Below are 144,179 nucleotides of genomic sequence, written 5' to 3' on the forward strand. Positions count from 1 at the left end.
AGGGTTCAGTGATATTAGAGCTGCAATCTCCTTGTTATGGAAATCCAATAACATCTGATTTAAGGCTGCATTACTATGGCATACTGCGACTCTGACTTCTCTTTTATATTGCTCATTCACCGCCTCTTTGTCATTCCCCCCCAATGTTACAGCCATATTTTAATCTCCTTCTTGTGCCTTTGTAATGCGCCTTTGTAATTTCAGTTCAAACCGCTAACGTAGAACCGCGAATGTCTCTGCTTAAAAAAATGTAGCTTTCAGCTAAAGAAATAAAAACGTTCCTAAACGCATTCAGTGTTCCATAACAACCCATTTCGCTCAGTATACACATGCCCTCACACACACACACACACACACACACACACACACACACACACACACACACACACACAACCAGAGCTGTTAATAAAATAAGCGGTACTTTAATATCTCAGAGCGTTTACCGTACTGTACATTACACAGTAATGGGAATCATAAAGGCAGACCCTAAATGACTGTTAAACCTCAGTAATGTGTATAATGGATGCCAGCCCCGGGCTAGAACACCATGCTGTGTGGAAACTGGAGCCATCGGTTTACAGCAGCAGGGGTACGAGTGCACCACGAGAGCACTAGACGTCTCGGTTTCTCCAGCACACATTAACAACTCTTTTTTTATGATACAGGGTTCTGTTTCCTCTGCCATCTGACATGCAGGACAGTACAAAAGTGTTGTGGAAGTGTTGCTTTTCCAGACATGATACCTATAAGCATCATCTCAAGGAAATAATTATTTTATAAGGAAATAGTGTAGGGTTCTTGTTGTGTAGTTCTCTATATTTAATTTATTTATTAAAAATTAAAATACAAGCATACAATATTCTTATTTATTAAAAATCGTAATTATTTTAACGACAAAATATTGATGCATTATATATTGTGTGCAGTCGTAATAATATTAAGGGTAATTATAATTTTATAAAAACATACAGTTATAATTTTAAAGCCATTATATTGTAATTCTAATTATACAAGCACAAGGGTAGAAAGAATACAACTTAAATGTGCGCCTCAAAAACTTTTCCAAGATCTGGAACCGCACCGTAACCAGACTAACGAAATCCATTCGGATCTGATCACATTCTCCTGCAAGATGTTAGACGAAGGTGAGAAAGGCAGAGCTCACACGGAGGAGCTGAGTAATCCTGAAACACACACACTGCACTGGTTCCCTGATTAACATGCAGCACACTGGACACATCCTGCACCGAGGGGACAAAAGAGCTACACGTTGTATAGTTCTGTATAGAACTGTGTAGATTTTTATTACTAAAAAAGAATTTCACAGTTATGTCATTTCTAAAATCAAAGAAATACATACTATATAGAGCTTCATTGCTCCAGCACACACACTGTTTTAGTGCATATTCTTCTTGAAGAAGTTTCTCCAGAATGAAGGGTGTTTTGGAAAGAATATCATTTTAGCAGAAAATTGTTTAAAACTGTAAATTGAGGCCATTAATCTATTAAACATATCCATGGCCCCAGTTCCTGCACCATCCTCTCGTTTGTTCTTCTTTTTTCACGTAAATTCAGTCAACTGACACTAGAGAGGCTCTGAATCCTAATCTAAAACTACAACATTCCAACAATTTGGGAATTCATTTCACCTGTCGTTTAGATGTGAAATAATACAGGTTACTATACGTTCTCTCGTACGTTGGCTATGACAGTGATATATCTGACAGCATACCTACATGTGATATGTCCAGGCCTTTAGTGGTGTCCTGCCTAAATCAAGCCACCTCTTAATATCACCATTATGACGGCACGTTTATAGAAACCTTCAATGTTATAGAGAAACGCAGTATAATAGAGCGCTGCATCACGGACAGAAATCTCATACAGTTAAAATGAATTTTTTCACTAAATCACAAAACCCAATGAACACATTTTAACACGTCTCCTTTCACTGTAACCACAACTGCACCACCACATATTGTACATCATCTCTAGCAGAAGCATTAATATTAACCTCATAAAATTTCCCTGCATTTTTTCCGGTGGATTACGGTTTTCCTGGGGATTTGAAATAAAGGCAAATTGTGAGTTTTGTTCAAATTCTAACGGTAAGAAAACACAAAAGTATAAACAGTTCATGAAAAAGCTTAACAACTGCTTTGAACTGTTTGGGCAGACCTTTCCTGACGATGTCCAGCTTTTCTTTAAAATTCCATCTTGTCAATGTCCTTGTAAGTGTATATTCAACCAAATCAAGTTCTTCTCCTCTGTCTGCATTGTGTAGCTATTAAATCCACACAAATATTTGAGCTTGTACGGTTTGCTACAGATGCGGGTAGCGAGCTCCGACTAGTGCGCTCTCTGACCATCCAATTAAATGACGTAAAAATGCTGTGGTTATTGGACGCCTGCTAGATGGCCCCGGTGTTGCCAACTTTAAATCTGATTGGTTAAAGCAACGACTTCAAGCAGCATGAACTGTACACTGCAAGCTTTATTGTTTATTTTGAAGGCCTCATGACAGATTCTTTTGATCCCGGCAACACGTGATGACTGAAATCTGATTGGATAAAAGCTCCAATGTAACTACACTCCTAGAAACAGCCACACACCTGAGAGAAACTCTATGAAATAAAGAGATTATTATATTGGGAATAATTTCATACATATGTATGGACAAAATATATTCAAACGTATGTCAGTGATTCTGATTAACCCAGCATCTGTGTTATATCTGTGTGTTATATTTGAAAGATGCTTCTAGTTTGAGAACTCATACAGCAGAACATGCAGGTGGAATTCCATCAATAGCTTGGTCAAATTATAGATAGAAATAAAAGATCTTCTTGCTATGGGTAATCAGGTTCATTATACTTAAATAGTTTTAATTAAAGCTAACTGGAAAAAAAAACTGTGGAAAATCGTGAACAAAACTCTTGTTGAGTTTACAGAGTGCGACTCGAACTGAGAGGAAGAAGAAAAAAATGTTCAGCCTCTTTTGCTGATGAAAGTCTTTTTATTCTCTATAAACCATGGTGATAAAACTCCCATCCCCAGCTTTTAGCTACACACACACACATACACACACATACTTACTTTTATGCCACTTTTACATGCACAACCTCACTTACTCACAGAGAGAGCTCTTCAAAATATATCTTGATTAAATATTAAAGAAAGTAGTGGCAAGTAGAGCAGAAAATACAATTTCAGGTCAACAGTGGCCGATACAGAGTGAAGAGGAGGAGGGTGAGGGGAACAGAGAAGAGGAGAGCAATAACACATCAACATGAGCTGTAACGTGAGGAGAAAAGTGACAAGACAGAAGAAATGAGAGATGGAAGTGATATGATTAGGTGTGATGAGATGAGAAATGATAACTGAATGTGGTGAGATGAGACACACGGAGATAAGATGAGAAGATGCAAGGAGAGGAAAGTGAGAGATGTGAGCTGTGAAATGATTTGATGAGATACAAGGAGATGATGTGATGAAAAGATCAGATGAGATGAGAAGAGAAGAGTTATGATGAAAGAAGGAAGACATGCGAAATGAGGTCATTGGAAGATCAGATGAGATATCTTGAGATGGGATCAGAAGAATTGTGTTAAAGAAAACATGAGGTGAGGTAAATGGGAGATAAGATTAGATAAGATTAGATGAGATGAGATGAGATGAGATGAGATGAGATGAGGTTAATGGGAGATGAAATGTGATCAGATCCGATCAAAAGAATTGTTTTGATAAAGGAGACAAGTGAGATAAGTTGAATGAAAAACCAGTCGTGATGATTTGAGATTAGATGAGACGAGATGAGTTTTTATGACAAAGGCAACATGTGAGACGAGGTACAGTGGGAGATCAGATTAGATAAGTAGAGTTATGATAAAGGAGACATGCAAGATGAGGTAAATGTGAGATCAGATGAGATGTGATGTGATCAGAAGAGTTGTTATAATAAAGGAGCTGTGAGACGAGGTAAGTGGATGAACACGTGAGATGAGAAGAGAAATGAGTTATGAAGAGTTATGATAAACTAGATATGCGAGGACGTTGGAGAGAAGCTGAAAAGAGATTATATGAGACGGGAGGAGAGGTGAGAAGATGTAAGGAGATGAGATTAAATGAGACAGATGATAGAAAACGATTATTTTTAGAGAAGAGACAGATATGTGAGGAAAGAAGAGAAAGGAGAGGGAGAAGAAGGTAGAGGAAACTAGTTCGGAGGTAAGACAAGACAGACCTAAAAAAATAAGCTGTAAGGGAGGTAGACATTAGAGAAAATTTACAGGAAAGATAATGTGGGTACAAGAACAGTGTACCCACTCTCACCTCATTATTACATAGACAGAGAATGCTCTTCATCACTGCACTGCATCTGCTCTGACGGTCTGGAGAGATTTTAGTGCTTTAGCTCCCTCTAGTGAGGCACTGCAGTGAAGTGCTGCACTGATTAAAACTAGACCACCAGGGACCCTCTGGATATCAATAACGTATTTATCAAAATATCAAAAATAAATAGGAAAATACACATCAATGTATGTGACAGTGCAGATGATTCCCACATCAAATTTCTTTCTTTGATAAACAATATAAATTTAAACACCCATCAATATTTTATACACACAGTGCCTGTGAAATGTGTGGAAACAACTAGTCTTTTATGGTTTTTGAGACACATGTTCCTATGCAACAAACTCCAGTACTAAACACAATCAAGTCAAGTTTATTTCTATAGCGCTTTTCAAAACAGACATTGTCTCAAAGCAGCTTTGCAGAAATCAACAGTCAAGGTAAACGATGTGTATTTACCCCTGATGAGCAGCCATGGTGACTGTGGCAAAGAAAAACTCCCTTAGATGTAATGAGGAAGAAACCTTGAGAGGAACCAGACTCAAAAGGGGAACCCATCCTCATTTGTGTGACATCAAGAGTTTGATCATAAATCTTTCAACAATACAGAACACTGGAGAGTGAGTAGTACACAGTAATTGGACAGTGAATGTTCTGTGGAGTCCAAATTGGATAAATAAACAGAAGAACTTGTGTAAGATGGAGAACAGGAGAAAAGATGTGATCAGTCTGGCTCACCCCCAATTCAATTCAACATTGTTTTGACAATACCACAACAGTGACTAAAATGTGATTAATTGCTGCTGCTGTTATTTGCTGCTTTTAAATTTGGTGTTTGTTCGCATCTTTTTTAATTGTATCCATCACTATCTCACGAGCCAGCTGATTGCATAACTTGATGCTTGTGAGTCACGACAGATCAGATCCAGTGCGACTGTCCCGAAATTACCAAACAAACAGTTTACACAATAGCACTTCATTAAACTACACCATTTTCACATGATGATAATTATTACATTTTTGCTTACTGTGCAATGTTTTGCCTTCATTCGTAACACCAGTGTGTTTTCACGTTATCAAATTACAGACCAATTTCAAATCTCCCATTTATGTCTAAGATTTTAGAAAAGATTGTCGCTGCACAGTTATGTTCCTACCTGCAAGAGAACAATATCTTTGAAGAATTTCAGTCAGGTTTTAGGCCCCATCATAGCACAGAAACTGCTCTAGTTAAAATAACTAATGACCTGTTTTTAGCTTCAGACCAAGACTTCATCTCGCTGTTGGTTTTACTAGATCTTAGTGCTGCATTCGACACTATAGACCATGATCTCCTCCTAGATCGCTTACAAAATTACATCGGCATTCAGGGACAGGCATTAAGCTGGTTTAAATCCTACCTGTCCGATCGTTACCATTTCGTAGATTTGAATGGAAAGCTATCCAGGCTAATGCAAGTAAATTATGGCGTGCCGCAAGGTTCAGTTCTAGGACCCCTGCTCTTCACAATATACATGCTTCCGTTAGGAAATATTATTAGACGGCATGGAATTAGCTTCCATTGTTATGCTGATGATACTCAGCTATATATTTCATCTAAACCAGGCGATACAGCTCAATTAACCCGGATGACTGAGTGTGTTAAGGAACTAAGAGATTGGATGACCCATAACTTTCTACTTTTAAATTCTGATAAGACTGAGATTTTGCTCATCGGCCCAAAACTGGTATACAGATGCTCCAGCATCTCAACCTGCATTTAGACGGATGTTCTGTAACCACTAGTTCAACGGTAAAAGACCTGGGTGTTATTTTAGACAGCGACTTGTCTTTCAAAAATCACATCAATCAGGTTACAAAACAGCCTTCTTTCACCTTAGAAATATTTCTAAGCTAAGAAATATGTTGTCTATATCCGATGCAGAGAAGCTCGTCCATGCGTTTATGACCTCCAGAATAGACTACTGTAATGCGTTACTAGGTGGATGTCCTGCTTCATTAATAAACAAGCTTCAGTTAGTCCAGAATGCAGCAGCCAGAGTTCTTACAAGGTCAAAAAAATATGATCACATAACCCCGATCTTATCGTCCCTACATTGGCTTCCTGTTAAGTTTCGAATAGACTACAAACTATTACTTCTCACTTATAAAGCACTAAATGGTTTGGCTCCGTGTATCTATCCAGTCTTTTAACACGCTACAATCCGCCACGCCCCTGAGATCTCAAAACTCTGGGCTTCTAGTAGTTCCTAGAATAGCAAAGTCCACTAAAGGTGGTAGAGCATTTTCACATTTAGCTCCTAAACTCTGGAATAGTCTTCCTGACGGTGTTCGGGGCTCAGACACACTCACCCAATTTAAGTGTAGATTAAAACGTATCTTTTAGCAAAGCCTACACATAACACACATCACATCATAACCTTGTGCTCCAGAACATCTGATCACATGCACATTATCAACTTGTGCTGTTAATATCATGAACAGCAGCTACGCTAATTCCTCTCCACTGCTTCTCTTTCTCTCCCCATCCCGAGGCATCCTGAGGTTGCTCCAGCTCCAGTCACCTCCCACCTCGTGATGATTACGGACCTTTAAAGAAGTAGATGCCGAACTCACAAACATCCTGAACCATCTAGAGACGTACCAGTGCCATTTGGATCCCGCTACATGTGTGGAGTTTTGACATTGGACCTCCTGGAGTGTTTAAAGGCTCTGGCATGGAGAAGCTGATGCTGGATCTGTGGTGATCACAAATGCTGAGCTTATAAAACTCGGAGCTACTAACCATATAGACTGTTTAAGACTGCAGAAAGAACATTACTTATAATCTTATACTCCAGTAATCATGTTAGTTCTCACTCTCCAGTGTTCTGTATTGTTGAAAGATTTATGATCAAACTCTTGATGTCACCCAGATGAGGATGGGTTCCCCTTTTGAGTCTGGTTCCTCTCAAGGTTTCTTCCTCATAACATCTAAGGGAGTTTTTCCTTGCCACAGTCGCCACGGCTTGCTCATCAGGGACAAATGCACACCATTCACCATCACTGTTGATTTGTGTAAAGCTGCTTTGAGACAATGTCTGTTGTGAAAAGCGCTATACAAATAAACTTGACTTGACTTGACTTTCTTTTCATGCGCTCATGCATCACATGCTCACACAATAGATGTAGTAGACATACTACATACTACATATTACACAGCGCACAAGCTTGGGTTTGATTCAGAAGGATTGACAACTGTAAAGAATCAGTTTCAAAGAACAAGTAAGACATCATTTATTTAAAACACAATGATTTAAATCATTTCCATTTCCAGCACAGCAAGTATATCCAGGCTGACTGGTTCAATCCCCTACTGGTATGGATATAGGGGCTTCCTCTGGGATCTCTGGTTTCATCACAGCTCCTACAAACATGAGTAGATAGACTGAGTATGATCAATTTCCTTGCTTGTGAATGTGTGTGCATAATAAACTGAAATGGGGAGTAGTAGCTCAGTGGTTAAGGTGCTGGGTTATTGATCGGAAGGTTGTGGGTTCAAGCCCTGGTATCTCCAAGCTGCCACTCATGGGTTCTTGAGCAAGGCCCTTAACTATCTGAGCTCCAGGGGGGCTGTATCATGGCTGACCCTGTGCTCTGACCCCAGTTCCCCAACAAGCTTGGATATGCGAAGAAAATAATTTCAATGTCCTGTAATGTATATTTGAATAAAGGCTATTCTTCTTCTTCTGTTCTCTCCAGAGTGTGTTCCTACCTCACACCAGGTATTCTCTACATAGGATATGTGCTGGCGCTAGCTACAAGCAATAACCCTAACAAACATATACACTAGTTTACCAGTCAAGACAGACAGCGTAAGATTAGGCTCATTGTCCACTGGATAAAAAATAACTTACCTGATGTTGAACCAGTTAAAATGACTTAAATGTGGGTCCCCAGCCTCCGAATACATTAAGAGTCTGTGTACAGTGATGAATGAAATCCAACTATTCTGCGTTATGACCTGTTGGCGCCAAAAGCAATGCATTTTTCAGGCTCTGCAGCTCATGATGCAGCTATTGTATGTGAGCTGTCATCATGTATTTTTGACTATAATGTATTATTTAAATGAACTGAGCATTATTCTGCTGATTCGCTTCAGCTGCGTTTAAAGATGGATCATTATTTGCAGCCGGGTTATTTAAAACAGCACGAACACCGTGTTGTGTTAAGACCTTCAAGTCCCGTATGTATGCCGCTTTGAATCCGAGCGGATTGACATTGCGTCAGGAGCTGACTTTCAACATACTAAGAAAAAAGTTTAAGTTTGTGAATAAAAATAGCAATCGCAGCTAGGTATGGCTAAGGAATTAAAATAAGAGCTGGTCCAGATAACTTTACATATATATTTTTTCTTGACCTTAGTTAAAGTTTAATTAATATGCACATTTAAGTAAATATACAAGTACTAATAATGACAAGATGGCGCCGGTGAGGTCGGCTGCCGTCACGACTGCTCCGGCTCCACAGTTCGCGTACTGCCAGAACCATTCCACTGAGGACGCCATCGCAAATCTTCTACACACAACGATGAGCCACCTGGACTACAGAATAGGGAATTATGCAAAGATGCTGTTTGTGGACTACAGCGATCAACACCATAATTCCCTCTACTCTCACCTCTAAGTTGGAGGTCCTGGGACTCGTACGGGTGAGCAAAACCCACCTCATCCACCCTCACCCTCAGCACTGGAGCTCCTCAGGGTTTTGTTCTGAGCCCCCTGCTGTACTCACTGTACACATATGACTGTGTGGCCACTTCCAACTCCACCACCATCATCAAGTTTGCTGACGACACTGTTGTGGTGGGCCTGATCTCCAACAACAACGAGACGGCCTACCTACAGGAGATTTAAAACCTGGAGTGATGGTGACAGGAGAACAATCGTCTCCTGAACTTCAGCAAGACTAAGGAGTTGATAGTGGACATCTACACGAAGCAGGAGCGGTCATACCAACCGCTAAACATCAACGGGACCCCAGTGGAGAGAGTGGACCGTTTCTGGTACCTAGGTGTTCACATCACACAGGACCTGTCTTGGTCCTGTCACATCAACACCCTGGTGAAGTAAGCATGGCAGTGTCTGTACCATCTGAGATGCCTAAGGGACTTTAAACTTCCCTCTCAGGTACTGAAGACTTTCTACACCTGCACCATAGAGAGCGTCCTGACGGGTAGCATCACTTCCTGGTTCGGGAACAGCACCATGCAGGAGAGGCGAGCCCGTCGTAAAAAGCATTTCACTGCATGTCGTATTCTGTTTGTATGTGTATGTGACAAATAAAATTAGATTTGGTTTTATATTAAAAAAAGGTTTGAGGCATCCAAAAGTCTAGAACAAACTGTGTCTATACACCATAGACAAACAGGTCCTTGCAATTCTAATCAGAATAAAGTGTTTACCAGAGATGAATTCAGCCGGCGATATTAATTTATCAATCCACCTAAAATATAAATGGTCTGCTTCAACCAAATACATAACACTGATGAAATGAAACTGATGTAACGTTAATAGAATCCACTAGAAGTCTGATAAAATCGAATGTAAAGGTAGTAAGTCACACTATAGGGGAAGTGGTAGTGCAGTGGTTAAGGGTTTGAGTTACTGATCAGAATGTCAGGGGTTCAAGCCCCACTATCTCCATGCTGCCGCTTTTGAGCAAGACCTCTGCCCCACAGGGATGCTATATCATGGCTGATCCTGTCCTCTGACTCCAGCTTCATGTAAAGAAAGAATTGCACTGTGCTGTAAAAAAAAATTCCCTTTATAAAATGTCATTTAATCTTTTTTTTTTTTTTTTTTTATAAATATAAGTTAAATCAGCCTAATGATGGGTAAATCATGTTTTTAGCAGAAAATGTCAATCCTTTAAATACAAGCATCACCAAAGTCCAGAAAACAGTGTTAGGAGCTCATCTTTACCTTTATTAACCGATTGTTCATTTTATTTATTGATTTCATTCAATCAATGATTTTTAATGAATCCTTTCGGATTTCGAATGATGTTTAACTAATTTTGGGAAACCCCTGACACTTCTCCTGTTGCTCATCACTGACTCAAAAAACTTCAGTGTTTCCATTGGCTCACATCCTCTCAGCTTACATCAGTTTGGATAGTGTTTTTTGTCATAGTGTATTACAGAATAAGGACCCATGTGCCAAAGAGTTTAATAACCAGACTCATAATTGATGCAGATATTACACAAACCATGTCATTAAGTGTTTCCTTTGGCTCACATCCTCTCAGCTTACATCAGTTTGGACAGAGTTTTTTTGTTTTTGTAATAGTGTGTTACAGAATAAGGATCCATGTGCCAAAGAGTTTAATATCCAGACTCATAAGTGAAGCACATATTACACAAACCATGTCCTTGAGTTAAAGTAGAGATACACTCTACTTCAAAATATATCTCCAATAAAAATAAAAGTGCTTTCTTTTAATAATCACTTGAATAAAAGTAGTTGCCTTCAAATGTACTTAGGTATCCAAATTACTATGATTTATTATGGCTATAAATTGAGTAAAAGACAGGAGGTGGAGATGTAGAGGACAGGGGGTATGGAGACGGAAGATCCACTGTGGCGACCCCTAATGGGAGAAGCCAAAAGAAGATTATGGCTATAATGTTTCTGTCACAAAACTCTTGCTTAATCAACTTAGTTTATGTGAAAAGACTTTAATGTTACTCTAAGCACACCAATCTATTAATAGAATGATATCAATTAATCAAGCACTGATATTTATTCAATTATCATTAACAAAAAATTTAGCAAAGAAGGCCACGAGTGTTGTGGCAAGTTAAAGTCAGCAGTTTCTTCTGTCATATATTCCTTTCAAAATGTTCTGCTTGCTGTTGAACTGATGCTGAACTGTATGTTTGTGCTAAGTAGATACCACCAGGTCGCAATCAAAACACGCTCTACCCTGATTGGTGGCTTGTTGGGTGTTTGACCAGTTAGATTTTAATGCCCTCACTAATAAAAAGAAACGACTGATATTTGTAATATATTTGACTTTGAAGTGTAGTTCAAGTAAAAGTCTCCTCAATTATAAATACTGCAGTAAAGTACAGTTACGCGAAAAAGCTACTTAAATACGGTAACTATTTACATTTACTTCGTTACTGTCCACAGTTGGTGAAAATCCACAGATCACACGACTCAATATTGTCAAGAATGGGAGGCAAACTGTAAAGAGTTACATCGTACAGTACCAAAAATCCACATGCCTTTTTATAGCAGTTCTATAGGAACTGTGTTTCAAAACTCAAAAAGTGAGATGTGTCTGGATATTACATATGCACATCCAAACCACTAACATCCCTCTGAGGTTATTTTTATGAATAGTGAGTGAGAATGTTTAGCAAGGGACAGACCATTCGAATTCTAATTATGTAGCAAGGAGGCAAAGGGGAAGCCACAAGATGCATGCAAACTATACATCAAAACCTCCAAAAGTCCAAGGAATCTCTAATGATGTCAGAGATAGAGAGAAAGAAAGAAAAAGAGCAAAAAGAGGAAATTAAATGAACATATGGTGTAATTTTGGCGATATATTTTTAGACTAATGTATGTATTTGTAAGTAGGTGTGTGTAGATTGGGCAAGCATGTGTACTAAAAGTAAATCGTGTTTAAATTTTTCCTCAAATAGCACTGGTGGGCGTCCCACTTATATTTCTTCCTCTGTGATGCTCGTTACTGCTGTCACTGAAGTTATTTTGACTGCTTTTACGCATTTGCTTACGCTTCCTGTGATGGAGCTTTGAAAAGTAATACAGCTGTATGCTGACATGTAAGCACCAAATGACTGACAAGACAAAAGCAGAAAAAACAATCTTCAACAAACTATTCAAATTAAAATCTTTCACATTTATGGCAGACACAATTATTCAGACCCACTTACATTTATCCAACTGAGGCAGCTTAGTGTTGGTGGGATTTGAACTCACGATCCGCAGGCCAACAGCTTAACCACTGAGCTAACACTAACCTAGGGGGTCCTAAAACTTTTTTCTGTGAGGGCCACATGTTTTGCCTACAAGCAGTCTCTGAATTTTCTTGCTGGCTCGTGTGCAGTAGCACCTGCTAGATGACTACGGAATATTATGTTGAATGTACAATTCTGATGTTCGATGGGTGAATCTAACATATAACTGTGCTACATTAAAAACTAAGGGAAATTTTAGTCCGAAAAAGGTCCCTGGTTTTGGTGCTAAATGGTCCTTACAATAAGATTATAAAAGGTTTGGACGTATTGTAAATTGTGTGTAAATTGTAAATTGTATTGTGTGGCTTATAAACTCCTGCATCCTGTGTTGTCTGTATAGTGTTAAAAAATGAAGGTTTTCAAAATGTAATCCGAATTCTCAGAAATGTTTGACTTTATGATGATTAATTTTATAATCCTTGGATTATATGGATTAATATGGGCTTGTCGTCCAGAAGCCTGTACCAGTAAGTTAGAGGCACAAAATCACTCTCTTTTCTTTCACTGTATCCTGTTGTGAAATGACCCACCAAAACTCAACCGACATTCGGGACAACCGAATCCCTCACAATCATCATCTTAAAGAAATAACTAAAAACAAATTTCTTCTTTGAGCATCTCACTGCATATTAATGTCCTTTTTAGCTTTCTGTTCTAGTGTTTACTATTTTGAACAATGACTGAAATATTGTATAACGGGTTGCTTTGGACAAAAGCGTCTGCCAAGTAAATAAATGTATTGGTACATTATGATAAGTATGAAGAAGAAACCTTTAGAGACACCAGACGCAAAAGGGAAACCGTCCTCATCTGGGTGACAATGAAAGTTCATTCAGTATGCAAGGGGCATTCAAGTAAAACCGGGACTTTATAGTTTATAAAATAAAGTTACAAATTTCTAGTATTGGAAGTGGAAGTGGATTGGAAACTGCATTTATTTGTAAACATACTCCCCTTCTGCATTTATACACTATCCTAGTACAGCCTGCTTCACTTTGTAATTGTGTTGGTCTGTTCTGACAATACTTCTGTGGTCTCCTATATCAACCACCAGGGGGGTCTGTGCTCATGCCTCCTGTACAAGCTGGCACATCAGATCCTCCTGTGGGCCCAGGGGAAGCTGAACTCCTTGAGGGCAGCGTATATCTGCACAAGAGCGCAGACAATGACTAAGTCCCAGAAAATGGTGACTCCACCCCAACGTGGTGGAGCAGATCTGGGAGAAATTTTACAGAGCTCAATGGACCTGTTCGCAGCTCTATAGGGCTGGATGCCATGGCCTGTACACCTTCCTACCTGTCACACTGCTCACCTCGTCTGTCAACCTGTCATTCACCACTGCAAACAGGAACGAGCACAGAGCCGATCCTTGATGCAGTTCCACCTTCACCTAAAAACCAGTCTGTTGTTCCTACTGCACACTTCACTACTGTCATATTGTCCTCATACATGTCCTGCACCACCCTCACACACTTCTCTGACACACCTGACTTCCTCGTACAATACCACAACTCCTCTCTCCACCCTGTTGTATGCTTTCTCCAAATCCACAAACACACAATAAAACTCTTTCTGACCTTCTCTATATTTCTCCATCAACATTCTCAAAGCTAATAATGCATCTGTGGTGCTCTTTCTCTGCAAGAAACCATACTGCTGCTCACAGATGGTCACCTCTTCTCTCAACCTGGCTTCCACTACTCTTTCCCATAAATTCATGGTGTGACTGATCAACTTAATTCCCCTGTAGTTACTGCAGGTCTGCACACCTCCCTTATTCTTAATGATCGGTACCAGCACACTCCTTCTCCATTCCTCAGGCATCTTCTCACCTTCCAAAATCCTGTTAAACTATCTTGTTAAAAACTCCACTGCCATCTCTCCTAAACATCTCCATGCTTCTACTGGTATGTCATCTGGTATGTAATCCTATCCACTTCCTGCTTTACCATTTCCACACCATCCAACCCTCTCTCTCTCTCTTATTTTCCTCATTCATCAGCTGCTCAAAATACTCCCTACATATTCTCAACACACTCTCCTCACTAGTCAACACATTTTCATCTTCATCCTTTATTGCACATGCTTCCCAGCTTGGTCCCTCTGCCTGGCCAATTGGTACAAATGCTTTTTTCCTTCCTTAGTTTCCAACTTCTCATACAGCTCCTCACGTGCCTTTTCCTTGGCTTTTACCACCTCCCTCTTCACCTGCTGCCGTATCTCCTTGTACTCCTGCCTACTTTTCACATCACTCTGTCGATGCCAATTCTGTTTCTCCAAACTCTTTCTTCTTATGCTCTCCTGCACTTCCTCATTTCACCACCACGTCTCTTTGTTTTCCTTTCTATTTCCAGATGTCACACCAAGTACCTTTCTCAATGTCTTCCTCATCACTTCTGCGGTAGTTGCCCAATCATCCAGCACCTCTTCACCACCACTGAGCCCCTGAATCTCTGAATCTCACACTACACTACTACCTCCTTCAGTTTTCACCATCCTATTCTTCTTCACTCTCCTCCTCTTCTTCTTTACCTCCAAAACCATCCTACAGACCACCATCCGATGCTGTCTAGCTACACTGTCCCCTGCCAACACCTTACAGTCTCCAATCTCCTTTAGGTTGCATCTCCTACATAGAACATAGTCCACCTGTGTGCACTTTCCTCCACTCTTATACGTCACCCCATGATCCTCCTTCTTCTTAAAATAAGTATCACCACTGTCATTTCCATCCTTTTAGCAAAATTTACCACCATCTGCCCTTCCACATTCCTCTCCTTAAAGCCATACCTACCATCACCTCCTCATCACCGCTGTTCCCTTCACCTACATGTCCATTTAAATCTGCCCCAATCAGCAAACTTTCATTCCTAGGTACACCTTCTAACACTCCATCTAACTCATTCCAGGAATTTTTCTTCTCCTCCATCTCACAACTCACTTGTGGAGCACAGGCACCTATGACATTTATCATCATGCCTTCAACTTCCAGCTTCATGCTTACCCTATCAGAAACTCTCTTCACCTCCACTACACTCTTACTGTACTCTTCCTTCAGAATCGCCCCTACACCATTTCTCTTTCCATCCACACCATGATAGAACAGATAAAACCCACCTCCAATTTTCCTGGTCTTACCCCCTTTCCACTTGGTCTCCTGAACACACAACATATCTACCTTTCTCCTCTCCATCATATCAGCTACCTCTCTCCCTTTACCAGTCATAGCACCAACATTTAAAGTACCAACCCAAACCTCCACTCTCCTACACTTCTCCTTTTCCTGCCATCTCTGTATTTGTCATCCTCCTCTCCTTCTCCTCCCTAGCCCAATTTCCACTGGTACCCTGTTGGCTAACGATACCCATGGCGGTCGCTGGTAATCCGGGCCTCGACTGATCCGGTATGAAATTCTCTTTTGTGATCCGCATATTTGATTTGGCACGTTTTACGCTGGATGCCCTTCCTAATGCAACCCTCCCCATTTATCTGGGTTTGGGACTGTCACTAAGAGTGCACTGGCTTGTGCAACCCTAATGGCTGGGTTTTTGAGAAACGCCCCTACTTGTTTGCAAATGTTAATAATGATTCGAGAAATGCTCCAAAGCAATATTTTTGTCTCTAATGCAAGTAACTTCATCCATTCGCATGAACAGGGACATAGTAGTTCAGTGGTTAAGGTGTTGGCCCTTGAATTAGAAGGTCACGAGTTCAAATCCCAGCACCACCAAGCTACCACTTCTGGGTTCTTGAACAAAGCCCCTAAACTCAACTGCTCAGGGTGTCTGCCACATGCCATAAATATACAAAGTTCTGCTATATAATAGGGAAATTGTGTGGTATTTAAATGTGTGATTTCAAACAAAAAAAACAAGTGAGCCAAAACACCAGCTCAACCTCTAATGAGGAAGTTTTGTTGCCATCTATAGTCTGGGATATCCAGACTGTCTTGTGTAAACCCCATATTCCTGTATCTTTCAAATCCACTGACACACTCAGACAGAAACTGAGTACCCAGCCAAAACACACACACACAAACACACACAATAAAGTACACCAAAGAAGGTTCTAGGTTCCTGAGTCTTAGATCTTACCAAGTTACCAAGTAACAATGTTTTCCTGACATGTTTAGCTCAAAGGTTTCACACCATTGCACACCTTTAGACCACAGTGTTATGTTTCATTATATCAGAGTTGCATACTCGTGCATAGCATTCAGAGGGACTTTCCCACCATCAAAGAAGTCAAAGAAGTCCCTTAAATGACAAAGAAGTCAAAGAAGTCCCTTCAATTGACAAACAGCTCGAGAGTGAGGCCTTTACTCCAGATAAAATAGACAGAAGTCTGATGACTATTAAAAATAAGATGGGAATGTGGATTCGAGGTATTTGGTCTTTTCAAAAAATGATATTAAATGTAATTTGAGTAGTTTTACATGCACACACAACCATACACACATATAACAATAATAATATATAAAATTATTGATTTTTTGAATATAGATATAGCAAAGATCTATGAATATATGGGATTATTCAATTTAAAACTACATTTTTTCATGAATTCATTTATCCCTAATGTGTGAGTCAGGGAAGAAAAAATGAGGAAAATATTCCTGCGATCGTATAAGGAGCAAACCTAGAGAGGAACCAGACTCAAAAATGAACCCATCCTCATCCTCACACTGATGTCCATTCAATAGACTTCCATCATTGTTGAGGTTATCAGGTGTTTACTTATGGATGCATTTTTCATATTAATTACCATCTGTCCATCTGTCTTTTGTTTAACCCTCCACAGTAACCTCACGGATCTTTAGGCTGTACATACGGAGAACATCCTCCGCAGCAGTGAGTGGTCTTCTAGTAAAGAGAACTTCAGCTATCAATCATATTGGATCAGGCAGGTCTGGAATGAAGAAGGGGACAGGGTCACCAGTATCTCAGGAGCATGTGTCAAGAGAGAGAGAGAGAAAGAAAGAGAGAGAAAAAGAGATTATTATGCATGGGTATTTGTTATTTAATAGTTAAGAGCAGTCTACATTGAGATCAGAGTAAAAGCTGTAAATAAAAAATAAAAAAAACAAAAAGTTGGCAGTAGATTACTGTATTCATTCTGACAGTTCTCACCCTTTAACAAACTTTAGAGTAGGTTACTGTAATAATACCTTACAATGAATTACAGTACATTGCTATATTTTTAAGAAAAGTATCAACAGTAGCATAATAGCAGCAGGGTTGCCAGTACCTTGCAGTATACTCAATGTACTGTAATAATACATTTACATTAATGCCCGTATCCAGCACGACTTACATTTATCTCATATATAGAACTGAGCAGCTTATGAGGTTAAGGGCCTTGCCCAGGGGCCCAGGAGTGGCAGCTTGGTTGGCTGGGATATGAACTGATTGGTCCAAACACTAAACTAACACCTCTTATGTATTAAAGTTTACATTAAGAACATAACGTCTCCTATACCATCTATACAAAAGAAGAGATATAAAGAATAATAATTGTGTCTAATTATTATCTACAGAGGAAAACACATTAGCAAGATACATCATTTTTCAAAAACTTCGGAAAAGAATTGGGGAAATACACAATCACCGGTTTTAGCTTCACTCAGTTTTTTTTAAACGTAAGGTTTTCTGCATTAACTGAACTCATGCTACTAATGTCAGCCTTTTAGAATTAGTTCAATTCAATTCCTTTTTATTTGTAGAGCACTTTTAACAATGGACTTCATCCCAAAGCAGCTTTACAAAAATAAAAACATTAATCAAATCAAATTCAAATTTATAACTTATCCCCTACAAGTTTAGGAAAAAGGAAGGAAAAACTCCCTTCGATGGCATGTGGTGGAAACCTTGAGAGGAACCAGACTCAAAAAGGAATCCATCCTCATCCTCACCATGGAATGTCCATTTATTACAGTTCCATCATTGTTAAAGTTATTAGCGGGTCACTGATGGAGACTCAAGTGTAAAACTGATCATGGTGTAAAACTCATCAAAGTCCTAAGTAATTAAAGCAGAATTTATATTAATTACAGTCCAAACCCTTCTTCATGGTTCATGAGTGGAACCATCCACAGTAACATCATGGATCTTTAGGCTGTCTAGGTGAAACCATCCTCAGCAACAGTGAGTGGTCTTCAATTGAAAGAAAAGGCATCCGGCGGTAGGGATAAATGAGGCAAGAAAGTGCCAGGATCACTGGTTCCTCAGAAACATGTTTCACTCAGCAAAGAGTAGAGAGAGTTAGAGAAAGACAGAGAGAGATAGAGTGAGCACTGGAAAATGAGAGGAAACCAACAATCCTATAAGAATAATAATCCCAAAAGAACTCAATGATCAGAACTATTCAGAAATCAACCGCAATAGTTCAAACAAAATTATTATGATGACCAAAAAGCGCTATGTATGATATCTTTGTCAGAAGATACATTTAAGGATGACAATAAAAACTAAGATTGCCAAAAAATTGCGAACATATAGTCATAAGTATGGTACTGTATGTGCTTTTTCACCATTGCAATCTACATTTAGTTGCAATTTGCTCTTATATTTCCCTCCACTCTTCTGGCAAGATGTTCCACTAGATTTTGGATTGTTCTTGTGGACATTTGTGTTCATCAGCCACAAGGATTTTAGTAAAGTACAGGTTCTGATGTAGTTGAGGTGAGGAGGTCTGGGGTGCAATACTTTTGGAAATATAATGTAAAATCATACAGATATAATGTATTACAGCTTACTGCATGATTTGCTCTTAAAAAGCAGTACCACGATAAAGACTACTAGAAAAAAAAATCCTGACTCAGGCGTCACAGCTTCCTGTTTAACATGTAGACACTGGCAGCTTGGAAATGCTAGGATTTGAACTTGTGACCTTCCAGTCCACCAGTGTCTTGGGGATGGTTCCCTGACCGGGAATGTATTCTATTCCCTGACCGGGAATTAATTATATACTGACCATATTTATTATGGCTATAATGTTCCTATTATCATTTTTGAAACCAGTTTAAAACAGAGCACGCGCTCTTCCCTGATTGTCATCATCATTAGAACTACATTTACCACTGTGGGTGAGACAAAATCCTCGTTTTGACCAACATAAAAAGGAGCTGTATATATACATGTGACGCAGTACATGGTGAAATGGGACGTTTCTTCAAAACCCTGGTGCTACATAAAACGACAAAGAGCTACATCACATAATATAAATACATACATAGTGCTGCTAGAATATTTCAGCTCAAAGCCTGGTTTCCTCTGCCAGGAGGTTCAGAGCTTTTAGAAAAAACAATGTTGTAAATAAACAAAGAAACTGTAAAATTAGACAAAGTATTTGCATGCTTGAAAATATCTAATTGCATATTTAATTTTTTTATATACATATAATTATGTCTCAATTTTGATAAAAAAAAAAAAAATTGGCAATAATTCAGGAGAGAAAAAAACAGCCCATGTGTGTCTAAGGGCAAATAAAATGAAACCCCGTGTTACTGAAGAGAATTACATTTTCCAAAAGCCTCAAAGTTCAGATAAGTAGCTGTTAGAGATGGTGTGAAAGTGAAGCGTCTTGGTTTTTTTCGAGAATGTGTGTATGTGTTTATGTGTGTATGTGTGTATGTGTGTGTGTTTGTGTAAGCAGTGAAGTTCTAGCGAAAGATGATTTCTGAGCAGTGGCTGATAGTCTTCGTTTCAGAGAAACAGTGAAAGTGATGAATTCGGGGATCTTTGACCTTGCTGCACCTACTGAAACTTTCCTTCACACCAAATACTTCTTCCTCTAAAAAAAAAAAAAAAGAAAAAGAAAAAATCTGCCAACATGCTGACATTAACCTTCTGCAGATGAGCCACAGGACAGTGTACTAGCAGTGTAGAGCTTTATAATGCATTCATATGCAACACCTTATAAGCTGCAGGTTTGTATCAGTTAAACTGTATTTAACCAGTTTAATATTAGTCTACATCTCAAAACAAAAGCCTTCACTGAAAATCAGTTTTGTTCATCTGCCTTGGTGAATTGTTTCTAATAAAGTAAGTGTGTGACATAGAGGGCTTTTTCACTTCACCCGAGTGTTCGTGAAATGTCACAGAAACAGAGCATTATTATTTCCGATTATGGGAACATGAAGGAATGGAGTTTGCATTACAGGGAGCAGTGTTCAGTTAATGTTATCCGTATTTGCACATTTCAGTGAGCCTGCCAGCTTTTTTACATTTTTCCCTGCTTATTCATTGTAGTGCATGTTTTCTAAGGTTTGGAATTATGGTAATAAATAAAAACTTTCCCGAGCTTCAGGTTTCCTGAAAGTGGCTACAACATTATTAACCTCCTTAACCACCTGTTGATTTGGAGAGACTTTTACTTTTACTACACAAATTTCGAAGTCAAATATTTTACTTTTTACTCAGCTACATGTTGTGAAATCAGTCGTTCCTTTTGATTTATGAGTGGATAAAAACTTTACTGGTCAAACATGCAGCAAGCCACCAATTAGGTTAGGCGGTGTCTACTTAGCACCAACATACAGTTCAGCGGCAGTTCAACTGCAAGCTAAACATTTTGAGAGGAATAACTAATATAAGAATCTTCAGACTTGAACTCGCCACAACACGCCACAACACAATTGTGAAATTGTTGTTGAAATGAGAGTTTTGGGCTCATGATTATTGTAATAGGTATTAATCAATGTTTGACTCATTAACATCATGTTTGACTCATTAATCTGGTAGTAGTCAATATTCTTCGCAGCAATGCCACAAAATCTAGTGGAAAACCTTCACAGAAGAGTGAAGCTGATTATAACAGTAAAAGAGGAATAAATCAGGAAAGGAATGTTAATCTATTATGTTCTCCTGTCCGAATTTTTATCCTTTTACAAATAACATTAGGAAACATTTGCACAAGATGCACGCAGTCTGCTCAACCCATCGGCTCCTCCTGCTTCATCCTCCCTGACAGCTGAAGATTTGGCCACCTTCTATGATTGAAAGATCTGGCCATCCTTACCTGCCCATGGGAAGACATTCTGCAAGTCATCTCATCATGCCATCTCATCACCTGCCCACTAGATCCAATAGCTTCCACAATCTTCTAGACCATCTCACAAGATGTCACAAGTCCTAATTATCATCACTACCATCATCAATGGCTCTATAACAGCTAGTCATGTCCCTAACACGTTGAAGAGAGTTAGGGTTATTTTAATCTTTAAGAAACTCACTCTCGATCCCTCAGACATCAGGAAATATGATCAATTCTCCCTTTTCCATCGAAAATCCTTGAATGCATTGTTTAAACTCTCTCCACCTCTCACAGAACAACCTGCAAGATCTCAACTAGTCTGGCTTTAAAGCAGTCTTGGCCATAAGTGAGAAGTTACATGCTGCTAGATCTCCCAAGTTCTCATCAGTCTTTATCCTCCTTGATCTGTCCATAGCATTTGGCACATTCATTGCGCAGCTTGGCATATCACCACACAACGGGTTTCTTGCAAAAGCCTGTACTTTTCTCAAAATCCTTAGTTCATCGCTATCAAAAGTAAGTATTTGTGTCAATGAAGAAATCATTACAATCAGAAGTCCTTTTGTCATTGTTTACAAATAAGATCATCAAAATGTTTAGGCATGTTAGCAGTTTTTCCTGATGTAAACTACAGTGAGAATTACAATGATCTATGAATTTCAACAGCACAAATGAACACAATACTGTATGTGGGATATTAATTGCAAGACACTGGACAGGATTTACACTTTTACTGTACTGTACTAGTGTTCACTCATTCCCTAGTAGTTCCTCCATTTTCCAAAAATTTTATTTGGTGTTTTAGAGAATTAGTTGATCATTGGTTGATCTGATGCTGTACACGTCCCTTCATTAGTGACGGTCAAGTTCAAGTTTATTTCTTTAGCGCTTTTCACAATGGACATTGTCTCAAAGCAGCTTTATAGATCTTAAGAATAAAAGGAAATGACTTGCATTTATCCCTGATGAGCAGCCTGGGGCGACTGTGGCATGGAAAAACCTTAGATGATATGAGGAAAAAACCTTGAGAGGAACCAGATTCAAAAAGGGAACCCAGGATAATTTGGGTGATATCAAAAGTGTGGTTCCAAATGGCACTGATATATATCTAGATGGTTCGGGATGTTTGCAGGGTTGGCATCTACTTCTTTAAAGGTCCATAATCTTCATAAGGTGGGACGTGACTGGAGCTGGCGCAACCTCAGGATGCCCTTGGATAGGTAGAGAAAGAGAAGCAGTGGAGAGGAATTAGCGTAGCTGCTGTTTTTAATATTAACAAGCACAAGTTGATAATGTGCATGTGATCAGATGTTCTGGAGCACAAGGTTATAATGTGTTGTGTGTATGTGTAGGACTTGCTAAAAAGATATGTTTTTAATCTGCACTTAAACTGGGAGAGTGTGTCTAAACCCCGAACACTGTCAGGAAGACTTTTCCAAAGTTTAGGAGCTAAATGTAAGAATGTTCTACCACCTTTAGTGGAATTCTAGAAGTCCGGAGTTTTGAGATCTCAAGGAGCGTGACGAATTGTAGCGTGTTAGAAGACAGATACATGGGAGCTGAAACATTTAGGGTTTTGTAGGTAAGCAGCAATAGTTTGTAGACATTTTGAAACTCAAAAGGTAGCCAGGATGATAAGATTGGGGTTATATGGTAATATTTTCTTCACCTTGTCTATCCAGTCTTCTAACACGCTACAATCCATCACGCTCCTGGAGATCTCAAAACTCCGGACTTTTATTAATTCCTAGAATAGCAAAGTCCACTAAAGGTGGTAGAGCATTTTTACATTAAGCTCCTAAACTAGTCTTCCTGACAGTGTTCGGGTTTAGACACACTGTTCCAGTTTAAGTGCAGATTAAAGATGTATCTTTTTAGTGAGTCCTACACATAACACACATCACATATCATAACCTTGTGCTCCAGAACATCTGATCACATCACATTATCAACTTGTGCTTGTTAATATTAAAAACAGCAGCTACGCTAATTCCTCTCCACTGCTTCTCTTTCTCTACCTATCCAAGGGCATCCTGAGGTTGCGCCAGCTCCAGTCACGTCCCACCTTATGAAGATTATGGACCTTTAAAGAAGTAGATGCCGACCCTGCAAACATCCCGAACCATCTAGAGACGTACCAGCACCAATTGGATCCCACTTTATGTAGATTTTGGACACTGGACCTCCTTGAGTGTTTAAAGGCTCTGGCATGGAGAAGCTGGTGTTGGATCTGTGATGATCGCAAATGTTGAGCTATTTAATGAGTTTCTCAGTAGCTCCTAGTTTTATAACCACAAACACTCTTGATGTCACCCAAATGAGGATAGGATCCCCTTTTGAGTCTGGTTCCTTTCAAGGTTTCTTCCTCATAACATCTAAGGGAGTTTTTCCTTGCCACAGTTCACCTTAACTGTTAAATTCTGTAAAGCTGCTTTGAGACGATGTCTGTTGTGAAAAGTGCTATAGAAATAAACTTGACTTGACTTGTGAGAACTCTATCTGCTGCATTCTGGACTGTAGCTTGTTTATTAATGATGCAGGACATCCACGTTTTTTAGCTTAGCAATATTTTTAAGGTGGAAAAAGGCTGTTTTTGTAATATGTGTGATATGACTTTCAAAAGACATGTTGCTCTAAAATAACTCCCAGGTCTTTTACTGTTGAACTAGTATCCACAGAACATCCTTCTAAATTAGGGTGAGGGTGGTGCAGGACATGTATGAGGGCAGTGTGACAGCAGTGAAGGGTGCAGTAGGAACGACAGACTGTTTTTTAGTTGAAGGTGGAACTGCATCAAGGATCGGCTCTGAGCCCTTTCCTGTTTGCATTGGTGATGGACAGGTTGACGGACGAGGTCAGACAGGAGTCTCCGTGGACTATTATGTTTGCTGATGATATTGTGATTTGTGGTGAGAGTAGTGAGCAGATTGAGAAGAGCCTGGAGAGGTGGAGGTACGCGCTGGAGAGAAGGGGAATGAAAGTCAGTAGGAAAAAGACAGAGTACATGTATGTGAATGAGAAGGAGGGCAGTGGAGGGGTGCGGTTGCAGGTAGAAGAGGTGGAGAAGGTGGAGGATTTCAGTGGGGTCAACAGTGCAAAGTAATAGAGAGTGTGTTAGAGAAGTGAAGAGAAGAGTGCAGGCAGGGTTGAGTGGGTGGGGAAGAGTGATAGAAGAAGTGATTTGTAATGGAAGAGTATCTTCAAGAGTAAAAGGGAAAGTTTATAGGACAGTGGCATTGAGTAAAAGACAGGAGGTGGAGCTGGAGGTAGCAGAACTGAAGATATTGAGGTTTTTGTTGGGAGTGATGACGATGGACAGGATTAGAAATTATTAGAGGGACAGTGCATGTAGGACGTTTTGGAGACAAGGTGAGGGAGGTGAAATTGAGATGGTTTGGACATGTGCAGAGGAGGGATATGGGGTATATCAGTAGAAGAATGCTGAGGATGGAGCCACCAGGAAGGAAGAAAAGAGGAGAGCCAAGGAGGAGTTTTATGAATGTGGTGAGGGAAGACATGCAGGTAGTTGGTTTAAAAGAGGCAGATGTAGAGGACAGGGGGGTGTGGACAAGGATGATCCACTGTGGAGACCCCTAATGGGAGAAACCGAAAGAAAAAGAAGCAGCTTTCTAACTTAATGAATACAAATGATAATATATGGGGATTCCAATTTAGCAAGTTGAGTTTTAGCCTAGGTAAAAATTGCCATTAATGATATGCTACAAATCTTTAATATTTTAAGAGAATATTTAACCTGTACTGGTCTTTAGGATCCTGAGCATTTGTGAAATTGTCATTCAGATTCAAAAATCTGTAGTAAATTCGGTGGTGAGTGAACCATCCAGCACGCAAATGAACATGAGCTTTATATCTAATTGTGTTTTTTTTGTAAATGGAATTTCTCATGTGGTGTTTCCTTTTTTTCTGCCTCATCACTCAGAGATACCCCTGGAAAGTGCAGGGAAAAAAAAGTTATTTTGGGACGTTAACGAAAGACAGTGATGCAAAAAAAGGGGAGGGTTATGGTGAGGAATGTTTTACCTCAGAGCTCAGTTTCCCAATAGTGGCTCTTAAAACATTTAGTACATTTAGTGAGGTAATAATAAACCTGTTTTGTGTTGCACTGAAAGTGTATTAATTTATTTTACAATTCTCAATATCACAACTGTTCAATTGTTCACTATAAGTATCACAACTGTGTGTACAGTTCTACAGTTTCTGTGGTTTTCACTGAGTATGAGTGTGTTCTGTGTTGTGTTTTCAGACAGACAGACAGACAGACAGACAGACAGACAGACAGACAGACAGACAGACAGACAGACAGACAGACAGATAGATAGATAGATAGATAGATAGATAGATAGATAGATAGATAGATAGATAGATAGATAGATAGATAGATAGATAGATAGATAGATAGATAGATAGATAGATAGATTATTCATCAAATAAACCCCAAACACTCCCATTATCTCAGCTTTGGGTCACTTGCCCCATTTAAAAAAATCTAATGTTTCACAATCAGTATGTAGTAAGAACATGTTTGAACAGATACTTTAAAAAAAGACACACAAATAAACACACGCACACGTGTACACACACACACACACACACACAGGGTGGATTTACAGAATAAGTCTCCAGTACAACACTTTGCAACAGTTTCCTTGACAGTAAAGCTGTGATTTCAGATTTTCCAGCACACGTGTTTTCTTTGTTTTTGTTTTTTTCTTTTTCTTACTCAATTGAGTGAAAAAGCATCTGAAACGTGTCAAAAAAACAAAGCAGTGTGTGTCCATGCAGGGATATGTAGTGCTCTTCAACGTTCCTATTTCCTCTGCTGTCACACATTACTTCAATCAATTTGAAAAGTTCGTTTTTAGATGACATATTCGGAAAACTTGTAGTTTCACAGGAAACCAAAGCTATCAGCTTTACGAAATCAGAGGGAGATGGTGTTAAGATGACACTACCGTCTGCGCTGTACTTTTACGAGAATCGTGATCATGATCCATAGCAAGAGTAAACTGTAGCATTAGAAAGTAACAAATATGAAGGCGTTAAGTAGAGTTACATGTTTATTGATTCCCATAACTTGTGGTGAGCAGGTTCTTTCACTTTCTATTATGGTAATGGTCTTCCTTCTTTTTGGAAACTTCTTCCACTTGAATCCATAGCCAAAATAACCAGAGGATCTAAATGTTCTGCTTTTATTTTATTAGTCCTATTTTATCCTTTTTGCTTCCCTTTCGAAGTGCATGTAATAATTTTATGATCATGATCTAGAAACACACTACACCCACACACACGTGCGTGTCAATCATTTTAGACAACAGTATAGTGCAGTTATAAGGTTAAGCTGGAACAGAAAATGTGAATAAAAACACAAGAAGGCACAAAAGAAAAAAAAACAAGAGTGAAGAACAGAACCACAGCGGGGTCTAAAGCCAAATCTGAGAAGACAAGGAGAAAGAGAGAGGGATTGAATTAATAGAGCAGGAGATGAGGAGAAGTATTGGATATATAGAGAAGGAGAAGGAGAACAGGAGAGGTACTGGATAAAATGTCTTGCACAGTGTCTATAACTTTTATATAGCAATAAGGAAACATAGTTATACATATTTATCTCTCTGTGTCACCCCTCTTCTCTTCCCCTCTCTCTCTCTCTCTCTGTCGAGTTAAACATGCTCCTGACCAGTGACCAGTGTTCCTGTCCCTTTCCTCTCCTCAGATCTGCCCACTTTGTTCTGGCCCCTTGCCTCTGGATGGGGTTCTCTGTGGTCACTCTGTGCTGCTGGTGATGGTTGTGCATCAACCACATGGGGTTCCATGAAATTACAGAGTAATACAGGAGCTTTAAGGGTGGTTTTCAACTGTAGTTAATGTCAACAGTCGACTACAGTGGCTCAGGACTACAGGTTGTATTTGATCACCATCACTGCACCTCAACATCGTAATAAATGGACATTCGGTGATGAGGATGGGTTCCCTCAAGGTTTCTTCCTCATGCCATCTCTGGGATTTTTTCCTCACCACAGTTGCCACCGGCTCATTAGGGACCAACATATTCATTTTTATTACTGCTTTATTTCTGTAAAGCTGCTTTGAGACAATGTCCATCGTTAAAATGCTCGACAAATAAAAATAAATTGAATCGAAAGTTGAAAGAGAGTGGGAGAGGTAGTGGATGAATAGAGAAGAGAAAGGTGGTGGATGAATAAAGAAGAAAAAAATGAACAGAGAAGAAGACAGAAAAAGGACGATTTATTTGATGAATAGAGAAGGAGAAGGAGAATAGGAGAGGTAGTGGATGAATAGAGAAGGAGGAAAGAAGAGAGCTAGTGGATGAATAGATAAAGAGAAATTGAGATATTTAGTGGATGAATAGAGAAGGAAGAGGAAAAGGGATGTATAGATGAATAGAGAAGAAGAAGAAAGAGAAGTAGAGGATAAAGAGAACGGGCGAGATAGTGAATGAATAGAGTAAAAGAAGAAGAATGGGAGAGGTATTTGGATAAATAGAGAAGAAGAAAGGAAATGAATAGAAAAGGAGAAAATGTGAAAGGAAGTAGATACATAAAGAAAGCGATGGAGAAGAGCAAAGGTAGTGGATGAATAGACAATGAGAAGCAGAGAGGTAGAGAAAAGAGAAAGAGAATGGCAGTGGTAATGGATGGATATAGGAGGAGAAAGGAAGATAGGGAGGGAATAAATAGAGAAGGAGAGGAAAAAGGAGAAAGGAAAAAGTAGTGGATGAATGGAGAAGGAGAAGGATAGTGGATGAATCAGTATCAGAGACTAGAAAGATGGGTACCAAAGTACCAACAGTTGTAGATTAATGGTGTTGGGATTTGAACCTATGACCTTCTGAGACGTTTTCTAAAACATTATAGGAACGGTACAGGAACAGGGGTTTATGAGGTCATGATACATGCATCCAAGTTATCACCGTTCATAGTTAAATGAACTTTTCCTATCACTTCAGTAATTTTGTGAAATTTCCTGGACATTTCTGAATAGTTAAAAAAAAAAAAATTATTGCTTTATTTATGTATTTATTTCTGTATTTATTTGTAAAGTGTAAATTCTCTAAAAACTACTCAAATATAATCCTACTTCCAAACACAGCAAGTGGAACTGCCCTTCTGCCCAAGATGATGTAAAAAAAAAAATATGAAAATTAGGTTGGGGTTTTTTTTCCAATTTTTTTTTTTTAATCAGAGTGATTACTAATAACAAAAAAAGTGGGTTGTGGAATTTTCTCTCGAGGTGGTAGCCTATATAAATTACTCGGAAATTACTGAAAGTGCAAACACTCGAGCTTTAACGCAATCAAGAAGTCGTGAGCACCCCGACCCGACCCGACCCGACCAGACCACACCATGCCCTATCTGCTGCACCACTGTGAGTACCAGACTGCGAGTGCTTCCTCTCCCCCCTCCCCCTCCCCCATTTTTTCTTCTCATCCTCCTCTTTGCTGATCTCTCTCTCTCTCTCTCTGTCTCTCTCTCTGGGTCTGTCTGCAGATCTGGGCTTGCTCCTGCTCCCCCTGCTCTCTCTCGGGCTCTACAGTGGAGATGAGGATTACTATGACTTCTCCGGAGGAGAGCTGCAGAACGAAGCGCACGCGTCTTTTTACAAGTGGATTTCCATCGCCAAGCAGATGAGGATAGACATCCATAGCGTCTGCGACGAGCAGGTAACTTCTTCAGGGATTCATAGTCTGTGTAATAAGACACGAGGGTATGGTTTCGATCGCTGTGAGATGCTCAATTCACCTTGCTCTGTTTCAACTCCAGTTTGCCCGGGACTTCCCAGGAATGAGAAACATGAGCGACTTCGACCATCAGAGAATTGAAACCCCGCTGCTCGGCTTCTCAGACGGGTGTCTGCCCTTCGATTTCAAAGCCGTGAGTCCAAACTTTCACTATGTTAAAATTGTACTTTTTTTCTACTTACACTACCACGATCACTACTACTATCACCACTAACACTACAACTATTACAATAAGCTTGGTTTAGTTTTATTTTTTTCCTGCAGTCACCACTACTATCAATACTAACAAATAGTATCACTACCACTATAACTACTGAAATTACTACTACCACTTTAACTACTAATATTTCTAATAGTATCACTATAACTACTAAAATTACCACTACAACTAACACTACTAAAATTTCTAATAGTATCACTACCACTATAACTACTAAAATTACCACTACAACTAACACTACTAAAATTTCTAATAGTATCACTACCACTATAACTACTAAAATTACCGCTATTAAAATTTCTAATAGTATCACTACCACTATACCTACTAAAGTTACTACTACAACTAACACTACTAAAATTTCTAATAGTATCACTACCACTATACCTACTAAAGTTACTACTACAACTAACACTACTAAAATTTCTAATAGTATCACTACCACTATACCTACTAAAGTTACTACTACAACTAACTACTAAAATTTCTAATAGTATCACTACCACTATACCTACTAAAATTACTACTATCACTTTAACTACTAAAATTTCTAATAGTATCACTATAACTACTAAAATTACCGCTATTAAAATTTCTAATAGTATCACTACCACTATAACTACTGAAATTACTACTACCACTTTAACTACTAATATTTCTAATAGTATCACTACCACTATACCTACTAAAATTACTACTACCACTATAACTACTAAAATTACCACTACAACTAACACTACTAAAATTTCTAATAGTATCACTACCAAAATTACCGCTATTAAAATTTCTAATAGTATCACTACCACTATACCTACTAAAATTACTACTACAGCTAACACTACTAAAATTTCTAATAGTTTCACTACCACTATAACTACTAAAATTACCACTATTCAAATTTCTAATAGTATCACTACCACTATACCTACTAAAATTACTACTACCACTTTAACTACTAAAATTTCTAATAGTATCACTATAACTACTAAAATTACCGCTATTAAAATTTCTAATAGTATCACTACCACTATAACTACTGAAATTACTACTACCACTTTAACTACTAATATTTCTAATAGTATCACTACCACTATACCTACTAAAATTACTACTACCACTATAACTACTAAAATTACCACTACAACTAACACTACTAAAATTTCTAATAGTATCACTACCAAAATTACCGCTATTAAAATTTCTAATAGTATCACTACCACTATACCTACTAAAATTACTACTACAGCTAACACTACTAAAATTTCTAATGGTTTCACTACCACTATAACTACTAAAATTACCACTATTCAAATTTCTAATAGTATCACTACCACTATACCTACTAAAATTACTACTACCACTTTAACTACTAAAATTTCTAATAGTATCACTATAACTACTAAAATTACCGCTATTAAAATTTCTAATAGTATCACTACCACTATAACTACTGAAATTACTACTACCACTTTAACTACTAATATTTCTAATAGTATCACTACCACTATACCTACTAAAATTACTACTACCACTATAACTACTAAAATTACCACTACAACTAACACTACTAAAATTTCTAATAGTATCACTACCAAAATTACCGCTATTAAAATGTCTAATAGTATCACTACCACTATACCTACTAAAATTACTACTACCACTTTAACTACTAAAATTTCTAATAGTATCACTATAACTACTAAAATTACCACTATTCAAATTTCTAATAGTATCACTACCACTATACCTACTAAAATTACCACTACCACTTTAACTACTAAAATTTCCAATAGTATCACTATAACTACTAAAATTACCACTACTAACATTTCTAATAGTATCACTACCAATACTATGATTACTACTAATAAACGTATAGTTTTGTCCCTGCTATTAACATCTTACTAACGACTACCACTGTCACTACGACTATCACTACTATTACTGCTGATAGGGGTGAAAATAATCTGCTTATTTATTTACAAAAAATCATGTTGTTGCTGCATTAAAATGTTCAGCCATTGAGAAAAAGGTGTATTGTTACTAGGACACGTCATTATTAGGAGAAAATAAATGACTATGCTTTATTAGAAGATAGCAGTTATTATTTCTAGAGAAAGACAGGTCAAGGTAAGAGAGCATCTTAATCTCAATAATGAGAAAATAGCTCACCCACAAAAAACCTGTAAAAACCCTAGGAATGGAAAAACTATTTCTTTATTTTATTTTTTAACAGAAAGGCAGGTCGCTCTAACGAGGAAAAAATCGCATCATTTAAAAAGAAAGCAATATAGAAAAGTGATGTGTAGTAGTAACAAAGAAATTTATATTATTACCATTATTATTGTTTAGTGCAAATATAAGAAAAACATTACAATATAAAAAATATTAAATTACATTAAAAAAACCTGGAAGAAACATACGATTAGGGAAAAATCTCATATTCCTACAAGAAATGTTTTATATTAAGAGAAAGTAAAAAAAATAAAAAGGTCATTAATGTGACACCAAAAACATCATACCTCATTTACCAAACAGCTGCCAGCTCCAGGTGCTTATGTATATTGTCCTGTATGTCCTACATGTTCACTCCTAACTTGCTATAAAGCTTAATAAACCTTACACAGATGTTTCCAATTCTATATAAAAAGTAAAGAAGGAAAAGAAACAGCAAAAGTTCATATAGCAGAACAAAAGCAATTCACGTCATACGGTGCATTTTCAGAGATCTCATTTATTGTGTGTGAGATTCCTAGGAGTGTCATTTCTAATTAAAGGCTTTGTAGTTCATTACAAGTGATTACAGCAAAGATTCAAGAAAGATGAAGCTTCTCTTATAATACCATGTTAAGGAATGGTTTGCTCACACGGGTGTGTTTGTGTGTGTTTACAGCAAAAATGTGTGCAGCAGATCTACACTGGTTTGCGGGTGTACCAGGCGTACCTTCCCTATGTGGACAACGGCACATCAGCTCGCATACTGGAGATTAAAGTCAGGACGGCCAGATTATTAGGTTTAATTAAAGGAACAGGAAATGTAAGTCATTGCAAAACACACACACACAGTGTTCAAAACTACACTTTCTACATTTTCCCAGGCTACATTCACTCTCTCTCACATATTGTAACACAAAACCGATACTATAAGTCAATGGAGGTTGATTTCAGCCTCTAGAAAAATCATATTTAATTATATTTGTAAAATGAACTGGAGCGAATATAAGAGGCAGGAATACGTCATATATTACTGCTAAATTATTATATAAATACGCATAAATCTTACCGTTCATAAATAAATACATGTGAAATCCATTCTTTACGTATCCCAGCGATGTTTGGAAGATTGGTCAGATTTCAGGGGCGACCCATAAAACAGTGCCCCCTGGAGCACACAGGGTTTAAGGGCCCAAGCGTGGCAGATTAGCAATACTGGGGCTTTAACGCCGACCTTCTGATCAGTAACCCAGAGCCTTAAGCACTTAAGCGCTTTTGTAACTGATAGGGAAAAGATGTACAGAGCAAATAAGGCATTCGAGAGAAGGTTCATTAATAAGAACGTGTGTGTGTGTGAACTCCTAGCACTTGGATGAAAAATGATGTCCAAATTAACACGTGACATTAACAAATGAACTTCAACGGCAATCGTTTCATGAACGCGATTAACGGGGCGCGCATTTCCGTTCGACCGTTTCTATAAGAATTTACACAAATATTAGATGCGAAATGAAAACCTTCAACACACTTATTCATGATGTCCTTTCTTTACACGGATATGTATTTTTTCTTTTTAATACATTTTATAAAAGAAACTTTAGTGAATAAATCTTTAGCACTAAACACGTTTTACCGATGCGCCCGGCAATTAAAACCATCCGTGTGGAAACATAGCTGATGTCCTGATGATTTACGTCATTTAAAACACCATAAATACTTCAACACATTTACAAGAATATTTTGTCTTCAATAATAAAACATATATTTGCATAAAGCATCCATATTTGTCCATGTTGATTACAGAGTATTAAAAACCCGAAAAGTATTCATGGTACAGAACGGATCGAAATGTGCGATTGATCACGAGTTAACGTGACGATCGTGCGAAATAAATATATATGCAAGAGAGAGATATGGTGAAAAGCTCTCAGCTCAAACATTAGTTGAAAGATAGTGTATTCTGCTGAATAATGTTTTTTTCAGGATGTTCACAGTTACTTGAGATATAATCCCGATACACTATTGTGAAAAAACTTCTGTAACATATTAGACGCATCAATAAAAGTCTAAAAGGCGATCAGGCTAGCGTTTGAGATGGTCAGTATCACAGTACTTATAAGAATTCATTGAGTGCATTTTTAAATAGAAAAATTCTTCATTAATCTGTATGTTAATTCTGGTGCTTTCTATTGGCAGCATTTCTCAGTAATGATGAAACATTCACACTGCTCACACTTATCACCACCACTGCCACTGTTTTTACTTCGCCCCTGCAGGTACATGACGTAGAGGTTCACCCCACCTTCCTGAGGGATTTGGTCAGCGGTACGCAGTGGAGAAAGAAGACGGTCACACACTCCATTCTGTACAACTTCTTGAACTTCATGATTGTCACCAACAGAGCAATCAACTACATAAAGGCCAAGAAATTAATGAAACATGGCGTGAAGGAAGACAAGTGGCTCTCAAAATACGTTCACTGAGTCGTGTCTAATATTTATTTATTTATCTATTTATTGGGGATATTTAAAAAGAAATTTGGTTGCTATTTAAAATTAAGATGTTTGAAGGATAAGCCTGAGATTAAGAATTAGTCAAATTGAATGAACATATGATGGGATTGTAGTCTGAGTTACATTAACTCACCGTGTAAGTGTTACATTAACACGTCTGACTATATACAAGGTTAAATAAAGCTTTATCACATGAACGCTCTGCCGTTTTTCTCGTTTATTCATAATGATGCAAAACAATGAAACAACTTAGAAATGACAAGATACAGAATACTCTCATGACATGGTCCAGGCATGTGGGGTAAAAACGACGTCCTCTTAACGGGGTAGACGGAGAAGGAGAAGAGGGAAAACTGAGACGGCGCTCAATCCGAGTTCATGGCTAGCGTGTCTTTTACGCATGGTGAGGAATGGACCGTTTCCGGTGTTTATTAGGAGACAAGGAGGCGATCTGTTGTTCTGCAGGAGCTCGTCGACATCTCTCCTTCATCCCCAAAGCAAACTAGTAAAACAAAAAAAAGAATCAAGAATAAACACATGTACACACCAAGTTCAGGTCTCAATTCTGATTGTTTGAAAAGTCTGCATTTCTAGAACAGCAGACTTACGGGCAAATTACAGGTTTATATAAACGCAGTCATTGTGTTTGCAATTCATGTGAACGCATCGATTCATGTGACCACTCTTTGAACCCCGCGGCTTAAACAATGAAGCGGCTAATTTATGGATTTTTCCTGGGTTTTTCCCGATTTCACAAACTTTAAGCCAAAACACTGAGCCCCATAACATTAGACCAATGAAATTGCAGAACGGGTTCAGGTGAACTAATGAAACTCTTTATATTAAATCAGATGCGCTGCCACTGAATCGGGACGCACCACATCATAAATATGGATGAGGTTCCTCTGACGTTTGACCTGCCGCTCACTCGGACTGTCTACAGGAAATGTGAATCATTCGTCACGCTAAAAACAACCGGGCATGAAAAAACACACTTCACCTGTGTTCTGAGCTGCACGGCATCGGGAGAAAAACTTCACCGATGGTGATTTTTAAACGCACGACGATGCCAAAAGATAAACTCCTGAGAGAAATTGTTGTGAAAGGAAGGAGGAAGACAGTGAACAATGACTTTCTTGGTAGGCTACTGTTTAGATACAAGTAACAGACACTGTCTTTCATTAAAGCCTGTGTAAAGTTTATTAGTTTCAGTGCAGACAGTGCGGCTTATAGACAGGTGTGGCTTATTTATGTTCAAAATAAAAATCTTCGTAAAATTCAGTGGGTGCGGCTTATATTTGGGTGCGCTTAATAGTCCGGAAATTACGGTAATTATTAGTAGATGTGCTATACTTATTATGTAGAAAGTGACCAATCATTTGTGACCGACATTTTATATGTAGATTGACTTCTCCCCACTGCTGCTATGTGAATATGACGTATCACAACACTAAACCCCCCCAAAAAAAGTGGGAGTGGTAGCTGGGTTACTGATCGGAAGGTCGGGGGTTCAAGCCCCGGTATCGCCAAGCTGCCACTCTTGGGCCCTTGAGCAAGGCCCTTAACCCTCTATGCTCCAGGGGCGCCGTATCATGGCTGACCCTGCGCTCTGACCCCAGCTTCTAAGCAAGCTGGGATATGCGAAGAACAAAATTTCACTGTGCTGTAATGTATATGTGACAAATAAACGCTATTCTATTCTAGACCGTGTCCTGAGAGTCACATAGAATACAGATTAACATGGCAGAGGTACAGCTGCGTCTTCCTGAAGAAAGCACTACAAAGGCCTGTTTGTGAAGGGGGGCAAGCGTTTAGTCAGAAGACCCTTAAGTAAATTGATGATTTGTTTCTGTCTGAACCAAAGAAATAAAAGTGAACTGTGTGCAACATGCTGAATTGCATAGCATCATGCGTTTCATTCCTTAATTGCATTATCTCGGCATCTCACACATCAACGTAATTGAATCTAAAAATAAAGGGGGAAAAAAAAAGCATGCGAAGCAAATCGTTCCTCCCAGAAGCACATCTACATTCTGTAGGACTGACTGTGTACACAATTACTAGACAAGTGAGTATTTTAAATACTAAATTAAAAAATCATTAACCGATCAAGAAACTGACAGGCTTTCAATTGTTATTAAAAAGAATGGTGGGTATATTGGTCACTTTTTTTATTATTTAAAAAAATAAAAGAAATAAAAATGTATATGTACATTTTAAGTAGTTTGTTTATTATGTATTTAAATTTACTAATGAGATAGGAATTTCTTTTTTTTTTTTTTTTTGAGGGGGGGGATTCTGTTTTGTCTGGTTTGCATGAACTTGAGAATAGAAAACGAATTAATTTGCAAATTTTTTTAAATATATTCCGAAAAATCGGGACGTTTATTAACCTGTGGAAGAGCAGAAGAAGGAAAAGGCGTGCTGTGAGCCGCCTCTGTACGACTGCTGGAAAATACATCTTATGAATTTGTGGTTTTCTGTAGTTAATATTCTCTCTGCTGACTGCGTCTAACAAAAGTCCCCGATTTAACACATGTAAATCCCAATCTTAGTGCCGATAATACTGCTGCTGTACCAGTTCCCCCTGCACCTACTCGAGTATCGGCTGAAACCATAATCAAAATTTCAACAATTTTATTTTACTAAACAAAAAAAAAGAAGAAAAAAAAAACTGTTTATATTATACACAAATGTTTGTGGACACCTGACTGGTATCTGCTCCCCATTATGTATATTTGATCACCATTTGCTGTTATAATAACTTCCACTCTTCTGGGAAGATGTTTCAGTGGATTTTGGAGTGTGCTTGTGAAGATTTGTGCTCATTCAGCCACAAAGAAGTTAGTAAAGTCAGGTACTGGTGTAGGTGAGGTGAGAACGCCTGGGGTGCAGTCAGCATTCACGTTCATCCCAAAGGTGTTCAGTAGGGTTGGTGGCTGTATAGCAGGAGATCTTCCACTCCAACCCATATCTTCATGAAACTGGCTTTGTGCACTGGGACATTGTCATGCTGGAACAGATTTGAGTTTCCTAGTTCAAGTTAAAGGAAAATGTCATGCTACCACATCCAAAGGCATCATGTACCATTGTGTGCCTCCAACTTTGTAGGAACGGTTTTGGTATGAAGCACATACACCTGGAAAAGTCAGGTGTCCAATAAAGTTTTACTCTGCAAGTGTTTTGCAGTTTGTGTTGAATATTTATCAAGTTGTTAATCACACATTAACCCCGGCTGGGTCGCCTGGACGAGGGTGTCTGATGTTGAAAGACACAAAACACCCAATGACCCCAGGATACATCCCTGATGTGTCCCAGTGCATCTGCATAATGTAATTTTTTTTTATAGATTAGATTAGATAGATAGATAGATAGATAGATAGATAGATAGATAGATAGATAGATAGATAGATAGATAGATAGATAGATAGATAGATAGATAGATAGATAGATGATAGATAGATAGATGATAGATAGATAGATAGATAGATAGATAGATAGATAGATAGATAGATAGATAGATAGATAGATAGATAGATAGATAGATAGATAGGAGATTTTTTTTTTTTCTAACATCCCATATACAGTTTATACACAGATAGTCCCAGACTTACATGGAGATGCATTTGGATGACCCCCATCATAATATATCGTGATATGGTGAGAAGTATGGGGTAGTATACTGTTATTTGTTAATAATTAAACAAATTACAGTACACAATTTCGCAAAACAGGTAATTTGTACAGTACAGACCAAAAGTTTAGACACACCTTCTCATTCAAAGAGTTTTCTTTATTTTCATGACTATGAAAATTGTAGATTCACACTGAAGGCATCAAAACTATAAATTAACACATGTGGAATTATATACATAACAAAAAAAGTGTGAAACAACTGAAAATATGTCATATTGTAGGTTCTTCAAAGTAGCCACCTTTTGCTTAGATTACTGCTTTGCACACTCTTGGCATTCTCCTGATGCCTACTTTGAAGAACCTACAATATGACATATTTTCAGTTCACTTTTTTGTTATGTATATAATTCCACGTGTTAATTCATAGTTTTGATGCCTTCAGTGTGACTCTACAATTTTCATAGTCATGGAAATAAAGAAAGCTCTTTGAATGAGCAGGTGTGTCCAAACTTTTGGTCTGTACTGTATATATAATATATATAAACTTTTGGTCTGTACTGTATATATAATATATATATATACAGTACAGACCAAAAGTTTGGACACACAAGGTACATAACACTACCATAATGTATAAACCATACAGTGTACATGTATCAGGCAGTACGCAAGTGGAGGGCGGAGCGTCCGCTGCTACGTTTGCCTGCGGTGCGAAACGAAAAGCAGTTGTACAATTTTATCTTATTGCTCTCGGCATCGTAAGATCGAAAAATCCTGTCAACCCATAATCGTTACTCCTCCGCTTTTTACTCGCGCAGAGCTGCGAGGAAGTTGGTCGGGGTTTTATTGACCGATCGAAACAATTTAAATGAGGAACGTGTCTCAGGTGAAGCGGGTGGTTTACTCGAGTGCACATGCTGCGGTACCTTAAAACTGTTGGCTCTGGCATTCCAGGATCTGCTCCTCGCTTGAACCCTGCAGAAGAAGAGGAAGAAGAGGATGTGAATAATTCGTGTCAGGAAGTGAAACCGATTGCACCCGGTGTTGCAGAAGCATTGTGAATGAAAACTCATGCAGAAGTAAAAGCAGGCGTAAATGTGTAAACGCCGCATGACGCTCTGGTCGCTCGCACGCCGTCTCCGGAAGTGGATTTCAAGGAAACCGATAAATGAGCTGTAGTGAATCTCCAATGATCTCATGACACATCTCAGTAGTGAAGAGAACACCTCTACACACTTTCTGTCAAGAGTTTTCTTTTGTTTGTTTTAAATGACCTCATTGTAAATACTTACATGCGGTAATAGAGAGAAAGGAATTATTTTTACTCCGTTACTGTACGCATTTCACAATTATATCTACTTCAGAGAATTTTCATGGTGGGAAACTTTTCCGTTACTACATTACAAGGTGTAAACTCTGTACTCCACCGAGTTACGGGAAAAAAATAAAAGGCTGTTCCTCAATACTTTGACGTAAGAACAGTGTTAGATGTGAAGCTGGATCGAGAGCACAAGCAGAACCCCAAGGTTCTGGGGAGTTTGTGTGTGGAGTGGGGGTTCTCTCACTGTGTGTGTTCTCATACATCATCCTGAAGTCTATTCGGACACGAGAACCTTTAAATTTTTATCAAAAGTGTAAAAGTTAGAGGATTGGTATAACAAGTTTTTTAAATGATGATTTTGTTTCTTAAGGGGAAAAAAATGTAAAAACCTGTCTGGCTCTATGTGAGAAAAGTAATAAAAAAAAAAAAAAGGACTGGAGTAAAACTAAGAGCATTTATAAAAAAAAAAAAAAGTCACACCAACAGTCAAACATGGTGGTGGTAGTGTGATGGTCTGCGGATGCTTTGCAGCTTCAGGACTTGGTCAACTTGCCATAATTGGTGGAACCATGAATTCTGTGCTCTACCAGAAAATCCTGAAGGAGAATGTCCAGCCAACGTTAATGACCTCAAGGTGAAGCGCAACTGGGATATGCAGCAGGACAATCCAAGTTCAACAAGAGGAACGGATTCACATAAGATGATCGACATTTTGGAAGATTGACCTGCACACATAGAGCACCTCGCTATATGGGAATTTTAAAAAAAGGAAGGTGGAATAAAAATGAAAAATTGAGGTCGACTCGAACACAAAATGATACACAAAAGTTCTGAAAAAAAAGGGGTGAGAAAGGGTAAAGGTTTTTTGGCTTTCCACATAAATTCTGTTGCTTTATCACATTAAAGACATGATTTACATCTCTATGGTTCACTGTCATGTTCGTACACAGATGAGAAGCAGTGGGAGTGATGTACAGGCCGGCACGAGGTGAACATGGTCTTTACACTCAGTTAGAAAGCAATTGCACACGAGGCTGACAATTTTCCTCAAAATAAAAAAAAGGAAGAAAAACTACAAAAACAGTGTCCGGTGTAAAAGCAGTTTCTCCAAGAAGTGATTCGGAGAATAATACTATTGCAACATTTTGTACGTGTGCAAGAGGAACGCGGGAGGAAGTGCACACTCGGATAGAAAAAGCAGAAACGCGATGATAAACGTTGCTTCAGTACGTCCGGTACAGAGTGCTGGCTCACGGTGAGGAAACGGACTTATCTCCGACAATTAGATCATTTTTATTTCTCTCCGAATCGACCATCGCGCTCTCCCTCGGACACGCGGCTTTACCCCTCGAACTCTTACACACTGTGTAACATATCAATAGACTGTACATGATCGTTTAATCTTCCTGAGGAGGAGATGAGTGTGTGGAGCCGGGTATTACAACTTTCTAGAAGTTACAGACGCAATCCGGTTCATTACAGACCTTGACGATATGTCACTGGTAAAGGACAGGCAGACACACAAACACACACACAGGACCAGTGGTAGACAAAGTACACAAAGCATTCACTTAAGAAAAATACAGCAGGTAAAATTACTATAGTAAAAGTGTCCCTTTAAACTTTCACTTCAGTACAAAAGTATTTGCCTTCGAATGAACTTAAGTGTCCAAAGTACTATGATTTATTATAACTATAATGTTCCTATTATAATTTTTGTTACAAGATTCTTTACTTAATCAACTCAGTTGATGTGAAAAGACTCTAATGTGACTCTCAGCACACTGATCTATTAATAGAATGACATTAATAAGTCAAACACTGATTTCTATTAAAATGATCATGAGCCCAAAACCTTCTTTTCAACTACTTCAAATACGGACACGGATGTAGTGGCGAGTTCGAGTCGGGAGTTTCTTCCATCGTTTATTCCTCTGAAAATGTTCTTCTTGATGTTGAACTGATGATGAACTCTATGTTAAGTGCTAAGTAGATTTTGGTGGTTTTAGCTTAAAAAAAAAAAAGAAAAGCTCCTCTCAGCTTCAGCGAATGAGTAAGAAATATTCTCAGCAGTCCATGAATTTGGATACATTTCTGAGAGGTCAATTTTATGTAGAAATATCACCCTAAATGCGTTTATTGCGCAATGAAATGTGCAAGTCATTGTCAAACTCTCAGAACCAAGAAGCAACTCTAATTTTAGCCATAAGATACATACAACATCTATATCCTTATATGTCTTTTAAATGAGTCTTTAAAGCTGCACTAGAGATTCCCCCCTTACTGACCTCAGTTCAGGACCTTTTCAGTACAATCACAGAAAAACTTTATGACATCACCTCGCTTGAAAGGTAACCAAATCAATAAGTGCTGTTTAACTACAAAAGTTCTTTTATCGAAAGCTACACACATTATGATAATCTACATACTATAAATGATATTGTTATGCAAGCAAAAAGAAATATTGTTGCGTAAAAGCGTAGCAGGCAACATCATAACCTGAATGATATACAGTTATGAGCCTATTTCATTTATTACATAACCTTTACTATCCTCATAATAAGAGGAGTGATGGAGCTGCACACACACACACACACACACACACACACACACACACACACACACACACACACACACACACACACACACACACACACACACACACACACACACACTTATCTTCTGCATGTTTCTCCACTACTTCTTTCCTCTTCTTTTCTAAATTGGGCTCCTGAGGGTTTAGACCTTTATTTGTCATCTATAATTTTAATTGTCACCTACGCCGGTGCTTAAATCTACCACTTCCACAAGCGGCTATCACAACCAGCTTAAAACCGAGCGTGCTCTACCCTGATTGGTGACTTGCTGCGTGTTTGACCGGTTATGTTTTTATTTTAATAAATTAAAATGAGCAACTTATTTTGCAAATTGTAGTTGAGTAAAATAGTAGGGTAATGACTTGAAATGTAGTAAAGTTAAAGTAAAAGTCTCCTCGAATAGGAATACTTAAGTAAAGTAAAAGACATTTACTTTGTTACTGTCCACCACTGCACAGGACACACACACACACACACACACACACACACACACACACACAGAGATGGACAAGCAGACACACAGACAAAGACGGACAAGCAGACAGACACACAGACAAAGGCAGAAAGACAGGCTTGCAGAAAGACAGGCATGCACAGACAGACAGACAGACAGACAGGGACACAGACAGGCAGACACACACAGACAAAGATGGACAAGCAAAAAGACACAGGCAGAGAGAAGCAGACACAAACAGAAAAATGGACAAGCAGACAGACAGCCAAAAACAGGTTCATCCCCAAGCACCCAGTGTTCTCCTCGAAGGGTGTGTGTGCGCAGTGATCACGTGTGTCATGAACACCATAAAAAAAAATTTTGATTGTTACGTGAGCTGATATGAGACCAGACCGGAAATGACATCACACCGATCAACTACTGATAAAATACAACACCTAATAAAGAGCAGTGCAGCTCTCTGTCCAAATCATTACATAGACAATGAATAGATCACCAAGTAACAGCGCCACCTACAGCCTACACTGAATAATGTTTGATTATGAAAACGTGTGTGCGCACGCACGAGACCTCAGCGTGGATAGAGTTCTGACTAAACCACAGGAAGTATGAATGTAACTAAATCCCTTCTCTCCAGATTACCAACCACATGAGGCAATGTTTCAAACAGCTGGATTTTCCAATCTCTGTTTTCTTTCTCCATCTCTCCCCATCTCTTGTCCACTTTCTATTTCTCCATCTCTCTCTCTATTTCTCTATTTCTCCATCTCTCTCTCCCCACCTTTTGTTCCCTTTCTATTTCTCCATCTCTCTCTTTCTATTTCTCCACCTCTCTCTCTTTCCATCACTTGTTCCCTTTCTATTTATCCATCTGTCTCTTTTATTTCTCCATCTCTCTCGCATCCCCTTTCTATTTCTCCATCTCTCTCTTTCCATCACTTGTTCTCTTTCTATTTATCCATCTGTCTCTCTTTTATTTCTCCATCTCTCTCTCATCTCTTGTCCCCTTTCTATTTCTCCATCTCTCTCTCTCCCATCACTTGTTCTCTTTCTATTTCTCCGTCTCTCTTGTTCCCTTTCTATTTCTGTATCTCTCTCTTTCTATGTATCCATCTCTTTCTTTCTCTTTCTCCATCTCTCGCTCCCTTTCTATTTCTCCATCTCTCTCTTTCCATCTCTTGCTCCCTTTCTATTTCTCCAACTTTCCCCATCTTTTTATTTCTTCATCTCTCACTTTCTATTTCTCCATCTCTATCCGTCCCTTGCTCCCTTTCTATTTCTCCATCTCTTTGTTTCTCTTTCTCTCTCTCTCTGTTGCCTTTCTATTTATCCATCTCTTTCTTTCTCTTTCTCCATCTCCACATCTCTTGCTCCCTTTCTATATCTCCATCTACTCTTCTTTATTTCTCCATCGCAGGGCTCCAGACTGCAACTAAATAGTCGCATTTGCAACCCAAAATATGAATGTGAGTAATGTTTTTGAGAGATCGCCACCTGAGACCATATAAATGTACACGTTATGACGGCAGATTATTTCACGGCTTTTCACGTTATTTGTTGATTTGTTTGGAGATGCAGCGCCGCCTACGCTTCAGTTAAAGCGCCAAAACAACCGGACAGTTAAAACAAAACACCTTTCAGCATCAGAAAAAAAAAGAAAAAAAAAAAAAAAAACGTCGAAACTAAAAATAGCGGACTTTTTCAAACGGTCTCTATCTCTGTCCAACACGTCTGCTGATGACACGCCTGATATTATAGAAGCAGGCAGCGTTGGGGAGAGAGGAGAGAGAGAGAGAGAGAGAGAGAGAGAGAGAGAGAGAGAGAGAGAGAGAGAGAGAACAACAGATACACTGAGGACCATCTTTCTGTCAGTCAGTCAAAACATAACTTCTTGGATTCAAGAGTTTTCATGGCTGAGGTTTGATCACGAGAAAATGTTTTGCAATTTCTGCTCTAAAACAGGCAGAGAAATTGCAGATCATTTAAAAAAATAAATAAAACAATAAAACATGACGATAGTGAAAAGCATAAAAACGTTCGTGATCAAATAATCGTGAAAAACGCACCACAGAAAACAACGTTGGCTTCACTGTTTCAGTCTGGAGCCCTGCATCTCTTCCCCCCTTACTCCATATCTCTATTTATTCCTCCTCTCTATTTCTATTTACCCATCTCTCTCACCCTTTCTCCATCTCTCTCTTTCTATTTACCCATTTAGTTTCTATGGAAACCACATCCACAGGGACTTGCATGGCAACACTGCACATTATACTTTATATACAAAACATCAGCAGCTTATAATAAAAGAGAGAAAGTGTCTGGCAGAAAAGGAGTAAAAAGGTGTGAGGATAAACAAAAAATATAAAATCATCTTGGTGTCAGGCTCAGGCTGCATTTCTCTCTCTCTCTCTCTCTCTCTCTCTCTCTCTCTCTCTCTCTCTCTCTCTCTCTCACACACACACACACACACACACACACACACACACACACACACACACACACACACACACACACACACACACACACACACACACACACACACACACACACACACACACACACACACACACAGATGTGCTGATTTGACTGGAACGGCATGCCCCCTACCCCACACACAAGTCTCTGCTGGAAAAATGTGAAGATCATGAGAAGTCAAATGGGTTAGTGGACAGGTTGGTGAGGGGGTTGGTGGATCAGCCAGTTGACAGGTTAGTGGACCGGTAACTAATTGAATGGACAGGTGAGTGGACAAAAAGGTAAGTGGACAGGTGGGTAAACGGACAGGTAGGTAAGTGGACAGGTGGGTAAACGGACAGGTAGGTAAGTGGACGGTAAACGGACAGGTAGGTAAGTGGACGGTAAACGGACAGGTAGGTAAGTGGACGGGTAAACGGACAGGTAGGTAAGTGGACGGTAAACGGACAGGTAGGTAAGTGGACGGGTAAACGGACAGGTAGGTAAGTGGACGGGTAAACGGACAGGTAGGTAAGTGGACGGGTAAACGGACAGGTAGGTAAGTGGACGGGTAAACGGACAGGTAGGTAAGTGGACGGGTAAACGGACAGGTAGGTAAGTGGACGGGTAAACGGACAGGTAGGTAAGTGGACGGGTAAACGGACAGGTAGGTAAGTGGACGGGTAAGCGGACAGGTAGGTAAGTGGACGGGTTAACGGACAGGAAGGTAAGTGGGCGGGTTAACGGACAGGAAGGTAAGTGGACGGGTTAACGGACAGGAAGGTAAGTGGACGGGTTAACGGACAGGAAGGTAAGTGGACGGGTTAACGGACAGGAAGGTAAGTGGACGGGTTAACGGACAGGAAGGTAAGTGGACGGGTTAACGGACAGGTAGGTAAGTGGACGGGTTAACGGACAGGTAGGTAGGTAAGTGGACGGATTAACGGACAGGTAGGTAAGTGGACGGGTTAACGGACAGGTAGGTAAGTGGACGGGTTAACAGACAGGTAGGTAAGTGAACGGCTTATTGGACAGGTAGGTAAGTGGACGGGTTAACGGACAGGTAGGTAAGTGAACGGCTTATTGGACAGGTAAGTGGACAGGTAGGTGGACGGGTTAATGGACAGGTAGGTAAGTGGACGGGTTAATGGACAGGTAGGTAAGTGGACGGGTTAATGGACAGGTAGGTAAGTGGACGGGTTAATGGACAGGTAGGTAAGTGGACGGGTTATTGGACAGGTAGGTAGGTAAGTGGACGGGTTAACGGACAGGTAGGTAAGTGGACGGGTTAATGGACTGGTAGGTAAGTGGACGGGTTAACGGACAGGTAGGTAAGTGGACGGGTTAACAGACAGGTAGGTAAGTGGACGGGTTAACAGACAGGTAGGTAAGTGGACGGGTTAACAGACAGGTAGGTAAGTGGACGGGTTAACGGACAGGTAGGTAGGTAAGTGGACGGGTTAACGGACAGGTAGGTAAGTGGACGGGTTAACGGACAGGTAGGTAAGTGAACGGCTTATTGGACAGGTAGGTAGGTAAGTGGACGGGTTAACGGACAGGTAGGTAAGTGGACGGGTTAACAGACAGGTAGGTAAGTGGACGGGTTAACGGACAGGTAGGTAAGTGGACGGGTTAACAGACAGGTAGGTAAGTGGACGGGTTAACAGACAGGTAGGTAAGTGGACGGGTTAACAGACAGGTAGGTAAGTGGACGGGTTAACGGACAGGTAGGTAAGTGAATGGCTTATTGGACAGGTAAGTGGACAGGTAGGTGGACGGGTTAATGGACAGGTAGGTAAGTGACGGGTTAATGGACAGGTAGGTAAGTGGACGGGTTAATGGACAGGTAAGTGGACAGGTAGGTAGGTAGGTGGACGGGTTAATGGACAGGTAGGTAAGTGGACGGGTTAATGGACAGGTAGGTAAGTGGACGGGTTAATGGACAGGTAGGTAAGTGGACGGGTTAACGGACAGGTAGGTAAGTGGACGGGTTAACGGACAGGTAGGTAAGTGGACGGGTTAACGGACAGGTAGGTAAGTGGACGGGTTAACGGACAGGTAGGTAAGTGGGCGGGTTAACGGACAGGTAGGTAAGTGGACGGGTTAACGGACAGGTAGGTAAGTGGACGGGTTAACGGACAGGTAGGTAAGTGGACAGGTTAATGGACAGGTAAGTACAGATTAGTGGATGGGCGAGTGGACAGGGACAGGGACAGGTAAGTAAGCAGGTCAGTGGATATGTTAATAAACAGGAAAAAAAGATTGAGAGGATATTGGACAATGTAGTGGGGGGGGGGGGGGGGGAGTAGGGGGGTGGACAGGTTAATAGCCTGTCTAGAGGACCAACTAGTAGATGTGTAAGTAAGTGGACAGATTAGTGGACAGGAAGGTAAATGGGTGGGTTAGTAGACGGGTTAGAGGACAAGAACAGATTAATGAACATGAATACACTTTTTCTGTGTCGCGCTATTACTTATTATACTATTAATCTGTACTGAAGTGCACTTTATCGCTCCATTTGAGACACAACCATGAGGTCCAGTTCAGTTATACATCTCAATCTCACAAAAACCGCAAGAACCATCAAACCCAGAGCCTCTTTATTGAGTGGATGAAAGAGAACACGCTCAGGCAGAACAGCCTGCTAGCTATTAGCATTAGCATGGCGCAACAAGGTTAATTTACTGACCTAGGTAGAGAACCGTGGGGATGAAACCCCACCGAATAACGAACTGTCCGCACTGGAAGACCTGCTGCAGTCGCTGCTTGGTCTCTTTGCTGAGTTTGGGCATGTCTGCGCGGAACACGGTGCTGCCTGACGCCGGGCTGAAGGACAGAGAGATGACACACAGGCCGGGCCACACTGCCGATTGACGAGAGGGTTTTTTACGACAGTTTACCTCACAGCGCCGCATGGAGTCGAATCGATGTAATGACGTCATAGTGCAATAATGTGCCGAATATGATGACAGTTTAATGTTTAATATCCATTTAGATTGATTATTTAGATGTATTTTTTGTCCATGAACATGTATTCAATTTCCAATAATCAATTTTCTTTATTTCATATCATTTCTCTCAGATGCACTGCCTCCAGGAGTGTACGATTGTATTAGAGTTTCTATCCAATCAGATTTCAGCCCTCACATCACGTGTTTCCGAAGTAAAAAATAATCTGTATCGAGCCGTTCAGAATAGAGATTTACAAAAAATCCGAATTCGTATACGGATTCAAATCCTTCGGAATCACTCGAGTCTTTTAAAAGGTTAGCGAGTCTGCCTGCTTTTGCTACGTAATTCCACTAGAGGGCACTCTTCTAATCCTTAAAATTCACCGAATCGGTGGGCTCATGAACCTCAGTGGATCAGGTGGATCAGCCAGGACACGTAAAACTCACGATACAAGAAGTTTCCTGAAAAACTCAGTTAGCTACTTGCTATCAGGAACTTAGAACAACTAAATGGTGTAATTTACAATTTGCATTTAGTCCTTGGGATAGCTGGGTAACTCGGCTTGGCCTTAAGTTGCATGAGTCAAAGGGAAATATTTCTCAGCTGTTTTTATGGTAAATATGAAACACATTTAACAAAATTTCTGGTGTAACGTTAAATAAACCGGATTATAAAGCACTACATCCAATCTTGGAAATGAAAAACAGCTGCAGTTTGTGTCATAGTGACAGGGATTTTGCCTGCTTTTTGCCACAGTCCTTCTAAATCCTTAGAATCCACCGACTGCTTGGACTCATGAATCTCAAACATGCACATACACAGACTGAGTCTCTCAGATCCGGCTGGTTTGAGTCTCACAGATCTGCTAAATCCCACAGCCAAAAGTCAGTCTACACATGACTATTACACCCATAGGTCCAGGTTCTACTAACTTTAATAACTTTATTTCGGCTTCTCCCATTAGGGGGCGCCACAGCGGATCATCCGCATGTTTGATTTGGCACATGTTTTTACGCTGGATGCCCTTCCTAACGCAACCCTCCCCAGTTATCCGGGCTTGGGACCGGCGCTAAGAGTGGCTGGGGTTGGTTCCCTGACCAGGGATCGAACCCGGGCCGCACCCAGTAATATATTATGAGATTATAGAGTTTGTGTTAGTTTAGACGTTTATTCCTAATGAGTGAGCCAGTGGCAAAGGAAAACTCCCTGAGATGGTATGAGGAAGAATCCTTGAGAGGAACCAGACTCAAAAAGGAAACCATCAATCACCAAAAGTCCATTTATTTTAGTTTTATCATTGTTGAGGTGAACTGTTAAGTGTAAAAAAAAATTGCTTCTCTACATATAGAGATGAATTTGCGCAGGAAATAATATATATATTTTTTTTAAACCTGACTCCATGGAAACCCTGTAAAAAAAAAAAAAAGCATGTTCTTATATGAATAAAATACACACACGCCCACACACTGTTCAACCATTCCAATTTATTAATTAAAAAAAAAAAACGAAACAATCTAAAATAAGCATAAACTTCTTATATTTCTTATATTTCTTATTGTAAAACACTTTCAAAATTGGAGAGGAAAGAAAAAAAAATGGCTTTTATTTTTCCAAAATACAGACACAGGACAGGTTCATTACAATACCACAGTGTTGCTCGTTGAAAACAATGACAGTTTGTTATCAAAACTCTTCTGAACGGGAGAGATCACACTCAACAGGATGAACAGAAAAAAAGAAAAGAAAATAGTTAAATAAAGGTGGGGGATATAAATTGGCCGTTTGACAAAAAAAGACTATTCCGGGGCTTCGAGTCAAATTTAATACTGAGGAGAATAAAAAAATTCTCAGTGTCAATACAATACAAAAGCCAGATTCGTTAGCCAAAATCATACTATTGCTTCAGAAAGACAACAGGAAGTTGTTACATGTAAACAAACACTATATTTTGGTCTCCGATATCTTCATTTTTTTTATTGGGACTTCTGGGGTATACAACGTATTGCCAAAGTGTCAGGAGTGTAGAGTTCAATACTGATGACTTCCTTTAAAGCTCAGTACGTACAGGAAGGCAGTGAAAAGCCACCCCAAGTTTATTGTAGGACCGTCAGCACCACACATACACACACACACACACACACACACACACACACACACACACACACACACACACACACACACACACACACACACATTTAAAAAGCAAAGGGAGCATCCTTTGCATATATAACTGCCACCCTATTTGGATGGAAAGCTACTTGAGCTCAAAAGACAAATCCAAACAGCATCAAAAATATCCCAGAAATCAGACTTGTACATAACATAACTTCCACAGTATTGAGTTCATGGTACAAATGAGGGAAACAATTCAACCATACACACACATTCACACACATTTTTAAACACAGCTTCAGTGGAAAAATTAAAAGAACTGGAGTTTCTTTAAGGTGCAACACTTTTAATTGCCACCAGGGGGCAAGAGCGTTCTCGTGTTTCCGGACAGAAATAACCTTTACGTTTAGGACGCTTGTGAATGTCAAAGTGTCTCGAAGTCAAAGTGGTCATGCGTCCGGGCCGAGCTGCAGACTGATGTGAGCCGGGTTTAGGTGCTCTACGTAGACGTCCTCCTGCAGGCTGCAGGCCGAGTGCCTGTTCTCCTTGGGGCTGTGGTTCGATGCGGGGCTTGAGGCCCGGTTGGTCACGCCTAGCGCGTTGCTGACCTGCTCGAAGGAGCGAGAGAATGCGGCGCTGGCGGTGCGCGAGAGGCTCAGCGCACCCCCTTTGGGCACAGACTGGCTGGAGGTGAGCGTGAGGCGCTTGAGCGAAAGCAGCTCCAAGTTCTCGCTCATGGCCCGGCCGCAAGACTGCTTGCGCGAGACCTCGCCGTCTTTCTCCTTCTCTCGCTCCTTGTCCTTGCTGGATTTGCTGCCTGTTAGACGCCGCAGGCCCCTTCCTGCCGGTTTCCCGAGGCTTGGCGTGACGTTGGTGCTGCTCACCACGATGATCGGGGGGCTGCCCTCCTTCACGGCGGCCTGCGTACAGAAGCCCTCGTCCACCTCCGAGATCTCCATCAGCTCTTCCGGGGAACCCAGATCCACTGCGTCTGGAATGGACAGGAGGAGGAGCCAGTTATCCCTTGAAAGATTGACAGACTATGATCTTTAAGATTATACAAGCCACTACACCGCAAATAATCAGAAATCAGTCACGGTAAATGAGAAGCTGGTATATTCAAAGTACATGAAACCATTAAACCGGAATAAACCATCGGAAATGGATACCGGGAAGCGATTAGATTTGGTTGCAAGCAGTTGGAAGGAAGAAGAGCATTAGAAATGGCCATGCTCAGAGGTGCTGTAAAGAAACCAGTTTACAGGTGAGAAACTACAGACGGGTGTTTAATAACTTACCAAAAAATACAAACTCATAGTCATGACTATACAGGTGTGCTTTGGGAAGAAAATGACAGGACAGGAAAGATAAAGACATGGTAGACAAGGCAAAACAGGAAAAGACAGGGCAGTTAAAGACAGTAAAGATCAGGTACACAAAAAACGGTTAAGACTGGACAGATAAAGAGAGGACAGGAAAAGACGGGGGTACAGGAAAAATCAGGATAGGATGATAAAAGACAAAACAGGACTGAAAAAGACAGAACAGGTCAGAAAAAAACAGGACAGGACTACAAAAGACAAGAAAGGAAAGAGCAGGAAAGAAAAAGAGAAGAGCACCCCAGAGCACAGGACATTACTGCAGACAGGAGAGCTTGGTGTTTTAGACTGGTTAGAAGGAGGTTTCTGGAGCCCGAACTCGAGTGTTTGCTTTAGAAAGACTGCAGTCTAATCTCGAGCTGCCACTGGTTATTGCAGCCTGTTTACAGAGCACCTGTTTCCCATAGCAACCCAGCAGTCAAGCATTGCAGCGAAATTACTTTTCACGAGGCCGTGTTTTTTTTTTTAGTTGCAGTAAGGAGAAAGGTGTAATTTTTGAACTTGTGAAGTCGTTAGTCGGCTCGGGGAGTCCAACTGCGCGGAAACGGTGGCGTCCGGTGTGAGATGTGATCAGAGAGAATGCAGAAGGCGGACATTGGAGGTGAGAGATGGGAAATGTTGAAGCAGATCACGGACGCGTTGCAAAGGGTTAGGCAAAGATTTCAGCCTGAGGAAAAGGTCCTTAGAGGGAGACTAGCTGGCCTTGATACTCACAAGGAAATCACACCATCATTTAAAAATCAACAACAAATTTGTTGGCTAAAAAATAAGGGAAAAGGCAAATTGTGCGAATACATTTTAATTGCAGTTCACCTCTCAGGCAGCAGATGGCACAAATTACAATCTGCTGCTTTATGACTACAAATTTCACTAGGTGCTTAATACAAATATGTTTTCATTTCCTTGTAGCATCTTCAGGCTCCTCCATCATGCCAAGATTAAGCGGGTGAAGTTTATAACCTGCCGGCTTAAAACAAAGCTCCGCCCGCACAGTACCTCTGGGCCTAAAGGGAGAGGGGAGGGGTATCAGGTCACATTGTGTGTGGAGGGCCGAGGGGCTCTAGAACTGGAGCCTCCCTGCGGAGGGCGTCCCGTCCTCCACCTGCCTCCGCAGAGACTTCTGTCTCCTGACCTCTTGACCTCTAGGGTCCAGCCCCAGCTCAGTGGCGCCCCCCGGCATCTCGCCTTCGGTCCTGCCACGAAGTGCCTCGCCATTAGCCACCCGATCGCCGCTCACCCCCGTAACATTAATGGTGGGGATGGGCCCGAGTGGAGTAGAGTCTGGAGTGTCTATACTGTTCTCTTGAGACTCTGAATGGGGTGACAGTGAGACACACACACACACACACACACACACACACACACATGTATGGACATAAGATGGCTGAAATGAAAATGAAGTTACACTTCCATTGACCTGACACAAACAATACACTTAAAACCACAAGTAAAATATGACACTAGAGATTCAGGATTCCCAAAGCTCTGTTATAACCAGTTATGCCCTGTTACAATTTATAATGCCCTGTTATACCTTATTATGCCCAGGTATACCTTATTACCTGTTATACATTTTTTATATCCTGATATGCATTGGTATGCCGTTATACCTTGATATAGCTTGTTATAATTTGTTATGCCTTTTCATACGATTTTTATGCCCTGTTATAGATTGTTATCCACTGTTATACATTGCTATGCCCTGCTATACCTTGATTCTCTTCCAGAATCTTGTTAAACAATCGGGTTAAAAACTCCACTGCACATTTCCTAAACATTTCCATGCTTCTACTGGTATGTCATCTGGTTTAACCGACTTTCCACTCTTCATCCTCTTAATCGCTGCTCTCACTTCCTCCTTACTAATCCTATCCACTTTCTGCTTCACCATCTTCACACCATCCAACCTTCTCTCTCTCGCATTCTACTCATTCATCAGCTGCTCAAAATACTCCCTCCATCTTCTCAGCACACTCTCCTCACTAGTCACCACATTTCCATCTCCATCCTTCATTACTCTAACTTGCAGCACATCCTTCCCAGCTCGGACCCTCTGCCTGGCCAATCGCTACAAATCCTTTTCTCCTTCCTTAGTGTCCAACTTCTCATACAGCTCCTCATATGCCTTTTCCTTGGCTTTCGCCACATCTCTCTTCACCTGCTGCCGCATCTCCTTGTACTCCTGTCTACTTTTCTCATCACTCTGTCTATCCCAATTCTGTTTCTCCAACCTCTTTCTCCTTATGCTCTCCTGCACTTCCTCGTTCCACCACCACGTCTCTTTGTCTTCCTTTCTATTTCCAGATGTCACACCAAGTACTTTTTAGCTGTTTCCCTTATCACTTCTGCAGTAGTTGCCCAATCATCCCGCACCTCTTCACCACCACTGAGCCCCTGTCTGACCTCTTCCCTGAATCTCTCACTACAGCCTTCCTCCTTCAGTTTCCACCATCTTATTCTTCTTTCAGTCCTTACTCTCCTCCTCTTCTTCTTCACCTCCAAAACCATCCTACAGACCACCATCCGATGCTGTCTAGCTACACTGTCCCATGCCAACACCTTACAGTCTCCAATCTCCTGCAGGTTGCATCTCCTACATAGAACATAGTCCACCTGTGTGCACCTTCCTCCACTCTTATACGTCACCCTATGATCCTCCTTCTTCTTAAAATAAGTATCACCACTGCCATTTCCATCCTTTTAGCAAAATCTACCACCATCTGCCCTTCCACATTCCTCTACTTAAAGCCATACCCACCATCAACCTCCTCATCACCTCTGTTCCCTTCACCTACATGCCCATTAAAGTCTGCCCCAATCACCAATAGTTTATTCCTAGGTAAACCTTCTACCACTTCATCTCAACTCAGTCCAGAATTTTTCCTTCTCCTCCATCTCACAACCCACTTGTGGAGCATAGGCACTAATGACATTTATTATCAGTTCTTCAACTTCCATCTTCACGTTCATCACCCTATCAGAAACTCTCTTCACCTCCAATACACTCTTACTGTACTCTTCCTTCAGAATCACCCCTACACCATTTCTCTTTCCATCCACACTATGATAGAACAGTTTAAACACCTCCAATGTTCCTGTTCTTTCTCCCTTTCCACTTGGTCTCCTGAACACACAACATATCTACCTTTCTCCTCTCCATCATATCAGCTACCTCGCTCCCTTTACCAGTCATAGTACCAACATTTAATTCTCCTCCTTCAGCCAACAGTAGCCCAATTTCCACCAGTACCCTGTAGGCTAACGATACCTCGACCGATCCAGTATGAAATACTGATTCGTCATCCGCACATTTGATTTGGCACATGTTTTACGCTGGATGCCCTTCATAACGCAACCATTTCATAACCAATCATAACCTTCCCCAAGCTGGGCTTGGGACCGGCACTAAGAGTGCACTGGCTTGTGCAACCCTAATGGCTGGGTTCCATTATATATTGTTATACCCTGTTATATAATCTATTATGCCCTGCTATATCTTGTTATACTCTGGTTTAGCTGGTTATTCTCTGTGTTGTAAACATATGCAGTGAGGCAGGTTCAGCCTAACAGTGCTCGCCGGTCTGAAACCCACACGCTTAACACACACACACACACACACACACACACACACACACACACACACACACACACACACACACACACAGGAAGCTTTTCAGTTACAGATTCTAGTTTGAAGTAAAGGAGCAGAGCACCGTGTGAGATGTGATGTGATGTATAATTGGAGCTTTTTGTGGCACAGGCTGCAGAGACTGCTTTACAGAAACATAAAGCTGTAATTACTTCAGTGCTTTGTTGCAGATGTGAGGAGGACAAGCTCTAATAGCAGTCGGATCACACCGGATCCCATTTCCACACAACTCCATCTGCAGCCTGCTCTCAGTCAGGAAGCCTCGCTAACTCATCGTGGACGTTATAATAAAGATGACATGCGATAAAGATGAGAAACGAGCGCACCAATGAGGTATCGGTGATATGAAATGTTTTTCGAGACATGACAGACAGCATGGGATGGAAGTGACTGACTGACTAATCAGGTTCAAGGTCTCGGGTGCGATGGATAGAAGATACAGTACTTCTGTTCCTCCTGCGTGTGTAAAAAGCGTTAAAAGAGCACAATGACTGTTACAGCAGTACGGCGTGGATGTGGACGACTCCTGATCTTTACCGTGCCGTTTCCATCGGTGACCGCGGATGGAGAGACTGGTAACGGCGTTTCTGGAGATCCGTGAGGACGTAGGTGTGATCTCGACCTGGATGGACCGCGTGCCTTCTTTATTGGATTTCAGAGCAGCGCCACGGAGGGACGACTTAATGGCGTTCCCCACCTTTTAAACAGTCAAAGTATTAGCTCATGCGTAAGAACTTACCCAATTACCAGTTAGGGATGGACAAATCACCTGGGACAAGCTGTTCGGTTATTTTACTTTCAACAGGACACGTTTGTTTTTGATGCGATTCGCTCCTCGATGAATAGCCAAGGATAGGATTTTACAAAGATGCATATGAAGCAGCTATGTTGCGAAATATGATTCGCCCCATTACAATGTTGCATGATCAGATTTCAATTTGATTCAACGCAATACGATGCAATAGAAAAAAACCTTCTAAAGCATGGACCTTTCACAAACACGCCTTTTTGTGAGAAAAAAAAGAAATAAAACCAGATATTATTTTCCTGTTGTGTCTCCAGGAAGACGCAGCTCTGCCATGTTAATCTGTATTCTATGTGACTCTCAGGACACGCCTTGGTCTCCTTAGTGTAGCGATATGTCAGTGGTGCTGAGAGAACGTGCTCGAGAAATGGTTTAACGAGAAGAAATCTATTTAAAATATCGGTCAAACGATTGGTCACTTTCTAAATAATAAAAGTATAGTGCATCTACTAATAAATATTTAGAATTTTTTTTTTTCATCGTTTTTATCATTGCATCTCATCGTTTACTTTTATACTGATTGTAACATTGCAACTTCATAATTCCTGGACTGGACAGCACAATAGAGGGTGATTTGTCCAACCCTACCTTAATTGTTCAGAACAGATGGGAAAAGCATGCAAGTAATCAGCAGGTATTTGTTGCAGATCTTTAAAATGCCTTCATAATAAAGCCCACCAGCAAGACTTCTGGGTAAAGTTCCAACTGGGCTCGATAGAGAACGTCATCGAGAGCTTTGGCGCCCAAATCCGGCTCTCCGTTACACCTAAAGAGCGGCAGAAGAACACAAAGGAAAGAATTATAAAAATGGATTTGAGGCTGAATCTTACAGGATCTTGACTCCTCAGTGCTGAAACTACAGAATACCCCTGTTCCTTAAGTCGGTGCCAGAAACCGAAAACAGAAGCCTGAAATGAAGAACCAGGCCAGGTCTATTCTGTGCCAGTACTGCACATCCCTATCCCGTGCCAGTACTAACACATGCACATTAACACAGTGACTGATCTCTATAATCAGATGTTTCTAACAGCAGCTCAGACAGGAGTTTCGGTGGGCAAATCGCAGGCTTTATATTACTACACTCTAATACATCCTTGTTTCTATAGTAACAGTGTGTATATAGAGTCGTATGGTGGACTTTTCACGTCTTATCCAAAAATAAAAGATACTCATTCGTTTTTCTCTGTAAGAAGACATCTTTTTAACATTCACTGGAGTAGAAGCACATTGTTTTACTTCTTTCTTTTACATCTCAGCATTATGATCTACCACTCTGACTTTGATTAAAAGGTGCAGGCTTTTTGTTGGTACCTAGAATAGTGAAGGAGCCAATAGGGGGGGAGAGTTTTCATTTACAAAGCCCCAAAGTTATGGAACAGCCTTCCAACTAGTGTTTAGGTCTCAGATACAGTCTGGATTACAGCCTCGCATATTCACTCCGATTTATTGTGGGTGGAGTACCTGGTCATACCATACTGCCCCTGCTTGCTCTCTTGACCATACTGTACAGTGTCCTTCACCATGACATGACAATTAACATACCCAATAATCCGTAGCGCTCTCTCTCACTTTCTTTCTTTCTTTCTTTCTTTCTTTCTTTCTTTCTTTCTTTCTTTCTTTCTTTCTTTCTTTCTTTCTTTCTTTCTTTCTCTTACTAATTCTGTCCCTTGGACCTGGCTGATCCACCTGGCTGATCCATCCTGACACTCTAATTCTGGAGGAAATTATCTTCAATTACAATGGTGCTTTTTGTGAAGGGTCTCAGGGAGCGTTTCCCTTCACCATTGGCACCACTGTCTCGATCATTAGGTATATAGAATAATTTATGAATTCAAAAAGTGCTAAACGTGTACAAAAGGAAACTAGAAAAACAGAAGAATGACTCACAGAGCGAAGTGAATGCCTGTGATCAGCTGCACCACGAACTCTGGAGTCACCATCATCCTGCTGTTAATGCCTTTATACCTTCGAAACTGCTGTCTAGGGTAGCCACAGATACACACCCTGCAGAGACGACGAGAATCAGAAGAGAAAATAGACTACAGCTGTAATATTACAATAACATCACGAGGTTAAAAAAACAAATAACATCGGTGGGGAACCTGAGATTGTGCTTGGGTCTAAGTAGTATGGTGTGTTTTCATTAGCACCCTGGAGCAGATTATAGGGGCTTCTTGTAAAATTGGTTCAATTGTCTTCACTGTGCCTTACTCTAGCTCTCTCTGTTACTCATTTTACTAGATCTACACAGGAGTTTCAGCAAATCTACCACAGCCTGAGGTTCTCTGCTGTGGAAGATATGGTTTTACAATAAAAAGATGGATTTGCATTTGGAATGAGTCGCCCATTTGTGCTACAGCACAATGCCTTTCATTCATTTTCAAATAAAAAATAATTGTAAATCTATTTCTAATACAGTGAATAATATCCCATCATCCAAACATATCCAGTGGACTGCAAAATTTACACCCCCTTATCTGTTTCAATTAGAGGTCGACCGATTCATCGGTTTTGCCATTTAATTGGCACCGATAGTTGATTGCTGATAGAAGATCGGTGATATTCCATACTGTTAGTTTTTCAGGGTTTACGTTATACAGTATGAGAGCGGCCTCTAGAGGCAAATCACTGACACAAGCTGTTTATCTGAAGTGTCCTTTTTTTTTTTACTTTGCATGTAACTTTTTATTTCTTTGGAGTGTGAGTTTGAATGCATGTAAATATATTAATATTTATTTCATTTATCACATTTTTTATGATGCAGTATTGTATTATTACTATTATAATTTTTTTGTAATAAACTTCAGCGTATCCGGAAAGTATTCACATTTCACATTACTTCACACATTCACTTTTTCCACATTATGTTACAGACTAGTTCCAAAAATAATTGTTTTTTAAAAAATTAGCCTATAATGACAACGTGAAATAAGTTGGTTTAAAATCTTTGCAAATTTATAAAAAAATATAAAATAAGTATAAATCACATGAACATAAGTATCAAAATTGAGCTCAGGTGCATCCTGTTTCCACTTATCATCCTTGAGATGTTTCTACATTTTGATTGAATTCCACCTGTGCTAAATTCTGTTGACTGGACATGATTTGGAAAGACACACACCTGCCTATATGAGGTCCCACAGTAAACAGTGCATGTCAGAGCACAGAGCTTCAAGACCAAGCCATAAAGTCCAAGGAATTATCTGTAGACCTCAGAGACAGATGTGTTCAGGTCTGTATGGTAGAGTGGCCAGACGGAAGCCACCCCTTATTAAAACGCACATGACAGCCCACCTGGAGTTTGCCAAAAGGCACCTGAAGGACTCTCAGACCATGAGAAACAAAATTCTTAAAGCCTTTGGCCTGAATGCCAAATGTCACAGCTGGATTAAACCAGGCACTGCTCATCACCTGGCTAATAATTTTTCAGCAGCAGTAAGTGGGAGACTAATCAGGAGCGATGGAAAGATAAATGCAGCAATGTCCAGAGACATCCTTGATGAAAACCTGCTCCAGAGCACTCCGGACCTCAGACTAGGACAAGATAAAGTAGTGGCTACAGGACGACTCTGTGAATGTCCCTGTGAGGCCCAGCCAGAGCTCAGACATGAACCTGATTGAACATCTCTGGAGAGACCTGAAAAATGGCTGTGCACTAACGTGCCCCATCCAACCTGATGGAGCTTAAAAGTTTCTGCAAAGAAGAATGGGAGAAACTTCCTAAAAATAATTGTGCATCATACTGAAAAAGACTTGAGTCTGTAATTGGTGCCAAAGGAGCATCAACAAATTTCTTTGGTATTTTATTTGTAATAGATTTGCAAAGATTTCAAAACAAACCTCTTCCACATTGTCATTATGGGGTATTGTTTGCAAAATAATTGATTTAAGCCATTTTGGAATAAGGCTGTAACATAAAAATGTGGAAAAACTAAAGCGCTGTGAATACTTTCTGGATGTACAATGTACATGGAGTGCTCAACCTTACAGCAACTATTTCAGTGAAATAAGTCTAATTCTAGATCAGCAGATCCCTACTGCGCTTACTGAGAACAGAATCATTTGCAATGTGCACGGCTGTGCACGGCTGCCCACGCTTTCCGTTTGACCCTCACAGCATATTTCCACACAAGCTACATGCTCGAAACCCTGTCACGTGTCCTATCATGACCCTCTACAGAGTGAGACCTTTGTCCGGCTGTGTGTGGCTCCTGAGAGGAGGAGGAAGAGTGTGAGGTGATTTCTTCTCGTAGATCTGCTCGCTCAGGACTCTGTGTGCTCGTCACTGAGCTGTGTGATGCTAATGAAGCATGTGTGATGAGGGAGGAAAAAAAAAAAAAGAAAATTATTGGCAGGCCTCAGACAGGCTCACGGGACCTGGAGGGAGCTTGGAGTCGTTCCCAGGTCTAAGAGGATCAGATGAAAGCGGATAAAGACAGAGGATTTCTCGGCGGTGGTACTTGCGAAGGATTCGGGTGTTGGACATCTCTCAATCGGCTTTCATAAGCCTGTGGAGACCGGGACGTCGCAACGCTCGGCTGTGAGGAGTTAATCCTTCTGCTATTCCGTTATTTATCGCTTCATTTACGTAACTATACATGAATTAACTTGACACTCTCAATCACAGACTGGATCACAGACCTGCGATCCAAACGTACCTCACTCCTGAGCTTATACTCATGTTATTATGAGATTATTTAAAAAATATGGTAAATAGAGACATGGCCTAGGCTACATAAGAGTCTTAAAGAATGGTGATCAGTATGGAGGTAGTATACTGTAATTTGTTACATAATTTAACAATTTACAGTACATAATTTAGCAAAACGGAGCAATTTACAGTACCATAACGTATATACTTTTTACAGTATATTTTTATCTGGCAGCGGTGGATGGGCTTTGTTTAAGGTTCCAGCATTGCCAATAAAACAGAGAGAGACAAGAGATAAAATTGGGTTTGAAACACCAAAAACATCGGAAAAAAATCTGTGTCTGCTTGTGCGATTAGAACATGTGTCATTTTGAAGAAACAGCTCAGCGATGATGCGCGTTGTGGAAAGGAGCGGCAAAGGCTCTTCGTGAGGGCAACTCGAAAACAGCCACGATATGCTCTGATGTGGGAACTGTTCAACACCACCTGGGCATTTTTTTTTTTTTTTTAAAGCTGAACCAGATTCTTCAAAATGAGCAAAAGGGACACAATCATAATGCCGCCCAAATTCCCTTTGTGCAGCACTCGCACTCTCCCCATCCTTATAACAGGTTTTACAGTCAAGGCTCGTTGTGCACCACTCCACTGCTCCGTTATATATCTAACGGCAAGGGACTCAAAACCAGCTCGCACTGGTTCCGAACAATTGCCAACTTCCTGGGGTCCTGGGGAACTCCTAGTTCCAAAATTTCCTGTTTCCCTGCACCACCCTTTATATATCACTTAATAACAACGGCTACAGAACTTATAAAGAATAAAAGGTACACGCACTTTTACAAAAAAAACTGTAAATAGAAAAGAAACAGCTCAGCACACATTTCTGAGATTGCACATTGTGTGTGTGTGTGTGTGTGTGTGACTCTAACCTGGAGCTGAGCCGACACAGAGACTGGAGGGAATAACAGTTCATGTAGTTTAAAGCAGCGTTGTAGCAAAGCAGCAGGAATGTCAGCACTTCAAACCTGAGACAGGAAGCATCATTATCATTATCATCATCATCATCAAAAATCAATCTTTAAAACAATAAAAAAAATTCCCCATTATGTTTTCAGTGTTTTATATACAGTGAACAGTCTAGCTGCAGCAGGGTCATCATTTAGACCGAATAAAAACCTCAGCATCTTATTATTGATAATAAATTTGATCCGGTATGTTATGCATAATGGCTGAATTTTTTCATTTAAAAAAATAACATTGTCTCTACATCCCTGTAGGACCTGCTGTAAATGAGATATCTTCATTTGGCCGTTCTTGTTTGGGGTCTTACAGCGAATCACCAGCCTCCATACCACCATGTCCTCTACATCTGCCTCTTTCAAACCAACCATCTGCAGGTCTTCCCCCACCACATCCATAAACCTCCTCCATGGCCTTCGTCATTTCCACCTGCCTGGCGGCTTCATCCTCAGCATTCTTCTACCGATATTCCCCAAGACTTCAATCCTCCCTCACCCCGTGTCCAAAACATCCTACATGTGCGTTCCTTTTAATAAACTCTTTTCTAATCCTGTCCATCCTCGTCCCTCCTGATGAGTGGGATATACCGATCGTTATCTTCTACAGCGCCCATAGTAACTATGTTAGGTAAGTTGTAGCTCAGTGGTTGAGACTCCAAGTTATTGAGACTCTTTAAGACTTTTTTAAGGCCATTAAGAATGAAGTTTAAGACCTGTATCACATCAAAAATAATTTATTAGCGACGGGCCTTAACCGAGCCTTAAATTAATTTGTTTCAAGCCAAGTATCGCTAAACTTGCACTTCCCCTGATAGCTGAAAATTAAAATCCGTTTTACGCCAGTGGTCCAATCCAAGAGAACGGCACCAATAAAGAAAGTTGATTAGCTGTTGTGTGTTGGTCTTATTTGTAGTCGGAATACAGCGAATCATTTTAGAACTAGCGAAAGAAAGAACTAAAATGATCTTTCTGAAAATGGCAAACTTTTCTTTACTCTGGTGTTTGAGGGAAATGAGTACAGACAGTTGATTTTTGCCGATCACGTAAACAAGACAACCAGAACATTTGTTCTGACAGTCCCGGTTGCAGCGACACACACACAAACACACACACGTGCACATGAACGCTGAGGTCTGAATAATAGATAGAGCAAATGAATGCACTGAATGTTTGATGAGCAGCTCCACCTGTTCTGTGCTGTGAACGTCTCTCTCTGGAGGTGCGGTCCACTGTAAACAACTCGACTAAGCCCGTGATTAGCTAGCGCTCCTTCGGTTAGAGCCAAGGATCCAATAGTGGAAGGCTGCGAGAGAAAAATGGAACAGTTGAAACAAGTCTGGGTTTTATAAGACAGAGAAAAAGAAGTAAAAGCTCTGAATGTACCTCATGGTACACGGACGGTTTGGATAAGGAGGGGACGGTGAAAGATAACACTTTGCTTTGGCCATCTTTATCAACTATTTCCTGCAATAGAACGAGACATTATAATAACAGAGGGAAAACACAAACCTAAAAGGCAAGCAAATGAATCTCAGGAAGATTATAAACATGTATACATAGGATTCAATTCTTTTCTGATGGTGCAGCTTCAGCTCTGACTGTTATAAATCTCTGAAACTATATATACATATACATATATACATATACACACACATATATATATATATATATATATATATATATATATATATATATATATATATATATATATATATATATATATATACACACATACACAGTACAGACCAAAAGTTTGGACACACCTTCTCATTCAAAGAGTTTTCTTTATTTTCATGACTATTAAAATTGTAGAGTCACACTGAAGGCATCAAGGGCTATTTGACCAAGAAGGAGAGTGATGGGGTGCTGCGCCAGATGACCTGGCCTCCACAGTCACCGGACCTGAACCCAATCGAGATGGTTTAGGGGTGAGCTGGACCGCAGAGTGAAGGCAAAAGGGCCAACAAGTGCCAAGCATCTCTCGGGGAACTCCTTCAAGACTGTTGGAAGACCATTTCAGGTGACTACCTCTTGAAGCTCATCAAGAGAATGCCAAGAGTGTGCAAAGCAGTATTCAAAGCAAAAGGTGGCTACTTTGAAGAACCTAGAATATGACATTTTTCAGTTGTTTCACACTTTTTTGTTATGTATAGAATTCCATATATAATTCCACATGTGTTAATTCAAAGTTTTGATGCCTTCAGTGTGAATCTACAATTTTCATAGTCATGAAAATAAAGAAAACTCTTTGAATGAGAAGGTGTGTCCAAACTTTTGGTCTGTACTGTATATATACATACATACACACATATACACACATATATACACACACACACACAGACACACGCACACACACAAACATTACATAACATTATGACCACCTGCTTAACATTGTCTACCTTTTGCTGTGGAAAAAAAAAAGTCATGACCCATCAAGCATTAACAGCATGAAGTTCATCAGCAATGTGAGCTACAGGAGCTCGTCTGTTGGATCGGACCACACGGACCACCTTCGCTCCCCACATGCATCAGTAAACCTGCCCACGACCCTGTCGCTGATACCATATGCTGTTTATTTTTACAAGTGAGACTGCACGCTGCACGGAGAGCGCCATGTTATTTTTTATTATTTATCATTGATCAATTAGATAATTATGTTTATTATAAAATTTTAAAAATATCGGTTGATTATTCGGTTATCAGCAAGTACGATCCAACCCAGCTATCGTTATCGGTAAAATCCACTATCAGTCGACCTTTACTGATGACTCATAGAAGGAAAACGGGTAGGAGAAACATCTAGAAGACCAAAATCAGAGGAACAAAGATGCAACGATTCTGAACCTGGAGAAATATGCTCAGCAGGCCTGGTCATTGTCAGATTCCTCGCAGGTGATTTTTGAAAAACCTTTGTTTAAAGTAGAGTTTGAATCCCCTACAAGCAAAGATTAACATACATGTAACTAGCACCATGTCGTTTGCTAGTTGCATGCGCTCTCAGACCAGAAAATAACTTGCTGTTGGAAATGAAAATGTTTAGATTTCCGAAAAACAAAACCCAACGTCACGCTGGATTACAGCGGTGAAGAGAAAAGGCTGGATACTGACTGGTAACTCGAGGATATCTACTGTTATCTGAAACCAACAACACTTGTCAGGAATTAGAATTGAACATGAATTAGATAAAGAAACTTTAGCCAGCACTGAATTGCATATGCATCTTCTTGTTTATTCGTGACCACACTTACAAAAGTAAGAAATAACAACTTATGCAATAAGTTCAATTAACAATAAATTAAATAGAATTCAGTTAGCAATGTGATTTATTATTAGCATAGACATACAGACTTAGTTGTCCACGCAAATGCACCGCACACTAATAACCTCCCTGTTCACCTTAGCAACAAAGTAAGCAGAGTACTTTTTTTTTTTAGAACGTTGACTTCATCGAACTTCACCAAACACAAGATAAACATCGTCTACATTGCATGACCAAATGTTTCCAACTTTTCCGCTAAGGACATAATTGAAACCAGATAATGATACACGTCTGGATACGAAAGAAGTAAAGGTTTAACGTTCTGACTGAAAAGCTGTCGCCTCAATGTCTGATTAAACAGAACTGCTGGTCATCCAAGGTGATTCATCTCAAGGTCAAGATCTCCGAATATCTCTTCATGACTCTCTGCTTTCCCCTTCAGCCACGGTTTGTAACCTTGGGGTGACCATGGACAATGTCCTTCTCCTCACATGTCACTATTGTGGCTCGTTCTTGTTCATTTTTTCTCCACAACATCCGAAAGATTTGACCATTTCTGTCCACACAGGCTGCCCAGGTGCTTGTTCAGTCTCTTGTCATTTCGAGACTGGACTACTGCAGCTCTCTGCTGGCAGGTCTTCCCCTAAACGCTATTTATCCACTGCAAATGATAGCAAAAAAAAACCAGAACAAACTCAAATCCAACTAGTGAGAAGCGTGATACCATTTTGTTTTTCGCTGAGCTTCAGGGAGGCTTTCTAGAGCTCTGATGAAATTGCTAATGCTTTACAGCCCCGATACAATGCATCTTTGTATGTGAATGAGCAGAATCCTGCTGAGGAAAATCTCCCCTCAAGCACACAGAGTAAGCATTATGGTCAGGCAGCATAAAAACCCGGAGGGCAACGTTTCCAGGGGCGGGGAAAAAAAAAAGCCGCTTTCATTTGCCTCTGTGTGCGCATGTGTTTAAGAGATAGTATCTCAAATTTTTGGCAAGCAGATAAAATGTGTGAGAGAATGAAAGGCTGAACGCAGTGGCGTTATCGCACTATAACGAATCCGCGGCTGACACCAGGTTATTTCAGGACACGGGTGCGACACGGGGTCAATAACTTCAGGATGATTAAAACGCCTCCTGACTCTGTGGATGGCGGCTGATTGGCAGTTGACCTACTCGGTTATTCGGCGTGTCCCGGGGAGATGAGAAAGCAGGGGAGCGAGTTAAAAAGGCTCCAGACAGAGACACAGAGATCCCCCTCCTGGGATTTCCCTTCCAACTAATGCATGTGGTCTATAAAATACTTAAATCCTTCAATCTAATCAGCTACACTAATTATATCTGCATATCACATTTACTGCATTTTGTTGCCTTGTACTTGTACATGTGTAATGACAATAAAGTTGAATCTAATCTAATCTAATCTAATATCTGGGCTTGATGTCGAGTTACACAGCAATACTGCAGGGCAACAAACTGGCGATACGATACGTTTTGCGATACAGATGTTGCGATACGATACGCTGCGATTTTGTGAGCAGTGGGATATTAGAGATATTTCTTGTTTAAGGATATCATTTAAGGAAAGCTGTCATTAAGAAGACGCCACCATATGCAAACCCTGACAAAAATAAAAACGATTCACCCGAGACACAGTAGGATCTGCATTTGCATGAATTACACAATTGATGATGATTGTGTTATATTATTAGTATTAGCATTAGTTAGTAGTAGAAGCGTGATCTGAGCGCTAACTGGTGTTTTACATCTAAAAGTTACAATCGTATTGAGGCGAGAAAATTTAAAGTAAGAAAGACTATTATTTCTTCCATTAAGTTAGAGAATGCATTCAGGCAAGAAAAGACACTCTCGCAAGCTCGGTCCTCTCTAACTTTGCGTATACAGACGCTCTCGAGCGAGTTACGTTCCGAACGACAGTTCGTAGCAGGAATTCATTCGTAAGTTGTTACTGTGTTCGTTATTGACTACGCATATCTCCTAATGATGTAAGAGCTATAAATATTATCAAATAAACAATAAAATATACTAAAACAAATAGAAATAATTGAAATACTGTACACAATACTTTGTACTAAGTAAAAGAAATACACAAATTTATTGAAGAAAATGTATTCGCCCTAGTCCAGTGCGCATCATGTAGACTTGTTATGGTGGATGACTAGCTAGCGGTGTGGCTCTCTGTCAATGCGAATTTTTTCGACTCCGAACTAATTTCACTTTGAGGACAGGTTTGTTCGTAAAAGTGGGAAGCGTCTATATAGTGCTGTTCTTTAAGCCACAAATTAAGCTTCGTCTTATTATACGTATTTTTTTTAAAGGAAACAGGTGAATATTAATGCTGCGAACATTATGCGAACACTTCCTTACACAGTTAAAGTACAGAGGTTAGAAGACCGGTATCCACCAAACTCAAAACCAATCAACCGGCATGAATCTTGTATCTTTTTTTTTTTTTTTTTTTTTTTATATCGATATTGCAATTTTAAAAACTGCTACAGTATCGCCAAACAAAATATCATGATGCAGATGTGTATCAATATTACTTACACCCCTACAGGCCTGAGGATTTAATACCCAAATTATGCACAGCCATGCTCAGTACCAAACTTCAGCACTATTGAAATGTACTCAGGAATTGCGTGTGTGTGTGTGTGTGTGTGTGTGTGTGTGTGTGTGTGTGTGTGTGTGTGTGTGTGTGGGTACTTCTCATTTTTTTCGAAATAGTGAGTAGTGCAATATTTCACCTGAATCTACACTCAAAATCGTGAGATAACATACAAAGGCCATCAAATATACTTGGATAAGATTCAATAAATGAATAAACAATGTGAATTGTACTAATACAGGCTACGGTTTTTATTTTGTGCATACGGAGGCTCAGCGTTCTATTTATGAACTTTTCTCATCTCCAGCACCAAACTCTAACTGCCACATTGATGACTATAAGTATTTCTACTAGTAAAAAGCCTGGTTAACGTGATCTGTAGTCATAACTACTTGTTCAGTTCTTCCATTATACTTTCCCATGAGCATAACAGAAAGCAAGTTTAAAAAATACAAATAAAAAAGGCATTAAATTATTTGCTTTCAAATAATTCACAGAATAATGAGCATGGGTGTTATAAAACAAGGACCGTGCCATTTTGGTTATATGGGGTGCTCCCAATAAGTTCGGTTTCTCCAAATAAGTTAAAACACAGCCTATTATGATAATAATGTTAATAAAAATGTAAAAAGAAAGAAGCTTTTAATAAATATTTTTAACATGCTTGAATAAATCCAATCCCCACTGTGACGCATTAAAGTTTCACTTTCCATGACCCGTGACTGACACAGGACCGTCTTGGAGGCAGGTATTTAAATACTTCAGTTCAATTGAATCAATTTGATTTCTATCACACTTTTTTACAATGGACCCTGAGCAAGCCTGTGGCAAGAAAAAAAAACTTTGATGATTTGAAGAAACCATAAAAGGAACCAGACTCAAAAGGGATGAAACCAAGAGTGTGATTATAAATATATAAATATTAAACAATGTCTGGGAGATTCTGTAAATGTATATCAGTAAATATTTCTTCTGCACTTATCCTATTTCTTTTAGGTTTAATGATCCAAAATGTTATTATACATCACACACACACACACACACACACACACACACACACACACACACACACACACACACACACACACACACATATACACATACAATTCAGTCTTGGACAGTTCTGATTTGTCAGGGACACCACCACTAGCCGGTAATAATCTCTATAAGCATGCTATATAACCATACATTTGGAGGAAAAAAAAACACTTATAGACCCTTACGAAGAGCTCATAAGTCGTGCATCCTCTTTACTGACCAGGTTGTAGATGCCGAGCAGAAGAGCCTCGATGCAGCCGCTGTGTTGCGGGTTCCGGCTGGCGCTCACTGACAGGTAACTCCACACCAGCTCAGGGAGGAACTGTAGCGTGAAGCGCTGAAGGCGAGCTTCTCCGCTCCGGTAGAACTCAAACAGCTGATGACATACCGGCTCCAAGAGCTGAGGCACAGAGAGAGTAGCGATATATTTGTGAAGCGAAGTGCGTTTTCCTCACACGCTCAATGTAACGGACAGTGAGACTGAAGGATTTTAACACTTGGTCCGATTGTCTTGTATTAAATCTTTTCCTGTTTTGCTTATCGGACTTTATAATGGGAGCACCTCGCTTGTGCATCGGGAACACTGTTATCTATCTATAATGCAGAATTTCTAATGTGACTGGTTTTCCCAGGCAGCCATACATACACTATATAGACAAAAGTATTAGGACACTTGACCTCTCCTGCCATATGTGGTTCTTCTCTAAACTGTTACCACAAAGCTGGAGGCACACAATTGTACATTATGTCTTTTTTTATGCGGTATAATAAGATTTTCTGTTCACTTGAACTTGGAAACCCAAACTTGTTCCTTATGACACTATACTATACCATACCATACCACACTGTATTATACCAAAGGAGCTCCATGAAGATGGTTTGCTATAGAGCTCTGATCTCAACCCTCTTGAACATCTTTAGGACAATTGTGAACACTGACTGCACCTTCTCACCTCACCTATCTCAGTACCTGACTTTACTAACACCCTTGTGGCTGATGAACATAAACATCCATTAAAAACACTAACTCTTCCCAGAAGAGTTGATGGAATGATTAGAGCAAATTGGCACTAAATTGTGAAAGTGATGCTCAAAAATGCACATACCATACTTATGACCGGGTGTCCGCAAACTTTTGGCAATATAGTGTAGATCAGGGGTAGGACAGACTTCAGTTAATTGACTATTCCTCGTCACCTTCCCCTTTTTCTGGGTGTTTGTGTATAAGGTCTTAATCAACATTTGCACCTCTATGGAGATACCCGTGTGTTAGTGCTTTCTGTTGATTTATACGCAAACCTGAATCAATTCATGTAGCATTCAGCAGTGTTTTCATTTCCCCTTCCCAAAAAAATACGAAATGATCATTCTTTTATATTGGAAATGGACAGAAAAGCCAAAACAGCCTTCTGTCACACGAGCGGTTCTTTTTTTAAATTACTGAAATAAACAAAAGATGAAACAAGCACTCGAGGAATCTTACATCGCTGTAGTTCTCACGGATAACTTTATAAAGTGCAGGGACCAGCGAGACCTTTTCCTTCAGAGATGCAGCGTAGCTGGAGATGGCTGCCTCGGGAAACGTCTGCAACACACGCACATAAAGAGACATCTCAATTAGCAAAGCATTTACACAATCAGCAAAGAGAACCCGTTTCTATCAGAAACACTGAGAGAAAATGTACACACACACACACACACACACACACATATATACATATACATACATATACATATACATATATATACATATATTTTTTTTTTTTTTATATAAATATGAGACAGGATGCAACTCAAGGCTCTAGGTAGTCACCTGGGAGTTAAAGAAAGGCTATATATGTATGACATTTATCTTCGGTCCTATTTTACTTCCTGTCCAGGTACACAAAGCTCCGCCCCCAAGATCTTAGGTAATATAGTATAGAATAGTATAGTCAGAGGTGGGAAGTAAAGTACAAATACTTTGTTACTATAGTTAAGTAGTTTTTCCTGGTATCAGTACTTCACTATTTTATTTACTTTTTACTTTCAATTATTAAATTTGTAAATCTGTTTCTACTTATTACATTTTCGAAACAGGCTAATCTATTTGTTGAAATGTCAATATTTTTATTTTCACTGCACCCTGTTTTCAACCTATCAACCGGTTTCCTTTCATTGTGCGGCTTTTTCAACCTACCACTGGTGTATCATTTCCTGGCTTCACGCACCACAGACGTAGATTAGTTTATGAATCTAACAATGAGCAGGCAGAAGGCAACAAGAAGTCTGGGGTTAATGTGGTTGAGAAAATGTCAACATGACTAAGAAAAGTAACATTCCTGATCACATGATGATCATCTTTTCTCTGCTTGTATTCTTTATGGTGGATGCTCAGCCTGGATACATTTATTAGGTAACAAAAGTTGAAATTAGTTTTTTCTTGATTTGAATAATTTTGTTAACTCGCGATTGATGCAGCGCATTTCTGTTTGACCATTTTTATGAAAGGTATAAATAAATAAATATAAAAGAGGCCAAATTAAAAACTGCAGCGCAACACACGTTTATTCATGACGTTTTTTCTTTACTTTACAAAATAAATAAATAAACTTCACAGAGAAATAATAGCGTGACAAGTAAAAAGTAGTAATGATCACTACTTTTTTTTAAAGTAGATTTCAGAGCTCAAATTTCTTTACTTTAACTTGATTAAAAAAGTGTAGTCAGTACTTCAACTGTATCTGTACTTCTACTGAAGTGAAGGATGTGTGTACTTTTGCCACCTCTGAGTATAGTATAGTGTCTACAACATACAGTAACTGGCAGGAGGCCCATTTAATTATAAGCATGGGTTCCTGCCTGAAAGTCGATTTCGAACTCTTAGACCGTAACCCTGCGAGTATCGATGCAGCCGCTGTGTTGCGGGTTCGGCTGGCGCTCACTGACAGGTAACTCCACACCAGCTCAGGGAGGAACTGTAGCGTGAAGCGCTGAAGGCGAGCTTCTCCGCTCCGGTAGAACTCAAACAGCTGATGACATACCGGCTCCAAGAGCTGAGGCACAGAGAGAGTAGCGATATATTTGTGAAGCGAAGTGCGTTTTCCTCACACGCTCAATGTAACGGACAGTGAGACTGAAGGATTTTAACACTTGGTCCGATTGTCTTGTATTAAATCTTTTCCTGTTTTGCTTATCGGACTTTATAATGGGAGCACCTCGCTTGTGCATCGGGAACACTGTTATCTATCTATAATGCAGAATTTCTAATGTGACTGGTTTTCCCAGGCAGCCATACATACACTATATAGACAAAAGTATTAGGACACTTGACCTCTCCTGCCATATGTGGTTCTTCTCTAAACTGTTACCACAAAGCTGGAGGCACACAATTGTACATTATGTCTTTTTTTATGCGGTATAATAAGATTTTCTGTTCACTTGAACTTGGAAACCCAAACTTGTTCCTTATGACACTATACTATACCATACCATACCACACTGTATTATACCAAAGGAGCTCCATGAAGATGGTTTGCTATAGAGCTCTGATCTCAACCCTCTTGAACATCTTTAGGACAATTGTGAACACTGACTGCACCTTCTCACCTCACCTATCTCAGTACCTGACTTTACTAACACCCTTGTGGCTGATGAACATAAACATCCACAAAAACACTAACTCTTCCCAGAAGAGTTGATGGAATGATTAGAGCAAATTGGCACTAAATTGTGAAAGTGATGCTCAAAAATGCACATACCATACTTATGACCGGGTGTCCGCAAACTTTTGGCAATATAGTGTAGATCAGGGGTAGGACAGACTTCAGTTAATTGACTATTCCCTCGTCACCTTCCCCTTTTTCTGGGTGTTTGTGTATAAGGTCTTAATCAACATTTGCACCTCTATGGAGATACCCGTGTGTTAGTGCTTTCTGTTGATTTATACGCAAACCTGAATCAATTCATGTAGCATTCAGCAGTGTTTTCATTTCCCCTTCCCAAAAAAATACGAAATGATCATTCTTTTATATTGGAAATGGACAGAAAAGCCAAAACAGCCTTCTGTCACACGAGCGGTTCTTTTTTTAAATTACTGAAATAAACAAAAGATGAAACAAGCACTCGAGGAATCTTACATCGCTGTAGTTCTCACGGATAACTTTATAAAGTGCAGGGACCAGCGAGACCTTTTCCTTCAGAGATGCAGCGTAGCTGGAGATGGCTGCCTCGGGAAACGTCTGCAACACACGCACATAAAGAGACATCTCAATTAGCAAAGCATTTACACAATCAGCAAAGAGAACCCGTTTCTATCAGAAACACTGAGAGAAAATGTACACACACACACACACACACACATATATACATATACATACATATACATATACATATACATATATATACATATATTTTTTTTTTTTTTATATAAATATGAGACAGGATGCAACTCAAGGCTCTAGGTAGTCACCTGGGAGTTAAAGAAAGGCTATATATGTATGACATTTATCTTCGGTCCTATTTTACTTCCTGTCCAGGTACACAAAGCTCCGCCCCCAAGATCTTAGGTAATATAGTATAGAATAGTATAGTCAGAGGTGGGAAGTAAAGTACAAATACTTTGTTACTATAGTTAAGTAGTTTTTCCTGGTATCAGTACTTCACTATTTTATTTACTTTTTACTTTCAATTATTAAATTTGTAAATCTGTTTCTACTTATTACATTTTCGAAACAGGCTAATCTATTTGTTGAAATGTCAATATTTTTATTTTCACTGCACCCTGTTTTCAACCTATCAACCGGTTTCCTTTCATTGTGCGGCTTTTTCAACCTACCACTGGTGTATCATTTCCTGGCTTCACGCACCACAGACGTAGATTAGTTTATGAATCTAACAATGAGCAGGCAGAAGGCAACAAGAAGTCTGGGGTTAATGTGGTTGAGAAAATGTCAACATGACTAAGAAAAGTAACATTCCTGATCACATGATGATCATCTTTTCTCTGCTTGTATTCTTTATGGTGGATGCTCAGCCTGGATACATTTATTAGGTAACAAAAGTTGAAATTAGTTTTTTCTTGATTTGAATAATTTTGTTAACTCGCGATTGATGCAGCGCATTTCTGTTTGACCATTTTTATGAAAGGTATAAATAAATAAATATAAAAGAGGCCAAATTAAAAACTGCAGCGCAACACACGTTTATTCATGACGTTTTTTCTTTACTTTACAAAATAAATAAATAAACTTCACAGAGAAATAATAGCGTGACAAGTAAAAAGTAGTAATGATCACTACTTTTTTTTAAAGTAGATTTCAGAGCTCAAATTTCTTTACTTTAACTTGATTAAAAAAGTGTAGTCAGTACTTCAACTGTATCTGTACTTCTACTGAAGTGAAGGATGTGTGTACTTTTGCCACCTCTGAGTATAGTATAGTGTCTACAACATACAGTAACTGGCAGGAGGCCCATTTAATTATAAGCATGGGTTCCTGCCTGAAAGTCGGATTTCCGGAACTCTTAGACCGTAACCCTGCGAGTATCGAGGGACCACTCTATTGCAATTATACCTACACCAATCAGGCATAACATTATGACCACCTGCCTAATATTGTGTTGGTCCCATACGCAACAAACTGCGATGAACTGGGTATTCGGACACCTTTCTATCAGAATCAGTATTAACTTCAGCAGTTTGAGCTACAGGAGCTCGTCTGTTGGATCGGACCACACGGACCAGCCTTCGCTCCCCACGTGCATCAATGAGCCTTGGCTGCCCACGACCCTGTCGCCAGTTCACCACTTTTGATAAATACTGACCACTGCAGACCGGGAACATCCCACAAGAGCTGCAGGTTTGGAGATGCTCTGACCCAGTCATCTAGACGTCACAATGTGTCAAACTCGCTCAAATCCTCACGCTTGCCCATTTTTCCTGCTTCCAACACGTCAACTTTGAGGATTAAATGTTCACTTGCTACCTAAAATATAACACACACTAACATGTGCCACGATGAAGTGCTCATCAGTGTTATTTACTTCACTGCTCATAATGTTATCATAATATATATTTATATGACAATTATTAATTTTATTACATAATTGCATTAAATAATACGTAGAAAAAAATTAACAAGTGCAGCGAAAATTGGCAAAATAACCAAATGTCATTTAAAAAAGAATTCATAAAAATCCCCCGCAGAGCACAAATGTCAATAATAAAGGTTTTTATTCTTGTTTATTATTTGGTGGTGGGCGGAGACCACAGATGTTATACATCCCCTAAGATTATGTGTAAAAGTAAATAAGCAGATAAAAGCCATGGCACCATTGCATGTCCCTCCTAACACAGGTTTAAGCACCACAGCAGGATTAACTGGTTCTCTTATGGACATGAGACTATAGGATGGTTTGTTAATACTAATCCCTTGTATGCGGTAGACACTGGAGGGTGTGTGTATAACGAGCTTTACGGGAACCTTAAAGTATTTGGGAGACAAACGCTGCCATTTGCAACACTTTCAACACGCTCTGTTTCTTCTTATTCCGAGAAGGTGTTTTGTTTCCTACGCTGGAGTGATGTAAAGGAGGTCACCGCATCCCTCAAGCAAAGAAAACTGAAAGATTATCAATGTAAAATGAAACTATGAAAAGGGGGTGGGGCTTCCATGAAATGTATGTTACCTTAATTACCTAAGCAGGTGTCAATCATTTTAGATTCATATGCTTTCATATTCATATGCTCATATGCTTTAATCTCTGGTCCATGGAGCTGTGGATGAAGTATTCATTCGGGAGTGTGGTACTAAAATACAGAGCTATTTTATAATAATATGGAATAATTCTGGTTCTGATCTGATTTTTTTAAGTTATGTTACTGCAGGTCAGTATACTTTATTTTACTGTATTTAATATACAGTTTTTGATTTATGACTAAATACTTAGGGTTTAACAAAATTCATGGTTCGGCACGTACCTCCGGTTTTTAAGTCACGGATCAGTTCAGTTTCTGGACAGTTACAGGGAAAAAACGCAAACATTGTCTTTTTTTATTAACCTAATTTATTATTATTAACATTTGTGAAAAACAACAGTTTACATGTTAAAACATTTTTGATTGATTTAATCATAATCAATGATAAACAATTTACTTGAGTAATTATTTCATTTAATGCAATACGCCTTTAAGTATATTGATTAAACTGAGTTGCTGATTAAACAGGCACAAATTAAATTGATTAAATAAAATGTAATAAATTGAAAGATTCAACAATTGTTTGACCCGATTCGGGGAATACAGATGTGTATATATGTGTGTGTTTTTGACATTTATTATTTAACTTTCTAAAGATATGTTCTACTTATTTCAGACTTTAACAAATGTCTGCATTTAAGAAACACACATGATAATTATTTATACATTTAATTTATTCATTCATAAATAAATAAATTCCAACCATCCTTCATTTATTTATTCACTTCCTTGATATGCGGAATGCTCTGACTTTTCTACTTTAACGAGAAATTCTTGAAAAGCGCTAGACTGTCGTAAAAAGGGTGGCTATAACAGGAAGTCCGGATCGCCACTTAATATGTTCGTGAGGAAACTCGGATTGTAATTATGTTCCGCATGTAAAACCAGGATTGTGAAAGTCCTGCACCGAAACGATAGAACGATAGAACGAACGATAGATAGAACGATAGAACGAACGATAGATAGAACGATAGATAGAACGATAGATAGAACGATAGAACGAACGATAGATAGATAGAACGATAGAACGAACGATAGATAGAACGATAGAACGATAGATAGAACGATAGATAGAACGATAGAATGATAGCACGATAGATAGATAGAACGATAGATAGAACGATAGATAGAACGATAGAACGAACGATAGATAGATAGAGCGATAGAACGAGCGATAGATAGAACGATAGAACGATAGATAGAACGATAGATAGAACGATAGAATGATAGCACGATAGATAGATAGAGCGATAGATAGAGCGATAGATAGAACGATAGAGCGATAGAGCGATAGATAGATAGATAGATAGATAGATAGATAGATAGATAGATAGATAGATAGATAGATAGATAGATAGATAGATAGATAGATAGATAGATAGATAATCAGGTACTGCCCATGCTAAGGCACACACAGGTTGGCGTGTCGAGGCAGGCTCCTGATGGACAGACCAACTGTGGTAATTCAGGGGATTTCCAGAGGATCTCATTTCAATATGGCACTCTGTTCTCCCACCCTCCCCCTCTTTTCTTTTTCAGAAGCTCACCCGCCACGAAGCCGGGCTTCCGCCTACAGAGAGGACCCTTCTGTTGAACACTTTAGTAGCCAATAGGACTGGGAGTGTGCAGGTATAAAAGCGGTTTAAAGAGTGTTAAAGAGAAAAGGAAAAGAAAGGCAGGAAGGAAGGAACTTAGATAAGCACAGAAAGACCGAGATAAAGAGAAAGCGAGGGTTTAATACTCGCTGCGACTGTGAGAGAACAGAGATGGATACACTCTAGGCTTCAAGCCGTCTCTCTGTACCTACCTTCACCCACTCCACTCCACTCCACTCACACAACGCCAACACATAGAGCAGAACAGAAAGAGATGTAATACCTGCTCACCTTAAACTCAGAGAGCCATTCCTCCACCACACCTTGATCCATGGCCAGCATTGTTCCTCATCTGGTACGCAGAACCTTTAATCTGCATACAAACAAACAAATCAAACAAACAAACAAACAAAAAAAATCATCAGTCTCACGTACACACAGTAAGGATGTGCTCCACAACTCCATGAATGAGGCCGATACGATTCGCATCTCGATGCATAACCAGTGATACATTACATTAAAGACACATACGATGCGATTCTCCCCATTATGATGCAGTGAGATCCGATTTCGATGCGATTCAATGCAAAAAATATGATGCTCTGCAATTCAATATGGTACAAATAGTTTGCTATGTTTTTGGTTCAGACAGACAGCAAATCATCATTTTACTTAAGTGCCTTCTGACTTCTAACGCATGGCTCCTTTCACAAACACACCTTTGTAGTGCAAAAGAAGAAAAGATGTAATAAAATGTGCTGTCTACAGGTAGATGCAGCTCTACCTCTGCCATGTTAATCTGTATCCTAGGTTAAAGATACAGAGATCTAAGACATCAAAATAAAGAGAAATTATGCTTTTTAGACATACACCATTTTGTCATAAGTATTTGGACACCTGACTCATTCCCGGTCATGTTTGGTTCTTTCCCCAAACTTTTACTACATAATTGGAGGCACACAATTGTATGGAATGTCTTTGGATGCAGTAGCTTCAAACTTCTCTTTCATTTGAACTAGGAGACCCAAACCTATTCCAGCAGGACAATGTTCCTGTGCTCAAAGCCAGCTCCATGAAGATATGCTTTACGTGGAAGATCTCCTGCTATAGAGTTCTGACCTTAACCCTATTGAGCACCTATGGGTTGGATGTGAATCCTGACTGCACCCCAGGCCTCCTCACCTCACCTCCATCAGTACCTGGACTTTACTAACACAATCGTAGCTGAATGAGCACAAATCTCCACAAAATCACCACCAGACGCTCTTTTTCTCTTCAGTCTTCAGGAAGATGCAGCTCTACCTCTGCCATGTTAATCTGTATTCTATGTGACTCTCGGGACGCGCCTCATTCTCTGTAGTGTTGTGATGAGTCTTATTCACGTAGCAGCAGCGGTGCTGAGAAACAGGAGGAGGAGAAATCTACACCTGAAGTATTGGTCACGAATATATATATTATATAATATAATATAATATTTTATAGAAATAAATTTTTTTTTACAGAATCGTATCATTTCTAACACACACACACACACACACACACACACACAGTACGCCAGAAATCAGATAATTAACACTATTAGTGGCACTCGCTCTACAGCCTGTACTCCTCTCCAGGGAGCAGTGAAAATGAAATGAGCTATAATGGAAGCGGTTTACCTGCAGCCTCCGACCATCACTCAAGATCCTGCATCTCACACACACACACACACACACACACACACACACGCTCAACAAATCCTCAGGCATCCGAGAGAGTGCCACGGGGAGAGAAACATGCTGACGCTGACTGTAAAGATGTTTCATGGAGAGGAGGTGAGGATGTACGGAGACTCACAGACACGGCGCTGGAGATCAACACGGCGGTGTTTTACGCACGGCTACGTTTCGACAGGGCGGCCATAGACCTCGAGAGTCTACTGATGTAAGGACACAAATCCAAGTCTCTTCTCACTCCCTTCATCTTGCAGCAATACTTGGTTCAGCGCTCGCTCTGGACTCGTCCAGACATCCTCCTTTCCACATGTTAACTCTCCTGTTCCTCACTGAGCATCGCTTGCACCTCTGCTTCTTGCCCTTCTTTTCCCTCCCACCCAGAAGCAAGAGAGACGACTGAAAGCCAGGGAGAGAGAGAGAGACAGGAGCCTCACAGCAGCACGTCTCTGGGTCAGCAGCGTTATGTAAGAGACTATATAACTACACAGAGTAATTACAGAGAGAGAGAGAGAGAGAGAGGGAGGGGGGGTGTTGAAAGGCAGCGACAAGTGGAAAATAAAAAAAAAGGGACAAAAATAAAGCTCAATAGTGAGGGATGAAGAGAGAAAGAAAAGAGATGGAAAGAGAGAGATGAAAAAGAGACTGAAAGACAGACAAAGAGAGAGAGACTGATGTAATGTAAGACAGACAGAAAAAAAGAGAAAGATGGTCAAATCGAGGCAAAGATAGAAAGACCAAAAAAAAAAAAAAAAAGAGTAGAATAAATAGCAACAGAGAGAAAGAAAAAACTACAAAAAAAAAAAAAAAAAAAAGAAGCCAGACAGACAGAGGTGTGTCGGGGGATTTTGCACCACCTCTCTGCCAGGTGGTTCCTTCACATTTTTCATTTCAAAATCTCACAATTTTCCAGACTCAAATATGCAAAGAAATCATTTTTTAAGACCATAAATAAAAATCTTAAATACCGATTTTTCTTTAACTCTAACATGCATCTACTCACAAAATGTCCGATTCTATTCTATTATTATTATATTCTACATAACCTATTATGAAATAGTTCTGTTCAGAATATAGATATGCTTTATTGAGAAAAGTGTGTGGACACCTGGTCATAAGTACGGTATTTGCTTTGAGCATCACATTCCACATTTATTCCCAATTTGCTCTTACAGCAGGAGATCTCCCACTAAAGCATGTAAAGCATATCTTCACGTAGCTGGCATGAACATGCTGGGGGAAAAAAAGGTTTGCGTTCAAGTGATGAGAAAATTTCATGCTACTGTGTGCGTCCTAAGAGCATTTCATGCTACTGTGATCAGTAGTCAGGTGTCCCAATACTTTGTCCATAGAGTTTGTGTGTAGAGCTTATGTGAAAGAAAAAGGAAGTGTTCAAACAGACACTTGTAGATGATGTTGAACTTGCTGATGTTATGCCATGAAATGATGACCGTTCTAATCGGGGTGTGTGTGTGTGTGTGTGTGTGTGTGTGTGTGTGTGTAAGAACTAAAAGCCCATTCTGTTAGTTTCAGTTCTTGTTTTTTTATTTGTGCAATAGACAAAATTCCCGAAACCCTTAAAACACACACATGCTTCAGTTCATATCCAGCTGCACGGGATCTGAGTAAAAATCTTTCTGACTCACAAACACACACACACACACACACACACACACACACACACACGAGGCTACATTCTCTCAGAATAGACGAATACAGAAAAATATCTATATACAATAATGGCTCTGCTGTTTGTTTACATGTGTATTTATATATAATATAATGTAATATAATAACAAACTACAATCAACTCACGACTGTGGAGGTAAGGGTTAAGGGCCTTAGCTCAGTGCCGGCTGGGTAATGCAGGGATTTGAATTTAAGACCATCTGATCAGAAATCCAATGCTTTAACCTCTGAGCCATCGCTTGCTAGATAACCTGGATAAACAGGGTTAATTCGATCCTGGATCAGCTGATCTCTTGATCTCTCTCCTGCCACACTCGGTCCTCAACCACGGCATGTAACAGTACACATATTTTCACCGAACATTTTCGGTACAGGACAGGACACAGGGCACGTGTACCGAATGCATTTATTGTTTTCATGTGAAACATAGTTGAAATCTGAGTTCCCTCATGAACAGATTAAGTGGGGGACCTCAAGTGTGTTTACTCTCCGCCTCGCACTTTGAACGCAGTGTCGCTACTCGATCCATACTGGAAACACGATTTGTTCTGCGAACGGATTAGCGATATGGAATCTGTTGCCTTTTATGGACAGCTGCAAAAACGTCTCTTAAAAGGAGACATTCCTGACAATTCGAGGGAATGAATGAATGATGGAAGAATGAATTCATTTATAAATAAATTAATATCTCGTTTGTTTCTTAAATGCAGACATATGTTAAAGTATGATGAAATAAGGAGAAGAGTAGAGCAGAACCTAAAAAAATTATATAAACATTTTCCAAATTTTATTTAAATTAACTGAATCAAATTAATTTGTGCCAATTTAATTGATTACTTAATTTAATTAGTATAATAAAAAAAGGTATTGCATTAATTTGAATTGATTCTATTTTAAGTTTATAAATTATTTTGTTTTATTATTATTATTTAAACCAAGTACGCATTTTATAAAAAAAAAAAAATATATATATATATATATATATATATATATATATATATATATATATATATATATATATATATAAAATATATACCCTGCAAACTGTCGATGTTCACGAATGTTAAAAATAATAAAAAACATTAATTTAAAAAAATATATTTTTTATTAAAAACCGAACCATGAATTTCAAAAATCTCAAACATTCAGTAGGACAGAAATAAAAATATTGACTGTGAGGGGAGAGCCAAAGGACACAACAGGACATACACACTTGGGAAAGACTGTTGCCAACATTGGAGCAGTAGACAGACAGACAGACAGACAGACAGACAGACAGACAGACAGACAGACAGACAGACAGACAGACAAAAAAAAAAAGCCTTTTCACAAAACATACTAAGAAATAACCGAGATCAGCACAAGGCCATGGTTGGTCTACAGGAATTAAAAAAACAAGAAGAACAAGAATCAAAAACAAGCTGTATCATGGAGAAAATGGAGGAAGAACAGGCCAAGATAAAAAAATAAAAAAAAGAGGGAAAAAAGAAAACTCATGAATAAGAATCAAGCAGTAGTATTGGAACAACCAGATCTCAAACAGAAGATCGTTTTTTTGTTCAGGATGAAAAATGTAAACTAAAAAGAAGGTCAGGAAACAAACAGGAAGATCCACAAGATGATGTCAGAGCGAGGTCAGAGGAGCAATACGAATTTCTTTTACTTCACAGAGCTGATCTCAGGACAGTTGCTTTGCCCTTGAGTTCATATGACTGCTAAATTCACACCTACACAAACAAACCCCCAGGCTCGATTTAAATACCATCTGTAGGGCTTTACGGAGTTGTATTTTTGGAGCGAACCAGATGCCAACCATGAAATCGAACACTCTCTCCTATGAGAAGGTATCTGAATGAAATGGAATCGAGCTGGTGGACTGGTTTGGTCCAACAGGACTTGGATTAAGAACTTAAACGCTCATTTTCTGTGCACCACGCAACACCAAAACAGTGTGACCTGAAACTGTTAAACGTCCCAACAGATAGACAAACCTCTGGACATGTCTGGTTCCTCTCTAGCTTTGCTTCTAGTGTCGTCGTAGAAACGCTCTCTTTCTCTCTCTCTCTCTCTCTCTCCACGATCTCCTCTGGCTTGATCATTTAGGAATAAATGTATGACTTTTAAATAATAAAAAAGGTGACTCCCAAGAAATCGTGACAAGTGAACAATACCGGATCCAGGTTTGATTTCTGGTTTATCTCCACCTCCTGTTGCAAACCTGTGCCACCTGTTCTTTATTCTAGTCAACAACGAATCCACCCTTCTCTCTAAAGAATCCACCCATCAAAGATTTTTCTCTTGGAACAACCAGCAGTCACTCTGTATGTGAACCGCAGATGCCCCAAAAACCCCAAAAAACAAACGGTGTACATGCAGTACATGGGGTATTGGGGGAGCGTATTTCTTCTTGTATTTACCTCTTTAAAGAAAGGTGCTTTATACTTGTCATGGAAGTTGTGGTCAGGGCTTGAACTAGAGGTCCAGGATTGATTGGGCCGATTTTTGCCATGTTCTGTTCTCTTCCATACCAGCAGGTGGCAGTAGCGTGCATTTGGCATCCAAACAGGGAAACCGGAAGAGCTCGGACTGTGAATATATAAAGCGAGTAGCGTTTACACCTGCCGCTCTTTTTCAAGAGCAAGAGCAAAAATGACCAGAAGCGTCTGTTCGTTTCCTCTTTACACGGACGCTTGCTTTCGTCAGTTCCGTTTTATTTTTTAACCTTGTGTTCTCATTCGCTAAGCTGAATAGCCACTCTGAGTTCTCATTTTCTGCGCTGATTCGACATGCAGAATCTGACATAAATAAATAAATACAAAAACAGCTGGTGCCGTCCAAGTAGAGGCAACGGTGCGGAAAACACCGGAAAAACTATAGCCGACCGACACTCGATAACCACCTGACATTTCCATCCCATCAGTTTGGTGTGTCCACGACCATAACTTCTCCTACGTTCTTAATCTAGCCTTTTAGATTTCATTGGTTAAAATATGGTGCTACTTAATGGAGAGAGAATCAGAAGAACATTTGGAAAGAGAATGAGAGACACTTTTTGGAACCATATTGTTTGTGATCCTCCAACCAGCTGTAGTTTAAGATACAAGGTACCAAATCCTGCTAACAAATGCACAGATTAGAGAGGCTTGTGTTGCTCAATCAGTGTTTAAGTCATTTCATCAGTATCATGTCTTATTAAAAAGGGGGGAGGAGGGAATCCGCCAAAACATACCAACCCAAAGAAATCGGCATCATGTATCGTCTTCCCTGATTTCTAAATATCGGCAACGGCCAAAAAAACCCATATCGTCGACCTCTAGCCATTATACAGCACCCCCCTTTGGAGCATAGAGAGATTCAAGGGCCTTGCTCAAGAGTCCAAGAATGCCTCCGACCTTCCGATCAATATGCCGGTTTCACCCTCGATACCGTTCCCTATGGTGACACGTAAAATCCTAGGATATATATATATTTTTGTTGTTGACCAAGAAGAACTAATCCCAGATCAACATTCCAAAAAAAAAAGCGAGGCCCTTTAAGCCCCTTGTAGGCTGGAGAGATTTGTGTTGAACTCATTTCCATGTCCAGGAGACTCGCCAGTAATCCCTCGTCGCCTCAGCAGAAGAGCACGATTGGGTTATGACAGGAAGTGAAGCGCTTTACACGAGCCGTCAGGTTGTGTGAAGATCACTCTACAATCTGAACGGTTCGAACACACACACACACACACACCCCCCCCCTCAAAAAAAAAAAAAAAACAACAAAACTCTCCCGCTACACACAACAGTCTACAAACAGCCATTTTGTATCATTAGAGCAAAAGCAGAATATAATCAGTGCCTTATCGTCAATCTTCTTGTTTCTGTCAGGCTAAGAGCATTCAAAGTGAACATCATTGCTGGCCCCATACACGCTCAAGATCATCTAGACGCCAGACGGTTCACTCAGGCTTCACACACATCATCCATGATTTTCTTTTTATACTTCCCATTCCACATTTAGTCCCCATTTGCTGCTACGGGAACTTCCACTCTTCTGGTGTAGATTTTGTGGAGATTTGTGCTCTTTAGCAAAATCAGGTAGTGATGCACATGAGGGGGTCAGGAGGCCTGGGGTACAGTCAGCATTCACATTCGATGTTCAATAGGTTGTGGGTCACATCTGCCCAGTGGGAGATTTTCCACTCGACCCCCAAATGATGTAAACAATCTTTACAGAACTGGTTCGGGTCTCATATTTCAAGTGAATTTCATCCTGCCTTCCACTTCAAGTAAAGTGAAGTGGTCTCCTAGATCGAGTGAAAGAAAAAAGTTCATGCCAGAGTATCCAAAAGCTTCCTGTACAATTGTGTGGTAACGTTTTGCGCTTGAACCACATATGGGTGAAAAAGTCAGGTGTCCCACTACTTATCTATAGAGTACATTTGTCCTGTGGTAAACATTATCATCATTAACAGCACGGACCAGCCTTTAAGCCTCCGAGATGTTCTGACCCAGACGTCTAGCCTTAACAGTTTGTCGCTCAAATCCTTACGCTTGCCCATTTTTCCTGCTTTTAACACACTGACTTTAAAGACAAAATGTTCGTTTGCTGCCTAATAGATAAATCCACCCACTAACAGGTGCCATGATGAAGAGATAATTAGTGTTTTTCTCTTCACCGCTCATGATGTTATATCTGATCTTGTGTGTGTGTGTATATATACACACATATAAAACGCCAGAATACACCAATACACAACAGCTAAATGACGCTAAGTACTTAAACATATAAATATTACCACACTGCTAAAAAGCACCAACACAAAGAGCACTTTGTAAATGCTGGGAATGGTGTAGGACATCATCTCTCAGTGCCTTTCATTATTTCGGATTACTTACTTCAGTAAGTCAAAGTGGATCAGCTTGATATCCAAACTTCAAGTCAAACGCTCAAGAAAAATACTCTGAGTTTGAGAACTCGTCGAGGACTATTCCACGAAGCGCTGCAGCACCTACTCCTGACTCGTTTTATATAACCACATCGCTCCTGAAATAGCGTGCCACGTCATGCCAAGCGCAGGAAAGTGGAGCATGGACGTCCGTCTCAGCACGATGAAAGAAAGGCGCTTTTGCATCGCTCCGAAATTCAGAGACTCGCGCACCGCGTGGGCTCCGCATCCTTCGCCGCGTGAAAGGCCTCAGAGGAGTCACGTTGCCGCTATTCACATCCCGCTGTGTGTTTTGTTCTCCGGAGCACGCCGTTATTACTGTGTTTCTTCTGACTCTGATGACAGAGAGCACACAATTTTTTTTTGAAGGCCTAATTACACCAAGTCTCTCTGGGCACGTTGGCAAATCGGCCAATTAGAGCTGAGTGGAGTTAATGACCTGACTGAGCGCCATCTCTCCGGGTGCTCAGACCTTCTAAACATCTGACAAGACGGTGAACGTCATTAAGAGCCTGCTGCGAAAATGCCTGAGTCTCGAGAAAGCAAAACGATGCTTCGCCGCTTGATGTGCAGGAGGATAAGATCAAGACCATAATACTGTCTGTGCAAACAAGGAAATAAGGTCTAATGGAAATGCAGTGCTTATTTGACGGAGAACAGAACGTAGATTTATTTCAATCAAGATACATTTATACACTGCGGGGTTTCGTTGTTAGCGACTGGCCTTAACGCAGCCCTGAATTAATTTTTTTCAAGCAGAGTATCGCTAAACATGCACTTCCCCTAATAGCCGAAAAATAAAATCCGTTTTACGTCAGTGGTACAAACCGAGTAAGATTCGTGCTAATAACAGAAAGCTGCTGCGTGTTGGTCTCATTTGTAGTCGTAATACAGCGAATTATATTTAGACTAGTGAAAGAAAGAACATCACCACGGAAACTAACAGACAAAAGCATTCTAAAGTGCTGCGGGAGCATTTCAATGAGCGTTGGAAGCAGCGTTACATGGATGTAGGAAAATGAAGACCTGTTGAAATCAATTTAAGGCATAATACAGCAAATTTAAGACTTTTTAAGACCTTTCCTGCCATACGAGGTAGTATTTATCAAAAGGTTTCGAAACGATGGCACAAGGCTGCACACACAGTCACAGGGAGCACCGACCTTTATTGGCGTTAGTGCGCCAAAAGACATCGTCCTGTGTACAGCTGTGCAACTTAGCAAGTCTGCTATTTGATCGTGGAACTAGGTATTCTGCGACGACAATGCAGTCCGTCACAGAGCTCTCCTCGCATGAGAGTTTCTCACCAGACCCTACTCCCACCCTGCTGACTTCGCCCTCTTCCTGAAGATGAGCATCCAGCTTAAAGATCACCATTTTGACAGCACTGCGGAAAATCGGTGAGAATCGCAGAAAGTGCTTGACACGCTTCGGAAAAAGAAGACTTCCAGAATGTATTCCAGAAGTGGCAGGAACGCTGAGAGCGATGTTTTGCTGTGCAAGGTGTAGATAAATAAAGTACTTCCTTGTAAACAGAGCGAGACTCGAAACTACCACCTTGCATGTGCCTCTTTTCCAGACTGTTACCAAAAAGTTGGAAGCCCACACGAGTATAGAACTTGGAGACTCTATTAAGATATGCTTTATGTTTTGGAGTGGAAGATCTCCTGCTATAGAGCTCCAACCCTATTGAACAATGTGAATGCTGAATCTGAACTGAAGCTCACACAAACACACACAGACACACACACACACTAAACTGTGTGTTACTGAACTGCAACACACACTCATTACTTATCTCAACCCATTCCACCACCATTGATTAATTATTTATATTTAATCGTACTACACTGTTTACATGCTGTTTTGTTGCACCTCTCAACTGCTGCTACTGCTGTTTTTGCACTGCATTGTGTTTCTGTTTACAAATACTCTGTTTATTGTCCTTTATAGTCCTCTTCCCCACAGCACTCTATAATCAGTATACGGTAGGTTTACTGGTCGGCACTGTTTTGTATTTTGTGTTTTTTGTCTGCACCAGGTTCCACTTTATGTAGCGCTATGTTGTGTGATGTGGCGCAATGATGTTTTATGGAGCACCAGGGTTCTGGAGGAACGTCGTCTTATTTTCACTGTGTACTGCGTCAGAACATGCAGCTATATATGGTAAAAATGGCAATAAAAATTGCATCCCAGGCCTGCTCAACTACATCAGTACCTGAATGATCACCTCCACAAAATCAAGTGAAACATCATTCCAGAAGAGTGAAGGTTATTATAACGGCAAATAGGGACCAAATATTGAACGGGATGTTCAAAAAGAAGTCCCATAGCAATCTTATGGTCAGGTGTCTACAATCTTTCACATTCCTTGTAGTCCTTGAATGAGCAAAAAATCTATTGGAAGATCGTCCCAGAAGAGCAATAAGTATAAGAACAGCAAATAAGAAATAGGTTGTTCAAAAAGCATGGTCGGGTGTCCAAAAACTTTTGGCCTGTGTGTGTGTGTGTGTGTGTGTGTGTGTGTGTGTGTGTGTGTGTGTGTGTGTGTGTGTATATACACACATTTTGTTTTAATTTTTTTTGTTTCACGGATATTAAATTTGGACCCCTAAATATGAGAACTTTTGATTAACTAATTTAATCAAAATGAGCTCGATTACTAATTTAGGGAATCACGCAAACGCACGTGAGACGTCAGCGCTGACTGGTGTCGACCTGAAACACTGACTCGACTTCACTCCCCACACCACTGGACACTGAAGAACTCGTGACAGACGGCGCCTTAGAAACGAAACGCAACAAAACATTCGGCCAGTGACTCATTTGTGGTTTATGGAAAGGAGAGGCAAAGAGTTTGGAAAACGTGTCTCAGCTGCAGTGGATATGAACTGCGTGACACGATGGAGAAGGTTTCAAGATTCGACGCTAAGGGAGAGCATCTGGTTGGATGGCCTGAAGTCTTCTCCCCCTGCCTGGGCTAATCTGTAGTCTCCGACTGTGTCTCTGTACGAGCTCGGAAATTGGCAGGCTGAATAATGAGAACAGATGAGATTGTCATGAGCAGGAAAGTAAAAAGCCATGCAGAGACCTTATTAGGGGCTGACGTTTGACCTTATCACCGCCTGTCATTCCTGCATCGCTACCAGAGAACCGACGAGAGAACACAGCCGACGAGAGAATACGGTTCCAAAAAGTTACAGCATTCCCTTTTCAAATGTTCTTCTAATTTTCTCCATAATGTAGCATCATATTTAACCAATCAATCTAAAAGGCAAGGATGAGAAGTTAAGGCCGAGCTGATGGGATGGAAATGTCGGGTGGTTTTTGAGTCGGTCGGTCGGCTATAGTTTTTCCGGTGTTTTCCGCACCGATGCCTCTAGTTGAACGCCGTCAATTGTTTTCCATCGAATCGGCGACGAGCGAGAGAACTCCGATTGGCTATTCAGCATAGTGAATGAGCACATGAGGAAAACAAACCCAAAAAAAAAAGGAACTGACAAAAGCAAATGTAAAATAAAGAGGAAACGAACCAATACTTGTTTGTGATTCTTGTTTGTCTTTCCGATCTGGCAGAATGAAAAAAAAAAAGCTGCGGGAATCCGGTAGGAATGATGGGTGTAAACGCTGCTCGCTTCATATACACGGTCCGAGCTCTTCCGGTTTTCCCTGTTTGGATGCTTAATACGGACTACTGCCACCTGCTGGTATGGAAGAGTTCTGTACTTTCACGCAAGCGCACAACGTACACAGGCATTTTGATGCGCCAGATGCGGCTGCCTAATAATCGGCCTAATTTGCAGATTAATCGGTCAACCTCTAATATAAAAGTGTTATGGTGTACCATTATTCACCACTGCAACCCTGTGAAAAAAGCCCTGCCCATCTATATGTCCACTGAAACATACCGTCTAAAGGATAGTGTCAAAAAAAGCTGTTTGCTCTTTCAGCTTCATGAAACACAGCCGAAAATAACAAGGCTGGCCCTCAGGAAAAGCACTCAGATGAGTCAGGAGGTGGACGATGGCAAAGTGCATGGCATTTATTAATAGCTTCAGACTTAGATGAGGAATAGAAGAGGACAGGAAGAGAATAAACGCCACGTACATATTATATCGATAACGCTTTGCTGCTACTCAGTTAACCTTTTACTCCAACATCTGCTGCAGGGGTTCATATTGTTACGTCTGTTACTAGACGGAATAAATACACAATGATTTAATATTTATAAGCCCGAGGCGGTGCGACATTACTGACACAGTTAGCGCATGATACCCTGGAGACGGTGTATATTTAGAGAGACTTTTTATTATTTGAAGATCATCATGATCGTGCCTATTATGAAGATTCATTGTCATGGTTCAACCCCAGGAGCATAAACCACCACCAATGATCAAATTTTTTTGAGTTGTTCTTTTGTTATATCCACATGGACGCTGTCAAAACCGCATCCCTGCGAAACAAAACTGTACATTTTCTGTACATTTACAGTTTGTAACCTGCACATTTCCTTGAGGAGGAACTTCTCCACAGGTGTACACCTGAACAAACGAAGGTACTCGCTCATTAAACGCACTGCTGCAAATAAATAAATGGCAAGTTCTCAATACATGAGCCATCCGGTAGCACATCCACGGTGTTGTTGATGAAGCGTTTAGCATGATTCGATCGCTGTGGGGCAGGTCGGTCGCTATGAGGAGGCTCAGCCAAAGCTCAAAGCGTGACTGTTTCAGTCCCAGTCTCTGATTCAGTCTTATGTATTAGGGATGTGCATCTCCATAACTGAGGCATCTCGAAGCATTTTCAACGATACGAGGCATTAAAAGCTACATATGGAGCAGCTACCGATGTGATGCGATTTATGATTCGCCCCATTACGATGCGGTGAGATTCGATTCCATTAGACACAATGTGATTCGATGGAAAAAAACAGGATGCTGAGCAATTCAATATGGTACAAATAGCTCATTTTTATTTTTTTGCTTCAGACAAACAGCAAAACATCGATTTCCTTAAGCGCCTTGCGACTTCTAATGCACGGCCCTTTTACGAAGAAAAGAAAAGAGATTAAATAAAACCAGGTGTTCTTTTAATGTTGTGTCTCCAGGAAGTTACAGCTCTACCTCTGCCATGTTAATCTGTATTCTATGCAACTCTCAAGTCTCCGTAGCGTTGCGATAAGTCAATTCTTGGCCTGAATCTATGGAAGCCCGTTTTCGCCACATCAGAAATTGTTTTATTAATTCTTTTTGCCCCCGTCGCAATTCTGACATTTTCTCCCTCTCCCATTCTGAATGTTTCTCGCTATTCAGACTATTTGTCGTAAACATTCGACATTTATATTGCATTCACTGGTAAGCATGTTGTCCTGCTGAAGTTTGAAGCTGTTAGTGTATGAATAAAGCAATGAATCTATGAATAAGTCTCTAGCAATGAATAAATCTACACTTGTACATGAGATTACAAACTTAAAATAAATCAGACTCTTGATTTTTTTACAAAGCAAACTTGGAAAGTGCTAATTTAAGTGTTTCAGGAAGAGGTGGGTCTTCAACAGTCACTTAAAGATAGCCAGGGACTCTACAGTCGGGAACAGAGGAATCGTTTCAGCCCCAATATAAAATATTGGTCACAGATTATTGGTCGCTTTCGAAATAAAAGTATAGCGCATCTGCTAACAATTATATGGAAATCAATCGTTTTTTGCTTGTAATCAGTGCTTCGCGTTATCTATATGATAGTCTTCATATCCCTGATATATGCACTTACATGCATCTTCATTTCCTTTCTATTTAAGCCCATGAAAAGAGCTACATCAAGCATTCAAACCGAAAAATAAAAAATATTCCTAACTATTTGACCCAAACCACGAGCCTCTACAATCCCAGCTACACAACTCGAGTAACCCTTCCCAGAAACGCAAGCCGTCTCACGCCATCGTTTTTCCGTGTAAATTTTGCCGAAAAGTTAGTTTCTGTAGAAGCAGAGCAGAAACCGCAAAAATGCCGAGCCCCTGCTCGAAAGCACTTCCTTGACACGCTAAGAGAAGAAGAAAAGAAGTGAACACAGACCACACTGAGAAGACCGCAGCTCTCTGCATATGCTGCTCATAGCCCTGGGAACGAAGCGCAATTCAACCAGATGTAATAAGAGTAACGAGGCATGTGAGACCGTCTGAGTACAGGGTGAGCAGCAGCGTGTTTGCTTTTCACTTCACGTCGGTAGAACACGTGAAGGTATCTCCACAGTAAACACGTCACCCCTGCCAGGCTCGGTCCTGTACAACCCCGACAGGGGTGTGAGAAAACCTTTACTGTTGCTTTTATAAAAACATACTTGGAAATGTATTAATAAGTTATACATAATAGATACACATATCATTTGCAATTTTGTGTGTGTGTGTGTATGTGTGTGTGTGTGTGTGTGTGTGTGTGAAGGATACGTAAAAATACACCCATGAAACCACCTGTGAAATATTGGGTAATATACACTTCAATGGACTCCACAAGAAGGTGTGTGTGTGTGTGTGGTATCTGGAACCAAGCAAGTAGCAGCAGACCTCATGGAGACTTGTTTGTCCAGCATCAGATCCAGATCAGACCGAGATGCGAGGAATTTTATGATGGGATTTGAGCCCTTAAACTCATGAACTCTTTCATACTAGGGATTAGGGAACAGTGTTTCAATGATCTGCTCTGCAACAGCTTTTCGGTTGTCAAAATGTTTCCAAGCAGAATATCACCCCAAGGATTCCACTGCCTGCATCCTTTCCTTCATAGTGCATCCAGGTACCATCTCTCCAACATGTCCCACCAACACACACATCACAAATCACATAATATAAAAGAAAACATGATTCATCAGACCAGACCACCTTCTTCCTTGTCTCCAAGGCCCAGTCCTGATTCTCACATATCTGTCAGAGAAACCTCTGACCTTTCGGCGGCTATGCCGCGATGTTTGGTTTGGTCTGACTTTATTCCTTTAACCTTTTCACCAACTTGTTCTTCACCAGCCCTCCATGGTGTCCATGAACATGTCGCTGGTTGACCAATTGTCCTTTAGAGCACAAGCCCTGCTGGAGACCCGGTCATCTACACATCACCATGTATCCAAAACTTGCACACCCAGAAAACCACACAAGACCTGCGGTTTACCCCAGTTAACTACACGTCACCAATGGCCCTTAACGAAGGCTACACTGTTCCGGATAAATTCAAAAGCGACGTCGTTTTTCGAAAGCCTCCCTTTTCACGATCCGCGCTGCAAAAGTGATGTTTCCGTTGACTGAAAAAGTGGATGGAAGACATGATGGTGAGCTCATGCTGATGGACCAACGTCTCGCCGTCATGTAAATCAGAACCTTCTTGGTAGCAGTGAAGAGTTTCTCTGCTGTATGATGAATAAAACACTTCAGAGCATCCAGTTTAATGAGTGTCAATAGTTTCGGACCACCAGTGGTGGAGGGTAATGAAGTAAATGTAATCCGTTACTGTACTTAAATATCTTTTTCGTATTTCTATTTAAGGAGACATGAACTTCACTACATTTCAAAAGTCAATCATTTTACTTTTTACTCAACGACATTTTGTGAAATGTATTTATGAGTGCGTAAAAACGTAACTGGTCAAACACGCAGCGAGCCACCAATCAGGGTCGTTCGCTCCGTTTCAAACTTGTTTTGATTAGCACTTGGTGTATTACTCATCACCAACATACAGTTCAGCATCAGGTTAACAGCAAGCAGAACATTTAGAGAGGAATAAACGATGGAAGACCAGAATCGAACCCGCCAGGTTCAGGATTTGGGCTCATGATCGTTTTAATTAGTATTAACGAGTCAAACACTGATTAATATCATTCTATTAATAGATCAGTGTGCTGAGAGTCACAGAGTCTTTTCACATTAACTGAGCAACTTGATTAAGCAAATGAGTCTTGTGACAAAAAAATGATAATAGGAACATTAGAGCCATAATAAATCACAGTACTTTGGATACTTAAGTACATTTGAAGGGAAAAACTTTTGTAATTTTACTGGAGTACGTAACCGTCCTTTAAAAGCACAACCCATCAGGCTGTATTCTTTACATAAAGATTACATACAGCTGGTTTAGGACTTTGGAGAGAGAAAAAAAATCTCAGCAAGTGAAAATACAATATGTCAAAGAAATAAGATAATTAAAGCTATTAGGAAGATAATTACAGCTTGTAGACTTTATATACAATTCGACGCATCTGTATCTAAATGAATGAGTTTTCCTTTCTCCTGAGAGATCAAGAATTTGAGAAAACCACCAGTCCCCAGATTCTTAGGACTGTGCCTCATACTTGTGCACTCGCTCCACCTCGATGACTTCATGCCCAGTGAGAGATGCCAACATCACCATGTACTATTCGACAAATGGAAAGCTGAATGTCTAGTTTGGCGTTTTTATTTGTCCCTCTTTTCCACTTACACGCACGCGATAAGCCTCGGCGCAGATATGGTGTCATTCCAGCCGCTAGAAACCGCAACGGATTTCCGCCTGCGAGTCGCGAAAGAAAAAGAACCAGGAGAAACTCCGTGGCTCTCCTGAAATCAGCGCTCTTCTCCAGAGCGTTTATTCTTTTTTGACCGGACCGAAATGTGACTCATTACACCCCGAGCAGGAGCCGGACGGAAATATCCTCGCTCGCCCACGCCGAAGTCCACGGAGCCTGACAGCTTCACGCCTGCTAACACGCGGGAGAATTCCTACAGAGATGTGACAGGGGGTTAAATATACTCACCGGGTCCAGCTGAAGAGAGATGTGAGAAGGCACAGCACACCCACTGACTAACCCTGCTCAACTAAAAAAAAAAAAACCCTTGACTCTGCTTCCTGTTGCACGCTCACACCCACAAACCGACACACACACACACACACACACACACACACACACACACACACACACACACACACTCCATGCTCCTCCCACCTGACTTCAGATCAGTAGTTAGCAAGCGGAGGGACCAATGGGAGAGCAGAAAGGAAAGGATTGTGCAACGGCAGGGTGTGAATGAGAATAATCTGGCCTGGCTGCTTTTTCCTGTGGTGCTAGATGTTAGATATCGTCACCCTGACACACGTCTCTCTCCAGGAGATCCGTCTTTCAGGGATACAGATCCTGCAGGAAATCGTTCGGCTATAAACTGTCCCAAAATGGACAGAAGCAACCCTTAGGATTATGAATTTAACTCTTAATCACCACTAAAGACTGCACAAGAAAAAAAAAAAAAAAAAAACCGCTTGATATCCAGCAGGATGTCATCACTGATCAGAGCAGAATCGAGGCTGAGAGATGTGATTGCACCTGAATGAGAGCAGAAATCCCCATCCATGTCCATGGGTCATGAAGCAGCCTAGAGGAAGAAAGCACCAGGGCCAAACAAAGAGACAAGTGCAAAAGAAGGAAATGCACCTGGCAGGGAAAAAGAAAGGACAAAGGAAAAAAGGGGGGGTTTATCCATTCAGCTGGACTATAGAAATAATCTTATAATGCTTATTTTTAACCTGACAAGCAATAACCATTAATATTTAAAGACACACAGTGCTGGAAGTGTCCACACACATACCATTTCATTTGAAAACGCATATTTTTTTTCTCACCGTTTTGGACTTCCGTCCGTACTGAGGCAGAGTTTTCAGTCAGCGAAAAGCGTAGTTTTTTTTAAACGCTCTCCAAAGTGGATCAATTCGAAACAAGTCAGTTTTGCTCATTAATCGGCATTGATAGTCGATCCATACCGATAGTTTTTCCGGCTTCCTGTCTGCTGTCGTTATGAGAGCGGCCTCTAGAGGCAAATCACTGATTACACATGCTGTTTGTTTTTACACAAGAGACTGCGCAGTGCACGGAGAGCGCTGTATGATGTATTATATATAACTATCGAATTGTATTTATTAATGAATTTATACATATTTTCACCTTTCAGTGCTCTCTTTTTGGGCGGGGGGGTGTAATAAAATTCAGTACTATTTTACATGATATCGGTATCGGCATAATCCACTATCGGTCGACCTCTACCCACTAATAGGTTTAAAAATGCAGATTTTTCTCTCCATTTTGGACTTTTGTCCACACTTGAGCTGGAAAAGAAATAAACGCCAGGCGAAAAATGGCGTGGATCAGAGCGCCTTTCCTTTCCTTTCCTTTTTAACATTTTTCAGAAGTTTCAGTGTTCAATGTTTGGGAAACGATTGAAAATAATAGTGTGACCCGAGTACACCTCTATAGAACGTACCCAAATGTATTTCAGCTGTATTTCAGCACAAACTTCATGCCAAAAAACTGAGCCCCAAAACAGACCAATGAAATTGCGGAACGGGTTCAGGTGAACCAATAAAACTCTTTATATTAAATCAGATGCGCTGCCACTGAATCGGGCCGCACCACATCATAAATATGGATGATGTTCCTCTGACGTTTGACCTGCCGCTCACTCGGACTGTCTACAGGAAATGCGAATCATTCGTCACGCTGAAAACAACCGGGCATGAAAAAACACATTTCACCTGTGTTCTGAGCTGCACAGCATCGGGAGAAAAGCTTCACCGATGGTGATTTTTAAACGCACGACGATGCCAAAAGATAAACTCCCGAGAGACATTGTTGTGAAAGGAAGGAGGACGACAGTGAACAGTGACTTTCTTGGTAGGCTACTGTTTAGATACAAGCCGTGTAACAGACACTGTCTTTCATTAAAGCCTGTGTACAGTTCATTATTTTCAGTGTACGCATACACTTATAGAAAGGTGCGGCTTATTTATGTTCAAAATAAAAATCTTTGTAAAATTCAGTGGGTGTGGCTTATATATGGGTGCGCTTAATAGTCCGGAAATTACGGTTGCTCTCAGTTTTAAAAAGGTTGGTGACCCCTGCCATAGATGCTTCTGTTCAAATATTACTTAAAAAAAAAATGCCCGCAAAAAATAACCACAACTAATAACCACTCGCCAGCTGCTTTAACGCTTCTGCAATCAAATATACGATCTTGTAAGCCAATCACGTGCCAGAAATGTAAGGAAAGGCATTACACGTTTCCTTACCTCAAAATCAAGCAGATATAACACAAGGGGAAAAAATGTGATCGAAGTGATTTTGTCATGGCTATTGGTGCAAGACAGTCTGAGTATTTCAGAAACCAGTAATCTCTAGGGATTGCAGCTCACACACACACACACACACACACACACACACACACACACACACACACACACACACACACACACACACACACACACACACACACACATCAGTCTCTAGAGTTTACACAGAATGGAAAAACAAGCGCCCACAATGTACAAGTCTGATAAAAGGGATCTAAAAATGGTATATTCGCAGTTGGATAATGCGTGTAGAAGCTGAAAAACCTAATTATGTGTGGTTTCTACAGACAGGCGGCTCTTGAAGAACTATGAAGTGTGTGTACACTATTGAATTTGCCATTTGTGTGTATTATTGTGTCGTGTGGGCTTTATGCAAACGCCTACTGGGGGAAATGGTTTGTTCGGGGAAGCACTAAATAAAAACAACGCCATATTTACATAAGCTCGACTGTATGTACTCGGGTCATGAAAGTTTACCATTTATTCGACGTCAGCCACTTATCAGCAGGTGTAGGACATCAGGAGTTACAGTATCTACAACGTTATCAAGCGTTTCCGCGGTCATTCAGCAAACACTGAAAAACATGTGAAAATACATACACTATATAAAACCTCCCAAAACGTTTGAGCACAGCTGACCAGTTAATTGCTACGTGCTTCTTTTTAAACATTCCACATTTAGTCTCCATTTGCTCTCATAACTCCTCCAGTCTTCAGGGAAGATGTTCCACTAGATTTTTGTGGAGATTTGTGAGAGATTCATTCAGTCACAAGGGTGTTAGTAAAGTCAAGTACTGATGTATTTAAGGTGAGGAGGCCTGGGGTGCGGGTCAGCGTTCACGTTCATCCTAAAGATGCTCAACAGGGTTGTGGGTCATAGCAGGAGATCTTCCACTCTAACTAAGGGTAGGCAGTACCATCAAAATTATATCTCGAGCAATTTTTTTCACGGTATAGTTATTTCAATAGGAAGTTATTCTGGAAAATCGACAAAAGATTGTGTTTTTGACAAAAATCCTAGCGCTCACCTCGGGCTCATGTGCAGTTAGCCATGCCCACTTATCTACATGTTGTCGTGGACACAAAAAGTAAATAAATTTAATTCTGGCGGACAATTTATTCCACGGTAATGGTATATACCGGGCATCATCAAATGGCGGACCGCAGTCCGGGTCCGGGCCGAGTGACGAGTCTGCCCGGACCCGTTAAAATCTTTGATATTAATAAAAATATAAATCATTTGTTCATGCGCAGCTAATCTAGTAATTACGACAGGAGCGTCATCAATAGCCAAGCCAATGAAATCGATTGTTTACCTTTCAGCAACAGCGAGTGTGAGATAAAGAGGAGATGAGAGAAAATGGCTTGCTCAAAAATGAGAAAAGTAGATGCTGAAAACCGAACTTTTAAAAATGAATGGACGGACAAATACATGTTTATTCTGCCTGCAGCCAGTTCTAAACCTTTGTGTCTCATATGCTGTGAAAATGTGGCGACGTTAAGCGTCACTATGAGACCAAACACGGGTCGTTTGAGGAAATGTACCCGCAGAAGTCCGCAGTGAGGGCAAGTAAAATTATTGAATTGAAAGCACAGTATGACAGGTCTACTCGTGTCATCACGCATGCATTTACAGGGCAGCAACGTGCAAATGAGTGTTCGTTAAAGATCGCGTGGATTTTGGCGCAACACAAGAAAGCATTCAGCGATGTGACAGTTGTAAAGAAGTGCTTAAATGCGGCTGCAGAAACTTTACTTGACGGTAAACAAAAAGACGACATGTGTGAAAAAATAAAAAAAATCCCATTGTCATTGTGAGATGGAAAAGGGAGCTGCTCAAAGTTCTGCACTTTTCTTTTATTCAGTAAATTCTGCCCTGTTCTATTTTACTTGAAATGTAGGCATTCGCCTAAGTTTCCTGTGTTATTTTATTTAAAATGTAGTTCATGTTTTAAAAAGGTGGCAGCTCAAATGTCTTTTGTTTATTTTTTTTCTTGAAGATTAAAAGCACTTTTATTTTATTCAAAAGATTCTGAATGTTTTACATTACTTGAAATAGGCCCTAAGTTCAGGCTGCTCAAAGCTGTGTTTGCACTTTTTATTTATTTTATTCAGAATAATTTCAGTGTCTGTTACTTGACATGTAGTAAAGACAACTACAGTATTGTTTTCCATTCAAGTGCCATACAAGTTCAGACTTTTCGGTATGTTAAAAGCATAATACTTTGAAAACACTTGAAATTTAACAATAAATTATATAGAAATGTATGTGCGTTATTGATTTTATTAACATGAGGGTACACTATTTTAAGTGACAACATAAGATCCGGACCTTTGCTGGGAGAAAATTTTAGTAACTGGACCTTTTTGAATTTTAATTGAATACCCCTGGTATATACCATCATACCGCCCAGCCCTGAGTCAGACCAATGTAAAGCATATGTTTATGAAGGTGGCTTTGTGTGCGTGAGGGGGCATGGTCATGCTGGAGCAGGTTTGAAGTGAAGGGAAAATTTCCCGCTTCACTTGTCCTACACAATTGTCCTTCCAATTTAGTGTTACAGTAAAACTCCGTTGTATGAGCATAATTCGTTCTTGAAAATTGCTCGTAGATCCATTTGCTCGTACGTTCGAACTGATTTTCCCCATAAGAATGAATGTAAAAGTGATTTAATCCGTTCTGAGATCTCATTCGATAGCTTATTTCTGCACTTAAAAAGTATTTGTAGCCAATTTTAACAAACAAATACACCGCAAATTACCGTAATGTAAACATAATAACACTTACCCATGTTATAATAGGTAGATGCTTTAACACTTGCGATGTTAAGAGGTCAGAGACAAATGAACAGACTGTGTCATTCAGAGGACAGGAAGGCTCAGGAAGCTTCCACATAAGAGCAAAAGAGCTACAACTGCAACCAAATAAGCCAGAAGATCAAAAAGAGGAAGCTGAGCCTACAGGATAAGCGCCTTTCGCGCTTAAAAAATTAAAATTCCTTTCGGTTATCCAACAGCTTCAAAGTCCTGTTTTTTGACTGACTGGGGTGGAAGCCAACATGGACCCTAAACCACCTGAAACGATGAATTATTATTATAAATATTTTAAGTTTTTTGCAATTAGAGATCGACCGACAGTGGATTTATCGCTACTGATAGCTGGGTTGAATCGTACCAATAAACGATTAATCAATAGTTTTAAGAAAAATAAAAAGATATGCATACAAACTGAAGCAAAAAATAACACTTGAAATAAATAAAAGTAGCTACATCGAAAATGTATAAAAAATAAATGAATAAAAAAAAAAAAAAAAAAAAAGGACACTTCAAATAATCAGCGCCTCTAGAGGCTGCTTTCGTACTGTATAACGCAACCCTGAAAAACTATTGGTATGATTTTTGCCGATAGCCGAAGGTTCCAGCAATAAACTACCTCTATTTAAAATGCTTTTCAGTTTACCACAGTTGTAAAGATTGGCTATTTGAGTCACTGTAACCTTCCTGCTGGGTTGTAATTAGAGGTCAACCGATTAATCAGTTTTGCCAATTAATTGGGACCGATAGTTGATTGCTGGAACTATCTGCAAAAATCCATAGGTTGCATCTGAGGGGGTCTGCTGTCATTAGACAGTACGAGAGCGGCCTTAAGAGACCTTTGACCTGCTGTATAAAAGTATTTGTTGAAATCAGAGTTTGCTTCCATATAACTCATTATTATTTAATAACTAATTAACACAAACTGCACTTTGTTCCTAAATTCATTTACTCCACTTCTTATCATCAGGTGTGGACCGACAGGAGTTATCTACTGCATTATCACCAGTTTCCATCTCTCCTTCTTATACAGTCAACACTTAGAGCACGCCAAAATACACAGGTCGAGCTAGCCTTGGCTTTCAACCATGCTTTTACACACACACACACCCACACCCCCACACACTTCTTCTGAAGTGTTTATTTCCTTGCAAAAATATTTTACGTGTTCGTATACAGCAACCTGACAATGCATTTTTATTACACAACACTGCTTCCTGTAATACTGTCCTCTACTAGATAAAAACCCAACACTATCTCTCTCTCTCTCTCTCACTCACACACACACACACACACACACACACACACACACACACACACACACACACACACACACACACACACACACACACAGTGCGTCAAGCTTCTGGGCGAGAGCAGGAATAAAATGTACACATTATATAAGACCGAAAGCTTCTTCAGACAGAAGAAATGTCAAGCTTAATGGTCACTGAAATGTCAGATGGTGTGGCCGAGTCCACACGTCACCAGTTAAGACGAGCGTGAGAGGAAGCTCTTTACATAAAAAATAAAAAATAAATAAATACAAAAAAAAAAAAAAGAAAATGTCTCACTTGTCCACCCTGTGAGAATCAGAAGGAGGAAACACCTTGTTGAAGATGAGAGGTCTGAGGTGAATCAACAGTCTGGTTTATTCAGGAGTCAGGAGAACTCAGACATCTGATGTATGTGGGTTTGGGTCATCAACCACTCTATACAACAAATGTCAAGCAGAAAAGCATCTTAGAACGAGAACAGGTGATGATTAAAGGTTGAATAATACAGATAGAAAAGTTGGATTGTACTTTCGATAATACTGGACTTTACTACAAAAAGAAAAAAGGTACTGAATCTTTAAAATGTGCCAAATGAAATTTGAATATATGAATTATAAATGATCAATATTAAGGGAAATGAAAGACATGCATTCAAAGTGAAACAAAAAAAGTAACACTCCAAATAAAGAACAGTTACATCCAAAATGAGTGTATAAGAAAAAAAGGAATAAAATAAAATAAAAAAATAAATAAAAATAAAAAAAAAATACACCCAATATAAACAGCACGTGGCACCAGCGATTCGCCTCTAGAGGCTGCTCTCGTACTGAATATCGCAACGCGGAAAAACTATCAGTATTATTTTTGCAGATAGCCGATAGTTCCAGCAATCAATTATGGGTGCCAATTAATCGACAAAACCGATTAATTGGTCGTCCACCAACAATGATGAGAGGTTGAAGGTGAAAGAACAATCTAGTTCATTCAGAAGACAGGAAGGATCTGGGACCTCTGACCCTGGGTTTGGGTCGTCTAACCACTCTATACAACCACGTTATGGAGAAACGGATCTCAGAACAAGCAAGCATTGATGATGACGATTAAGTAGGAGGTGAATGAACAGGACAAAAAGGCTATGGGATATCTGACGTGTGCATTAAGGTCTTCAAACCATCTCAGGAGGGAGCAACATACTGAACTGAGCTGCATCTTCTCCTATCAGCTATGAACAGGAATCAAAGGGTATAGCAGACACACACACCGAAGCCAAACCAAACACTGAAGTCTGGAAGAAGACTAAAACAATGTTTAAATAATCATCCGTTAAGCACGAGTCACTCTATACCCATTCATACTTCAGATTCCCAGAGAGGAACCTAAATTTCAATATAAAATTACAGTTCTGAAGCGAAATCTCACATGGTTTGGGCTAAAATTCTGATCAAAGTGTCATTGAAGAAACATCTGCAAATGAACATCAAATCTGCTTGGTCTTTACAGCATGCACACTAGTAGAGGGAAGTGTGATCATTTTAGTACATGCATTGAAGCCTGGTACAATTCTAATTCAATTCCAGATATTTTTATACAAAGCCAGAAATAGCCTCTCCCTCTGCTTCCATGACGAATCTCCTCATCCACCAAGCCTGAGAAACCCCTGGAGCAAACCTAGTCTTACAGCCCTAATTCACACCAGAAGAAACTCAAAATACCTTTAAATTAACAGCATCAGTGATTCATGGAAAGAAATTTAAAAACTCCACAAAACACACACAGCACTAGCCAGGAGACACACGGTCCTGGAATCTACAAAGTTCAAACCTCTGCCACATAAAATAAACAAGTCTTACAATCTAATAACATTTGCGTTTTCTCCCACAGCAGTGGTGCTCGCTGGTACAAACCCACGTGGCAAAACTAACCACTGACCACAGCAGGACACCATGTAGACAAGAGGACAGAACAGCATGTAAAACTGAGTAAATAAAACACGTCATTTAAAAGAAAAACCTCCATGAGGGAAGAAAAAAAAGTCTACAGTATCAATTTAATCAATATAATAAAGTATATTGGCATTTATTTATTTTAATTCTATTTCATTTAAAAAATTACAAAATATTAGTTTATATATCATTTAAACCAAGCAGGCAACCCAGCCATTAGAGAGGCACAAGTCAGTGCACTCTTAGTGCCGGTCCCAAGCCCGGATAAATGGGGAGGGTTGCGTTAGGAAGTGCATCCAAAGTAAAACATGTGCCAAATCAAATTTAAATCAGAAATTCATACCGGATCGGCCGAGGCCCAGGTTACCAACGACCGCCACAGGTATCGTTAGCCAACAGGGTACCGGTAGAAATTGGGCTACTGTTAGCTGAAGTAGGTGAAGGGAAGGAGGAAGACATCTACAGAGACAGCAGGGAAAGAAGAAGTTTAGGAGAGTGGAGGTTTGGGGTAGTACTTTAAATGTTGGTACTATGACTGGTAAAGGGAGAGAGGTAACTGATATGATGGAGAGGAGAAAGGTAGATATGTTGTGTGTTCAGGAGACCAAGTGAAAAGAGAGTAAGACCAGGAACATTGGAGGTTGAGGTCTAAACTGTTCTGTCATGGTGTGGATGGAAAGAGAAATGGTGTAGGGGTGATTCTGAAGGAAGAGTACAGTAAGAGTGTAGTGGAGGTAAAGAGAGTTTCTGATAGAGTGATGAACGTGAAGATGGAAGTTGAAGGGGTGATGATAAATGTCATCAGTGGTTATACTGCACAAGTGGGCTGTGAGATAGAGGAGAGTGTAAAATTCTGGAGCGAGTTGGATAAATTGGTAGAAGGTGAACCTAGGAATGAAAGATTGGTGATTGAGGCAGACTTTAATAGGCATGTAGGTGAAGAGAACAGAGGTGATGAGGAGGTAAAGGGTAGGTATGGCTTTAAGGAGAGGAATGTGGAAGGGCAGATGGTGGTGGATTTTGCTAAAAGGATAGAAATGGCAGTGGTAAATATGGATTTTAACAAGGAGGATCATAAGAGATATGAGAGAGGAGGAAGGTGCACACAGGTGGACTGTGTTCTATGTAGAAGATGCAACCTGAAGGAGATTGGAAACTTTTAAAGTGTTGGCAGGGGACAGTGTAGCTAGACAGCATCGGTAGGAGAATGCTGAGGATAGAGCCACCAGGAAGGAGGAAAAGAGGAAGACCAAAGAGGAGGTTTATGGATGTGGTGAAGGAAGACATGCAGGTAGTTGGGTTGAAAGAGGCAGATGAAGAGGACAGAGTAGTATGAAGACTGATGATCTGCTGTGGCAACCCCTAACGTGGGCACCTAATGGGAGCAGCCAAAAGAAATTTTAAACCAAGCAGGCATTTTATTTAAAATTGTTCTAAAAATGTAAAACTATTGAAAGGTTAATTATCACAAATGTAAATAATAATAAACTGCGTTAATAAAAAATGACAAGTAATTTTGTTTTGCATTTCATCCCCCCTATCCGTACCGAAATCAAACTGAACCATGATTTAAAATCCGAGATACGTACCGAACCGGGAATTTTGTGTACCGGTAAACCCCTTACTGATCAGCATGATTCCCCACAACCAATCACTGATCAGCATTGTTTCTCTAAAACTAATCACTGGCCAGCGCTGCTCACAAGAATGAATCAGTGATGGCTTTTTATGTTCTACCAAATATCTGATGTGCTTTATTTAGTTAGAAACCGAGAACAAGTTTACAATCAAATCTACGATTTAACATATCAGCTAGTGTAACTAGCATGAACTATCTTCATGTTACATGTACAAATATACAAATGCACTGTGCATAAACACGGGGTTTCAGCGCTGGGTATAAACACGGGGTTTCAGCACTGAATATAAAATCAAGGTTTCAGCACTGGGTATAAACACAGGGTTTCAGCACTGGGTATAAACACAGGGTTTCAGCACTGGGTATAAACACAGGGTTTCAGCACTGGGTATAAACACAGGGTTTCAGCACTGGGTATAAACACAGGGTTTCAGCACTGGGTATAAACACAGGGTTTCAGCACTGGGTATAAACACAGGGTTTCAGCACTGGGTATAAACACAGGGTTTCAGCACTGGGTATAAACACAGGGTTTCAGCACTGGGTATAAACACAGGGTTTCAGCACTGGGTATAAACACAGGGTTTCAGCACTGGGTATAAACACAGGGTTTCAGCACTGGGCATAAACACAGGGTTTCAGCACTGGGCATAAACACAGGGTTTCAGCACTGGGCATAAACACAGGGTTTCAGCACTTCAGTACTCAGTATATACACAGGAATTCAGTACTATACATAGAGCTGAATTGATTCCTTGAGTAACTAATAAATAAATTAATAGCTGCAGCACTAACTAGATATAAACTTAAGGTTTTAGTACCGAGTATAAACACATGCTTTCAGGTCTGGGTATATGAACAACATTTACATTTGCGGCATTTAGCAGATGCCCTTATCCAGAGCAACATACAAAAGTGCTTGGAGTCTCTAGCAATAATACAGCTATACTGGTACGCAAAATTACAAACTTAATATAAATATAACTGTTGAAATCTGCAAAGCAATATAGTACTGGGTATACGGGCAGGGTTTCAGTACCGGGTATACGGGCAGGGTTTCAGTACCGGGTATACGGGCAGGGTTTCAGTACCGGGTATACGGGCAGGGTTTCAGTACCGGGTATACGGGCAGGGTTTCAGTACCGGGTATACGGGCAGGGTTTCAGTACTGGGTATACGGGCAGGGTTTCAGTACCGGGTATATGGGCAGGGTTTCAGTACCGGGTATACGGGCAGGGTTTTATTACTGGGTATACGGGCAGGGTTTTATTACTGGGTATACGGGCAGGGTTTTATTACTGGGTATATGGGCAGGGTTTCAGTACTGGGTATACGGACAGAGTTTCAGTACTGGGTATATGGGCAGGGTTTCAGTACTCAGTATAAACACACCCAGATTAATGAATGCATGCCTTGATGTAAGTCCCATTTGACAGCAAATTCACTCATTAACTCGAAGACAGCCTTATTATTCTGTATTTAACTTATTTACTTATGCACTCGTGATATAAAGTAATTATAAAAGTTAGCTGTTTATGCTAGCAGTAGTCCCTGAGCTGCTACATGTGGCTCCCTATCTCTCCATCCACCATTCTATCTCTACCAACAAGTCACAGAGTTAGCGTCTAACTGAGCTCAAATTTCGTGTTTAAACAGGTACTTACTTTCATGCTACCTTCATTTTTCCTTCTGGTCTGTTCTTTTTTCGCTTCGTTTCTTCTTTTTTCCACCCACAGACGGACATCCGTTACTTCATGAACGCGAAACCATTCAGCGAAATCAACGCGTCCATCAGCACTGCTCTCACCACTCAACCTACCTTAGATAATTGGGCGGGGAATTGCTCGTAACGGCAACAAAATAAACCAATCAGAGTAGGCTATTTAAAGAGTCAACGGTCCGCCACAAATAGCAGCCAATCAAATTTGAGTAAGAGCGGGATTCCTGAATCTCTATCAGGGTTAGGTTGTCAACGCACTTTTTTTGGAGTAGTTATTCGAGCGATAAAATAAAATCAATACATTTAATAATGATAATATATTTTTTTTCATTTAATTTTTCATTTCATCCTATTTTATTCAATATCTGTGTATTTTTTCATATCCTTGTATATTTTACACGAAATATATTTCTCCTTTTCTCATGAATATAATGCAAATAATCCCAATAAGCAAATATCAGGATGATATTAGAATACAAAATATTATACAAAAAAATATATACTTCTTTATGAGTGATCTAAATTACAATACAACATAGGTCACGTGTTTTAAATAGTAAAAAAAAAAAAGAAACTTGCTGTGTCAGGCTTTTTTCCATCATGAAGTTGATGACATCATGTCAAAGTTTTTTATTCGTCTTATTACACACACAACACAAATCCAATGTCCAAAATCCTCAAATATATTTCATTTCTCACTTTTATTAGCATAAGCCTACCTTCTCTACAACTACGAATAGAAAACAGTGCTTATAATAGTGTTTTTGATGTACATGTTAAACAAATTTTTACAAATTTTAATTATTTTTTAGATAATCAACATCCACCGAAATACATGTGGAATAACTGAACAACTTTCCAGATGCAAAACTAATTCATACCACTTATATATGGGTCAGATGCAGATATCAGGTTGAGCTTAGAATAGAAAAAAATACATATATTACACAAATACACAATAATCACAACAAATACACAAATGATAACATGACCTGCTGTTATAGAAAAAAAACCTATCTAAAGTGTTTTATTCTTCTTATGCCACTAGAACACTAGAATTTAATATAATAAAACATTACACTCTATAGAAAGTATGTTTTTATCACTTATTCAATCACACTTATGTTACAAAAAAAATAAACGTTAATGTGTAAAATAAATGCAAAAATGTACATCTTTACCTCTGACTTTACCTCTGTGGCACTGGAGAGTCCTTCCAAAAATATTAATGTATATTAACATCTATTGTAATAAGTGCTTTTATATAAACCTACTATTTACCTTGCAGCTGAAACTGTTATAGTAAAGAAATCAACTCATACTGGCTAATCAGTTACAACAATTTAAAAGCAATCTGAAATAAAAATTCAGCTATCACTTTTATTTATAACAGATACAAATTTTTTTTCTTCATATTTCTGACTTTTCCAATAATCTATCCTTTAACACAGGGGCCCCCAAACTATAAACATTTGAAAATGGCCCTCTGAACAATGCCCGAAACATACTGTATTTAATAAATTATATTAAAATTTTATTTTTTGTTTTCACTCATATCATACCTGTGTTCGATAATAAAAGTTGGCTTTTAAAATTAATATATTCCTTATTTATTGATAAAACTTGAAGCACTAATGCTGGAAATGTCGGCCAAAAGTCCATTACGAGAGCGGCCTCTAGTGGCGAATCAATGACACCACGTGCTGTTTTATTTATATTGATTATTAATTATATAATTATATTTATTCTTTAATATATATTTATTCATTTATACATATTTTCATTAGCACATTTTCATGATTCAATACTGTTTTTTTATATTTGTAATTAAGCTCAATACTATTTTACATGGAGTGTTATGTTTGGTATGTATCCAGTATCCATTTAAAAACGTTCGATTAATCGGTTATCGGCAAGTACGATCCAACATAGCTATCGGTAAAATCAACAGTCGACCTCTAGATATTAACATAGCTTAATTAATTGTTAGCTTCACCTACCAGCCATATGCATAAATAAGTAAATGTCAGTATAATAGTAATGATGCTCTTTTAAAAGGCTATATATATATCGTCTATATATTTGATATCATTTATATATTTGATTCACTTACTTCATTTTGTTCCTTTGATCAGAAATAAAATTAAATGTTACATTTTCAATAAGCAGATCCCCCAACACGTCTACATACACCAACTTTAACTTTAGTTCCAATCATTTATACTGTATATGTGTATATACCTGCATAGCAAATATATGTAAGTCATGTGATAAAAGAATGAACGACTCAAGGACCAGAGAACTCATGAGATCAACTACTCAATTCTGTTTCCTGTGTAATGCATTACATAGTCTATGGAAGTCACGTGATAATAGAACAAACGTAGAGTTGAGAGGTAAACTACTCAATTCTATTTCCTGTACATAACCTACAGAGATTTTCATGAACAACCTACCACTTTTAGAGAAAACAGTAGATAGAGAAACAGTTCCCAGGAGTGGCCAGCCTACCGAAATTCGTGCATTAGCGCAACAACGACTCATCCAGAAGCTTGTAAGAACTCATAAGAAAATGTAAAGACCTGCACGCCTAAATTGCATCAGTTAAGGGTCAGTCAACAGAGACTGAGAAAACTGGTACCCATGGGAAAGTGCAAAGGCAAAAGTTACTGCTGACTTAAAGGAACACAAAGACTCATCTGATATTTAAAAAAAACATTAAGAGTTTTGGGCAAATATTCTGTGGACTGATGAGACCAAAGTTTTTGGAATACCTTTTTCCACAGCACTGCATATTCCCTCATTCATTCTACATTATTTTCCCTTTTATTGCATCCTTACTGATTCAAGTCTGGACCCCGGACAGCAGAGACACTTCTTTGAACAGTTTTTGGGCTTCTTTTCTGTAGCGAGGACTGAGCTCTTTAGCTCTCGATGCCTCACGCAGATTCTCCCTGAAGTTGCTCTCTAGTCGTTTAGTTTCCTGGTGTGTCTTCGCTGCCTTATTCACATTCTGGGCCAGGCTCTCTTCTGATTTCAAAAGCCAGTCAATCATCTCCTCGAGCTTGGGGCCGACCGCGATGATGGCTGTGGCGGCTCGACACAGCTCCTTGACGTTCTCTTGCGTCAGCTCCAGACTGTCGGGCACCGGGTCATTCGGGATCACGATTAGGTTGAAGTCGTAGCCTTTCATCTGCAGGCTGATCCGGTGGTCATCTGAAGGAGGGGTTAGAGATACACACAGAAGTTTGAACATAAATGGTGCTTAAAAGTCAGGTGCAGGTGAGAAACGCTGGACCTTGTTCAAGACATGACTGTCTGTTTAGTGTGACTCGGATTTAAATTCATAACTTTCAGGTCTAAAGTCCAATGCCTCAACCACTAATCTACCAATTCCCCTATAAAGTGTATTTTTGTATAATTAAAAAACATTCAACAGTATCTAAAACACCCCTAAACCAGTACACTGCATTAGATCTCCATATTAGATATCTGCTAGCGCCACCTATTGGAGGTTTAACCTCGGTGTACTCTGACTCACCATACAGTTCCTTGATCTTCCGCAGGCACTTGGACAGACCGCTGCCAGGGTCACAGCGATAGCGGGACTCCAAATTTCTCAGCGTTCCCCGCATACGCTCATAGTTCTCCTGCTGCTTGTTGAAGGTATCTGCAAAGTCATTGAAGCGCTGATCCAAATCTGGCACACCAATACGACGTGCAGTTATACAGCCACTTCTTCTGCACTGGGAATCTGGGGGAACAAGAAAGAGAGAAAAAGAACTTTGCGTGTGTTACATTAGCATTTAGGCGATAAGCGGTTATAAAATATACTGAGATAGGACATTTTAATGGGACTAACTGTTAGGGTGTGTATGAGATGTTCTTGCAGACTCTGGTGGTCGAAGTATAGATTGTCTCTAAAAAACAGTTACAGTGTATTAGGTCTGAGGATCTTAACAAACGTCAAAATGTATGGCATTTGGTAGAAGCCCTTATCCAGAGCGACTTTTATTTCATTCATACAACTGAGCAACTGTGGGGTTATGGGCCTTGAGGTGGTATCAAAAGGTTTTGAGACTGGCTCTGTTTACAGGGGAGTTATTTATTATAGAACATTATTTATCTACGTTTACACACTATCACCTTCAAAACACTTTCCTCGCTCAGCAATACAGCGCTCCCAGAGTTCCCTTTGAGCTGATCTTCATCTTCGGGAAGAGGGCAAATTCTTCAGGAGCCAAATCTGACAAATAGGTTGGGTTCAGAAATGAGATTGTGTGGATTTTTCTCTCTGAAAATCATCAGGCACAAGTTGGCGAACGCTTTCGACATATGTCGAGCTCATCAAAGGTCTTCCTGATATCTCGTCATCTTCCGGTGTTCCACGTTCTTCCGCTCATGAAGCGACTCAAAACACCTCGAACGACTCGTATGTCAAACGTATGTCACGTCGAGCGTCTCTGTGGCAGATTTGGCCAGTTTCACTCAGAATTTCACTTTTGCTCTTGCTGTCCATGATGAAATAATGGACATGGTAACGCATGTAATAGAACCAGTTAACACCATTGGTCTCGAAACTTATTGATAACATCATACTTCTTATAATATATTCTTGATCTTTTTCAAACACTAAATTGCCATTTTATTAACAGCTAACATGGACAGAGTCAGAAATGTGTAAACATCTAGTCTTTAATGGATTTTGAGATACATATATTTTAAAGGCAAGAAGTGGACAGTGAATGGCTGGAGGAAAGTTCTGTGGAGAACAACTGAGACATTTATGTTTCGAACAGAAGAACTTGTGTAAGACTGCCTCACCCCCACAGTCAAACATGGAGGTGGAAGCTTAATGGTTTGATTTGGAGCAGGAAAGGAAGACATTCCAGAAAAAGTGATAGGAATCCTGAACCAACATGGCTACCGTTTCATACTTCACCATTACACCATGCAATTCTGTCTGGACTGCAGCTCATTGGAACCTCTAAGCTTTAAGCTCCATAAGCATTAAAAAGCAAACAGTCATCTGGAGGGATATCTATTAGAGAACGTCCTGTCGTGTCACCACACCTTAATCCTATTTGAACTGCTCTGGGATGATGGATCACAAGAAAAATCTACTAGTGAAGAACACCTTGAGTTTTACAAGAGACATGGCAAAGTATTTCAGATGAATGTTTGGAGAAACAAACCGTCCGGATGCAGAATGCGTGTAAAGATGTTCTACATGCTAAGGGAGGATTTAATGTATTTGTTTGGTCACATAGAAACAAAAATAACTTGCACGTGTATCTTAAAAAACATACAATTCTAAGAGTTTCCACACTTTTGACAGGCACTGCACATGGAGAAGATTTAATGCTGGATATTACATCAGGAAAATAATAATTTTGTCACCTTTTGTCTAATGTACCGTATATATTAAAACAATTAGATTTCCACAAACGTGCCTGTCATTTTATTTTATTATTTTTTAAAGAAAGGTTTGCAAATAGCTTTCAAAATGTCAAAGTTTTTATTTTATACTTCCTTCTTAGATACTACATTGACTTGTTGGATCCATGGCTGTTCTAGATCTGTTATAACATGTGACATTTGTTTACTTAGAAAGCTTTGACTTCTTCTCAGGATTTCCTATACACATTCTGAGACAACACTGATCTGAGTCTCGCAGCTGGACTCCAGACTCTAAACTCTAAAGGTAATAATAAATAGTATTAAAGCACTAAAAAAAACTGTATTCAAGTCTGCATTCAATTGCACACTGATCACATGACTAAGAAACCCAAAGTTTAGGATGAAAGAAACTTTTACTAACATCATTCTAGACTTTCATTACTAAAATAAACCTAGACTGAGATTGTCTTACCTCCTCCTCCTCCTCAGGGACTGCAGGCAGCAGCACACAGAGCTCCAAAAGTTCATTTTAGAGGAAACAAACAAGCCAGACAATGGTGAGAAAAGCTCCAGGTGACATTAGAGTCACGATTTTCACGTGATCAGAAATTTCCCCCCACCTAACGTGTTTTACTAGTTATTAACGGTATGAACCACAAGGAGGCGCTTTACACACAGGTAAATGTGATATTAGACAAAATGCACAGTGTGTGTGTGTGTGTGTGTGTGTGTGTGTGTGTGTGTGTGTGTGTGCACGCTATATACAGCCCTAGTTCTTCGTCCACTTCATTAGAAACATCCGCATACCTTTACAGTTCATACAGATGTCTAATCAGCTAATCACGTGGCAGAAGTTCAATGTATAATCATGTACATACAGGTCACCAGGACACACACACACACACACGCACACACACAGAGCTGTAAATGTGATTTTAGACAAAATGCACAAGCATGGATCAGTACATGCGTGTGTGTATGTGTAGGCTCATTTCCTTATCCACTTTATTAGGAACATCTGTATACCGTAACAATGCATACGGTTATCTAATCAGCCAATCACGTGGCAGCAGTTCAGAGTATAAATTCGTACACATGCAGGTCAAAAGGACACACACACAGCCACCCACCCTGGAGAGGGTGTAACAGAAACAACATTCCGATTTCTATTCACAAAATATTTCCGCTTTCATTTCTGTGCTGTATAAATTCCAACCACTAGAGGTGGCCATTGAGGCACATTTATATTGCCTGATTATTTCTGTGTGTGTGTGTGTGTGTGTGTGTGTGTGTGTGTGTGTGTGTGTGTGTGTGTGTGTGTGTGTGTGTGTGTTCAATGGTCTATGGGTGAATTCTAGTGGATAAAGTACAAGTCTGTAATTATCTATCTATTGTATTTCTTGTAATAAACCACTTTTAATGAGAAAACGAGAATTGAACTGCAGATAAAGCTCATAATTTAGACTTTTCATTTCTTTCTTTTCTGTGAAAGGCTTACATTGTTTTCGAGTACAACAATTTACTTATATAGAGATTGAAGACATGAATCCACACACACAATGATGCAACTGGGTGATGATGTAGCTTAGTGGTTGAAGGCTCTGGGTTAGAAGATCGAGGATTTAAGCTCCACTATTACCAAGTTGCCACTCTTAAGTCCTTTAATTGTCTGTGCTCCAGGGGTGCTGTATCATGGCTGACCCTGTGCTCTGACCCCAGGGGATATGCAAAGAAAGAATTTCACTGTGCTGTAAAGTACATGGCAAGTAAAAAGCCCACCCCCAACCACTAACCAAATTAGCCTAATTTTATTTGCATAACATTTATAAAATAACAGCCTGTAGAGATAGAACTGAAGGAAAATAAATGTTCACCTAAACTACTTCATGATGGTCAGGGTTATTAGAGATTGAGGGCTTATCCAGAAACACTGGATACATTGCCTGTCCTTTTTCCTGTCTTAACGTGGATTTTGTTTGCTATCGATATTAAAACCTCACCTGCACTTGCAGCTGCATGTCCTCATATATACTACATGACAAGGATATGACTACTCATTTCCTGCTTGTAGTTTTCCCCTTTCATTAGCATGTAATTTCATTTCATTCTAAAAGGATCAGAATAATCAAAACTGGCAATAGAAATGAGTTGAAATGACTTTCATAACCTTGTTCTAGTAGACACTTGATACGTTTGGCTATGTTCAAGAGATGTCTGTTTGCTTAGATGTAATTTTGTTGCAGGGTGGCATGCATCGTGAGGTCGGAGACACAAGAACATCACAGAATTAAGGGTTTATTTAACAATGATAGGGTTTTGACTGTGTGATAATTATGGGGGGTTCAGGGGTTAGGTTCAGGCTGACTGGCTGAGAAACACTGTCTTAGATGATGGGATATGTGTGTTTTAGAGGTCAACCGAAAAAATCCATACAGATAGTTTTTCCGGATTGCGTTATATGGTACAAGAATGGCCTCTAGTGGCGAACGCATGTCTTATCCTCAGTATTTATTAATATAATTAATATATTCATATTTATTTCATTTAGCACATTTCTTGGTTCAGTTTTGTGTTTTTTTATTTTTGTAATAAAGTTCAGTACTATTTTACAAGGAGTGTTTTTTTTTTTTTTATTAAAATCAAGTATCCAAAATATACAGTATTTATAATCAATCGGTTATCAGTACGATCCAATAAAATACCAATTACCCTAACTTTGAGTGTATCAAAATAAACTACAACACACAGCTTGGTGTAAAGTTGGTGTTTGGTAACGAACCTACTTTGCATCAGCAACACTGTCACAATGGCAAACAATTCATTCATAAGAAAACAACTGATGGCAAATGTATTTATATTTATAATATGTTTCAGGCAATCCTTAATGCAATGAAATGCAAAATCATGATCCTACTAAACAGCTACTTCAATTAGGGTACAATATTTGGCAATCAAATCTTTATTATCAATCATTGGACGCTTATTTGAAAGCTGAAAGCCTGCATGTTCCATACCTTAACATAAACATGTAACACGTGAAATACATGTGTTCGGTTGCGTTTGGTGTCGCGCCGAAAAGTGTGAACAAACAGGCCTTAAGCTTAAAATCAAATATCATCTCTTTTTGAATTATAAGAAGATACCACCCAGACGACTACACTAAACAACCAACATGACTAAAGATATAAGACCAAAAAAAAAAAAAAACCACAACACAACCCTTTCTGGAACTAGGTGCTCCCTGGAGAACTTCCAATCATGGTATTTTGTATGCTGTCGTCCCCTCGCATTCACACGTTCACTCAGGTTTGTTGACGGTGGTGTGGTGGGTCGTCTCTTATCCCAGAGATCCCTCATGTCTGTGTTACCTTCTGGTTCTCCCTTTTAGTTATGCTGCCATAGCGAGTCTTGCCGGAGTCCAAACTGCACAGTGACAATAACCCTTCATACAACAATAAGGACACTTAATAATCCATATCCTTCTTTTCCTGTCACCCTCTTCTCTCTCTCTCTCTCTCTCTCTCTCTCTCTCTCTCTCTCTCTCTGTCGAGTTAAACTTGCTCCTGAGGTTCCAGTGACCACTGTTCCTGCCCCTCTCCCCTCCGTGGATCTTCCCACTTCGTCCAGGTCTGTCTCTGGATAGTGTTCTCTTCGACTGGAGGCCACTCTGTGCAGCTTGGGACGGTTTCTCATCAACGCCTTGGGTGGTTCCATGTAATTCCGGAGTAAGAACGGGCGCTTTGAGGATGGATTTGGACTGTAGTTAATGTCAACAGTCTGTTACACTGACTCAGGACTACAGTTTGCTTCTGATCACCATCATTGCACCCGGCAACATCGTATATCTGCTTCAAATGGACATTCGGTGCAACCCAGATGAGGATGGGTTCCCTCTTGAGTCTGGTTCCTCTCAAGGTTTCTTCCTTATGCCATCTCGGGGAGTTTTTCCTTGCCACAGTTTCTCATCAGGGACAAACTTACTTACAAAGAACATATTTACATTCAATCACCACATTATCTGTGTGAAGCTGCTTTGAGACAATGTTCATTGTTAAAAGCGCTATACAAATAAAAATAAATTGAATTGAATTGAATATTAAAGGGGCAGTATGTGATTTTCCAAATCAAAAACACTGCTCAGTATTTTATATATCTTAGCAGCGCAAACCTGAGAAGAGGTCAATGAAAACAGAAAGGGGTCTTCATACTCCTAATTTGGTGTTCCAGAGTAAAAAATAGTTTTTGCCAAACTTCCCCTTAATCACGGATTGCACCTTTAATGCACAGTATGTGATTTAAGGTTTGGTGAGTGATGTGTCTCCATATGCTGGTGTCTCCATATGCTGGAGAAGTAAGTAAAGGTTACTTCAGCCTTCTCATCTCACACACACACACACACACACACACACACACACGAGCATAGGGGATACAAAAACTAAATAAATAAATAAGTGGCACTGTAGAAGACAATGGTGGAACAGCTGTATGTAATTTGCGCTCGTGCGTTCGCCGGATGGATGAAGCGCAGCTACCTGCTGTGCGCCCGCGTTGCGGGGCGGCGGCTTCGCACAGGGCTGCGTTTCCTCTTCCTCTTCTCCGCACACACACACACACACCGTATCATTTTGCTGTCATCCAGGGAGTCGTTAAACTAATGGGAGCGCTGGCGAATAAAGAAAGCGTTTGACGGACGGGGGGAAAAAAGAAAAAAAAAGGCGCAAAAAGCGCATGCCGAGCGCCACTGTCTCCGGATGCAGGTGCAAAAAAAAAAAACAAGAAGGAAAAGAAAGCGGCCCACTTAGTTGTCAATTGGGCATAACAAAAATGACAAAAATTGAGAGAACGGATGAATGTGCGTTTAAATTAAATCATCATGTGCCAAGTGGAGAAGACAGGTGCGTGTGGATTCTGGTTCTGGTGATGTGAGGAGCTTTAATACTCCATCAGCATTACAAACCCATAAAACAATTCAATTTTACTTGTAGAGCATTTTAAAGAATGGACATTGTTTCCAGCTTTACAGAGATAAACAGGTTATGAAGATGTATAAGGGTATAAGTATATTGCCTCTAAGTTTGTCCCTAATGATTGAGCCAGTGTAGCGAAACCTCAGAGATGGCATGAGGAAGAAACTTTAAGAGAAACCAGACTCAAAAGAGAATCCATCATCACCAAATGTTTAGTGCAGTGAGTTGCTCAGTAACTTGGATCCTTAGGCTTTTTATGCCATTGCAAGAGTGGTCTCCAGGTGAAGAACTCCATCCATAGGTAGAGCATCAGGATAAATTGGGCAGATACGAAGAGAAGAAAGAGACAGGATCACAATGGAACCTCAATGACATGTTTAACCAAACTGATATCATGTGAGCATCACATTCCCAAATCAATTTGCAGACTCTTAATTTCCTCAATCTTTATTTAATCAGAGAAGGCTTAGACAAACTGCAGTTTCAATGTTGTGGAACCTCTAAAGGAACCCTTCATCATGAAACACTTTGAAGGGATTTGCATTGAAATATTTGGCTTGTTTTTAGTGATGATGCTTCAAATTTTGGCGTGGTTTCGCAAAACCAAAACAAGAGCAAGATCTACTTTAATCACTCAGTGTTCAAGGTCAAACGAGCTCCTGAGAAATACAGAAGAGGTGTAATTGGGACTCAAAGTCCCAGAATGCAATGCATTGGCATGGTGGCAAATTATAGCCAAGAATCTGGATGGCTAGATTTCAATGGGAGATTACCAACTAGCAACAGCAATGCTCTTCTAGTCAGTTTTTACTCTTCATTGGTCCCTTTCTCAACAGTATCTAATTATGATTGACATATGGCTCCACCTGTAGTAGGACAGCATAGAACCAGCAACAAATAAATTAACTTTAAGATAAATAATGAAATTGACAAACAACACAAAGCACTTCAGAGTCTCTTATAAATGACTTGGAATGAACAATGTGTTTTGTAACCAAACAAATTACACACATTTGCCAACTACACAAGTTTTGAAATATATTTCTGCAATCATTGCAGCTTTAGATAAGCAGGTGTTTCAGGTGAAAATGTAATGGCGTCTTTGTAAAAAGGTCAGTATAGAAAATAATACTGCTGACTTTGTAAACTTTTGCTTGTAAATAAATGTGCACTGAATACGATAGTGTGAATATTGTCAGATGTTTGATGAAGGATAAAAAAAGTCATTGGGTGTATTAAGTAATTGAGCAAAACAACCTGGATATGAATTAAAAGCAGGTTAAGAATGGAAAACAGGCAATAGGAAATCTGATAAAGAAGTGTAGTGAAGTGAATCAGAGGGGAAATTAAATACTCATGCATGAACAACCCCACACTTTTCAAGATGATTATACTATGGAAAAAAAATTTAATCTTCTGAAATATCATATACACAATTTAATAGTACTTTCTTACAACATGTCCAGATCATTACGTGCATGATCAGTGATCAGAAACCTATAATATTTTTTTAACAGCTCTACTGTTTCAATATTTTGCATGTTTTTTCACCTGAACTACCAATCTGTATTATATTACCTAACACTGGATATTTCTAAATGATAAGCTGTGAACAATTGCACAAATCAAGGCACACCTGTGAATTGTAAACTTATCCAGGTGACTAACTTGTAAATATGATAAGAAAATGCCATGAGTTTGCCAAGCTGTCATCAAAGCTTAATGTAGCTACTTTGAACAATCTTATTATAAAATATATTCTGGGTTGTTTAATTTTTGTTTACTATATAATTCCATAGGTGTTGTTTCATAGTTTGGATGTCGTCAGTCGCTCCAAGGCCTTCAGTGGTGTCCTACCTGAATCAATCCACCTCTTAATACCATCATTATGGCGGCATGGTTATAGAAACCATCAGTATTAAAGAGAAACGCAGTATGGCGCTGCATCACAGACAGGAAGCTCATACAGCGAGAATGAATGTCATTACTACAGCAATATACCCAATGAACACAATTTAACATGTCTCATTTCACTGTAGCCACAGCTGCACCACCCGCATGCATCATCTCTAGCAGAAGCATCGACATTAACCTCATAAAATTACCCCTGGTTTTCCGTGCATCTTTGTGCATTTTTTTCTGGGCATTACGGTTTTCCTGGGGATTTGAAATGAAGTCAAATTGTGTGTTTTTGTGCAATTGTTTGGGAAAACCTCCTCACAATGTCTAGCTTTTCTTGAAAAGTCCATCTTGCTAATGTCCTTGTATGTGTATCTGCAAACAAATAAAAAAATTCTTCTTCTCTGTTGAAGAATGCGGGTTGCCAGCTCCAGTGCGATCTCTGACCATCCAGTCAAAGGATGTAAAAATGTCCATGTTATTGTACGCCTGCTAGATGGCCCTGGAGTCCGAACTCAACTCAAAATCTGATTGGTTAAAACAGCAGCCTCCCGCACTGTTGATTCTGAAGGCCTCATGGCAGATTCTTTTGACCCCTATTTTTTTTTTACTTAAAATATAAACCAAAACTTACATTCCAAGAAGCAGCCAAATAAAAATAATAGAATATTGGGAATAATTTAATACATATTCAGTGGGGGAGAATTATATTAAAATGATATGTCCCGCCACTGATTACTTAAAAGTCACTAAAGTAATTCATTTTTAATTACAAATTTAGTGCACTTTCGAACCCACTTCACAGATACAGTACAATACTGTAGACTTCTTCTCAACACAGAACACATGCTATAGATTTCCTTGTATACAAAGAACTTCCGTCCGGTCCGCGTGTTCACTTTTTCCCGCGAAACTACAAAGCCATATGCCGTGGAATCTACCATTCTAAAATCACCTCAGGCAGAGAGGGGGAGGCAAGTCCGAGATAACGCGCTAATTGTGTTTTGTTTCGCGATAAACGAATATACATATATGCCATTTTGTAAATGTACTTTTGGTTATTAAAAATGTATATGTAGCAAGCGGTTTATATTATATTTCGGGTGTTAGTTTCTTTATGACCGTCTAACACCCCTACGACTGAGTTCTGTTTGTGTGAGCTCTTATTGTTTTTTAAACTCTTCATTTTGCTGGATGTGGATCATCAGCTGGAGCTCTATGTGTGTGTGTGTGTGTGTTTGAGGAGTAATACAGTATTTGGAGACATGTGTGCAACAATGAAGGTAAAATTACGATATAGTGTAATTTATATCACTTTTGATTGTATTATTAAAAGCAGCAGACGAAAAGGAGCTAACATTAAGGACATACATGCGTTAAAGAACCTGTGCTGTATGTATGTATGTATGTATGTATGTATGTATGTATGTATGTATGTATGTATGTATGGATTGTGAAAATTAAAACTATAATGTAAATATATATACATTTTTCAGGTCCACATGTGGCATATGCAAACAAGTCAATTTATTCTGGAATACATTCGTGCAAAGTATAATATTTATTAATTTATCAAAGGATTAAAAAAAAACAACCCACCTTTATTCTGTTTTATTTTATTTTTATTTTCTTGACACAAAAATTAAAATTCTTTATTTGTAAGTTGAGTTTGCCATCACTTATAGAAAGTATAAAAAATATATCTAATTTAAATAATGTAAAATAAATTTTTACATTTTAATATTCTACGTATTCCTGTGTACATATTTTATAATAAGAAAGCATTAAGAAAATCACATTACTTTTACATTTTAATATTCTGCATATTTGTACGTACGTTTTAACGTACTATTTGTAATACATTTTATATATTACGTGAGTATAAGGTGTACGATAAGTGAAGTTTATTTGGTTTTTTGTGTGATTTTAATGATGGAAAAATACGATAATACCTCATAAAATAAAATATTGCAATTTTTTTATAACTAAAAATCTTTTTTTTACTACTGATTTTAACTTTTCTTTCTTGACAATTCTTTTGAGCAGTGATAAACGTTGTAGTAATGAAAATACCTAAAGAAAGGTGTAAAAAAAAAAGAGTTAAAATATATTGTTTTATTAATATCACTAACAAAGTACTGCAGTTTTTTTTATAACTGATGTAGAATGTTAACGTGCGATTAATGAATAAATATCGAGATAATAAAATGACGTATGTTTTTTATTGTCAATGTTTGAGGTGAGAGGTGAAAGAACATCTTGTATCTTGTAACATCTTGTAGCTTCTTCAGGATTTGTTAATAAATAGATACCTGATGCTAAAAAAAAAAAAAAAAAGGACGTGTTGTGAAGTGTAAATTAAAAACAATGCAAATATTTTATATACAAGAAAACATATCAAACATATAGAAACTCTAAATGTACCATTCTAAGAAAAAATCAGGTTGTATTGAATTTGATGGCCACGACACACATCATCTTTAAAAAAAGCTGATGAGAAGATAGATGGAAGCATATGTTGCAGCATTGATGGTTCTATTCCAGATGTGAAAGCTCCCCTATACCATCAGAGATGCATGCTTTTAAACATTGATGTATAAACAAATGAGCTCAGGCCCGGAGAAGATTTCTGGATCATGTTCACATATGGCTTCTTGTGGTAGAGAGGCATGATCGAGCTTCAACCTGAAATCGTGGGTGGCATCGTAAACTGATCAATGGATCACTTTGTTCATCCCAGAATGAAATTTGAATAAAAGTTGTTTATTTACTGCACTGGAACAACAACTTGTATACTAAATATCCTGATGTCCATTACACTGGTATTTTCTCAGTTAATGCATTTATAATATTCTTTGACACAGATTAGTGTGTGAGTGAGTTTGAGAGAAGGTAAAGCCTGGATAACTCTTTGATTCCATTTTCAGAAAGCCTTGGTGGACATATTTGAAGGTCCGAGCGACGAGGAGGAGTTTCTCGGTTTTGAAGGGGCATCTTCAGGGCAGTTTTCTGAAGAAAGCCGAGACAGTCTCCACTCCCAAACCTCATGGAAGCCGGTCAGATATTATTACTGTTTGAAGGCTGCAAACCCAAGTATCCATTGTTCTCTAGAACAGTTTTCATGGTTGTGTTACAGGTTCTTCGCTTTCGATCTAAATTCATTACGGATGAGTTGGCTCAGGTCTTCATGGACACAGACAGTGAAGGGGAGTTTGAAGGTTTTGGTAAAGAGGAGAGCTCTCTCCTTAACAGCTGGATGAGCCCCATGGTAATGCTACATATGTTTTTTTTGGGGGGGGGGGTTTTAAGCTTGTGCTAAAGAGCATGAGCGTCTTTTTCCGTCACTATTTTCCAGGTACATTCAGCAGTATATTAAGCCTGGAAGTAGTGTTTATATGTTGGTGCAAATGTTGCCTTGATATTCCCAGAATGCATTTCAGTTGCATGACAGACTGTCTTGTGTTATTGAAGATCTATGAAACTGATGAACATATTAGCATAAAAGATGACGTTTCAGAATCTGATCAGTTTAAGCAGGTGTACAGGTGTACGGGGCTAAACAGACTAAAGGAATAAAGTGCCACTGCTTTGTAGGATTGTAGGATGTAGGATTGGACAGGGTTGTGGAAAACCGGTAAGGCTAAAGAAAATGGGTACGTTTGATGTAGGGTTGAGGTGAACATGTAGGATTGAGGTAGACTTGAGGTGAATAGGCAGGGTTGAGGTGAACATGAAGGATTCAGGTTGTGTTGAGTGAATAGCTATGGTTGAGGTACACTGGAATGTCTGAGGTAAATGAGTAGGGTTGAGGTGAACAGGTAGGGGTGAGAGAGAGTTGAAGTAACCAGGTAAGATTGAGGTAGAGTTGAGGTAAACCGGTAAGGCTGGGGTAAATGGGTGGGCTTGAGGTGAGTAGGTAGGGTTGACATAGGATTGAGGTAGGGTTTAGGTAAACCAGTACGGCTTAGCTAAATTGGTATGGTTGAAGTCAACAGGTAGGGTTAAGATAGAGTTGAAGTAACCACGTAGAGTTGAGTTAAGGTTGAGGTTTGGGTGAATAGGTAGGGTTGAGCTGGCCATGTAGGTTTAAGGTAGGGTTGAGGTGAGCAGGTAGGGTTGAGGTGAAGAGGTAGCATTATGTAGGGTTGAGGTGACTATGTAGGGTTGAGGTGAAGGGGTAATGTTGAGGTGAAGAGGTAGCATTAAGATAGGGTTGAGGTGACTATGTAGGGTTGAGGTGAAGAGGTAGCATTAAGATAGGGTTGAGGTAACTATGTAGGGTTGAGGTGAAGGGGTAATGTTGAGGTGAAGAGGTAGCATTAAGGTAGGGTTGAGGTGACTATGTAGGGTTGAGGTGAAGAGGTAGCATTAAGATAGGGTTAAGGTGACTATGTAGGGTTGAGGTGAAGGGGTAGGGTTGAGGTGAAGAGGTAGTGTTATGTAGGGTTGAGGTGACTATGTAGGGTTGAGGTGAAGGGGTAATGTTGAGGTGAAGAGGTAGCATTAAGGTAGGGTTGAGGTGACTATGTAGGGTTGAGGTGAAGAGGTAGCATTAAGATAGGGTTGAGGTGACTATGTAGGGTTGAGGTGAAGGGGTAATGTTGAGGTGAAGAGGTAGCATTAAGATAGGGTTGAGGTGACTATGTAGGGTTGAGGTGAAGAGGTAGCATTAAGATCGGGTTAAGGTGACTATGTAGGGTTGAGGTGAGCAGGTAGGGTTGAGGTGAAGAGGTAGTGTTATGTAGGGTTGAGGTGACTATGTAGGGTTGAGGTGAAGAGGTAGCATTAAGATAGGGTTGAGGTGACTGTAGGGTTGAGGTGAAGGGGTAATGTTGAGGTGAAGAGGTAGCATTAAGGTAGGGTTGAGGTGACTATGTAGGGTTGAGGTGAAGAGGTAGCATTAAGATAGGGTTGAGGTGACTATGTAGGGTTGAGGTGAAGGGTAGCATTAAGATAGGGTTACGGTGACTATGTAGGGTTGAGGTGAAGGGGTAGGGTTGAGGTGAAGAGGTAGCATTAAGTAGGGTTGAGGTGAAGAGGTAGCATTAAGGTAGGGTTGAGGTGACTATGTAGGGTTGAGGTGAAGAGGTAGCATTAAGATAGGGTTACGGTGACTATGTAGGGTTGAGGTGAAGGGGTAGGGTTGAGGTGAAGAGGTAGCATTAAGTAGGGTTGAGGTGAAGAGCTAGCATTTATGTAGGGTTGAGGTGAAGGGGTAGGGTTGAGGTGAAAAGGTAGCATTAAGATAGGGTTAAGGTGACTATGTAGGGTTGAGGTGAAGGGGTAGGGTTGAGGTGAAGAGGTAGTGTTATGTAGGGTTGAGGTGACTATGTAGGGTTGAGGTGAAGGGGTAATGTTGAGGTGAAGAGGTAGCATTAAGGTAGGGTTGAGGTGACTATGTAGGGTTGAGGTGAAGAGGTAGCATTAAGATAGGGTTGAGGTGACTATGTAGGGTTGAGGTGAAGGGGTAATGTTGAGGTGAAGAGGTAGCATTAAGATAGGGTTGAGGTGACTATGTAGGGTTGAGGTGAAGAGGTAGCATTAAGATCGGGTTAAGGTGACTATGTAGGGTTGAGGTGAAGGGGTAGGGTTGAGGTGAAGAGGTAGTGTTATGTAGGGTTGAGGTGACTATGTAGGGTTGAGGTGAAGAGGTAGCATTAAGATAGGGTTAAGGTGACTATGTAGGGTTGAGGTGAAGGGGTAATGTTGAGGTGAAGAGGTAGCATTAAGGTAGGGTTGAGGTGACTATGTAGGGTTGAGGTGAAGAGGTAGCATTAAGATAGGGTTGAGGTGACTATGTAGGGTTGAGGTGAAGGGTAGCATTAAGATAGGGTTACGGTGACTATGTAGGGTTGAGGTGAAGGGGTAGGGTTGAGGTGAAGAGGTAGCATTAAGTAGGGTTGAGGTGAAGAGGTAGCATTAAGGTAGGGTTGAGGTGACTATGTAGGGTTGAGGTGAAGAGGTAGCATTAAGATAGGGTTACGGTGACTATGTAGGGTTGAGGTGAAGGGGTAGGGTTGAGGTGAAGAGGTAGCATTAAAGTAGGGTTGAGGTGAAGAGCTAGCATTTATGTAGGGTTGAGGTGAAGGGGTAGGGTTGAGGTGAAAAGGTAGCATTAAGATAGGGTTGAGGTGACTATGTAGGGTTGAGGTGAAGGGGTAGGGTTGAGGTGAAGAGGTAGCATTAAAGTAGGGTTGAGGTGACTGTAGGGTTGAGGTGAAGGGGTAGGGTTGAGGTGAAGAGGTAGCATTAAAGTAGGGTTGAGGTGACTGTAGGGTTGAGGTGAAGGGGTAGGGTTGAGGTGAAGAGCTAGCATTAAAGTAGGGTTGAGGTGAAGAGCTAGCATTTATGTAGGGTTGAGGTGAAGGGGTAGGGTTGAGGTGAAGAGGTAGCATTAAGGTAGAGTTGAGGTGCCCAGCCATAAGGGTTGTAGAAAGCCATTGTTCTCTTAGTGCCGTTCTTAAGCCTGAATAAATGGGATGGACTGCGTTAGGAAAGGCATCCAGCATAAAACATGCCAAATCAAATATGCGGATCACAAGAAGGTGGGGTTGAGGTGAACTGGTAAACAAAGGCACCATTAAAAATAGGTTATAAAATAGCATGGTTTGTAATGTAAAACGTCATTGAAAAATACACCAACTTAGTGTCAGAAGCTTTGACTTATTAGAAAAGTAACCTTTTAATGTTTGTGTTTTGTGTGTGCTGTTTCCAGTAATTACTGTCCTCTTCATTTCTCAGGATTGTGAGCCAGAAGAAGACAGCGATGACATTGGTTTTTATTCAGATGATGACGACGACGATGATTTGGTCTCAGCAAAAAGGCGGAGCTCAGGATTGTGCGTTGCGTTCAGGTTTCCCGCCAAAAAAAGCTCCCAGCCTGTGAAGAGAAGCAGAAAGAGGCGAGGAGGTGGTGCCGATTCTTCTGCTCAGAAGAACAGAAAAGTCGAGAAAAGTTCCAGAGTGCCTGACAGTGACTCTGAGGAAGAGGAGAAGGAGGAAGACAAGCGGGAGAAAGTCAAACTAACCGAGGCAGATGTACAGATACTGAGTCAAAGAGCTAAAAACATTCAGGAGAATAAAGCAATGGTAAATATTCTCTTGGATCTTTTTTGAAATTTGTAAATTTGTAAATTTCAACTCTAAATGTTTTTTGTGTGTGTGTGTGTGTGTGTGTGTGTAGTTGGCAAAGCTATTTGCAGACTTGACTTCATTACCTGACCTCTCTGAAAAGACCACGCCTATGGTAAGTGCTGTATTTGACTAAATTGACGTTTGTGTAGCCTTTTATATAACATATTCCTTTTCACACTACAATAAATAATTACAAGAGAGCGAGAATTACGTGTCTTTACTGTGTCAGTGTCACAAACAACAACGAACATATTATATTACTATTATACATATTATATGATTGAATTATTTATTGAATTACATATATAATAAAACTGTAACTCACAATAATGCAGGATTATTGGGAGCTTCATTTATCGATGCCTAGAAAAAAAAAAAACTGAAACGAGTATAGGAAATGAGCACGGGTGCAAGTGGTTATTTAGAAAGAAAGAAATATATTAAAAAAGCACCCTGCAGACTGCAAAGTAAATAAAATTGACATTAACAATATTTTAAATATTTTTTTTCTGTATGGCCCGGTACAAAATGATCCACGACCCGGCACTGGTCTGTAGCCCTGTGGTTGTACCCCTGGTATTAATATACTATAAATATTCAGGTGTGATTTCAGAGCATAGAGGTAGTTTTAGTCAGTTTATAGGCACTTTGCTTATAAACACCTGTAACCATAGTAACATCTTATTCCATACAGAGCGAGACAGCAATTGTAGACTAAAATGTAAATGAGACTGTAGATGTTTCCCAACGACGGGGAATTTTGACAAACCGGTCGAGGCACGAGATCAATTGGAGGAGAAAATATTCAGATTCAAAATAGAACAAAAAACAGCACCAGCACAGCTTCAATATTAGTAGAGACTTTATATTTATTTGTATGTTTTTTGATCTTTAAATTGAATTGTTGTTGGGTATTTAGGGGAATAATGGTGCAGCACCTTAATAATGTGCAGCACCTTAATTAAAGGCGTAGGAAAAACACATACAATGAAAAATAACTCATTTTGGCTTTACAAAAAACCCTCACACTTAAACCAGACCCATGCTATTTAATTGTAGATGGTGTATGTGGCTTTAAAAAATGTATGCAGTGTACAAAATAAACAATATGACCTATTTTGATAACCATTAAGCATGAGACACTAGTGAGAGTAGGTATTTAATTTTTCTTTTCTTATTGTTTCCAACTTGCTCTCTAAAACAGAAAAAGAAAAAGCAGCAGACTCCGAGAAAGCGTCTGTCTGAGGTCCAGGGCGAGAGACGAAACCCGAGCCGCAAAGCCAGACCACCAGAGCATTTCGGGATTGAGCAGGAACCGGTTGAATCTACGAAACCAAGAAAGAGTGTAGAATTCGATCTGAAGAAACTGATGGAGGTAAAAATAAATCAATGTATATTGTGCTGAAGCCACCATCTAAATAACCTTCCTTACAATCCGGGCATGATTTCTATCACTGTAAGTTTTGAGTTGCTGATTTTGGTTTTCGAACACACAGATTGATGAAGAGCTGCGAGTGAACAGAGACACGCCAAGAAGGAAATTCAGAAAGCGAAGTTCTTTACGAATGCCTGAGGACATCACGGAGGAAGAGCTGGACAACGTGGCTGATCGAGCTAAAGACAAAATACTCGATAAAGAAAATGTGAGTAAAGAAGATGTGAGCAAAGGTGGACATGATGTAGGATTCTTCTTCTTCTTCCTCTTCTTCTTCTTATTTTTGCAGTACACATTATATACAAGGATCACAGATTCCGTTATCAGTTATTTTCATGCAGTAGCACTTTGCAAAAAAGTAGATATCTCTTTCTAATACCCTCCATATTTCTTTATTCATCCTGACAGACTTCTGTCTTATCAGTCATTTTGTGTGGGGACACGTTGCTGTTCATTCGCACAGAAATCTGTCCTTTTTGGAAAACAGGTCATACAGCACTGTAATTTTTACATGATGTGTATATTTTTTATTTTACTGATATTGTAGGGCAGCACGTGTCACCAGTGCAGACAGAAGACTTTGGACACTAAGACAGAGTGCAGGAACCCGTACTGTCAGGGGGTCAAAGGGCAGTTCTGCGGGCCCTGCTTGCGCAACCGCTATGGAGAGGACGTCCGTAAAGCTCTGTTAGATCCGGTAAGTTTATAGAAAAAAAAATAAATCTCCTTCCTTGAATGCTGCATGAATTCAAAATCAGTATGGAGCTCATTCTGAACAAGTTTCTCAAATACTGCTGGAGTTGCTGATATAGAATTTTAAATAACACCATCTGACCAAACAGTGGTTTCAATTTACTGAATAAATAAAATGTATATAATTTTTGAAAAAGAATTTAGTGGTCTGGTGAGTCCCGGTTTCCATAGTTACAGCGCTGTCTCAAACCGGTGGCGCTTTACAATTTCGGGTGATGTAATGCAACCCGATTTCATAAAAACAAAACCGCAGTTGTAACTAGTATTACAGTTAAGGATTGATGTGTGTATGTGTGTGTAGACATGGGAGTGCCCTCTGTGTCGGGGTATCTGTAACTGCAGCCTTTGTCGTAAACGGGACGGACGCTGTGCCACCGGTGCTCTTACTCACTTAGCCAAATATTACGGCTATAACAACGTCAAGGAATATCTAGAGAGGTATGTACACTCCATTTCCACACGCTGAATTAGTTTTTTCACTTATTTCTCTCTTTCCTTCGTCGTCTTTCCTTTTGTCTCGATCGAACTCTAGTTATGCTGCTAAATATACCGCGAGCTGAAGGACATGATACTGAATACAGGACAGAGGTGGACACTGAGATTGGGTCTACAAACCGGTGCAATGCTAATGATCTCACTGTCCTACAGTTTTCTTTTATTTAACATTTATCCTTGTAACCATTTATTAATAGTTAAACCAGGACAGTAAAGTGTGTGTGTGTGTGTGTGTGTGTGTGTGTGTGTGTGTGTGTGTGTGTGTGTATACGTACATGTATATTTCTTTTTTTGGCTGCTCCCATTAGGGGTCACCACCATCTGTCTTCTACATCTCCCTCTTTTAAATTAACTACCTGCATGTCTTCCATAACCACATCCATAAACCTCCTCCTTGGTCCTCCTCTTTTCCTCCTTCCTGGCAGCTCCATCCTTCTACTGATATACCCCCATGTCCCTCTTCTGCACATGTCCAAACCATCTCAATTGTTCTCACTTTTTGAATATTTTTTAAATGTAACTTTTATTCTTCAGTCTGCAGAAGGACCACGACTGAAATCAGGCCAGTGTGCGCATATGTGCAGGAACCTACTGTAAGACGTCAAAGGATTAAAAGAAATGCTGCATCTGTACAGTACATGAGACGACCACAGACAGGAATTCTGAGTAGGTTTGCTCCACTGATGAGGAAAAACTGAAAACTGTGTATTTCTATCGAGCTCTGACACTGGAGTCATGCAGTAGGCATGTACACTTTATCCTGAACCACGATACGTACCGCCACAGTAGTTTCCCTCTCTGAAGTGTTTATCATATCTGAGACAGATTTAAACCTGTTTATTTACAGATTTATATTAAAATCAATGTATAAATGGTAAAGATATCCTCACAAGTGCCCTTAGACATTCTCACAAGGTTTACTGTGCTTGTAGAGAAGATGATAAAGCCTCATTATCACCTCTCCTTAGAGACTCATCACTCACACTAGCGCTCTTTATTGTTTATTTTTCTACTTAGTTTGTTTTTGTTTTTATAAATATACTCATTTTGCAACTGCTCATCATTACCATGTGTGTGTTCAATACACAAATATATTACATCTAAACAGCAGTGGAGATATAATGAGATATTTGACACCTAAATAAATATAAAAAGTGGTAAAGATTCAAAAAATATGAACAGGTTTTTTAAGTATCTTAGATTCGAGACATTTCAATACACCTGTTTAAGACACTGAATTCTGACTACAGTCATCAGAATGCTGTTATTTTCCCTCTGTATTACAGCACTTCTTTTAGTGCATCCTCATTCGAACTTGTTCTGGTTTATACTGATAAAAAACATAGTCCAATTTATGTGTGTATCACAAACCCAAAACTTTTAGGGTTTATTATGATCAATAGAGGGTCAACAGGAAGTGTAACTGTTATGCCAAGTTTAAATTTTCTGTGTGTGTGTGTGTGTGTGTGTGTGTGTGTGTGTGTGTGTGTGTGTGTGTGTATATATATATATATATATATATATATATATATATATATATATATATATATATATATATATATACATACACACACACACACACACACACACACACATATCTCTATAGACATTTTCGTGAACCAACCCCCTTGCCCCCATAATTTTTTACTTTTTTTTTTTCTTTTTTTTTAATGGCTGCACTTTGTATATTGTTCTGCTTAACATTCATACAATCATTGTTTTCGAAATAAATGGCTGATTTTATTTATTTTTCGTCTTCGTTATTAAAAACGTTCATGTTTTATGCTAAACAAAAAGATGGATATGTGAACACGGTTTCCGCAGGGTCTTAAAAACCCTAAAAATCCCAATTTTAGGCTTTAAAAATTACATTTGCTGTTCTTACAAAATACATTTGCCGTTCTAGTTCTTTAACAATTTTAAACAGGTCTTGCTGCAGCACTTTAGAATGCTTTTGTTTGTTAGTTTTTCCTGGTGGTGGTGATGATCTTTCTTTTGCTGGTCCAAATATAATTTGCTGTATTATGACTACAAATGTAACCACCACGCAACAGCCAATCAGCTTTCTGTTATTGGCGAAAATCTTTCTCGGGTTGTACCACTGACGTAAAACATAGAAAACAAAGATTTTATTTTTCAGCTATCGGGGGAAAGTGCATGTTTAGCGATACTCTGCTTTGAAAAAATAAATGTAGGGCTGCGTTATAAGGCCAGTCCCTAACAACAAACTTCCTTTATCCAGAGCGAATTACATTTTATTTTATTTATACAACTGAGCAGATACGGGGATAAGGGCCCTGCTCCGGGGGCCCATGAGTGGCAGCTTAGTGTGGCTGGGATTTAAACTCATGACCTTCACATCCAAAGTCCAATGATTTATGCTTTTTGAATGAAAGCACTTTAAAAGCCTGTGACCTTTTGCCGTCTCCATCAGACTCGCTCCTGATTGGGTGTCTTGGGTATCGGGACGCCTGACTTTTCCAGCCATGTGTGGTTCTTCCCCAAACTTTTACACGAGGTTGGATTTTCCGTTGTTTTTAAGATCTCTGGATGCTGTAGAATACAAATGTTTCCTTCGCTTGAACTAAGAGGCCCAAACCTGTTCCAGCGTGACACTGTCCCTGGACACAAAGCTCCATGATGATATGGGATGGAGTGGAAGAGCTCTAACCCTATTGAACAATATATGTGAACACTGACTGCACCCCAGGCCTCCTCACTTCACCCACATCAGTATCTGACTTTATTAACACCCTTGTGGCTGAAAGGATCTCACACAAATCTTCACTAAATCAAGTGAAACATCTTCCCAGAAGAGTGGAGGTTATTATAAGGGCAAATGGGGAATATCTGTGCAATGGAATGTTCGAAAAGAAGCACAGTTTTCTACAAATGTTTGTCCCTATTAAAGATTCCCTTTATAATAATCCCTTTTATTATGCATGGGTTTATTATGCAGATTTAATAAAAGGGGGAACTGATTAGAGAAATGATTGCACAGGTTACAGACAGTGAACATGAGTTCAGATTGAAATGTCTGGACACTTTGTAACCAGGGTTGCTAAAGGTCGGACAATTGCTGGTAAATTTCCCGAAACTTTCCATGGTAATTTTATTTTGGGAATTTTGGAAACTTTGTTTTAACCAAAATTATCCTGCAAGATTTTTTTTAACCACATTCAAGTTCCCTGTTATTGGCTAAACTGCAATTTTGTACATTCATAGTGTATTCCCATTTATCCCATTTAATTCCTATGGAAAATTTCCAGTCTTGAAAACTCCTGGAATTTTGCAACCCTATTCCTAATAGCCAACTTATGTGGAAGTAGGAGGGAAAAAACTACATCTAAAAAAACTACATTTAAAAAAACTACATCTCCCACTGTTTGAACTTTATAATGGGACTGAAAGCCGAACAGGAAGATTTTTTCGGTATCAGTATTTTACTCCACTATTTATTTTTCAGACAACTTTTTACTTTTACTCATTAAATTTTTACACAAATATCTGTACTTTTTACTTCTTACATTTTCAAAACAGACTCGTTACTTTAGTTTTAATCCATTGATTTGGTGAAATATTATTTTTTTATTTTCACTGCGCACCGATTTCAGCCGAACAACCGATTTCCTGTCATTGGTATGGACTCTCACTCACCACAGAAGGCAGTAAGAAGTTTGGGGTTAACGTGGATGAGACAGAGGGAGTCAGTGATTTAACATGACTGAGAACAGACACATTCCTGATCATCATCATCTTTTCTCTGCTTGTGTTCTATATGTGGATCTTCAGCCTGGATACATTCATTAGGTAACAACATTTTTAATTCGTTTTGTATTTATATATATATATATATATTGTTACCTAATGAATGTGTGTATATATATATATATCGTTTATCATCATCACCAGCTCCTATTTAAACTTCCACACTCTCACTGTCCGTTATTGTTGGTATATGTTGGTTCACAGCGGTCGTTGTTATCGCTCATGTGTATCCCGGTACGTGCCTTCCCACCGGCACTCTCTCAACGGCTGCTCTTTTCTTCCCAAAGCGCATCGTGGATTCCCCCCCCCTTGAAGAAAAAAAAAGTTTCCCCCTTGTGCCAGAGATATCAGGGTTTGGCGACAAAACCGATTAAAAAATGCTTAGACAAAGCAAGAATTTGGCGGTTCCACTTCAAAAACGTCGACTTAATAGGGTTGTCGAGTTAACCGAGGTCGAGATAAGTGGGTTCCACTGTATATATATATATATTTGGCTGTCAAAATTAAAATGATTTTAAACGGCACGTAATTTTTTCCTTTCTTTACTTAGATATAAAATAAATAAATTAACTCCAGATAAAAATATTTTTAATCAGTAAACTTTTGTTTTATTTCTGAGTCTTAAATCAAACACTATTTACCCTCTGGGTGGCGTTTTGTGGGTTTTCCCTCATAATGGCGACACAAACTTAAATTTCCGTCTTTATTGATTTGTACAGATAAAAACAATACATCATTTAAATCTGTAAAATGTCTATAATTTTATATATATGAGCTTCCTGACTTGACTTGAAGAGGTGCATTTTCTCCGGTATCACCTCATTAACTGTCCGTGTGGAAACATAGCAAAGGCTCTTAATGATGTCCACACGTCTCTGCACTGATATAGCCTTTATATTTAATCACTGTACATATGCTTACATATATATCACATGCTGTACATATGATACATGTTTAACACCTCCAAGCTGCCAGTTTCGGGCACCTGAGCAAGCCCTTAACTCACTACTGCTCATATAGTAAATGAGATCATTAAGAGTCGCTCGGGATGAACACTTCCAACAGGAAGTGGCTATATCTCGCTATCTTTGTCTCTCTATTTTCTCGATCTAATTGTCTCTGTGTCTCTTTTAGTAAATGTCACTGTCTCACTGTATATGTCTCTCTCTTGCTGTTTCTCACTCTTTCTAAAGCTGTGTCTGTGTCACTTTGTCTTTGTCTCTGTCTTTCCTGCTTATTTACATGTCTAACAAAGTTTTGAGTTTTGAAGTAATGCCATTAGTGATCTATGATGAAAGACTTCCCTGGTTCAATTCTTACCTCTAGTTTCATATTGAACATTATAAGAAGTTTTTAAAAACTTAAAAACTTAATTAAAAATTGGATGTGGTTCTTGTACCTGAGTCACTTCTCATAGACTTCCGGTTACTGAGAGAATGTACAGGAAGGAGAAGTTTTGACCCTCTCCCATCATGATCTAAGAGAAAACACTGGTCTCCTAACTATAGAAAAGCCAAGAGTCCAATAAGCAAAGGCTTGTTTGCCTCTCCTGTGTTGGTGTAATGGTCAGTGAAGTGGTCGCTGCTATCTGACTCACCCGGTTCGATTCCTACCCCTTAGCTTTCCTTTAAATTCTTTAAAAAGTTTTTAAAAAGAACAAAAAAGGTCCTAAAAATCAGGTTCTTGCAGGAGATCCTGTGGCTCAATTGGAAGAGCTTTACCTCTGGGTTGAGAGGTTGCCGGTTCAAACCCCGGCCAGGGCTCAAAGTTAAGAGTGTGGAAGGTTCCGGTGGACATAGTAAGGAAGGTGTCAGAAATGGCTGCGTGAAAGGTTGGATGTGGTTTCGGAGGGCGTATCCTGAAGCAGGGGGGCAATATCCGGGCATCTGCCCCCCCGGGTGTCTGAGAAGCTGAAAACAGGAGGTTATGAAGCAAAAACGGCCAAAAAAGTATCGACTTAGTTTTGCATATATCGGGAAAAATTCTGCCAAAAACCTATCAACTTTTTCTGAGGCTGTGAAGCAGCAGGTCTTCACAGCCTTTGTTTACAGTCAACTACCTCATTGCTCACCAGAAACTACTTTCCACACAGCTTACCCAGTGTGGGGACAAGCCAGATTCAAACCAGCAACCTCTGAGCTCAGAAGCAAGGCTTTTATCACAAAGCCATCAAGTCCCACAACACAGCTTCTTTTTTTGGGGGGTTTATTATTTTATTTCAGGCTTTAAAGCAAGAAATTCAGACCAGACAGAAACACAGAAAGCAGGATTTGAACCCTGAACCCCACTAACAGCGAAACACCAGTCTTAACCCACTGAACCATCGGAAGGGACCAGCTGCGACAATTGTTTAGAGCAGGTCTATCTTTTCTTACAAAGCATCAACACAAGAATATAATGCTAAGGACAGACATAGGAAGCAAATCCATGATGTGACTAGCAGGGACAAAGCAGGATTCGAACCCTGATTCACACCATTAGCAAGGCACCAGCATTAACCCACTGAACCATCAGGAAGGACAAGCTGGGAAGCTTGTTTAGAGCAGGTCTATCTTTCTTTTTAACGCATCAAAACAAGAATATGAAGATGTAGGAATCAGGAATTTAACCTGCCCCATGACTAGCAGACAGAAAGCCAGGTGTGAACCCTGACCACCAACATTAGCAAAGTGCCAACCCACTAAGCCATCAGAAAAAAACAGGAAGGGAAGCTTGATTAGAGCAGGTCTATTTTTCTTTTTAAACCATCAACACAAGAATTTAACAGTAAAGAAAGATGTAGGAAAGAATACAGATGTAAGTAGCACAAGTTGAACCCACATTGTAAATAACAGGAAGAAAGCAGAATTCGAACCCTGATCCTCACCACTAGTGAGATACCAACCTTAACCCATTGAACCATTGGTGAGGACAGGCTAGGAAGCGTATTTACAGCAGGTCTATCTTTCTTTTCAACCCATTAAAAACAAAAATATATCGCTAAAGAAAGATGTAGGAAGTGAATCCTGATCGTGACTGGCAGACAGAAAGCAGGATTCGAACCCTGAACCCCACCAAAAGCAAAAAACCTGATTTAACCCACTGAACCATCAGGGAAGACCAGAATGTTGTTTAGGGCAGGTCCATCCACCTTTAAACCGTCAACACAAGAATATAAAGCTAAAGAAAGATTTAAGAAACAGGAACATAACCTACATCGCAACTAGCAGGATTCAAACCCTGATCCTCACATCAGCAAGGCACCAGCCTTAACCCACTGAACCATGGAAGAGATCAGACTGGGAAGCATGTTTAGATGAGGCACAAGCCTTAAACCACTGAGCGACCGCTGCTGAAAAGCATGTGTGATTTTTGGAGGGTTCATACTTTGTTTCATGCCAGTGCAGTAAGAAAGAAGGCATGTAGGACGGGCTTTGAAACCTTATCACCAGCGTGGACTATATTAAGGACCATGTTCAGGCACAAGCCTTAACCCACTGAGCTACCACAGAAGTGCCTTTTCTTTGGTGGAGTTATCTTTCATTAAAGACCAGGAAATCAAGAAATTAATCCAACACAGAAAGGACAGAATTGAAATGTTTTCAGAGGGGACAAGGTCCAGAAGTTTTATTTACCAACACAGCAACCAGCTCGACCAGGAATCAAACTCTCAAACTCATCCTTGTGGGGACCCTGACATTAACCCACTAGGCTATCACATCTATCTATCTGTCTGTCTGTCTGTCTGTCTTATATGATGTGAGATCCAGTTAACAGCTAAAACAGATGGAAGTAATAACTACTTTTTACTTAAGTACATGTCAGAGCCAAGACTTCTTTACTGTTACTTAAGTAAAAAAGTTTAATCAGTACTTCAACTTTTACCAGAGTATTTTAAAACATGAGTATCTGTACTTCTACTTAAGTAAAGGATGTGTGTACTTTTGCCACCTCTGGCAGATTCTATCACACACACACACACACACACACACACACACACACACTCTCTTTTTGTTTCTTTATTAGGACTCCTCAGTTTATATGTTGTTTCTGACAGTAGGGAGCCTATGGCCAAGTGTGTGTGTGTTAAACACTAGGTGTAAATGTTATCATTAGAAAATCAGTGAGAGTTATCAAGGGCCTGGTTCTGTACTATGGCAGGTGCAGGACACACACACACACACACACACACACACACAAAAACACAGCTGTTTAACCCTCTGGATTCCTTTCATCATGAAGGATCATTTAATGCTGTCGGTTAGACTGAAATAACTCTCTCTCTCTCTCTCTCTCTCTCTCTCTCACTCTCACTCTCACTCTCACTGCTCAGATGCACTTCTCCTTTATCTTTTATCATCCTGAAACCTACACAATATGAACACAACCACTTATAATTATAGCCTCTAAATTCATGTGATTTACTTCAGTATTATTTATGTGACATTTTAAACCATGAACACTGACTCAAAGCAGCTTTACAGAATTAAACAGAAGATGAATTTACAGTTTAGTGTCATCAAAGAGTCCCTGTAAGTTTATCCCCAACGAGTCTGTGCCGAGGGAAAAAACACCCACAAGCGCAGGAAAAAACATGGTGCCTTTTACAAAACCTGAGTTGGTGTTAAATTTTCATTGTGTTTATTTCATATTTCACTGAAATGCTGACAAAAAGGACATGATGATTTGAACCTGATACCACACCAGCACTTTAATGATCTGATACTGCAGGGTTCGGGGGTTAGATTTAGGTCTATAAAGTGGACGTGAATGTCGTGAGTGCACCCTGGCCTGTGCTGAGCTTTTGTTCTGTGGAACACAAGGTCAAAGTCTGTGGTTTAATCAGCTTTATCAGTGGCAGCAGGCAACACTGCTTCAGCACGAGCTCGGATCTGTTTACGTCTTAAAACGTTCGTGCAGGAAAATGTAGCGATAAAATCTGATTACGGCAGAACTGTACGGGGCTTTCTTTCAAAAATAATCTCTACTGTTGCGCATTTGTAGCATATGTGAGACTACCACTGATAAGAATTTCAGCATGTTTACTTGGACGTCTGTGGAAGTGCAGTCGATGAAACCCAGTGGAGAGGCGTCAGGTCCAGCAAGGCCTTCTCTCCAGAATCACACTTACATTTTGATATATTTTTGAAAACGAATTCAATCACTCCCAATAGAATTTTCTCTTCATTTCATAGCATTTCTTGGATGCGCATTTTCTATCCAGATTTAGTCTTCCAGCGATGTTCTTTCGCTCCTGAAGAGTGCGAGCTACTTGAGCATCGCCGTATATCATGTCATACAAATTCTCTGTGGAGAATTTCACGTTTGTTCTTTGTTCGGTAATGCACGTGGTCAGAATAGCACCACTTAACACCATTTGTTTTGATAACCACCTGGTGGTTCGGAGTGGAAAATCTCCTGCTATAGAGCTCCAACCCCTATAGAACAGCTTTTGGGATGAATGTGAACGCACATGTATATTATAGCACAGTGAAATTCCTTCTCCGGATATCCCAGGTTGTTGGGAAGCAAAGAGGGTTAAGGGCCTCGCTCAAGCATGAACCTCCAAACGTTCCAATGATTCTGAGCCTTAACCACTGAGCTACCAGGACCCCAGTACCTGACTTTACTCATCCGCTTGTGACTGAATGAGTTCAAATCTCTACAAAATCCAGTAAAACATCTTTCATGAAGAGTGGTGCTTATTATAACAAAAAAGGGGATTAAATGTGGAATTATTTGCAGACTCTTTTATACTCTTTAATATTATACTTATTTCTTTTATGAAGTTTTTTTTCCCCTACAACTTTAAAAGTGGAACTTTTTTTATAAGCATAGCGAGGGGTGAAAAGGGTAACTGGTACAACCAAACCACAAGTGTGTGTGTGTATATATATATATATAGAGAGAGAGAGAGAGAGAGAGAGAGAGAGAGAGAGAGAGAGAAACTGCCAAGACACGTCTGCCATCAGGAAGTGTTTGTGGGGTTTTTTCACACCTACATAGAATCACATAGAAACGGTGCTTTTTACTTGTCACATGTACTTTACAGCACAGTGGAATTCTTAATGAAACTGGAGTCAGACTGCAGTGTCAGCAATGATACAGCACCCCTGGAGCACAGAGGTTTTCAGGGCCTTTCTCAAGGGCCCCAATAATGTCAGCCTTCCAATCAGTAACGCAGAGCCTTAACCACTGAGCTCCAACATCCTCATGAGCTACTGTTACTCCTATACAGAGTCTTGCTTATAGACAACACCAGAGTTTTCCTTTCTGTTTTCCAAATAGGGTCACAATCATACAAATATAATTAAGACCAATTTATTCACCTTTAATTTCAAGTGTTATGCAGGCAAAGATCTTTTTTTTTCTTCCTCTTTTTTTTTTCTTCCTTTTTTTTTACCCATTACCATAACACATTTGTACAAAGTTATTATTTTTTTTAAAAATATCAATAAACTGGAGCCTTTCAGGCTAACCTGACCAAAAAATATTAAATGTCATGAACACAAAGAAACATCTTAGAAAAAGATTTACAAATGAGATGCCACTAGAAAATATCGAAGGAGGGGAAAAAATAAATCAGTCATCACAAAATATTACCAAAAAACATCTAAATTCGTTTGGTATTAACCACTCATCTGAATTATTCTTTTTTTTTAACCCATCTGAAATGTGTTATGGTGTGAGAGAAGCATTTGTATAAATTAAAAACGCTATGGTTATGTTTATAAAAATAAAAAAAAAAGACCACAAATAGAAATTGCTTCTATGAGGCGAAAAAAACCAAACATGCTGCACATAATCTCTCAACAGCGTACGATACACACCAGCGACTGGAAAGGGCAAATATTCAAATAAGGATAAATAATAAATTAGGGATATTAGACAGTCTGTGGTAACAGATAGAACAAGGGAAAGTAAAAGGACATAAAAATAAAAAAAGACCACAAATAGAAATTGCTTCTATGAGGCGAAAAACCAAACATGCTGCACATAATCTCTCAACAGCGTCGATACACACCAGCGACTGGAAAGGGCAAATATTCAAATAAGGATAAATAATAAATTAGGGATATTAGACAGTCTGTGGTAACAGATAGAACAAGGGAAAGTAAAAGGACATAAAAATAAAAAAAGAATAAAGAAAACCCCCCCAAAAAAATTTCACGAATTTCCACGATAAAACAAAATATATATATATAAAAAGGGGAAAAAAACGCCACCAGACAGTTTTAGAACATCAAACTGAGCTACGAGAGCTTGACTGGCCGAGCGGGTGGCCGCAGGTCTACAATGATTCGGGGAGGCGGATTTGTTTTGATGGCACGGACACTATGGAGAAGATGCCGATTGTGATGATGATGACGACGACGACGAAGAGGACGTTGATCTAAGGAGAGGAGGAAATTAGCTGAGGAGTTCTAAAAACTTGGGGGAAATTCGGAGATTTTTAGAAATGACGTCTCCTTACTGGCCACAGTGTTTACTAACGTAGAAAAGAAGCGTGTGGTCAGCTGTGTGTGTGCGACTGTACATGAAATTATAATCGTCCCTTCGTCAGAAAACCCCGGCCCCTCCCCCGACGTGAGCCTCTCGCTCATCACTCCGTGTTAAGGCATTGTAGCATTCGTATGACTTTTTCAGACGCAAAAAGACCGTGGTCAACCCCCCCCCCCCCCACCCCACGCTTCATCCGGATAAAAATCTATTTCGCCCCCTATTTAATGTAAACATGGTTTCACAAGGATTGTCTTTATAGTATTGCTTTCATTGAACCTAGCAAAGATCAGGAAGCCAAATTCGCCTCTCGTGGTTTTCGTTTTTTTTTTTTCCCTCCCAACATCGTCCTTCTTTCTATTTATATAGGAATGTATTATCTCTTTTAAATATAAATATTTCAAGTTTTTTTCTATTTTTATTTATTTATTTTTTGCAATTTGTGCTTTATTATGGTTTGCGTTTCGCTGCGTCGGGTTCCGTCTTGTCCTGTCTCCTTCGTAGATTTACTCGAGATCTGCATGAACGTCGTTTCTCTGAAAGGTCTACAAATGCGTGGCGCCGAACGGCCGGCGATGTGACGCCCCTCGGAGACCGACTCGGTGTGGAACGCCGCTCGCACTTCGAGCCGTTTCGGTCCCGGATTTCCTCTGACTGCATTCGATAAACTGCTCAAGTTAAAACCCCCACCCTTTTTTTTTCTTCCACCCCTCAATATACCACCAGCTCCTGGTAATAAGTCGATCCATAGTTTGAGAGAAGATGTACAATTTTTGTGCATAGAGACAGAATTTAATCCGAAAGAAAAAAAATTAAATAATAAAGACTCTCCGTAGTGGATTTGAGTACTGGGAAAAAGACAGATCCCTCGTGGTTCTGCTGTAAATAAAACGTTCTTGAAAAAAGACTCGTCTCGTTTCCGATAATCACTGCACGTCTCTTTAAAAACCAAAATTCGCATTGATAATCTTAAGATCCTTTTCTAATATAATAATTTGTTTTATATTTTCATAGGAAGAAAAACAAACAAACAAAACAACAATCTGTCCATGGAGCTGTCCATTCTCAAAAGAACGAGAAAAAGGAAAATAGAAACGAAAATTACAAAAACGAACAAAAGGCAGACAACTAAAAAGCTGATATACGTAGAACACGGTGCTTTTAAAGAGGACGAGTCGTAGCCCGAGCTTCTCGAGCTACTCGAACTCCTCCTCCAGGTTGTTAGACGTGGTGGGCGTAGCCGGGTCCGAATCCTGCGAGATGGAGGAGACGGTGACGATCCTCGGCGATCCCAGCGCCTCCTCTACCTCGTCCTCCATGTCCTCGGTGGTGAGGATGGCCAACGCGGCGCCGCCTTTTTTGCCCTGGTGGGTTTTGATGTGCTTTGACAGGTGGTCGCTCCTCATGAACCTCTTGGAACATTCCGGACACTCGAACCTCTTTTCACCTGAAAGAGCAAAGCGGGATTTCTTTCATTCTGCTTTCTTTCTCTGCTGTATTTATATGCTCTCCTCATGGGGTGTAAAGGGTACATAAAAGTCACGTCATAATTTTTTTTTATTAACGTTGTTTAACATTATTCTCATTTATAAAGTAAAAAAATTATTTAAACGATTTTAAACAAAACACCTACTTGGTTTAAAAAAAAAAAGAATATATAAAAATACAATTAAAATTGATTAATCGATTAAATAGGCCCAAATAAAAGTGATTAAATAAAATATTTTGATAAATAAAAAAAATCTACAATTTATATATGACCCCCATGTGTAATACAGATGTGTGTATTTTTTTACATTAATCTTTAATTTGCTATTCTTATTTCAGCATACTTTAACAAATGTCTTCATTTAAAAAACAAACTATTCAGTCGATCAATTTATTTATTTATAAACGATTCCTTTTATCATTGTCATTCACTTCTTTGATATGTGGGATTGTCAGAAATTTCTCCTTTTTAAAAGAAATTCTTGAAGCTGTACATAAAACACCAAAGAATCCATATCGCTAGATTGTCGTAAAAATGCTGACAGGCAGCGTCAGCGATTTTGCACGTGCAGTACAAATCGTGTTTCCGGTACGGCTCGAGTAGTGACGTTGACACTGCGCTTAACGTGTGAGGCGGAGACTAAACACTTGAGGTACGCCACTTAATCTGTTTGTGAGGGAATTCGGATTTTAGTCATGTTCCACATGTGTTACATCTCTAACCTCCAGCAATGCTACTCATTTCTTATCGTTTGCACACCAAATAAGTTAGCTAGTTCATTCTTCGTTTTTTTTTAGTTCTTTTAGTCGTGTCCGCGAGAGGCCGGGAAAATCAGCAAAACTAATTCGTTATGTGGCGAATGCGATTCCGCGGTAAACCGGGTGTGCGAGATTACTGCATTTCTAAGTGTGTGCGCGTGTGGTATACCCGTGTGTGTCCTGCGGTGCCGCTGAAGTTCGTCGCTCCTCGTGAAGCGTTTTCCACAGAAGATCCAGTTGCAGACGAAGGGCCTCTCCCCGGTGTGCCAGCGCAGGTGAGCTCGCAGGTGAGACGTCTTGCCGTAGACTTTCCCGCAGCCCTCCATGTGACACACGTGCTGCTTCTTTTTCGTGGGGTCATTGCTGTTTCTGTCAGGACGACACCAGAGTCACGTGTCAAACTACTACTTACCATTGAGTACACTTCATCATTAAATCATCAAATCTTTCTGACTGGAAAATCCCACTGGACAATCTTAGTACGGAATGTGTCCATGAGGACATCGACAAAGTAGCTGGACTGAAATTTACTGCAGAATTAGGATTTATTTATTTAGATTATTTAAAACCAGATGAGTGTCAAGTTCAACGATCAGCCGTAACATTAAAAGCGCTGACATGCGAAGTGAATAACACTGTCAGGGAGTAGGATTTACTAAAGCAGGAAGTGAACAGTTCTCAGTGGATATGTTGCAAAAATATGGGCATGAGATCTGAGACTTTCACGAAATGGACAAAAGCGCATGTCTGCTCTGCAGTCTGCCGCGTGTCAACATAATAATTGAGTATCTGTGTGTTCACTGTGTAAAATGTCAATAAAAATTGAATGCAAGGATCCTATAAATCCATATTCTGTTCACAATATAACAAAACAAAAACATATCGGATGTTGAAACTGAAAATATATTCCATTTTAAGGAAAAATAAGGTCATTTTGAATTTGATGGCTTTAACACATCTCAAAAAAGTTAGCACCATGTTTACCATTGTGAAGAATCACGTCTCCTATCCATGTACATCTGGGAACTGAGGAGAACGTTTGCTGAAGTTTTGGGAGAGGAATGTTGTCCCATATGTGTCTGATACAGAATTCTAGCTGCCCAACAGTTCTGGGTGTTCTTTGTTGTATTTTTTGTTTCATGATGCAACTGTTTAATTTGAATAACACTTTTGTTGTACCGTCCCAACTTTTTTGAGACGTGTTGCAGCCATCAAATTCCAAATGACCTTATTTTTTCTTAAAATTGAATATATTCTCAGTTGAAACATAGTCTCTTATACTGCAAATAAAATATGGATTTGTGAGATTTGCAAATCATTGCATTCTGTATGTACTTACATTTTACACAGTGTCTCAACTTTTTTGTAATTGTGGTTTTATATAAGTTTTATTTATATTATATATATTCAACTAAGTACTGAGTGAAGGTTCTGAATACGTATGTTATATTTTGGAAGCTTTTTTATTTGAAATTCAGGTTTCACTGTCATTATGGGACATGGGGGATTATAGTAGATTAATGGGGAAAAAATAAATCTGAATGTTTAGACTGCAACATAGCAATGTTGAAAAAAGTGAAGGGGATTAAATTATGAACAGACGCCCTTACACAAATCGACTTTCATCTCAATCATACAATCAAGCAGTTGTGGTTTAAGGGCCTTGATCAAGGGCCCCAACAGTCGCACCTTGTTCTTGGATTTACACTCACAACCTTCTGATCAGAACATCTTAACCACTGAGCAACCACTTTCTTATCCATCCATCCATCCATCCATCCATCCATCCATCCATCCATCCATCCATCCATCCATCCATCCATCCATCCATCCATCCATCTTTTTTAAGAAAGGAAACCAGTAAACAAATCAAATATCCTTTCTGCCCAAATAAGTATGCAAACTATCACAATACGTTCAAAAAAAACGTCTTCACATTACGATAAATATAAATATTATATGGCGGCTCACAGAACAAGCCAGCCTGCGCTAGTAGTAATAGTGTCACTATTCATTTATAGAAACAGTAATGCAAAAGAGTCCCTGTGTAAGGTTGTTTTCTATTCACAGGTCAAAGCGAAAGTACCCACACTCTTGTCTCTCATTCAGTGACTTATCCCTGTGTGAACCTGCCACTTCCGTGAGAAGCACTACCAGTAAAACAAGAACACACTATTATTAGGGGATTACTAAAGTTTGTTTGCAGGTAGAGCTCAGTATACCCAGTATACTTTCAGGAAGAACACGGATAGGAATTTATAATATAAAAGAGGTTTGATTGAACATGTGGTCGCTGAATAATACCGTGTACGAGTCCATAATGTTGGTGTCATTGTTCTTCTAGAATCCTAACAAAATGGCATGAACAGAGACGGAAGGAAACATGCTACAAGCAGGTATGACTGATAACGTACATTTAAAAGGGAAAGAATGTAAAGAAAGCTACAGATGGACTGTTTCCTGTCTCAGCTGTGTTATGAATGGAAATGGTCTGCCAGGTGAAAGTGTGTGTGTGCATGTGTGTGTGCCTATTACCTAAATCCAGAAGTATTTTTTTCTCTTACACCAAAGCAAATGGCAGCAGTAGTCATTTCTTGGGAAGGAACAGATGGATGGATGGATGGATGGATGGATGGATGGATGGATGGATGGATGGATGGATGGATGGATGGATGGATGGATGGATGGATGGATAGATAGATAGATAGATAGATAGTGTGTGTGTGTGTGTGTGTGTGTGTGTATGAATCTAACAAATGTAAACCATTTATTATTTTCACTGATTTAATTGTATTTAATCAATTTTATAAAATATTATTGTATATATTATTTAACCAGACAGGCATTTTATTTAAAATCGTTTAAAAAATTTAAACTGTTCAAATGTTGATGATCACAAATATTAATTGTATAATATTGTATGAGGAAGTCTGGTGTGTCAGAAAAGTATGTGAGGGTGGTGCAGGACATGTATGAGGGCAGTGTGACAGCAGTGAAGTGTGCAGTAGGAACGACAGACTGATACAAGGTAGAGGTTGGACTGCATCAAGGATCGGTTCTGAGCCCTTTCCTTTTTGCAGTGGTGATGGACAGGTTGAAGGACGAGGTGAGACAGGAGTCTTCATGGACTATGATGTTTGCGGATGAAATTGTGATTTGTGGTGAGAGTAGTGAGCAGGTTGAGAAGAGCCTGGAGAGGTGGAGGTACATGCTGGAGAGAAGGGGAATGAAAGTCAGTAGGAGTAAGACATAGTACATGTGTGTGAAGGAGATGGAGGGCAGTGGAGTGGTGCGGTTGCAGGAAGAAGAGGTGGAGAAGGTGGAGGAGTTCA

General features: G+C 39.7%; 6 protein-coding genes across 10 annotated transcripts in view; 2 read left to right on the forward strand and 4 right to left on the reverse strand.

Moving 5' to 3' along the window:
* The first annotated feature begins 28,723 nt into the window (after positions 1 to 28,723).
* il6 (interleukin 6 (interferon, beta 2)) lies at positions 28,724 to 34,336 on the forward strand. Its single transcript, XM_046835464.1, has 5 exons — positions 28,724 to 28,819; positions 28,942 to 29,114; positions 29,215 to 29,325; positions 32,306 to 32,449; positions 33,903 to 34,336. The coding sequence occupies exons 1-5, from the start codon at positions 28,798 to 28,800 to the stop codon at positions 34,107 to 34,109; spliced, it is 657 nt and encodes a 218-aa protein (XP_046691420.1). The 5' UTR covers positions 28,724 to 28,797; the 3' UTR covers positions 34,110 to 34,336.
* Positions 34,337 to 34,341: 5 nt separating this feature from the next.
* tomm7 (translocase of outer mitochondrial membrane 7 homolog (yeast)) lies at positions 34,342 to 47,482 on the reverse strand. The gene is made up of 3 exons (XM_046835465.1): positions 47,291 to 47,482; positions 38,702 to 38,750; positions 34,342 to 34,641 (listed from the first exon to the last, which is right to left on the reverse strand). Exons 1-3 carry the CDS (start codon positions 47,391 to 47,393, stop codon positions 34,626 to 34,628), a joined length of 168 nt encoding a protein of 55 aa, XP_046691421.1. The 5' UTR covers positions 47,394 to 47,482; the 3' UTR covers positions 34,342 to 34,625.
* A 1,657-nt stretch (positions 47,483 to 49,139) lies between these two features.
* Positions 49,140 to 105,372, reverse strand: fam126a (family with sequence similarity 126 member A). Its single transcript, XM_046834592.1, has 11 exons — positions 105,215 to 105,372; positions 76,709 to 76,790; positions 72,205 to 72,306; positions 68,307 to 68,486; positions 62,549 to 62,629; positions 62,353 to 62,468; positions 61,076 to 61,171; positions 57,386 to 57,502; positions 56,177 to 56,264; positions 55,231 to 55,390; positions 49,140 to 50,656 (listed from the first exon to the last, which is right to left on the reverse strand). The coding sequence occupies exons 2-11, from the start codon at positions 76,757 to 76,759 to the stop codon at positions 50,115 to 50,117; spliced, it is 1,533 nt and encodes a 510-aa protein (XP_046690548.1). The 5' UTR covers positions 76,760 to 76,790; positions 105,215 to 105,372; the 3' UTR covers positions 49,140 to 50,114.
* A 2,705-nt stretch (positions 105,373 to 108,077) lies between these two features.
* On the reverse strand, positions 108,078 to 111,318 carry si:ch73-345f18.3. Of its 3 annotated transcripts, none has more exons than XM_046834341.1 (4): positions 111,143 to 111,318; positions 109,133 to 109,190; positions 108,812 to 109,024; positions 108,078 to 108,486 (listed from the first exon to the last, which is right to left on the reverse strand). In XM_046834341.1, exons 3-4 carry the CDS (start codon positions 108,903 to 108,905, stop codon positions 108,116 to 108,118), a joined length of 465 nt encoding a protein of 154 aa, XP_046690297.1. In that variant the 5' UTR covers positions 108,906 to 109,024; positions 109,133 to 109,190; positions 111,143 to 111,318; the 3' UTR covers positions 108,078 to 108,115. The 3 variants fall into 3 exon arrangements, with proteins under 3 accessions (XP_046690297.1, XP_046690299.1, XP_046690298.1); XM_046834343.1 differs by having other exon boundaries at positions 108,812 to 109,053; XM_046834342.1 differs by lacking the exon at positions 109,133 to 109,190.
* A 7,409-nt stretch (positions 111,319 to 118,727) lies between these two features.
* Positions 118,728 to 128,413, forward strand: cdca7b (cell division cycle associated 7b). The gene is made up of 10 exons (XM_046834335.1): positions 118,728 to 118,819; positions 120,464 to 120,592; positions 120,673 to 120,804; positions 124,278 to 124,625; positions 124,720 to 124,782; positions 125,875 to 126,045; positions 126,167 to 126,313; positions 126,653 to 126,802; positions 127,160 to 127,296; positions 127,888 to 128,413. The coding sequence occupies exons 1-10, from the start codon at positions 118,802 to 118,804 to the stop codon at positions 127,907 to 127,909; spliced, it is 1,317 nt and encodes a 438-aa protein (XP_046690291.1). The 5' UTR covers positions 118,728 to 118,801; the 3' UTR covers positions 127,910 to 128,413.
* Positions 128,414 to 139,516: 11,103 nt separating this feature from the next.
* The window catches only part of sp4 (sp4 transcription factor), a 17,254-nt gene continuing 12,591 nt past the window's right edge, over positions 139,517 to 144,179 (reverse strand). For all 3 annotated transcript variants that reach the window (XM_046834910.1, XM_046834909.1, XM_046834908.1), the window contains exons 5-6: positions 141,017 to 141,216; positions 139,517 to 140,047 (exon numbers count right to left, since the gene is read on the reverse strand). In XM_046834910.1, the coding sequence (XP_046690866.1) occupies positions 139,797 to 140,047; positions 141,017 to 141,216 (451 nt within the window). In that variant the 3' untranslated portion in view covers positions 139,517 to 139,796. The remainder of the gene's footprint in view (positions 140,048 to 141,016; positions 141,217 to 144,179) is intronic.

This window comes from Silurus meridionalis, chromosome 22, assembly GCF_014805685.1.
Source record: "Silurus meridionalis isolate SWU-2019-XX chromosome 22, ASM1480568v1, whole genome shotgun sequence".
NCBI classification, from domain to species: Eukaryota; Metazoa; Chordata; class Actinopteri; order Siluriformes; family Siluridae; genus Silurus; species Silurus meridionalis.

What these genes read in the sequence shown, in the direction of transcription:
- si:ch73-345f18.3 (XM_046834342.1), bottom strand. Translation starts at nt 108,905, where the DNA reads ATGCGGGGAACGCTGAGAAATTTGGAGTCCCGCTATCGCTGTGACCCT. An exon ending in GAAGATCAAGGAACTGTATG is followed by an intron (nt 108,487 to 108,811) that starts GTGAGTCAGAGT and finishes CCCCTCCTTCAG; the next exon opens with ATGACCACCGGATCAGCCTG.
- il6 (XM_046835464.1), top strand. Translation starts at nt 28,798, where the DNA reads ATGCCCTATCTGCTGCACCACT. An exon ending in GCCCTATCTGCTGCACCACT is followed by an intron (nt 28,820 to 28,941) that starts GTGAGTACCAGA and finishes GTCTGTCTGCAG; the next exon opens with ATCTGGGCTTGCTCCTGCTC. An exon ending in TGCCCTTCGATTTCAAAGCC is followed by an intron (nt 29,326 to 32,305) that starts GTGAGTCCAAAC and finishes GTGTGTTTACAG; the next exon opens with CAAAAATGTGTGCAGCAGAT.
- fam126a (XM_046834592.1), bottom strand. Translation starts at nt 76,759, where the DNA reads ATGCTGGCCATGGATCAAGGTGTGGTGGAGGAATGGCTCTCTGAGTTT. An exon ending in AATGGCTCTCTGAGTTTAAG is followed by an intron (nt 72,307 to 76,708) that starts GTGAGCAGGTAT and finishes CGTGTGTTGCAG; the next exon opens with ACGTTTCCCGAGGCAGCCAT. An exon ending in TTTACCCAGAAGTCTTGCTG is followed by an intron (nt 55,391 to 56,176) that starts GTGGGCTTTATT and finishes ACTGTTTAAAAG; the next exon opens with GTGGGGAACGCCATTAAGTC.
- cdca7b (XM_046834335.1), top strand. An exon ending in TTCAGGAGAATAAAGCAATG is followed by an intron (nt 124,626 to 124,719) that starts GTAAATATTCTC and finishes GTGTGTGTGTAG; the next exon opens with TTGGCAAAGCTATTTGCAGA. An exon ending in ATCTGAAGAAACTGATGGAG is followed by an intron (nt 126,046 to 126,166) that starts GTAAAAATAAAT and finishes TCGAACACACAG; the next exon opens with ATTGATGAAGAGCTGCGAGT.
- tomm7 (XM_046835465.1), bottom strand. Translation starts at nt 47,393, where the DNA reads ATGCCCAAACTCAGCAAAGAGACCAAGCAGCGACTGCAGCAGGTCTTC. An exon ending in CCCCACGGTTCTCTACCTAG is followed by an intron (nt 38,751 to 47,290) that starts GTCAGTAAATTA and finishes CTTCTTCTGCAG; the next exon opens with GGTTCAAGCGAGGAGCAGAT.